Genomic DNA, 144,179 nt, shown 5'->3' on the forward strand with positions numbered 1-144,179 from the left:
AATAAGGAAATAACGGTTTTGCTTCTATGTATGTTTTTGCTACCTATAAAAATGCAACAGGTGGCAAAACTGATTGCACCAAAAGAGAAGGCAATACTGAAGCTTAACAAAACGGCCATTTTGAACTTTCTACGTCATCCTGAGGTGTTAGAGATTATCAGAAAAATTTATTGTCATTCATTTCTGCAATGTTCATTCAGATGACGATTGCACAAACAAGCAATTTGTTTTAAATTAAGCTCTCGCGCCAGAAGTTACAATACAATACATATTTATTTCCAGAAAAGAAGTCGCTAATTTTTTGGCTTAAATCTACACAAAAGTCTTGACAATAGGCCCAAGAAATAATTTACGTGACAGCAACCAGTGGATAGCAATAAATATGGCAGTTTACAACCATGTTCAAATCAAATCTTCAAACCAACCAAAAAAGAAAAAAACACTTTATAGAAGAACGAAAATCTCATACGATTTCCGTCATCTCTTAGCGCTTCTCAGCAGTACGTGATATCGGGCATGACAGTTGTGGCTAGAAAGCTACTTTATCATTCCGTTGATCGCAGTCGTTCGGGTAGTGGTAAAACAAGGACAGCTATCGGCTGGTATCGGCCGACAGGGACCTTTCCCTTACGAAGAAATGCATTTTTTTCTAGGTATTTTTTCTAGGTATTTTTTCTAGGTATTATTTTGTATCAGCCTTGAGCAGAAAAAGGAAAAAAACAAAAACAAAATAAGTGTTGCCCATTGTGGACCGCGAGAAAAGGCCCGCAAAGCAGCGTCATATATAACTGTTTCCTCGGAGGACTGAGGAGCAGCCTCGAAAACGCATCTGACGGAACGAAGTCCTCATTATAGCAGGTAGCGCAAAGGCCGCTGGCAGTAAGCGCCGAGGAGCTTCTAGCGTACAGGAGACTCATCTGCGTAGAAGCTCATGCTCTATAGTCGCATCTTTGTTCAAATAGTGGTTCAGTTTTTATCCAAGAATTAACTAGACCGCTCTAAAGACTAAGGAGTTCTTCGGCTCCTAAGGTTGCCGATATGGTTTAGTATGGGAATTCTATTTTTTTTTTTCTAAGCTAAATATTTGTTTATTCGTTTCAAAGAGTCTAACGTCCCAAATTGAGCGACTCGGACTATGGGTGACACCGTAGTCAAGAGCTCAGGATATTTCGGGCACCTGGGATTGTTTAGTGTAGCAAAAAGCGGCTTATTACTCGGGGAGTGAAGATGTTAACGAATATTGGAAAGGGGCATTTGTCAAGAAAGTAATAATTGATATACGAAACTGGTTCATAAAGGGCTGACTTCGTTGGACAATTAGCCACTGCAACTGAAAGTTACAATCATCTGATACCCAGTGATGCCAGATTTCTTTCATATACACTACAATAGAAAACCGAAGGGACCTGCAAAATGCACCATATATCATTATTACTACATTGAGGACAAGTAATATATATATATATATATATATATATATATATATATATATATATATATATATATATATATATATATATATATATATATATATATATATAAATTCCTTGACAAAGGCCGGACCCCGGCCGAAACGTATACAAAGTAACAGTCTAGTATGAAGACATTTAGCTATAAAAATATAGCATATAACCCAAGTTCCCCTCACATCTTGCAATAGGTCATAGAGCATACCCACGTAAAGTAAAATGTAGAACTACCCATATTTAACACAAAATTATGTACTATTCTCTGGTACATTCCTTAGTTTTGAATTTAATTCCTCTTCTTTATTATTGGTATCGCTGTTTAATGTCAAAATCAGGTATTTTATATTATGCTGTCGATGCTTGTATTGTATTGGAAATAATTTTTCCCACGTTTCTTTTTCAACTTTACGGTGCTATCCCTCTCTCTGTATAATTTTTCATTATATGGCACAGCATAATTTCTTATCGTCGTGTATAGATGTCATTTTTCTATGTTTGCTACACTGATTTGTTTTATTTGATATTGCTGAATAAAGTAAGTGAATAATACACACGGTGCGCAACATTTTGATGTCACAGCAATAAACACCAAGATTACCAAAAACACGCAAAATAATTCATACTGGATTTCCAGAAACTGCCAATGCAGCAATTTTCACAGCGTAGAGGTTATAAAAGAAAGGCTAAAGGCTGAATGTATTGCTCATATTATCTCTTTGAGCGAGATGCTCAAACGTTTTTCATGGTTTTCATATCTTCGGTTTAAGGGTTTTCCTCTGAGAGAATGAAGCCCCCGTAACATTCGGAGGCACCAGATCTTGTGTTGTGCGCATACGCCTATGTACAGCGCATTGTCTGCGTGTAATCTTGTGTTCTGCGTATATGCGACGGTGTCAAGACACTGCCATCATGCGTAGTCGATACCGCACTGGGTTCCTGCCGTATGAAAGTAAGAGTATATATATATTGACGAAAAGGCAGATTGGACCAGAGCCAGATATGGGCGTTGCAGGAACAAATGGAAAGAGGGCTTGCACAAAAAACGCCGGCGCGGCAGAGAAACAGGGATTTGGGTCTCAAATGGCGTTGAGAGTGGGGTTTCGTTTTTCTCGTTGTCGAAGCGGCCGAGCAGTGTATCGATGTTTTTCGTAGTTGTTTTGTTTTGTTTTAAGTAGTTTTCGTCTCTGCTTTTTCTGCTAGCTAAAACGAGCGGCGAACAGCATGTATCGTATGTATCACGTGTTATTATTCTTTCAACTGCACCATTTTCATGTTCTGAACAAAATGTCTACAGATCTAGGTGTTGTGAGAGGATCACCGTTTGGCTAAAGAGTAAGCTTTGGCGGGTACTGATCAGCATGGGTGTTCGAGTGAGAGCTCGGAGCATTTGGCAAACGGCAGCCGTGCGGGCCGCTCGAGTGCTCGGATGCTTTTATAGGTAGCCGGTTCAAGTGTCAGCACCCAATTATTTGAAGTCAGTGATTCGTAGGCTTTTGAAGCACTTGATTATATAAATCAATTTAAAGATTGGAAGAAAGCATCCGACTGACGCTATTTGTCAACGGACGATATCTTTTCAGCCCTGAAACTCTCATGCGCAAAGTAAGTCCCCAGGATTCATCACGAGGCCATGTCCGCATGCACACTACCATCAGGAAAAGGGGCAGCCTTTTCACCAACTGAACACCGACAGGGTGGAAGGTGTTCGTTACTGACGATATACACATTTTCAATAATTGCTTGCTGGGTGCCGCCATATTGCTCGCTTCACTTCATTTTGTCATTGATGCTAACCCGCTGGAAGTCGCAGCGGAAATGGGGTTTCTGCAGTCCAAACAGCAGGCGTTTCGACACCTTCCTCGCCCGATAAACAGGTGCATAGTCCATCAACTTCGCGTTCCGTCCTACAGCACCTCCCGTATTTGGAACTCAAAGTAATCTCTGGACAAAACCTAAAAGGAAGCAATGGAAACAGTGGGATTTATTGTGCTCGATTTCGTTCCCACAAATATTTTCACAGATGTTCTAAACGAAAGAGTGTGTGCTGCCGGATGTCTGGTATGAGCCTCTGATGCAGTCAAGTCACTCGACGTAATCAAAGCATGCCATCATGCGCCACGTGACACATAACAAATAAAACCATACAATAAAACCCTCACTGCATTTCCTACCATCCAGACTATGTGCAAGTATGAAATGGGTAGTCACCGCAACGGTCCCGTCGTCTGGCAAAGTTGCTCAGCTAACTTAGTTACGTTCCATACGTTCCGGCTTAGTCGAATCCGCCTCACCACACTGACACCTTTGCACATGATGGCGGGGCGGGGGGGGGGGGGGGGGTGAGTGTCGACGCCTACATAATCAGCGATGAGCGTGTCTCAAGCCCCCCGCGTACTGCTATGGATCAACACTACAAAATGCAGTTGGAGACGAGTTTTGTTCTTTTCATACAGCGACGGTGACAAGTTCATTATGAAGGCGGCGTCAAGACAGCAGTGGACTCGCGGCGCCAAAGCAATAAATGCGAAAGAAATACCAGTGCTCTTGCCGCGATCAAGGGTATTTCATTTGTGCCACGGCACGTGTCTCCTTCACGGCGCGTTTTAGGTGTCCAGAAATTCCGATAGTTTGGCACCTGGAAACCACAAGAGAGCGAGGTAATAATTCTTTTGGCCACCAACAACGTTTTCTACGTCCATCCGGTGAGTGGTCTAAGAGAGCGAAGTCGCCTCTATAAATAAAGTTTGGAGCCCAGATGCTCCCATTCACTAGCCGGATGACTAGAACTCGGTGCCTGAATGAGTAAAAATCGGTGCCTGTATCTTGGTCGTCAGTTCTAATTAGACGTTGCCTGAGGGTAGCTGGCAACGAGAGCGAGAGCTAAAAAAAACTTAAAACGCCATACGTCTGCAAAGTGATGCAATCTTGAGACTAAGCGAGCCGTTGTGCTTCCCTGGACGCTGTATTAGCCAACCAGGCCATCGTCTCAGCTTGGCAAAGCGTCGCCATCCTCATCATTTGCCATCTATGCTGAAGTTTCAAAGCAAGACCACGCAGACCACATGAAAGCAAACTTTGAGAGTGCATCTGTTCGAGCAGCCATGCCGCAGCATTCCTCTAGTGGCATTTCCAACTGCTCACCGTCGTTGCTGTGGGAAAGAGCAAGGCCATAAGCGAATCCAGCCATTCGCACTTACTGCCTAAGTCCAGAGCCTTCTACGACACACCCCTCAAGCTAACTGCTGCGCATAAAGTTAGCTTTGCCACTTTTAAGCCGAATATTAATGCGTCTTGTCGGTCCCATTTCGGTAATGTCCCAATTCACTTCCCCAACCTGTTCTAACACCTTCATTGAGATGACTTGCCAAGAACCAGATGTTGAGCTGCCTCTACATATAGAAGATGGACATTTTATGGCTTCCAACTCCATAAATAGGGTGGAACAAGCACAGGATCGTACGCCTTGGAACATACATGACAGCATAAGGCAGCTTCCACGGATAGAAAACAGTTCTAACGTTAGCAACAATTCATGGCAATAGGTCTAGAACGCAGAACTTCCGGCAGAAAATCTTTTGCCGAGCTACATTTCCCTGGCTTTAAACAGAGGTGCGCATGGTTGCCATCAAGCAGCACAAAGAACCTGAAATCTTTAAAAAAGCCATGTGAAAAGGAAGAAGTGCACGAGAAACATGCCAGTCAGTGGCATCGTGACCGCTGCGCGTGCTGGACCTGACTGTGTTCGCTGCCGCTGTGTTCGCCGCTGATCTGCCCAGTCCTGCTGATCAAGTCCTGTTGATCTGCTGAATAAATCCCCCATTCTTACATTTGGTGGAGCTGCCGGTCAAGATCTATCCTCTCGCCCTGGAACTCCGCAGCCGTACATTACCACCTCCCGCGATGCCTGAGGACGTTAACCACCACGCCGTACAAGTTGGCTCGGCCATCATCTGTCCCGGCTCCCTCCGCCAGCGAGACCCCGCCATCTTCAGCGGCACTGACGACCACGACGTCGAGGACTGGCTCACATCCTATGAACGAGTGAGCGTTTACAACAAATGGGATGCGGAAACGAAGTTAAGCCACGTCATTTTCTATCTCACCGGCGTAGCAAACCTATGGTTTCGAAACCATGAAGCGGAGATTCCATCGTGGTCCGCGTTTAAAGCCAGCTTCTCTGAAGTTTTCGGCCGACCAGCTGTGAGGAAACTGCGCGTTGAACAGCGCTTGCGTGCGCGGTCCCAGCAGGTTGGCGAAAATTTCACGAGTTATATCGAGGACGTCGTCGACTTGTGCAAGCACGTTAACGCACAGATGTCAGAGGCCGAGAAGATCAAGCATATTCTGCAAGGCATCGATGACGATGCCTTTCAGATGCTGTCGGTTCGAGATATCCGCACCGTCACGGAAGTGGTCACACTGTGTCAAAGTTACAATGAACTGCGGAAACAAAGGGCCATAACTCGCGCGAACACCATGCACTCTGAGTCCCTTGCTGGCCTGACAGATGCAGGCGAACATTCTGCGCTCCTGCCACAAATTAAGAGCTTCATTCAGGAAGAAGTTTCTCGACAGCTCTCCCTTATGACCTACCATCAAGAACCTTCCTCACACCTAGCTCACAGTTTGCGCCACATTATTCAGAACAGGTAGCTGAATCTCTTCCTCCAGCCCCTCAATCCATGCCTGTTGCAGCGCCGTTAACATATGCGGCTGTTGCAGCCTGACCGCCACCTACATACGCTCCACCGTCACCTGCCTACGTTCAGCCGCCTCCTGCGCCTGCGCGAGAGCCTGCGCAGTTTATGAGACCGGCTACGAGACCACGTAATCCCTGGCGCACGACGGATAACCAGCCAATTTGTTACACTTGCGGGCTTGCTGGACACATTTCTCGTTATTGCCGCAACCGTCTCCCGGTGTCGGCACCACCTACTCATACTGCATACTGGTCTCCGACGCCTCAGTATTCCGCGCCTACTGAGCTCCAGCCCGCCCTCATTTCACCCCAGACCGCTCAGCCATGTCCGACCGCCGTTCACCGTCCCCGCGACGCCGCTCTATCTCTCCGATGCGACGTCGACAGAACGCTTCACATGAGGAAAACTAGAGGCCGCAGTTCCTGAGGCGAGAACTGCGACCCCGTCGAACTTCCCAAGTCCTCATCTGTTGGCGACAAACCTAATTGAAGTTTTCATCGAGCGTGTTGCTGTCATGGCTCTAATTGACACTGGTGCTGCGATTTCGGTAATGGACGCAAAACTATGTGGCACTTTAAAGAAAGTGACAACGCCAATTGCGGGACTTTCGTTGCGAACGGCCAGCGCTCAGCATATCAAGCCTTTAGCAGCGTGCACCGCTCGGGTAGTTATGCAGAATTCCCTTTATACGACTGAGTTCGTCGTGCTGACAAGTTGCTCGCACGCTGTAATTTTAGGCTGGGATTTCCTGTTCGTCATGCTGCTATTATCGATTGTGCTCGAGCTGAAGTGGGGTTTTCGACTGTGCCCGATGCCTTACCAGACGCTGATCAATCAAATTCCTGTGCGAAAGCCCTCGTCGCCGAAGATATTGACCTTCCTCCTTGCTCTTCATTGCTTGTTCGTGTCGCTTGTGTCTCTATTAGCGATGACACCGTTCTCTTCACACCAGCCCATACTTTCCTGCGCCGCAAGTGCCTTCCATTGCCCTACGCAGTGCTCGCTATTTCCGCTGGCCTTTCCATGTTATGGGTCTCTAACCCATTTAACTCCTCTACTGCTTTGCGCCATGGCGAATGTCTCGGAAGTATCCAGCCAATCGCATCTCTTCTGATCTCTGAGGAACCTGACGACGCGCCGCACTGTGCCGTGACTACGCTCAGCCCCCCTTCACCTGCGCCCGCTCCCCCCTCTACAGACTTGTTCATCCGTTCCATCGACGCCGATCTTCCTCCAGAGCAGCGCACTCAGCTTTTGAACCTACTACATCACTTTCGCTCCTCCTTCGACTCTCATCAAAGTTCTTTGGGCCAAACTTCTACAGTCACTCACCGCATCGACACCGGCACCCATGCACCACTGCGACAGCGCCCCTATCGTGTGTCTGCAACCGAACGCCAGGTTATTGAAGAGCAAGTTGACCTAATGATCCAGAATGGCGTGATTCAGCCCTCAAGCAGCCCTTGGGCCTCACCTGTTGTCCTCGTAAAAAAGAAAGGTGGTTCTATCCGCTTCTGTGTCAATTATCGCCGCCTTAATAAGATTACGCGAAAGGACGTCTATGATCTCCCATGCATCGACGACGTTCTCGATTGTTTGCAAGGCGCCGAACTCTTTTCTTCCCTAGATTTACGTTCCGGGTACTGGCAAGTCCCCTTGGAAGCGGCTGATCATCCCAAAACTGCCTTTTTAACTCCCGACGGCTTGTACGAATTTACAGTTATGCCGTTTGGCCTTTGTAATGCTCCGGCGACATTTGAGCGGATGATGGACACCATTTTGCGTGGCCTAAAGTGGAAGACGTGCCTCTGCTACCTCAATGACATTGTCGTCTTTTCTCGTGACTTTGACACACACCTCTACCGTCTGAAGCACGTTTTGACCTGCCTATCTGATGCCGGCCTGCAACTGAATTTGAAAAAATGTCGTTTTGCCGCCCGCCAGCTCACCATTCTCAGCCACGTTGTTTCCAAAGACCCTGCCAAACTTCGTACCGTAGCAGCCTTTCCCAAACCGACTTCCATCAAAGATCTACGTAGCTATGGACTGTATCCCCGTAGCATGCTAGGATTTCGAGCTCATTTATCGGCGCAGGACGCTCTACTACTGATTTCAAATGCTATCAATGATATGCCACACCATACCAGAGCAATACTGGCAGTAGACCTCACCAAAGCATTTGATAAGGTCACGCACAGTGCTATCCTGCAAGGCATTCAAGAGCTGCAGCTAGGGCCTAAGGCCTATAACTATATCAGGACCTTCTTGAACGGACGCACCGCCTCCCTCCATATAGATGATATACAGACCCCCTCTTTCACACTGGGTAACATTGGCATCCCGCAAGGCGCAGTGTTGTCGCCATTACTTTTTAATATTACCATGATCCCGCTGGCAAAGGCTTTAAGCAGTATCGCACACTTGGGACACACCATTTACGCGGATGATATCACGGTTGGACCACATACGGCTCGGATGGAGACATAGAATCTACACGTCAAGAAGCGGCCACAGCTATATCTATCCACACGGTAAAAATTGGCCTTGAATGCTCCCCAACAAAGTCAGCACTCTTTCTACTCCGGCCGCGGCGTGTTCCTACCGCCCCCATAACAATTTATCTGCACGATACTCCCATACCACAAACCCCCAACCTCCGGATTCTTGGTCTGAACTTACAGGACACGGGGAAAAACGATCTTACCCTGAAGACACTAAAACAGTCTACTTACTCCGTCATCCATCTTTTGAGAAGGGTTTCACACTCACGAGCCGGCCTAGATGAAGCTAACAATTTAAAGGTACCACATGCCTTTTTGCTCAGTCGCATTCTTTACACCTCTCCTTACCTGAACCTCTCCTGTGCAGACAAAGATAAAATCAATGCCTTAATCCGCATGGCTACCAAAGCAGTGCTCAACCTACCGAAGACCACTATCACGGACAGGCTCTTAAAACTAGAAATGCACAACAATATACACGAATTTATAGATGCACATCGGTACACACAGTACCTTCGGTTGGCTGGCACGCAAACAGGACGACATATACTGGACGCTCTCGGCATTCGCATACCCGCACATGCTGAAGAGTTAAACCCTCTCCCTCAGGCCTTGCATTCAGCGCTTATCCTCAAACCTCTGCCGAGGAACGTCCACCCAGAACACCATCAATCCCGCCGCGTCGCGCGAGCCAAAGTTCTCTATAAACACTGTGGGACTCCAGAGGAAGTCTGCTGGGTGGACGCCGCATGTGGTTCAGGCCTTTCGGTAGCTGTGGCCTACAATACAGCAGCGCCCTACTCACTCACTTCATAGACCCTCCCTGTAACTCGGAAGAAGCAGAGGAAATGGCTATAGCCGTAGCAATCGCCCAAACAGATGCGGCTTACATACTTAGCGACTCCAAAACAGCCATACTTAAATTTGCCCGCGGACCCGTCCATCCTCCCCCGTCGCAAATATTGAGAATGTGCACCCTGAATTCTGACAGGCGTATTGAGCTTATATGGGTGCCGCTCACTCTGGCAATCCCGGAAATCAGGCCGCCGATAACATAGCCCGAGGAATTATTAGCCGGGCAAATGGCGACCCATGCCGGGATTTCTCGAGGAAGCGGGCACATACATTTTCTGAGCTCACACAGCAAGCACGCCTTGCCCGTCGACTCTACCCCCTCCCCACTCCCAGCTGTCTCACTCCCAACAAATCCTCTGGAGGCGTCTTCAAACCCGAAAGCTTCTCACCCCTCAACGCCTATCCTACTACCGACCTGTTTCCCTTGAGTGCACTTTCTGTGGAGAGTTGCACGCCACCTTGGACCACATTCTTTTCGTATGCCCTGCCGATCCTCCCGCGCACGGACAGCCCGCCATCGGATCATGGGAGGAATGGGAGGCCCTCCTTACGTCGCAGCACCTGGATATCCAACTTCGCTGTGTGGACCGGGGCGCCAGTGTCATGGCCCTACGTGACCTGGACACATGCGCGTAATGTGAGGGCCGTGCGGTGGCCCTGGGCCCTTGAAGGGTCCAAACTCGCTCGTGAAATAGTTTTTTCCTCCTCCTCCTCCTCTTCGGGCTGTGCTCTTACTTTCGTCGCTTTATTAGGAATTTTGCTTCCATTGCTGCTCCCTTGACAGAACTTCTGTCCGGCAGTCTCGACCGTTCGTCGTGGTCACCAGCGTGCGACGATGCCTTCAATGGTTTATGACACATCCTCACGGTACCACCTGTCCTACGTCACTTCGACTCCACAGCGCCTACTGAGGTCCACACAGACGCCAGTGGTATTGGTCTCGGCGCTGTGCTCGCTCAGCGCAAAACAGGTTATACTGAATACGTGGTCGCCTATGCTAGCCGTACACTCACGAAGGCTGAATCCAATTACTCTGTCACTGAAAAAGAGTGCTTAGCGATTATTTGGGCTCTTAATAAATTCCGCCCTTACCTCTATGGTCGCCCTTTTGACGTAGTGACGGACCACCATGCGCTTTGCTGGCTTTCCTCACTGAAAGACCCGTCCGGCAGACTGGCAAGATGGGCTCTTCGCCTTCAGGAATATGATGTCCGCGTTGTTTACCGCTCTGGCCGCAAACATCACGACGCCGATGCACTTTCCCGCTGCCCCCTTACAGCTGAGGTCGCGAGCCTTTCCTCTTCCGACGATTCCCCGCCATCGCTTCACAACAATGACATGCCGTCAGCGCAGCGGCAAGATCCTTGGATAAACTCTATCCTCGATTTTATCTCCAATCCTACAGCTGCTTCTCCATCGCGTGCTTTCAGCAGCCATGCTTCCCACTTCGCCATTCGTGATAACCTCCTCTACCGCCGCAACTACTGCGCAGATAGCCGCAAGTGGTTTCTAGTTATTCCCCGGCAGCTACGTTCGCAAATCTGTGACTATTTCCACGCTGACCCGCAATCCGGTCACGCGGGCGTCTTCAAGACATACACTCGTCTCCGGCTGCGTTACTACTGGCGGGGCATGTACACCTTCGTACTCAAGTACGTTCGCTCACGCCTCACCTGTCAACGTCGCAAGCCATCTCCTCAACGTTCTGCTGGAGAGTTGCTGCCGTTACCCAGCCCACCACGCCCTTTCGACCGCATTGGCATTGATTTGTACGGGCCGCTTCCCTACACTGCGACCGGCTGCCGTTGGGCTATCGTAGCCGTTGATCATCTGACGAGGTCTGCCGAAACCGCCGCACTTCCATCTGCCACAACATCAGAAGTAGCTTCCTTCACTTTGCAGCGATTTGTTCTTCGCCATGGCGCACCTCGAGAGCTGCTCAGTGACAGAGCACGCGTTTTCTTGAGTGACGTTGTGAAACCCTTGCTCACCAAGTGCAACATTATTATAGAACCACCTCCGCCTATCATCCCCAGACTAATGGCCTCACTGAGCGTTTCAATCGTACCCTTGGCGACATGCTCTCTATGTACGTCTCCTCCAACCACTCAAACTGGGACCTCGTCCTTCCGTATATCACATACGCATACAATACCGCAACGCAGTCTACTACTGGCTTCTCTCCTTTTTTTCTTCTCTACATCTGTCACCCCTCTGCTACAATCGACACCATACTCCCGTATCAGCCAGACATATCAGAGTATACACCTGCGTCTCAAGCAGCCCAGCATGCGGAAGACTGTCGACAAATCGCCCGCGCATTCACGGCTAACACCCAGTACCGCCATAAATCCAACCATGACAGCCAACACTAGACACCGCACTTCTCGTCTGGCGCTCTTGTGCGGCTATGGATACCTTCCAATGCACCTGGACTGTCTTCAAAATTTCTTGCTAAATACCATGGCCCATACCAATTTCTGGAGCGCACCTCTCCGATTAATTATGTGGTGGAACCTGTTACGCCGTCCCATGACCTACGTCGGCGCGGACGCGAGATTGTTCACGTCCAGCGCCTCAAACCCTATTACGACCCTGCCGTCTTGCTCACGCCGTAAGTCGCCAGGATGTCTCCTCTTCGTCCTGCGGGTAATTGTGAAGAGGAAGAAGTGCACGAGGAACATGCCAGTCAGTGACATCGTGATCGCTGCGCGTGCTGGACCTGACTGTGTTCGCTGCCGCTGTGTTCGCCGCTGATCTGCCCAGTCCTGCTGATCACGTCCTGTTGATCTGCTGAATAAACCCGCCTTTCTTAAAGCCATATTACATCATCATCATCATCAACCTGACTATACGCACTGCAGGGCGAAGGCCTCTCCCATATTTCTCCAATTACCCAGGTGCTGTGCTAGCTGCATTCACTTGACCCCTGCGAACTTCTTAACCTCATCCGCCCACCTAACTTTCTGCCGCCCGCTGCTACGCTTTCCTTCCCTTGCAATCCAGTTTGTTACCCTAAGCGACCATCGGTTATCCTCTCTTCGCACTACATGTCCTGCCCATGTTCATTTCTTCTTCTGAATTTCCGCTAGAATGTCGAAAACTTCAGTTATTTCTTTGACCCACTCTGCACGCTTCCTATCCTTTAATGTTACCCCTACCATTTTTCGTTCCATAGCCCTCTGGGTTGTCCTTAACTTAAGTAGAACCCTCTTGGTTAGCCTCCATGTTTCAGCCCCATAGGTGAGTACAGGTAAGATGTAACTGTTGCATACTTTCCTCTTGAGCCATATCGGTAAGCTGCTAGTCATAATCTGCACAAGGTGGAATCATCGCTACTCTGGTTTATGCTTGCTACTGTACAGCACTTAACAGGCCGTAGGCTGCCACCTTGGGACTACGCACTGAAGCGGTCGGGTTGTGTCAAAAACGCCACTACATGGCCTGCGTTCTCCGCAGTTTTAAGTGCAGCAAGCCAGAAAAGAGAAGCGCACTAGCCCAAAAATGAACCGCAGTGTAAGCGGCCTTGGCCAATGATTTTCGACACAGCTCAAATACCTCAAGATTAAATGAAGAGAAATGACAAATACGAAACCAGCACTGCTAGAGAAAGAAATGAACACTCTACAGCGCCTTGGAATACATAAAAAATGAGATTTTACTTGAGCCAGGCAACATCTAAAAAAAAACGCATGCAGGCAAACAGAAGTTGTCAAACAAAAAGCAGAGAAACAGAATTATCTTCATTAGAACGTTATGAAAAACATGTAAAAAACCAGCAAACGTAAACTCATGACTGAGTGGGATACATTGCAGCTTGAGTTCTAAAGACACGCAGGCGCACAATATCCGGTGGCGAGATTTGAAGCCGAGTCATCCGCTCCTCTCTAAAGGGCCCTATTGAACCAGGCGCAAGCTGAAAACTGTTACCGGAAACGAAGCGAGGACGCTGTCAGGAATTTAAGGAATACTAAAACACTAAATTATCATATATGTGCTCGACATGTGTAGCATCCCAGCGGCGAGCCGGACGCTATTTGAATTCCTAATTGACGCACACAAATGAGTTGCGAATGGCTGTTTGCGTATTCAGATGTGCTCTGGGAGTTATGCAAAACCGCACAGGGTCAAAACGTTTGCATGCGTTGCTTCTGCAGAGACCCAGCTCCCGTAATGAAGGATCCTCCATTACTTTCCAAGCATACCAGAAAGAGCGAAATACGATACACCTGCATGGTGGCGATAAATTTCGAACTGCTTTCCACGTGAATGGGAATACAAAAACTCTAGTGACAGAATTCAAACTAAAGCACCAGATCTGCAATAAACGTACCCTTAAGCATATATGACACTGAATAAGCTAAACTGTCACTTGTTTCAAGCAGTTCTAAGGTGGTCATGCTTAGCATTTATTTAACAAATTTCAAACAGGAGAAGTAAACGTAAACATTCAATAAATGCATTTTCCGTGTTCTGACAAAGCACCCCAGCATCTTTCTCCTTACATGCAGTAGTTATATTACTGACCTTGTTAATGTTTTGCAAATCGGTACTGTTTTATTTGCCTCCTCTTTATACCTTACAACACCGCTCTTGGTATACCAACCACTGGTCACAAAACGAGAATATTTGCAAGCCTAACTTAAACTCAAGGTGCTGAAACGCACTTGGCCTCCTGCTGCAATGACTCATATCATCCACACACATGCGTTCACTTCCTTCCATCTTCATTTAAATTAGCAGTTTCAAGCGCAGTTTCAAAAGGCAACTTCAAGATCTTAAATCGACACCACAGGGTGCAGTTTTGTCATGAATCATCTAGAAAATTGAACTGCCTGTTTATTTCTTAATGAAACTCGTTTCCATTTCTCCGATCCCATTGAAAAGGTATGCATTAACGCCAAGGTGAGCCTCACCTGATGTAAATTCCTGCCGTATAATAATTATAATGAAACAATAAAATATCAATTCCTACATTCGTTTCATAGAAGAATAGCTTTTGGGTCACTATCAATTTAATATGCTGTCAAGGAAGCATGCTGCCTCGTGGCAGTTGAGCTTTTAATAAAAGCCAGTACACTTGTTCACTGTCGTGAATGGGGCTCCAGCCGAGGCTCGCGCAGTCTCCAGCAGTTGAAGACAGAAACGGGTTTAGCGGACTCTGGCGAGCGACCGCTGCCAAAAGGAATGAAGCGGCGGTGCCGGCGTGGAAGTGACCCTTTGTCTACTCCTGCGGCGGCCAATCCTCCCCGCCTCCCCCCTTCGGGACGGAGACAGGCTGGCTTTCGGACCTCAATCCCCCTTCTAATCCACAGCGGAGACAGCAGGGAACGTGTCCGTGTGTTGAATAGACCAGAGGCTCGTCACCGAGCAGCCTTCACCCCGCTCGCCGAATTCTTGAAGAAGCCGGGTGACCTTCTTGAAATTACGCGGGGGAATTGACTGCCGCCATCGGGTGGCTTCGCAGGATGTTTCATCTTGTTACAGGATCTCCACCACCCACACAACATCGTCATCAACACCAAATAAGTTTGCCCTCGCCACCTAAAAATGTGAGAGGTGGTTCAAGCACCACCATTGGCAGTGAGCGGCACATCGAGTGATCTCTTGTGCTCCGCTAATTGGACTACACCGATTGAACTTGTTTCCCTAGCTAGGGAAGTGGGGACAACCGACAGTATTTAAGCGGTGGAAATTGTCCCCACAGAGAGCTCCATTTTTCTTCCTCCTACTTGTAAATATTCCATCATGTAAAAAGTGTATAAAACTTTCTTCTTCGCCTCTCCTCCCTGGCTACTCCGGTTCCTTCTCCTGGGTCTTGGCTCCCCATGGTCCCACTGGGGTGAAGTCTAGGTCCCCGAACCCCGATCACATCATCAGTGTTTTACACCAGCTTTCAAGGTGGTGGAGGCATATCTATAGTTAGGATAGTATTATTCATAGCGTAGTCAGGGTTCGTCATAGTATAGTCATGATTATATACTAAATATGACTACTATCAACCATGATCAATTACAACTATGTAATCATTACTAAGTATGAACCACACTTCTCCATAAATAAATTAATAATTTCACCTAAAAAAACTGTTAGGCATGGAGACACAATCTCCCCAATACTGCCGCGTGCCTCTCGAAACCGAGGACAAAAGATGAAGCAATGCCGCGTGCCTCTCGAAACCGGGAGAAAAAGAGGACGAAGCTGAGTGTGTGAGACTGATCCGTTCAGGGGTTGCCGCCTTCTACTCGTTACATTTTCTAGTGAAACAGCCGGGTACGATTCCCTTTTTCTGAGTTCCACCCTTCAAGGGCAACCAAGAGTCGTCCACGAATTTAACACCGGTCGACCGCAGTACCAGCCGCCGCCCCTGAGGTCAGTCGCCAGAGTTCGGGCCTTTGTTCTGGACGCCTGTGACCACCATGCATAGATCGAACACGAACATTGTGGCTTACGGAGAGAGTTCACCCCACTTCGTCGTCCTCCAGTCTCGAACGCCACCGTCCTTCCATGGTGAGCTCTACGAGGATGCTTAGGACTGGCTAGACCAATTCGAACGGGTCGGCAACTACAACGGCTGGGATGAACAAAGGAAGCTGCAAAATGTGTACTTTGCTCTCGAAGACTCGGCGCTGACGTGGATCGCCAACCACGAAACGACGCTACTATCATGGGACCTCTTTCGTCGCCAGCTGTTGGCGACCTACACCGCCAACGACCGAAGGGAGCGTGCGGAGTCGGCACTGCGATCTCGCTGCCAAGCCCCAAACGAAAGAGTTGGATTGTACTACGAGGACATGATCCGCCTTTTTAGGCGTGCTGATCCAAATATGTCTGAGGAGACAAAAGTGCGCCACCTAAGGCGAGGGGTGAAACAAGAATTATTTGCTGGCCTCGTGCGCAATCCACCCGGCACGACACCAAATTTTCTAGCGGAGTCCACAATGATGGAATAAACACGTCAACGCAGGACACAGTACTATAACCGTGACGTATCCGCCATATCACCGGCCGTCTATGCTTCCGGCTTCAACGGTTCCGGTGACGCCCTAAGGGAGTTTGTTCGATCTGTGGTCAGAGAAGGGCTAAGGCGCATTCAGCTACACGATCTAACGTCATCATCGAGGCTTCCGTCACTCGCGGAGGTCATTCGTGATGAATTTAGGCAAGTCGTCCCGGAGCCGTCTGTGCCTACCGTGCAGCCACCGCCACCGAGTGTGCCTACGTACGCAACCGTGCTTCAGCAGAATACCCTGTGCGATTCTCAAAGAGCGAGCATCACTGTGCCTCATCCAAACCAGCACCATAGTGGGTACGACTCTCCTAGAGCCAGAGTAGACACCCCTACACATGAACCAAGCCGGCGACGTCCTCCTCTTCTAGCTGAGGCACGGTTTCGAAAGACTGACGTCTGGCGTGCCCCTGACCAGCGGCCCCTTTGTTACCACTGTTGCGAGGCCGGTCACATATTGAGGTTCTGTCCGTACCACCGCGCCGGGCGTCGTGGCTTTCATCCATGTGCACGATGTCCTCGGAGTGGTGAACGACCACTGGAAATCGAAGAGTACCTGTCGGCGCATACGGATCACCCAGACGTCCTACAATACGGGCCCCGCGTCATTACCTCTTCTCGTTATCGTTCCCCAATTCCATGACCCTCTACATACCGCACTGGCCGCTCGCCAAGCCCCCCGCTCCCCGAGCCGTCGGGAAAACTAGGAACAGCGACCTGCGGAGGTGAGGCCGCTGACGAGCGAACTGCCAAACATCCTCCATCGCGTTTATTACAAAATAGCGGGTATCAGACGAAGTCATGTAACGATGAACCTGAGTGCGTAACTTCGGACATACCGGTTTCTATCGACGATTTTCTCATTACCGCGTTAATTGATACGGGGGCGGACTATTCAGTTATGAGCAGTGGCTTAGCCAGGAAATTGAAGAAAGTTTTAACCGAGTGGACTGGACCTCAGATTCGCACGGCAGGGGGACACCTTATCATCCCGGCTGGAAGATGCGTTGCGAGAGTTGCAATTGACGGATTTGTTTATGTTGGCGACTTCATTGTTGTTACCCACTGTTCGCGAGGCGTCATACTCGGTTTGGACTTCTTATAGGCTAACGGTGCGATAATTAATTTGCAAGGATCACGTGTGGCGTTTTTGCTGAGCCAAGTCATTGCGAGGTTTAGCGTCGACAGTTCACCAACCGCCTTACGTATTACAGCTGCTGACGTTACGATCCCGCCAAGGTGCAGCATTATGGTCATGGTAGAAAGCGACTCACCATTCGACCGCGACGTACTGGCAGAGAGGAACGTGGGCCTGCTTCTTGAGAAAGGGGTCTGCGCTGCAAGAGGACTTGTTCGCTAGCGGGATGGTTGTGCGAAGCTCTTGATTACAAATTTCGGAACCGAGTTTCAGCACATTGCTAAATGAACGGCCATCGCGTATGTTGCCGACTTTTTTGAGGCAGCGAACATCTGTACTCTGGCGCCGCCGTCGCCAGCCGGATGCGATGCACCCGACATCCTATCAACTGTGGACATTAATCCGAATCTGTCGTTGGGTGAGCGGCGGCGATTCCTAGATCTCTTTCGGGATTTTGCGGGAGCTTTGCAACGTCTTCGAAAGTTGGGCGCACCCCAGTAGCCAAACACCGCATTATGGTTGACCCGGAGACCAAGCCAATTTCCAAACACCCATACCGCGTGTCGCCAACAGAACGTGAGGCTATTCGAAACCAGGTGCAAGAAATGCTTACCGACGACGTGGTGCAGCCGTCTACCATACCAGTCCCTGGGCTTCGCCTGTAGTGTTGGTGAAGAAAAAAGACAATACCTTGCGTTTCTGCGTCGATTATCGTAAGTTAAATCAGGTAACGAAATGGGACGTATACCCGCTCCTGCATATCGACGACGCATTGCACCGGTTACGCAATGCCAAATATTTCTCGTCGCTTGATCCAAGAAGTGCTACTGGAATATAGAAGTGGATGAAAGGGACCGAGAGAAACAGCGTTCGTCACCCCCGACGGCCTTTATGAAATTAAAGTGCTTCCTTTCGGTCTCTGTTCTGCGCCAGCAACATTCCAACGAATGATGGACACCATTCTCTCTGGACTGAAGTGGCAAGCGTGCCTAGTGTACCTAGACGACGTCGTCATTTTCGCGTCTAGTTTTGAGGAGCACCTCGACCGGATGCGAATGGTACTACAGGCGGTTCAGCCTAACTGACGATAAAACCGCAGAAATGCCCTTTTGGAGTCCAGGAGCTCCGCTTTCTTGGCCATGTTATTAGTGCTGAGGGCGTGAAACCAGATCCCAACAAGACTGCTGCTGTGGAAAACTTCCCGCGCCCAACCGACAAAAAGCCAGTTAGAAGGTTTTTGGAGCTTTGTGCCTATTACAGGCGTTTCGTTGAGAATTTTTCAGCGATTGCCGAGCCTCTTACGCTTCTTACCCGAGACAATGTTCATTTTGCCTGGCAAGAAGATCAAGAGGATGCCTTGAAGGAGTTAGCCGGTGACTGCAGGCCGCCCCGATACTTTATCATTTTGATGAAAACGCTGCTACGGATATTCATACCGATGCCAGTAATTTTGGACTCGGTGCCGTTCTGATTCAGTGGCAAAGTGGCACTGAGAAAGTTATCGCTTACGCCAGTCGCTCTCTTTCAAAAGCAGAGGCAAACTACTCAACCACGGAAAAGGAATGTCTTGCGGTACTTTGGGCGATAACTAAGTTCCGACCCTATCTTTACGGGCGCCCTTTCAGGGCTGTGAGCGACCACCATTCGTTATGCTGGCTAGCCAACCTCAAAGACCCCTTTGGACGGCTTGCAAGGTGGAGCCTTCGTCTCCAAGAGTACGACATTACGGTTGTATACAAGTGTGGCCGTAAGCACAACAACGCCGATTGATTGTCGCGTGCGCCAATTGATGCTGCCCCTCCCGACAGCGAAGACGGCGACTTCCCGTTTCTTGCTGTAGTCACGACCGCCGACATAGCCCAGGGTCAACGGGCTGATCCCGGTTTACGCCCGCTTATTGAGCATCTCGAAGGCCTTGATGTAGCTGTCCCACGTGCTTTCGCCCGGGGTATATCCTCCTACAGCATTCGCAAGCGCATCCTATATAAGAGAAACTTTCAGCCCAACAAGGAAACCTTTCTTCTCGATGTTTCGTCCGACCTCCGTCCTGAAATCTTGCACGCATGCCACGATGAGCCTTCGGCCGGTCATTTAGGAGTCACGCGAACATTAGCACGCATTCGACAAAAGTACTATTGGCCTAAGTTGCTGCCTTCATTCCAGCACTACGTGAGAACATGCCGAGATTGCCAGCGGCGAAAGACACCTCCGCTTAAACCAGCAGGGCTTCTGCAGCCGATACCTCCGCCAACAGCCCCTTTCCAGGAAGTGGGCATGGATCTTCTGGGCCCTTTTCCAGCGTCCGTATCAGGGAACAGAGGGATAGTAGTGACGACGGACTACTTAACGCGATATGCCGAGACACAGCCACTTTCCCGTGCCACGGCTGCTGAAGTAGCCCAGTTTGTTCTCAAGCCATCGTACTGCGCCACGGTGCCCTATCGGTTATTATTACTGACCGCGGTACAGCCTTTACGGCCGAACTAATGCAGGCTCTCTTCAGTCTTGCCCACACAAGTCATCATAGGACTACTGCTTACTGCTTACCACTTCTCCATAAATAAATTAATAATTTCACCTAAAGAAAGGTGTTAGGCATGGAGACACTATCTCCCCAATACTATTCGCAGCTTCCTTTCAGGGAGCATTTTGACTTGGAATGAGAGAAGCTAGGTATAAGTGTTGATCGAGAATATGTCAGCAGTCTGGTATTCGCTGATGACATTACTTGGCTAAGTAACTCAGGAGACGAATCGTAAATCATGATGGATGATCTAGACAGGAAAATCAAAAAGGTAGGCCGAAACATTTAGCTGCAGAAGACTAATGTAATTTTAAACTGCCTCGGAAAGTAGCAAGAAATTAAAATAGGTAGAGGACCACTTTAAGTTATAGGTGAATACCTAATTAGCACAGGTAGTAACCGCAGATTCGAACCACGAAGGGGAAACAATTAGGAGAATAAGATTGAAATGGAGTACATTTGGCAAGCGCTCGTAAATTATGACTAGCAGCTTATTGGCAACGCTCAAGAGGAAGGTATATAACAGTTGCATATTACCTGTACTCACTTATGGACCTGAAACATGGAGGCTAATGAAAAGGGTTCTACTTATGTTGAGAACAACGCAGAGTGGTATAGAACAGAAAATGTTAGGCGTAAAATGAAATAAGCGTGCATAGTGAGTCTGGTGAGAAATAACTGGAGTTTCTGATACTCTATACGAAATCAAGAAAAGATGGGCGTGGGCAGGACATGAAGTGCGAACAGAGCATAACTGTCAGTCGCTAAGAGTATAACCAACAGGATTACAATGGAAGGAAAGTGTGGCATAGAAAATAATTGGGCGGATGAGGCTAAGAAGTTTGTAGGGATCAAGTGGATGCAGCTAGCATAGGACAGGGTAAACTGGAGGAGTATGAGAGAGGCCTTATCCCTGCACTGAGTATATTCCTACTGTTGCTCTTGAAGAAATATGACTATACAAGCCTATGATTATGACTAATCGAATTTAAATTATTATGATTCATTATCAGTGATTGATTTCATTATTATCAACCTCTTGGATATTGAAAGGGCGAAGGTCGATTTCTGGTCACTCTTTCTTGTCACATGAAGCATGGGCAATAAATGATTTCGTAATACTATCCAGTTACTTCATGGTAACCTGTGTTATAGACGTAAGTCGTAAACTGCAGGATGGCGTCCTGATCCTGATGATTGGACGCTGCATAAATCAAAATCATGCTTACGAGAATCTTGTAAAGCGGCTCAGTGGATATTTCTTTGTGGTTAATAGTCAGTAGAAATGCGGTCTTCTCAGCCAGAGTGGGAGCTATTCTTGCACAACTTAGGGAGGAACTTTGGCCTCCATAAATGACGATCACTGGAGGCCTGCCCTGGCAAAGGACGATTCGGTGAAGCAAATAGTGGAACATGCCGGCCGTTTTGGCAGAAGCGAACCCAGCCATTTCCACGTGTCGAGCCAAGCGGTCAACAGCAAAGAAGTCCAGCAGCAGCAGTCGTCACAGAATATAAAAGAATTAAGTCAATTCCAGTTATCTGCAAAGCCGATACAGAAGCATAACTACTTGAAGACGAGCCAGTGGCATGGTGCATTGCTTTAGTCACAAACTGCGATGTAGCACTTTGTTCTCGCCTACAATTGGGCAAGAGGAACCCTGTCGGACTCTCGAGAGGGTGCAGGAAAAGCCGATATTACTGCGATGTCATGCATAGCATGTAGGACGGCGCTGTGGAGAGAAGTTGTGACAACAAGGAGCCAGCGGGCGCCAAGAGCTAAAAAATTCTTCTTGATGAGCAGACTTCAGTAGGTGCCTACTTGCACACAGCAGACTTGCTGAGTACAAATTTTCGAAGCAGCGCGGCGGCGTCGTAATGGAATGGAAAAAACTTTCTACAGATTCAATGTGTTTGCGACCGTTGCTGCTGTCATGAGCTTCGTGGTCGATCCTCGTGTCCAGACTGCCGCACTTAACTGCTGCCATTGTGGATTGGAGTACGAAAAATGTTTTCTCTTCCTCGTCCTCGCTGACCAGTAAGTGCTCCCACTGCATCACACTTGGGTTTTCTATTTTGGGGTCCATGTCTGCCTCAGGATAAGTCCATGTGACGTGCTCGAATTTCGATGTGCCATGACACCTTGGGCATTCATCTTCATATTGCGCAAAAAAAATCTTGTATAATTATTGTCGGTGTGGATAAGTGCCGGTTTGTAATCTGCACCAGTCTACTGCCTCCTCTTGGGTTAGTCTTTTGTTTGAGGCTGGGTGGCGTTTTAGCTGGCCGCTGTAATGATCTAGTATATCTAAGTACGTGGGGATCAAAGGTACCCGTGGTGCAGTGTTGAGTCCACTCGGTAGACGTACCCTCTACCTAACTCACCTGCTGCTTCGTTGCCCCTTATCCCCTCGTGTCCCGGAACCCATACTATACTGTTTAGTGTTCGGTAAATGTCTTGTCGCCGTTTGTAGGATACGATTGGCGATTCTGTCAATTCTGCCCCTTGTGTAGTTTCGACACGCGTGCTTGTAGTCCATCACTATTGTGAGGTTCTGTCCCATTGTATTGCTATGCGCTACTGCCAGAGCGATCGCGGCTTCTTCAGCTGCCTATATGCTTGGGTTGTTTATTGCTGCGCTGCATATTTATTTACCTCCAGCGCCCATTACCACGGCGACTAATTTGCGTTGGTAACGGCACTTTGCCCCGTCGGAGTAGACTACGCTGGGATTGTCGATGAAGTCCCCGTTCAGTGCTCGGACTCCGGCTTGTCTTTTCCCATGGTGCATATTGGGGTCCATGTTTTTAGAGAGCAGCTCTTTGGCGCCCGTTCCTGGGTTTCGCGTCGTCGTCGGCGTCGACCGCATCGGCCTCTTAACCAGCTCCGCCCCTCTTTCATCCCCCCAGTTCGAGCCGGCGCTTCGGCAACCGGAGCCTCGCAGGAAGAGGGGAGGAAGGTACACTTAGCGGCGAACGATGGAGGCAGGAGCGCGCGCAGCAACCGGAGAACACGAGGAAAGGAAGGGGGGGGGGAGTCTCCGGAGGCAGCGCTAGCAGCGAATGAATTATGCCACCGCCGCCGCTAGCGAGTGAAGACAACGTGATTGCGTAGACAACCGTCCCCTCCACGCAGAAAGAGAAGGAGAGGGTTCCCCCTTTTCCTGCGTGGCGGCGAGGGTGCTCTCCGGTTGCCGAAACGCCAACTCACTGTCAGCGAATCACGGTGCGTGCATCCCGTTCTCACTCGCCTCACTCACTAGCGGCGTCAGCGGCATCAGTTAGTCGCTGCTATATGTTCGTCGCGCAACGTTCCTATGGGCCCACGTGCTGCTTCCCGCAACCTTCAGATAACTCAATTGCTCTCTTCTTTCCTCCGACCACAAAACCTCTCTCATGATAGCCAAGAACTGTTGGTGAAGTGTTTCTTGATGGAATACATGTGAAAAATTAAAAAAGTTGTCTGTAATTGCATATATGTGTCTTGCTCGAAATCTTTGCCTCATTCTATCGAAAAGGTGAAACAACTGATAAGCTGCGCTCAAATTTCGCATTAGGAAGTAATGTATTTTGACCGGAACAGCACGCACTAAGACACAGACAAGAAGAGAGACACGACACACACAGCGCTCGTGTGTGTCGTGTCTCTCTTCTTGTCTGTGTCCAGCGCTCGTGTGTGTCGTGTCTCTCTTCTTCTCTTCTTGTCTGTGTCTTAGTGCGCGCTGTTCCGGTCAAAATGAGTTACCAACTTGCCCAAGCATCTGTTTTAACGAAGTAATGTAATCGTGGGCAATTTTTTCTGTTTTCGTCCTTACTCGGTTTCTTTTCTTTTGCGTGGCCATGGGTATGCCTAATTTCTCTATTAGGTGTCTTCCCATTCTTGTTTGGGTGAGTCTGTCCAGTTGAGCGCTACGTTGCTCTTCTCGTAGCTCGTCGAAGTTGTTCTTATACCCAAAGCCATTACCTTTTCGGTTGATGTTGGCATCGGAACTCTTATCGCCGTTTCGTAAGCTTTGCGTACTATGGTGTCAATTTGGAGGACCTCTCGCTTGTTTAGTTCGTGGTATGGTAGGTAGTTACCCTGCTCGTGGCGACGCTGTCTGTGAGTCTAAGCGGTAAGGCTCTCTCATGCCCTTTTTGCTGCTGACTCTTCGCACGATTCTGGCGACTTGATCTATTGTATTCTTAAGGGAGGCAATGGTTTTGCTACAGCGCTCTGTGATTTGCAGCCACATTCCAAGTACTGTGACTTCCATTCTCTCTGGTATCGTCTCATTTCCAAGTTTCAGGGAGATTTGAGAGTCTTATTTCCTTGTGCTTTTCTTGATTCCGCCCTTTGAAGCCGCTCTTCGTTTTCTGCTAGGGATCCTGTGGTCGTTCACATTGTTATGTCGTCTGCGTACATTGCGTAGGAGATGTTTTCTATCTTGTCGAGTTTTTTGTAAGTCCTATCATCGCTACGTTGAATACTAGCGGTGATACTACCGAGCCTTGCAGGGTTCCTTTTTTTCGCGCCATGAAGCTCCCCGAGAAGTGGCTTTGCCATAGCGAAACGCTCTGTTTCTGCAGTTTGTATCATTGAGGCCTTCAATGATGGCCGCACGACCCACGTTACCGAAGGCTCCTTTTACTTCGGGTGCTAGTACTATGTGTTTCACTTCTTCGTATTTCACTGAGGACTTTCTCCTCTAATTGTAGGAGCACGTCTTGCGTGGATAGTCTTCTTCTGAATCCAGATTTGACATTAGGGTAAATTCGAAGATACTTTGGCGGCTAAAATGATGAAGAGAAAAACCTGAGTGGTGCATTCTGCTACGCGACTATTGCGCATGTAGCGATAAATGCTGCTACGAGTAGAGCTGAGCAACTACTCTTTAACATTCGGCGAGTTCATTTATGCAGTGAATTCTACTTGGCAGCGACGAGATCGCACTGCTTGTATCTTCGCAATTCTAGCCATTAATTAGTAATAATTGGTTAGCCACTAATTATAATTGTTAATTATTATTTAGCAACTAGTAATCAGTGACTCATTAAATATTTAGTAATTTATTAGTAATTGACCATTGTTTCACATAAGACTATATAAGGCACGCATTCGCGCTGGTAGTGCTGTGTGATTGGTCGAGACCTCCATGACGTCTAGTTACTCATTACTTATCAATCTTTAGTAGTGGTTATTGCGTAATTTGCAATCTCTGATAAGTAATTATAATTAGTATTTAGGAACCAGTAATTAGGAATTTTTAATTAGTCAATAATTATCAATTGATCATTGATTGGCATATGACTGTACAAGGCATGCATTTGCGCATACTGTGGTGGTGCTCTGTAATTGGTCGAGATCACCATGACATCATCCCGTCTCGACCAATCAGAACCGCCACAAAAGCGTGACACTTGCTGGCAACAACGATCACGCAATAAAGGCTTTCGCCTTAATATCCTTTGTCCTCCATGTAGTTTGAGATCCTTTCATTAACCGCTCTCTCGTACATCTTCCCTACGCAAGAGGTTAGGAAGATTGGTCTAAACTTTTCGATTTACAGTCTTTTGCCCTGCTTTGTTATCATAATTAGCTCTGCATGTTTTCATACTGTCGGCACACGTCGGCCGGCCGGGATGACGTTAGAGCGTACTAGAATAATGACGTGGTTGACGTCATGGCACGTGACCTGCAGGCCTTATGTCTAAGAGGCATTGCTCCAACGCCTTGAAAGCTGAACTTTCGTCCCAAGCAAACATTACCTTTGGTCGATGGCAATTTTAAACACTCATTATTGAGGCGGCGGCGCCGCACTGGTGGAGTAATTAAGCCGCTCTGCTGCTGTGCTCGAAAATGCGGGGATCGAATTCAGGCGGTAGAGGCCGCTTTTCGACGGAGGAAAAATTCAAGGCAACTCTTTGCTGTGCGATGTCAGCGCACTGCACTTTAAAGAAACCCTGCTGTTCGATATTTCTGGAGACTACCACTACGGAGTCTCTCATAACCTGAGTTGTTTTGAGACATTAAACGACATAAACAAGACAAGCATTAATGAGACTGCGGCGCCAATTTTCGCTACGCTAAGCGATTTACGCAATAGCATGCACCGTGTTCTTTAATTTTACAGCAGGCAAACTAATTCGCCAATATAACAGAAATTCGCTCAAGAATATCATTCTCCTGCATCCCGTGCCTTGCAGACATTCAAAGCAGCACAACAGCGGACAGAAGTACACAAGCCCGCCGCAGGGTAATAAACATGCCCCATAAATTCTGCATGGAATTAGTACAGGGTAACTGAAGGGCAAATGGCTGTCTATATGGAATTGTGAAATGAGCAATAAATTACATATGCGAAAGCCCACTTTCCGAGGTTGGAAATCGAGCGCACCCACAAATAAAGTTTTAAGTATGTCATAATATGCCGGCAGTGCCCTGCATACACACTCCTTACAACTTTTACTAATGGAAGAAAGCAAATCTTTCTGTAAAAAATGACGAGAGATGCGCCATATTTTAATTACGCGCTCAAGACTGAAAAACTATGAACAAAAGCATTTCATGGTGTTTTAATATGATTATAGTGTTATTCCATCCAAGCTTACTATTAATGAAATGTTCTACCACTGACATGTTTTTTAACTTCATAAACAAAGGACAGGTGTAAAGCAAACTATAGCTTATAAAACCTTCATTTCCTTTCTTACAACAAAAATACATTTCAACCTTTTTCATTACACATGAAACCTTATTTGCTGAAGCGCTATAAAACTCTAACGTTTGCTTCTTATGGTGTACAAGGCGCAGTACGTCACACTTATAGTGTAAGTGGGCAGCGTCATCAGTGACGTCTTTGTATGGACTCCCGCTCAATAGTTCAAATGCCATTCAGCGATTTTGTGACGCAGTAATGTTTCACATGGCATCATGACATTATTGGCAGCGCTAATTCGAGCGCGCCATGACTACTCAGGCCATTGCTCAGAGTTCTACAGATAACCAGACGCCTAATGCGCATTTTAGTTCATTGCTTTATTTCATTGGTTACCATTGGTTACCCTTAGCAAAGACGAAGCTTTCTGATCGACCTTAGCTTTCGACTGGCATTACAGGCGGTGAATGCTTATTGCGCCGCTGTGTTTCCTTTCAGGAATCGGCCTATTCCTCTCCCTGCGTAGGCGATCGGGTGGTCAAGCGACGAGAGACGAGGCCTTTCTGGGTAACCGTAGCATACGAGCACTGCCCTTGGCCCTGTCCATGCTGGCGTCCAGCATCACAGCGGCGGGCATCGTGGCCTTCGTACCGCACTACTACCGCTACGGCTTTCACACGCTTTGGGCCATACCCGTCTTCGTTCCTGTGGGATTCATTGTTGCCTACCTCTTCTTGCCGGTCCTGTACGAACTCAAGGTCACCTCCATTTTTGAGGTAGATGCTCCGGACAAAACGAATTTGCGAAAATAGAAGCAAACAAAAAGACCGAATGAAAACTACTGCTAGTCGACGACTCTAATGGCTTTTCGGCCTAACCAATGCTAAGCTATCGCTTGAACATTCGACCGTATTTTAACTCTGTTAAACCAATTAGATATGCAAAAGCACTCTCTGATATAGATTGGAATGGTTTTCGTTACCTGTTTGGTATTGAGAGCCTGGCACCTACTCTAGCATGGTGTTGACTGTTTTTGTTAATAAATAAATTAGTACATTAGTAGGAAAGCAAAGGCGTAGTATCTGCCCCACTTTTTCTGCGAACACCTAAACCGCACCGTAAGGGAAGGGAGGAAGGTGGGAGCAAAACTGTAAAGAGAAAGAGGAGTCATGGTGGAGGGCTACGGAGCGATTTTGCCCACCTGGGGATCTAACGCATCCCGCCGCAATGATACAGTGGTAATACGCCCGACTACTGTGCAGGAGTTTCCGGGTTCGATACCGACCACTGGCGGCTAGGTTTCGATGGAGGCGAAAAAAAGAGGCGTTTGTGTGCTGTGAATTGTAAGTGCACGTTAAAAAAATGAAATATTAATTAGCTTAGCTAAAAGCAGCGACTACCTCGAGATCAGAAGCTTTCTCCAGTCTTCTGCGCCGTTCGTCAGCAACTAAACTCTCCTTGACTTCCACGTCGAGCGCGTGTAAGTTCACCGGCGTTCTTTAATTCGTTTACAGGAATGGTAAAGCGCAGCATCTGTCACACGCGGAAGGCAAGAAGTGCCACCCGACGGGGTTCGAGCGCCCTCGCTCCCGATTGGTCCTCATAGCTGACGGCAAATGGGTGACGTCACATCACTGACGTCACCCTAATTGAGTGACAACTATTTGCCTTTGGTACTTTGAAATTGTGCGCCATTCGCAGTATCTGTTAAATGCGGAATCCCGCTATCATGCTCGCGGTAGACAAACCGCGACCCGGGTCGTGGCACAGCGGTAGAGCACTCGGCTGGGGATTCGTGGGATGGAGATTCGATTCCCGGATGAACCCTAATTTTTTTTTGTGAGCAGCAGTCGCGCACATCTTAACGTTGCTAAGCAACGCCGGCCGAGCTTGGCAAGGGGGCTGTGCAGCTGGCCTTGGCTGTCACCTCACTCGGTCGCGGAATACACCATACGCGAAGCTCGGCTCCGACCCTCGTAGTGAAGCTTTTCACTTCAAAATCCCCAGGTGGTCGAAATTACCCCGTATTCCTCCACTACGACTCATTCTCTCCACTTTCACACCCACCTTCCTCGCTTCCCTAAGGTGCGGGTCAGGAATCCACAGAAAAAGTGTAACAGATACAACGCCTTTCCTTTCCTGTCAACCAATTAGAATTAGATCTAACACGCACCAACATTGTCTAATAATAATTGGTTCACAGGAAAGGAAAGGCGCTGTATCTGCCACACTTTTTCTGTGGACACCTGAACCGCTCCTTACGGGAAGGGAGGAAAACGGGAGTGAAATTGGAAAGAGAAATATGAGCCGCAGTTGAAGAGTTTGGAGTAATTTGACCACCTGGGGAGCTTTAACGCGCGCTGACATCGCAAAGCACACTGACTCCTCTTTCTTAATCCAACATTGGTTTAGTCTATATCGAATCGCAACCGCTAGCTGTCGGAATGACGCGGCGATCCCTGTCTTCCATACTTACGTGCGGGGGCGGGTGCGATTGCCTTTTTCTGGTGGAAAATAAAGTTTTTCAGTCAAATCAGGGAAAGTAAATTGTTTGAAAACAAAAAGGCGCTGTATTTACCACACCCTTTCTGTGGACACTGACTTTCATTTATCCTCGTGGGCAGAAATTTTTAATTCGAAAGCCTTAATGGGCTCTTACTCGCGAGCGTGTCCGGTTAGAAGTATCCCGCTTCATCGCGAGATTCCGTGAGACTGTGACGTCATCGCCCATAACCTGGCGTAGCATCACCATAATGTCACATCTGGTCGCGTATAGTAAATGAAACGGACGTAATTATGTCTTCTTGTGGCGCTTCCTGGTGCGCCGAGTTTCTGTGGGATTGTGGCATTATGGATCCTGACCGGACAAGACGTCATGGCTGGATGTGTCATCATCCTGACGTCACATTAGGTCACGTAGAATAACCTAAACTGGCGTCGCCATGACATCATATTGGGCCATGGCTTATAACCTGACCACGTGATTCACACATACAAAGCTGACCCCTCCGGTCGTTTGGTGCAGGCGTCTGTGCTGAGCCTTTCACTTGGCGCTCCCTTGAACCCTGCATACAGAAGCATACAGCATACAAAAGCAGATGTAGTAACGCAGAAATCCGCGGCGTTTCAAAGGTCTTCAGCTCATCGCACTTTAGTGGTCCAAAGTCTTTGAAAACATTTTAGAGCGCAGCTCTTTGGCGCCCGTTCCTGCGTTTCGCGTTGTCATTGCCATTGGCATCGCCATCGGTATCGTAACCAGCTCTACCCCCTCCCAGCCCCCAAGATCAGCCCCCTCTTCCTCCGTGGCACTAATCAGTACTAAATGCTAACTAGTCACTAACCGGTGCTAACTAATAATAACTAGTCATTAACAAATCCTAATTAGTCATGACTAAATAGTCATGAGTAATGACCGACAACTGAGTGACACCATCACATGGTGACGTCATCAACAGTGACGTCATGACCGGATATGACGTCATCATAATGTCACATCCGGCCATGTCTGATCACCGAAAGTGACAATGAAGTTACATCCGGTCATTATGTCATGACTGGTGAAGACGTAAAGAGGAGATTCACGCATATACGAAGCTGATCCCACCGGGCGTTCGATCCAGGCGTACTTGCGGCGCTTTCAGTTGGCGCGGCTCTCGAACGCAGCACCACAGAGCATATAGAAATAGACACAGTACAGCAGGCATCAACGGGATGACATGGCATTCCGGAATGCCATGTCATCCAGCTCACTTAGGTACCCAGCCTAATATGAAATATAGTTTGATGCTGATGTGTTTTTTGCTTCAGAATTGCCGCCCTCATAACATCCCAACTACATTTGATTAAAGGCGCACAGTAGTTATTAAGAAAGACGGATTCTGAAGTGAAATAATAAATCTCAGCAGAACCTACAGCATTGTCAGTTCCAGCTTCAAGTAAATGGGGGGGGGGGGGGGGGGACTTGGTATAGTGCTTTAAAGCAGTTTTGTTGAAATGAGGGCCAATGTTTGAACATAAACACGAAGCTCTCATTACAGAATCATAAAACAAGACACTGCCCTGATATACCAATATACAAGCGAGAACGGCTTTGCTTCGTGACGCAGTAAACCACAGGTATAGTGCTCTAGAAGAATATTCTAAAACACTAACCACGGAGTCCAGTGTGGGTTCAAACAAACCAGGAATTTCTGAGCCCACGAAAAGGGTGAAGCTGGTACAATCCTCACAGATGATCAGCCAGTGTCCTTTCGGGATTTCATGCTCCAGCAGTACACACGGCCCAGCAAACACACTCGAACTAAGGCAATGTCACATATAGCCCCAGGACATACAAAGTACGCGCCATCCTCCTTGGGCGAGAATGTTACTGTGGATTTGCGCGTTTCCTCAATAGGATGCGAGAGTTAATCTACTATGCGGTCTATTCGACTGCCACTCTTCCCTGTGTAATACGTATGCTGCGCATTAACCACCGCCTAAGAAAGGCGTCCTCATCCAACACAAAACGTTGTGCATCAAGAAAGAACCGCATTAACAACGCTAGCTTGGTCATGAGAGGTTTCATGAATCGAAACGATGTCTGCACATGTGTAATCATGTTGCAGTTCTCCCCAAGAACTAGCGCGATCATGGACTTCAGGGAGCCGCTCAAATGCTCCCAGTGGAATGGCTATTCTCGACAAGTGCATAGAGAATGCCCGCGCAGATAAGCGTTGGAGCGTGTGTGCCAGTACGCATTCTTCAAGCACATGTTTGATCGTCTCTGGCTGGCACTCCTTTATTGGATTCATTTAATGGCTGCATTTCCTTCTGTTGAGGGGGACACGTGACATGCGATCTAGTGTGCAGGAACAGATACCAGAGACCGCCAGAGAAACTTAAGACAAATGAGGAAAAAAAAGGTCGTCTTCGACGAGGAGGAACAGCCGCTCATAAAAGACGAGAAAGAATTCCCCAGCTAGAAGCCATGAAGAATACCAACGACAGATCCAGGCCGGAAAAGAGATATGAGATCCAAGGGCAAGAAGCCTTCAAGCCTAGGCACAAGTCCAAGACCAGGGGCAGATCAGCGTCCAGGGAACCTGGACGACCCCGAGGAGAAACCAAGGACATGAGCGGCAACAACGTCTGGGTAGGTGGACCATCTCTGTCTCCCACTGACGCCTCTAGTTTTCTGAGAAATACAAAAAATCTCTAGATGAGGCAATAGTGAAGATCAGACAGGAAACGGACGCACAAATTAGAGCAATAGCGAATGACAGGGACAAGTGGAGAGGCAGATTCGAAGATCTAATGGAAAAATTGAGCGAGAAAACCTCAGCTCAAGCATACAGATGGAGGTAGAAAACAGCTGAGCCGAGCGCACGGAAGGTTTCGAAACGGTAAACGAGAAACTCGAAGTATTAGTTAAAATACAGGACGGAAAATTGAACAACGCAGCCACAGTACAACAATGCGAGACAGCAGCATTTGACGCTAAGCTGAATGATATAATCGCGGTTCTGGAGAAGCTCGGGCAACATTTGACGAAGATAGAAGAAGATCGAATGCTACAATCTAACGCAGCAACCAAAAGAGAAAGGTCGCAAGAAAGCATACCAAACAATAAGAACAAAGTCAGACCAACGAGAACTGAAGACAAACATGGCTCACACCACTAACAGCGTAGCCACCAGGAGGAAAGACGCGTGCCGCATCTGGCAGTGGAACTGTAGAGGTTTCAAAGACAAGAAAGACTTCAGCTTGCATATATTGGGCAGCAGCCAAAAGCCTCATGTGATACTTTTACAGGAAACCTTAGTTACTCCAAAGATTCCAGAATACGACTCTCATGTGGGGGAAACCAGACACGAGTGGCCACACTCACGAGTAAAACAGTCACAGCAATTAAACACGACAAGTTAACACAAGACACAGAGCACATGTTAGGAGAGGTCCTTCCCAGAAAACGAAAAGATAAAAGCCTATTTATGCTCAATATATACAGCCCTCCAAGGGACATATATTATGCTGAGGCATGCGAAAGTAAAGAAAAATAAAGAGCCTCTGTCCGTGCCACAAAGTATAACGGGCTCCCTCCAAGGGACAGGAAAACGGACTTCGGATCAATTATTGAGCAGACTCGGAAGATTGCAGAAAAGAACAGGCTAGTTATAGAGGGCGAATTCAACGCGCCACATCAGACGTGGGGATACCGACAAAATACCGCGAAAGGAACTCTCCTACTAAAAGCAACGTAAAGTTGCTAACCGACTGCGGCACCCCGACACGACAGGGCAACAGCGTAAAAAGAGATAAGTGCCCAGACCTCGCATACGTAACCGAAGAAATAGAAGCGGAGTGGACCAACACGAACCTCAACTTCGGGAGTGACCATTTCATATGCGAGACACTGGTGAAATCAGGAACGCTGTACAGTGCACTAAGGAAATCCAAAGTAACGGACTGGCACGAGTTAAGGAAAGACCTGGACGAACAAAGTGCAGAAAACCTGACCCAATGGACAGATCAGATTAGAGCCAAACATAAAAAACACACTAAAACGATCTCAGCCCAAGACCACGTACAAAAAGCAGACCGACACCTACTCACCCTATGGGACGCGAAAAGAGGGCTGATCAAACGATGGAAAAACCAAAAACATAACAGGAAACTCAAAAAGGGAATCGCAAAGCTCAACGACAAAATTCAAAGCTACGCGCAGACGGTGACTAGCAACAATTGGAACCAAATCTGCAATGAACTCAACGGAAATCTAGGCAACCGTAAGAGCTGGAAACTAATTAGACACCTAATTGACCCAATCAAAGCAGGAACGAAAATGGCAAGGCAATAGAGAGGATGCTTCACCTGAACCAATCGACAGACTCTGAGATCGCGGATCAGATCTGGAATAGGTACATCGGAGAGCCAGACGGAACAGTCAACATCGATCAGAAATACGCAGGACATCCAACCCAAAGCTGGACGCGGCCATTACAGTAGCAGAAGTATACGCAGCGGCTAGATCCTTCGTCAAAAACACTGCACCCGACAAAGACCAAGTCAGCAACGCAGTCATTAGAAACCTCAGCGAGCAGAAAATGGAGGAAATAACGGAGTTCTTCAATCAAAACTGGTCTAGCGGAATTATACCGAAAGAATGGAAACATGCGGAAATTATAACTATTCCTAAACCTGGGAAGAAGCTAGGCCTGGACAACTTACGCCCTATCGTGCTTACAACTTGCATAGGAAAATGGCTCGAAAGAATCATCAATATCCGACTCACAGACTACCTGGAAGACAAAAAACTACTGCCAAACTCGGTGTTCGGCTTCAGGAATAATCTGTCAACACAGGACGTGATGTTGCAAATTAAGCGCGACATCTTGGACAGAATATCAGCCAAAGACGAAGGTATCCTCCTCGCGGTGGACCTAAAAGGTGCCTGTGACAACATCAGTCACAAAGCAATTCTCGATAGCATATCGGAAACCGGGTGCCGGGAGAGAACGTACAAATACGTCCGGGACTTTCTCAGCATCCGGACCACAACGATAAGTGCCGGCGGTATCAGGACAAACGAAAGAGCAACTGCCGGGAAAGGAACCCTGCAGGGATCCATCATCTCGCCCCTTCTCTTTAATCTGGCCATGGTGCCGATAGCGAGGAAATTGGAAAGCATACCTGGAATTCGTCACGCACTCTACGCCGACGACATTACGGTGTGGACGACGACAGGATCAGTGGGAGAGTGCCCTGGATGGCACTGAAGAAATTGCAAGAAGAAACGGCATGCAATGCGCCCCTGAAAAAACCCAGTTCATTAGAATCCACAAGAAAAACTTCAACACACAGCTGATTCAAATCCGACTTCAAAACCAAGACATCAGAGACGTAAAAATCTTGAGGATACTAGGTATGTGGCTACAGAGCCACGGGGAAAGAACGCACACACTCAAGCTACTGACTCGGGCAACCAGTCCGGTCTGTGGAATGATTCGATGAATAGCAAACAGGAACGGAGGGTTAAAAGAGAAGGACGCGGTCAGAATAGTAACGGCGATGATAGTCCCCCGTTGGACCTATAGCCTCCCGTGCCACAACGTCACCAGAACGGAATCACAGAAAATTGGTGCGCAGTTTCGGAAAGCTTATAAACTAGCAATTGGATTACCAAGTCATGCATCCAATTAGGCTTTAATGGCAATGGGCATCTCGGCCACCTACGAAGAACACAAAGAAGCAATCCTGGTCTTCCAGGAATGCAGACTAGAACAAATTCGGACTGGTAGACACCTACTGAACATCATGGGGCGACTCATCGACGAGAAAACTAACCCCCTAAGAGAAATGCTCACTCCCGAAAGCAGAACTGAATGCCAGGTCCTCCCAATTCCCAAAAACATGGACCCCCTACACAACAGCGAAAGACGAAAAGCCAGAAGTCGCCACATACAAAACAACGTCATCAGAAACAACAGCGGCATACTCTATGTAGACGCCAGTCCATATCTGGGGAGAAAAGCAGCGGTAGCCACCACAGCTGACCACACCGGAAGAGAGGTGACCAGCTCATTGATCAAGATCAATAACAACATAGAAGATGCAGAGGAAGTTGAAATCGCCCTTTCAGTTAAACACGCCAGCAGCCAAGGTAGAAAACACATGATATTCAGCGATTCCCAAAAGGCCTGTCGTGCCTTCCTCCTGTGACGCCTATGCAAACAGGCACACCGAATAATGGAGCAGGAAAAAAGACGGGCAACATGAAGCACACAATCTTGTGGATACCGGCAAACGAGGGAATCGATGGGAACGAGGCTGCCGACAGGATATACCGAGGGCATACTTTCCGGGCACCTGCACCATCTGCCCCAGAGCCTTCAACCCCTCTCACATACAGGGAACGGATACAATACTTCAAATTAGAGAAAACGATACGCAGAACCACACAAAGACCTCAGCAGATAGCAGGCAGTAACCTGGAGGAACATACAGGCTAGGACATTCATAACCCTAGCAAAGTACCACAAACTCTGGCCCGAAAAATTAAAAAATAATACATGCACTGCATGCGGTGAAGTCTCGGACATCCTTCACAAGACCAGTTACAGAAATATAACGCTCGAGCACTCAGCCAAGCGGAGTGGGAGGCAGAGCTGGCCAACCCGGGTCTCTGAGCAGCGCAGCCTGCTCACCAGGGCCCGGGAGACAGCCCAGGCCAATGGTATCCTGGACAGAGGAAACCACCCACGCTCTTTCGTTAAATAATTAAAGTTTACACTTTCTCTCCCTCTCTTTCCAACTACTCTTGTCCGTTGGTGGCGACTGCAGGAAGAAGGAAACGGATATGCACGGGCATGCGGCTCTGTAGCTGAGTTACCTCAGCTGCCTCGTGGGATTGGTTGGTTGGTTCATATAGGAAGGGAAAGGCGCAGTATCTGTCACACTTGCTCTGTGGACACCTGAACCGCGCCGTAAGGGAAGGGATGAAGGTGAGAGTGAAAGTGGATAGAGAGAAAGGGAGAAAGGGGGGCCGTAGTGGAGGGCTACGGAGTAATTTCGACCACCTGGGGATCTTTAACGTGCGCTGACATCGCACAGCACACGGACGCCACTTCGTTTCGCCTCCATCGAAACGCAGCCGCCGAGGCCAGGATTCGATCACGGGAACTCCGGCACAGTAGTCGGGCGTCTTACCACTGCACCACCCCGGCGGGGCATATAGAAGAGAAATTCAGCAGAGAGTAAGAACGACGAAGAAGAGCGGCTAAGATGCGCGCCGCTGCAACAGCTGTCGTCCACCACCGAAACGGCAGCTGGTCCAAAGACGGTTTGCAACAGGTTGGTTGGTTGGTTGGTTTGTGGGGTTTAACAGGTACAGCCACCGGTGTCAGGCAAGCCCCCGCAGGGCCCATCATTCTAAGCCCCGTAGAGCCAGGAGCAACAACCCCCGGCCCCTACCCTCATGGTTCCATCGTTGCTGATGCGACTATAGGAAGAAGAATAAATGCTCAGGCCTGCTAAGCCACCTCCTCTGCCTCATGCGCATGGAGGACAAATCAAAGAAATGAAAAGAAGAGAGAGATAAAGACGCGCGTCGCAACCGCCCCGGCTCTCTGATTTATTTATAGGAAGGGAAAGGTGCGGTAACTGTCTCACTTGGTTTTCTGTGGACACCGCAACCACGCCGTAAGGGAAGGGAGGAAGATAGGAGTGAATGTGGACTGAGAGAAAGAGGAGCCGTAGTGGAGGGCTACGGAGTCATTTCGACCACCTGGGGATCTTTAACGTGCGCTGATATCGGACGGCACACGGACGCCTCTTCGTTTCGCCTCCATCGAAACGCAGCCGCCGAGGTCGGGTTTGAACCCGGGTACTCCGGCACAGTAGTCGGGAGTCTTACCACTGCACCACCGCGGCGGGGCACGCCCCCGACTCTCATTTGTTGTTGCGACTGTAGGAAGAAGGAAAAGAAAATTCACGAGCCAACTCCGCTGCCTCGTGCTGGCAGAGGAGAAAATAAAGCAGCAAAGAAAAAGAAGAGGGAGAGAGAAAGACGTGCTTCGCAACAGGAGAGAGAAAGACGTGCTTCGCAACAGGCTTCGTCCGGCACGGAAGTGGTGGCAGGTGCAATGACGGTCTACAACTGGCACAACGACCGGTGGCATGTGAGCCCCTGTCGCAAACGTTTGGGGCCTACCACACAGCCCCGCAGGGCCAGGAGCAGCCCCCAACCCTCCGTCATAGTTCCGCCCACGAAGCTCTACAGGACAACGATAGGTGTCCTATTGAGGCTGAGAGAAGTTTAAAATCACCATTGATGTTTCTTTTAATATCACTTCAAATATATCGCGATCTAAATGACACTAATTAAGAATGAATATTGTAATTACGACGTACAATCATGACATTGCAAAAGGCAGAACATAATAATAAACAGATTAGTCTAAAACAAAGGAAAAGCGCTGTATCTGTCGCGCTTTCTTTTACTGTTTACCTGAACCGCACCGTAAGGGAAGGGACGAAGCCTGAAGGGGAAGTGAAAAGGGAGAAAGAGGGTTGGTTTGGCTTGTGTGGTGTAACGTCCTAGAGCGACTCAGGCTATGAGAGACGCCGTAGTGGAGAACTCCGGAAATTTCGACCACCTTGGGTTCTTTAACGTGCACTCACAACATGCAGCACACGAGCACCTTGATTTTCGCTTCCATTGAAAAGCGGCCGCTATGGCCGCAATTTGATCCCGCATCAATGAGAAGGCGTAGTTGAGGGCTAAAGATCATTTTCGAGCACCTGGATATCTTTTAGTTTCGCCCTAGTGGCACAGTGGTTAAGATGCCCGATTACTCTGGAGGAGCGCCCAGTTTCGAACCCGACTGCCGGCGGCTGCGTTTCGGTGGAGGCGAAGCGAAGAGGCGTCCGTGTGGTGTGTGATGGCGCATATTAGAGATCTCCAGTTGGCCGAAATTACCCCGCAGCACTTATTTACGGCACCGTTTCCTCTCTTTTTGCTTTCAATCCCACCTTCCTTCCTTTCTTACGGCTTGCGTCAGGTGCCCATAGAAACAATTTCGGTAGATGCTGTGCCTTTCCCTTCCTGTGGGCCAATTATTATTATTATCTCTATCCAACACTCACGTCGCACAGCACTCGGGCGCCTCTCCATTTCGCCTAAAACCTCTACGCTACCGCGACGGGGCAATATACGCCGTGGACGGGGTTTCTCCTGGCCCTGCGGGGCTGGGACTGGTAGGTCTCCGCCATTTGATGCGAGGGCCAGCCCGCCTCCGATGTTGCACCTGTTTAGGTGTTATTGCACTCGCCACGTACGCTTCGTTGGCTGATGACGGCCGTTGCGACGCACGTCTTTCTCTCTCCCTCTTTTTTCTTTTCTTCTCTTTTCTTTCCTATTTTCTCCTGTCCGCATAAGGCAGCGGAGAGGGCTCAGCTACAGAGCGAGTACCAGCCGCGCCACATGTGCCCTCCCACACCTCCCCCTCAAACAAAAGAAGAGAGACCGGGTGAATGCGCTCCTACGAAGTTGCACGAAAACGGCTCTAAGACTTCCCCCAGCACATCTAATGCCCGACTCCTTAAACGCGATGTAGACAACACTTTCGAGGAACTTAGAGAGGCTACATCAACGGCACAAATATCGCGCCTATCCAACTCAGCGGGAGGGAGAACAACGACGGAATATACACCCCCAGCCCACTCTCTCACCATAGCGCAGGCCGTACACTGGTGAAGCTTGCAGACTCGGACGGCTCCAAACCCTTCACTTGTACATGCCTGATACCCAGACCAGTTTTCCTCATCATGCAGACTCTGGCAAAGCAGGACACTTTCTACACACCCTTCTTACATGCCCAACCTTTCCTCATCCCCCATCATCGAACTTAGCAGAGTCCTACTGGGAGTCTCTCATGAAGAGCACCTCAATGGAGGTGGAGGCGTTTCGACGGATGCGAAACGAAGAGGCGTCCGTGGGCTGTGCGATGTCAGCGCACGATAAATATCCCGAGGTGGTCGAAATTACTCCGAAGCCCTCCACTACGGCTCCTCTTCCTCTCTTTCCACTTTCACTCCCACCTTCCTTCTTTTTCTTACGGCGCGATTCAGGTGTCCACAGATACAAGTGTGACAGCTATTGCGCCTTTCCCTTGCTCTGAACCAATTATATTGTAGGCCGTCATTGCACCCGCTATCACTTAGGTGCATGGTGCACGACGGCTGTAGCGATGAGCGTCTTTCTATCCCTCTACTTTCTCCCTTCTGTCCGCACGAGGCAGCAGAGGGCCCCGCCGGGATGGTGCAGTGGTAAGACGCCCGACTACTGTGCCGGAGTACCCGGGTTCGAACCCGACCTCGGCGGCTGCGTTTCGATGGAGGCGAAACGAAGAGGCGTCCGTGTGCAGATCCCCAGGTGATCCAAATTACACCGTAGCCCTCCACTACGGCTCCTCTTTTTCTCTTTCCACTTTCACCCCGCCTTCCTCCCTTCCCTTACGGCGCGGTTGCAGTGTCCACAAGAAACAAGTGAGACAGTTACCGTGCCTTTTCCTTCACATAAATACATCAGTTGTAAATAAATCAGGCAGCAGAGGCGGCTCAGCTACAGAGCCAGTAGCAGACCCGAAAATTTTCGTTTCCTTCTTCCTTCAGTCGCAACATCAACAACCAGGCACGTGACGTCATGAGCTTGCGCAGCAGTGGTATAGTGCCTAGAAAAACCTTCTAGGCACTATAGCAGTGGACATAGAGTTCCTTACACTAACTAGAGGGAAAGCTGAGGGCGCTGCACTTCAGCCACCATGGGCGCGCTAAGAATCATGGGCCGGTGTGCTACTTGTTGCGGGACAGTCGGTTTATTTCGAGTACGTGGAGTGGCGTTACTGCAATGTTTTTTTGTTATCATCATCATCTGAAGGTGCGTACATAGACCGCGAAAGCCATAGTAGCGAAGGCGCAAAAGCAGACGTCGCCAATAAATGGTTTCTGTTTCCCGAAATGCCACTAATAACTTCCTTAAGTGATGGCACAACGATAAATATTTTCATAACATTTTTCTATTTCAAAGTTTGCCTATTAAGTGCGAAATATTGGTATTTGTGCTGCTCAAAACTAAGCCAATAGAGGAAAGGGCCATCGCTTATATTGGATAAATCTCACACTGGCATTCTGTTTCTCTCTCTTTTTATAATTTATAGTCACAATATTCAATCTTAGGACATTATTTACGGTAAAACAACGTTTATCTTTGCATTAGTTTTGGCCAAAAGTTGTAGTTCTGCACTCGGTAGCTCACCGGCCCATGATGCTTTGAGCGCCCATGGTGGCTGAACTGGCCGTCTGGAAACTCCATGTAAACGCCCATAGACGGCAGCACAGCTTTCCCTCTAGGTAAGAGTAAGAAACTCTATGGAAGTGGAGACCAGCGCGGCGCAGCTGGTTGCCATGGCTACGGCGCATGCGCAGTTATGGCCTATGAATGGGACTGCGAAACTCGATTCTACAAGCCTATTGTAGCTTTCGCTACAAAAGTGGCCAAAGGTTATTCTAACGTGGCTTCATGGTTTGTGTAAGGTTCGGTAGCAAAAATTTGCAAGGTCGAGTTATTCACATTCTTGGCGCCAAAATTGCTTCCTGAGAGTTTAATCGAAAGTTGAAAGGCGCGCGAGTGGTCACACAGCATATTGTGTTGTCGAGATGAGCCAACTGTAGCATGTTTTCTCCGCGCATTTATTTGACCGCAGCCACTGGACAAGCGTAGCAACACAGGCCCATCAAGAGCGCGCTCTAACCGTCGGTTAAAAACCAGTCATCAAACTACGCTCCAGCTGTCATCGCCGCTGTAGATACACCGATGAAATTATCTCGGCACCAGCGGGAAATGCTACGTGCCGCTGAGATCAATCCATGCCGCGCTGTCGGGCATTCTGGTTAAGCATACTGGTGACTGTGCATATACTTTGCCATGTTACTATTTTATTTCTTTCGAAAAGCAATTATGTCAACAAATTTATAGTTTGTTATTTCTTTTTGTTGCAATTCTTGAATATTTTTGTTTTATACTCGCAATATTTTATTACGCAGTAGGGCACAGATAAAAAGTAAAACAAGTGAAAGTCGGATCCCTAGCCAAGCGCTTTAATAAACTGCGCCACGCCCGGGATCGTGAAAGGCCCATCATAATTCTCCTTGTCTACCGTGGTGATAGTGGTGAAAAGCATGTATTATCTATATTTAGAGAGGTTGCTTGGAAAGCCGCAACTAGTGGGCCACTCCCCTTACAACACTAGTTAGAGTTACTTATTCCGGGACCCAATATGTCTGCGCCGCCACTCTAGCTCGCTGGACCAGTGCTTGTTGGTCTAGCAGGTCCAGGCAGCCGAGCAGAGTCGTCTTCCAGTCCACTCGGGTAGGGAAAAGAGATATTGGTGAAAGAGAAGGATTTAGCTGGCATGCCCCAGACCATGTGAAAGTTATTAGCCACCTCTCCACAGCAAGGGTGGAGGCCATGAAAGGAAAGGTGAAATGTTTGAGTACTGCCGTGCACAGTAGAGTGTTAGGAAAATAGTGTATGATTATTATTTAACATATTGAACCAGCGGAAGACACAGAAAGACAAAAAATGAATACACAGTCTAGCGCCGTCCAGTGTACTCCTTTCTTGGGCTTTTGTGTCTTTCGCTGGTTCATTATTTACATTTGCATCCAACAAGCCCGAATGGTGAACATTTTAAACATTTTGTTTCGCCCGCTTTCCCTAGCCCCTTGAGAGGAGCCGGGTACGGACGGTGCGAGTCCCAGTAATAAGCAGAGATGTCTTGAAAAGTTAAGAGAGGATATGTGCCTCATCCAAATCGGTAGGGTCTACGTCGAGGGCATGGTTAGTGAGTGCGCAGGCGGCCGAGTTGGCGGCCTCATTTCCCGGTAAGCCCTGGTGGCCTGGAGTCCAAATGGGAAATCAGATATTGGGATCCTGATCCCGAGCTGCTCTCCGAAGTATTCATTGTGCTGTAGGCGTTATCCAGCTCAGCTCATAATCCTGAAAGGGCCCTCGCGAGTAGGACAAGATGAATTTAGATTGAGGGTGGGAGGCAGCCAGGTGGTTGGGGGTCAAAACATTTCTTATATTACAGAGAGGTATATACACAAGGTGGGATGCCTGGACAGGCACTCCATTGGCGTTTAGCGCAGCCCGGGCGCGCTGCGTTAAGACCTTTTGGGCCTCTAGGGTGGAGGAGCGGTTAGGGTCGCCTCCCAGGTCTCTCGGTGGGGGGGGGGGGGCTGTGGATAGGGCACAAACATGGGTTTTTCTGGCAGGCCGACACCATGTGGTATGTGTGCGAGCACACATACCACATGGTGGTATGTATGCTTCCCACAGTGCGAGCACAGCTCTTCAAATTGTGGATAAATATTTTAGAGTACCCGGGCACAACATTCTATTTGTGAGCAGGCGCAGGAGCACCCACTCTTTAGCCTTCCCCAGCCCTTTGCACGGGGTGCGAAGAGTTTGGCGTGTGGATCTATAATATTCACATTTTTTTTTTAATTTGTAAACTGGGCTGAAATCAAAATCTTGGTCCGCGTGAGGTCCCGTTGGAAATGCCCGGAGAGAGAGCGCGCGGGCGGTGGCGTCGGCTGCCTTATTCCCTAGGAGACCTTGGTGACCTGGAGCCCAAACGAGAGACCGGTACGTGGGATCCGAATCTCAACTACGATTTTGGTATGTGTGGTAAGCTAGGGGAGCAGTCTACCCTTGCTGGAAGTTCCGACACGCCCCTCGCGAGTCGGTTATCATGTATTTGGAGGTGGTTTGGTTTTGGTTTTGTGGGGTTTAACGTCCCAAAGCGACTCACGCTATGAGAGACGCCACAGTGGAGGACTCCGGAAATTTCGACCACCTGGGGTTCTTTACCGTGCACTGACATCGCACAGCACACGGGCGCCTTTTGGAGGAGTCAGAGGCCGCAAGGGCGATGGCAACCTCTTCTGCGTGGGTTGGTGACTGGGTCTTGAACGTAAGGCCATCTACTGTTTTGCCCTTGTGGATGACCGCGGCTGTGTACCAACCCTAGGGCTCGGGCCGGGTTTGCTTCCTGGTTTGCTTCCAGGTTTGCTTCCACAATCGCGGTCCAAGGCTTCCGCCCGCGCCAGGCGCTGACCATTATGGTCTTCTTTGGACATGTTGGCGGGGAGAGGCCGCACATGGAGGGCGGCGCGTCTCTATTCTTCGGGAATGCGACATCTCTCCTTGTGAGTTTGGTGTTTTGGATGTGAAGTCGGGCAAGAAGACGGCGACCCAACTCTGTCTTTGTAAGACGAGTGTACTTATTGGTGAGGTGGGCCTCCCGAAGGTCCCTGAAAGTAATCACCACACCTAGGGCCATAAGGCGGCTGGTAGAGGTGGAGACCGGGAGGTCCACTGCTCGTTTCATGATTTTACGGATGATAACTTCGAGAGTATTCTTCTCCTGTTTCCGCAGGTGGATATAGGGAGTCGAACACAAGATTCGACTGGTCACGAATGTTTTCGCCAGCCTCAAGGCGTCCTTGCATCGTAACCCATCACGCTTCTTGGAAATCCGGAGGGCGATGCGGCTCACCTGGTCCGTTACCTGCCTGAGCTTAGCGAGTATTGTGTCGCATTGTCGCTGGTTTCTTATAAAGAGACCAAGAACTCTGATTTTCTTAGATTCTTGAATGGGACCGCTTTGCAACCAGAGACTGATTTGAGTCGAGCATGAGCGCGAGGGGCACAGATGCACAAATTCAGACTTCTGCGGTGAGCATTGGAGACCGCAGCCACGGGCATAGCGGTACACTATGCTAGCAGCCGTTTGCAGGCTGGTCTCCATGTCCCCCAGACGCCCTTGTGCGGCCCAAAGCGGGATATCGTCGGTGTACAGCACGGGCTGCACCCCTTCGACCGCACCCAGCAGAGCAGGTAAGGCCATCATTGCAACATTGAATAGCAGAGGGGACAGCACTGCGCTTTGCGGAGTGTCCCTAGTGCCGAGCAAAAAAGGTCCGTGTTCTTGATCCTGTATTCGGATATAAGACAGTCTGTTTGTGAGAAATTGAGGTAATTGAAAGTGTTCGTACCACAGTACATTTGACTCAAGTGCGTGAGTATCACCTCGTGTGTTACATTGTCGAACGCCCTTTTGAGATCCAGGGCGAGGACGATTTAGTCGTTTTTTGTAAATGTGATGGGGTTCAGTATTTTGTGGTCGAGTTGGAGCTGGACATCCTGTGCGGATCTGTGTGGGCGAAATCCGAGCATGGTGCCCGCGAAAGTGTGTTGTTCAAGGTACTCTGATCCCGCACCATCGCCTCTATCAATTTGCCCACACGAGGTGAGAGAGAAGTTCGGAGCTTGTCCGTGTCGACTGGTTTCCCCGCTTTGGAAATAAAGGTGACGAGAACCGTCTTCTATTTAATGGAAAGGAGGATTTCCTCCGTCCAGATCGCAATGATATAGTCAAGACGGCACTGGTGTGCCGTGTCAGGGAGGTTCGCCAGAAGTTTGATGGTGACCTTGTCTCTGCCCGGCGAAGTGCCCTTCTTCATTTTGGCCAGACTGGCCCGCAGGTCATGGAGCCGGAACGGGTTATCCAACTCCGAGTTTGCCCTGCCTGCATAGGAAGAGGCCGATCCGCGGGGGTGCTGAATTGTGCACAGGTAGCGATCGCGTAGCGCCACTGCCAGCTGAATTGTGTTTCTTTGGAAGGAGTTCATGGCTTTGTGTAGGTGTTTTTGCGTTTCCGTGGTGTCTGTGCTGGATTGATGAGGGCTGGGAAGAGCCGCCATGTACTACGCCTCGACATTTGCCTCGCCGCGTGTTGCAACGGTCCACCCAGTTGGAGTCAGCGAGTTGGACCGCGTACTCTGCTGCCTGCCGGGTGAGATTCGCAATGCGAGCTGTGAGCTTCTTGTTGTGTTTCTGATGCTTCCAGCTGCGCGCCAGGCCACGGCGTGCTTCCCAGAGAAGCAGGAGGTGGTTGTCCACGTCCCTAACTACCTCTGTGAGGCGTATTTGATTCTCATGGGAGTGAAGGTGCGCCATGACTGACTGGGATCAGGTCGTGTAGCCCTGCTTTGTGATGTTCGTGCTAGTTTCTGTTGGGAGATTTTGGCGAAAGGTAGTCCAATTGAGGATGCGGGCTTTCGTTGTGGGGCGCTTCAGGGGGCGTGTGTAAACGGTTGTGTTGAGGATGCAGTTGTTGCTACCGAGGGTCTCCTCGGTGTTGATCCAGTCTGCGTGTCATGTTGCTAGTGAAAGTGAGGTCCGGGCATGTGTCTCAGATCACCAGGGCGATTTCTACCTTGTGGATGATAGTAGTGAGATTCAGCAAGCAGCAGATACCGCACCTTTCCTTCCCTGTAAAACAATTATAGAAGACCGGTGATCTTTGTTTAACAGAGTTCAACGAAACACTGGTTTTTCGACAATGGGCACGCGATGTGCCATGTGCCGCAGCAAAGCTTACGCTTTTGCTTTTCTGTGCAGCAGATTCCGCAGTGCTCTCAGAATGTTTGGGGGCATTCGCCTCTGCGTGCTTGAGCTGTATCTGCACACACACACACACACACACACACACACACACACACACACACACACACACACACACACACACACACACACACACACACACACACACACACACACACACACACACACACACACACACACACACACACACACACACACACACACACACACACACACACACACACACACACACACACACACACACACACACACACACACACACACACACACACACACACACACACACACACACACACACACACACACACACACACACACACACACACACACACACACACACACACACACACACACACACACACACACACACACACACACACACACACACACACACACACACACACACACACACACACGCACGCACACGCGCACACACACACACACACACACACACACACACACACACACACACACACACACACACACACACACACACACACACACACACACACACACACACACACATGGTGTTTCACCTAAGACTGGCTGTACAAAATGTTTAACAATAGGCATGTTAAAATTTTACGCCTATATTTTAACTGTTCTGCTAAGTGTCGAGAAAAATCAGGACCTCTAAAAGGTACTAATAACTCAATGATTAACTAAAATAACTAATAAACTTTTTATTGATACCAACTAGCAGGTACTTTCAAATTCCAACAGTGAGCTCCCTATGTGAGAATGCCAAATAGTATTTTAAACGACACGAAAAGCACATTTCCTAAGCACTGCAGCACTGGCAATTATGGCAAAATTCTAAGCGCGAAAACGAAACCTAGCAGACAAAGCGCTCAATTATGCCCGTCCACGAGTGACGCAGTAGTGACGGCGCCAGGCGAATCGAGCCGTCCGAAGGCGGCAGCTGGCACTCCCGAAATGCCCGTCTGACGCTGCGTCATCCTTTCACTGGCGCGGTTCATCGGCTGTCTGACTGCGCCTAACCGAAGCCTGCCTTGGGGGTATTTCATTTGGAGACATCTTATTTGTACTTCCTTTTGGTTTGCACTGCATGAAGGGTTTTTTGTAGCTCGCTGAGAAGTTTGTTCGTGTACTGGTGCCCAATACTTTGGATAGGATCTCAATTCTTTCGGTAATATTCTAGACTCTTCCTTTCTCTTGGTGATAAAAATTCTAGACAACTTCTTTTCTCTTCGTGATAAATTTAGTTGCTGCTCGTGTTTAACAAAAGTTATTTTGGAGCCTTTTGTTTGATCACTGCACACAATTGTGCTCTTAATATGCTACCCAGTTTCGATGACAATTGAGAATCAGCATCGGAACGGTAAACGCAGAGAGGTTTTGAAAACATAATTTATTGATAAGTTGCGTATCTCAAGGCCGACTACACAGGAACAGTCATTATATATCACTTCTTGAAGTACCTGTTCGAAGTGACCTTCTTGCATTACAACGCACGCCATCAAGCGTTCTTTCACTGATTTCACTGCCCACATAATCATTTCTTGTAGAATGTTTTCAAGTGACGTTTCGATTCTGTTTTAGGTCGTCAAGGATTGCCGGTTCTGATTCGTAAACCTTGCGCTTTAAGTAACAAAAAAAATACCCAAGTGAAACCTGACGAATGCGTTGACCAGGCTATTGGTCTGCAGCGCCCAATCCACTGTTCGGAGAAGGAGCTGTTCAGGAACTGCGCACAGCCTAGGTCGCCGAGTGTGGAGGTGCTCCATCATGCTCAAACCACATTGATCTAAAAGAAATTAGTGCAACTCGGAAAAAAAATTGAAACACCTCTTTAAAATCGCACCAACATCACTCTTGCCAGTGAGATTGATATCAATCAAATAACGGGCAACAATGCTACCCCGGAAAATACCGCGCCATACATTTACTGACCACAGAACCTGATGAGGGTGTGGGTGCAGTCAATTGTGGTTCGTCTGGGACAAGTAGTGTGCGTTATGAACATTGATCATCCGTTCCTGTTGAATTGGGCCTCGTCAGTCCACAAGATATTTCGGAAGATGCTAGGGTTCTGATCACATTGGATTAGGCAACAGTTGCAAAAGTCCAGCCTTTTTTGCTAGTCACTCGCCATCAATTCCTGATGCAGACACAAATGGTAAGGATGGTATTTGCGCGCTGACAGCAGCCACCAAACAGTGGAAGTACTAGCACCGGTCGGTTGGGCTATTCTCGCACGCTGGCTTCTGGCTTCGCGGCGACGTATGGGTTACGTCATCACAGCGGTCCCATGTGATTCAGCTGCTGGTGCTTTCCGCTTCCTTCTTTGCGGCTGCATAGATCCAGTCGTACGGAATCTATTGAAGGTGCTCTTGAAAGTTGATTGTGTATGCACACGAGAAGCAGGATGCTTGGCTTTGTATAACTTGGTGCCAATCTGCTGTTTTTATTTGCACTGATGTAGGCAATAACAACACCTTTCCAGCAGTCGAAAAGTTGCACTGCACTGTCGAAGCCATTTTGCAATTGATACTGTGGCGGTAACAGAAGACGCATTTCAAAAATATGAGCGAAAGAGCAGAAATGAAACATCAAAAGCACAAGTCGTTACCAAGTAAAAAAACGGAAAACTTTAAGTATCGACTTGGGCGATATCTGAGCTTGCAGTAATTTTCTTTCCATTTGCCGCTCTGGGAGACAAAGCTTCAAGTTAAGTGGGAGAGCTCATGTACCCATGCCATCAGCGTTACGCCCGGACCATGACAAGCGTCGCCAGCAATGCGTTGATATCTCAAGATCCTACCAGACGATGAAGAAGCGCCAGGCGCGTATTTCTTTTGCAGCAGCGGCCACCTCCGGACGGCTGGGATGCTGGATGGATGGATGACAACTTTTTTTGTCTACCTTAAATAGAGGCCCCTACTCCCCACGCCCAGCACGCATGCCTAGGGGATGGGGGATGGAGCCTCCGCGACTAAAGGCTAACAAAGAGATTTTCTCTCTTCACGGCCTCGGCACACAGGCGGACGGCTGGTTGCTGTCGATCGGGGTCTTCGCTCCGCAGCAGAGCTTCCCAGCTCTCTCTGCTATTGATGTTTTCCTCGAATCCAGGGGAGTCGACGCATTCCCTTATGACGTGGTCCAGAGTACCCCTCTCCCCACATGCTTTACAAAGATCATTTTCCTATTCCCCTGGTAGTATGTGAAAGACCAATACTGGGTTAACGAAATTGCCAGCTTACAGCCGCCTGCAAGGGTGGAAGAACGGGCTAGTTGGTAATTCATCTTGGAAATCAAACTAGCGCACTTCAAAACAAAGACACAGGAAGAGAACGACAACACAGCGCTGCCATGCGGTCGCCTCTATTACTTAGCTCTTATAGATTATAGATTAAACTGAAAACTACTGCCACCACCGGATAAGGCTGGGAGGCTGGGTTCTCCGTGCGACGTCATGGCTGCGCCACTCGTGGGCGCGCATAATTGCCCGCTTCGACTGCTAGGGTTCGCTTCAGCGCGCCTAAAGCAGACAGACTTGAAAATGCTGCTGTACTTTGCTCCTTTAAAATACTATTTTGGCACAACCACACTGGCAGCTCACTGTTACAATTAAAAAGTACCATTTAGCTGGTATAAATAAAAAGTTATTTAGTCATTTGTAGGTTATATTTAGGTTAATTAGTACCTTTTAGATCTGATTTTTCTCGATACTTCATAAAACAGTTAAAAAAAGAATCGACAACAAAATTGATTATATATATATATATATATATATATATATATATATATATATATATATATATATATATATATATATATATATATATATATATATATATATATATATATATATATATATATATATATATATATATATATATATATATATATATTGTTACGTGCAAAGTCGATGTATTTACAGTGTATTTACGACAGCCTCAAGTGGCATGCAGCAAGCAGCAACACAAAACCAGTCCCACTTCTTCGTCGTCACCTTGTCCCTTCCGCGAGGCAAGAGCAGGAAACACTTCGTCTTCCTCACCGCGTAACATGACCCCCAGCGGTGTAAGCGTCGTCCCGGCGCTAACCTGGCAAAGAAGGCATGAGTGCGTATGGTTTCAGGCGCGAAACATGGACAATGTCAGAAGTGAGCTGAGAGCAGGAGGACGCGGGCACAAGAAGGGCAAGTTCATACGTCACATCAGGGACTTGGCGCACCACCCTATAAGGGCCACTATAGGGGGACAAAGGTTTCTCGGCGAGACAAATGCGGCGTGCAGGAGACCATAAAAAAACCAATGACCCAGGTTCATAGGTTACGTGGCGATGTGGGCTATCGTAGGCAGACTTCTGAGAAGTCTGAGAGGCGAGGAGCCGACTACGGGCTACTTGGCGCGCTTCAGTGGCTTGCGCAATGGCGTCACATGCGTATGTAGTTATGGGGCGGCCAGCAGGAGGAACCAGTGTGTCCGAAGGTAAAGCGGGATGCCGGCGAACGAGTAGGAAGAAGGGTGAATAACCAGTCGTGTCGTGCTTGGAATAATTGTAAGCAAAGGTCACATATGGAAGAGCGAGGTCCCACTCTTGGTGATCAGGTGATACATACATGGATAACATATCCGTAAGTGTGCGGTTGAAGCGCTCGGTAAGCTCATTGGTTTGGGGATGGTACGCGGTCGCGAGCTTATGCTTCGTAGAACATGAGAGCAGGTTGTCTTCAACAACTCGGAACAAAAAGTAGCAGCCCCGGTCGGTGGTTAATTGACGAGGAGCGCCGTGATGGAAAATGACGCTGTGTAGAAGAAAGTCAGCGACATCCGTAGCGCAGCTTGTGGGTAAAGCTCGTGGGTAAAGCTCGTGTGATGGCATAACGTGTTGCATAATCGGTTGCCACTGCGATCCATTTGTGACCCGACCGTGTCGTCGGGAAGGGGCCAAGAAGGTCAAGCCTAACACGATAAAATGGTTCCAGGGGCACGTCAATATGTTGGAGAAGGCCAGCTGGTGGCCGCGATTGTTTTTCTCCTACGCTGATACGTGTCGCAGTCTGCAATGTAGTGCCGGATGCTGCGGTATAGTCGCGGCCAAAAAAAAACGACGCCGTACCCGGTCGTAAGTGCGAGACACACCGAGATGGCCAGCTTTGGGCAGGTCGTGGAGTTCTTCAATAACAGAGCAGCGGAGCTTTTTGGGAATCACCAAGAGGAGGGTAGGACCGTCATTATGAACGTTACGGCGGAAGAGGTCTCCATCTTATACAACGAAAAGTTTCAGAGAAAAATCTGTTCTTCCAGATGTGAGGCCTTCAATGATGGATCTCAAAGATGTATCGTTGCGCTGCTCGCCTGCTATGTTGGCGAGATTGGAGAGGGCGAAGACACAGGGAATTGCCTCTGTGTCACTGAGATCAGGGGGCTCTACAGGATAGCGAGAGAAACAATCAGCATCTTGATGAAGGCACCCCGACTTGTAGAGGACGTTGTAGGAGTATTCTTGAAGGCGCGAAACCCAGCGATCAAGACGACCGGAGGGATCTCTCAGAGATGACAACCAACAGAGCGCATGATGGGTCGGTTGCAACTGAGAATTGACGGCCGAATGAGTAAGGTCGGAATTTAACGACAGCCCATACAAGGGCGAGACACTCGCGCTCAGTAATCGAATCATTGCGTTCGGCGTTGGAGAGAAGGCGGCTAGCATATGCGATGACGCGGTCATGGCCATGTTGGCGTTGATCAAAATCAAAAATGTCTGTGAAAGATGCCAGCAGACGACAGAGTGCTTGAGCTTGTGGAGGAGAAAGTTCCAGATTGATCATCTTGGCGTAGTGTTGTAGACTGGAAACTTCAGATAAAGAGCAGTCAGAAGGGCATTATACCGGTGACCACACAGGAGAGTTCACATTCATTCACAGGACACAGAGTGGCGAGCGAGATGTCTTGCGGGAGGGGCTGGATTTGCGACGAAGTTCAAAACAGGGAGGCATGTTTGGTTCGCGGTCATTGTGACGACGGTATGAGAAAGGGCAACGCTTCAGGTTAGGGGAGCATCAAGGGTTGGGGTACGCGATGAGGAAGACGAAGTGTTTCCTGCTCTTGCCTCGCGGAAAGGACAATGTATGGCGAAGCAGTGGGACTGGTTCCGTGTTGCTGCTTGCTGCTTTGCCGCTTGAGGCTGTTGTAAATACACTCTAAATACATCGAGTTTTCACGTAACAGTATATATATATAAAGATGTGTGTAATTTTGCTTCCGTGCGCTGAAACGGCGAAGTGTGAGAAGCACCATGCCAAAGCTAGTGCAAAAAAAGGCTGCTTAGTGATCTTTAATAATGACATTAGGTCTCAATGAGGCAATCATTTTCTTTTCTTCGATGCTAAGGACAATTTCGTGCAATTTTAGACCGTCGTAAAAAACGCCCTCTCGTCCTTTCTCTATGAACGGGCGTTTGCCCGACAGACGAAAGTAGGAGGCGAAATTATTGTTTAAACAAATTGCATGTAAACGTTTGTCTCGCCACTTGATTTAATCTTGTTATGTCCGCGCTGAATCCTCCTCTTCCTGAGGTGAATGCCTGACCACCGAGATCCGCTCATAATGAACAGTGTAAAACACCGTTCACATTTAGTAAACGGAGGCGACACTAGTGTTCTTTTACTCCTTTTGTTGCTTACAAAACCTACCCTTGCAGGGAAGGTAACGTAATTGGCATGGAATGCGATATTACATCGATACCAGTTCCTTCCAAGCTGTCCACAAGCTTAGTTTAAACAACTAAACTTTTCTTAGCAAGTGGGCAACATTTCCAAGCGCGAAAGATGTGAACAGAAACCCCACCTTGCTGATGGCCCGCGACTCGCTCTGTCGATGCATCTGTGTTTGTCCGTCTGATTCTGCGCTGGGCATGTACGCCTGCGGAAGTGTCATTTTTGTAAGCTATTGCAACAGTATTAGAGCTCGGGACCAGAATTTGTATGAAAATGAAATTTGAACAACTAACCTGCCTTCTTGCTTTGCATTTGCTTCGCTAAATGTTTCGCTTAACGTTCTCAAAAGAACTGGTTGACGATCGCAGTCGTTGAGGCTACACTAGGATCTAGTTCCGATACCAGTAGAGCTAGTAGAGGGCTTGCAAACAAGGTACTTGTTTCTTCCTTGCTAGAAACTGCCTTTACGCTGGTAATGAAAGGGTAACACGTGGATACTCTATGTGTGCTGGGTCATTTCCTGGCTTTATTAATATTTTTCTTTTGCTCGCAGTATCTCCGAATGCGGTATGGAAGCAGCGTGGGTATCGCAGCATCGGTCATATACTTCGTTCTCAGTGTGAGTATAGAATACCAAAAATACAATGCATGGTGCCCTGCTCAATGCTGCGCTTCCTTAGCCCTTCTTGCTTGAACGTTTTTCTGAATCTTGCCGACTCTAATTCGCCTTTTTCACAAGATGTGGCGCCCTCTGGGAGTGGTTGAAAATTTTTCTGCTACTGTTTGAAAACGTCGCTGGGAGACGCAGCTGTATGCGAAATTGCGATGTCTGTACTAGACAGCTATCCCCATCTGTCGCATACGCCTCACACCAATATGAACTGCACATGGCCCCCGAGATCAGCTCCCGCTGCGCCGATCGCGGAGGCCATGAACTGCACATGCGCTGCTGGGGCTGGTGGTTTGTCTTCAACCAGGGGAGGACGCGCATGCGCAGAACGGCCTTGTGAAAAAGGTTAATTGTTAAAGGTATGCCCTTCTAGACAATTGGAAAGCACTGGCGAAAAACAATGACATCAATATCACAACCTTTCTTTCCTAAGTGTTCACCAGCACAATCCTGTTACGAAAAACAAAATGCATAGCAAATCTGAGGCTGACAAAATTCAAGTATATACTAGGTACACATGAAACACATTTTGTATTTCTATGCAAATCTGCTCTCTACCGGTCACAGAAAAGAGAATGGGAGGGGGGACATGTGCCAGCCGCATGTCTTAATTAATGCACGTATGTATGCTACAGGAACCGGCTGAGGAAAAATGGCTCGAATCTAACAAGGAAAGAGAAAGCTCTCTGGCACAATTTCGGCTCACATGTCCTGGAGAATATATGCCCAAGCACAGGCACCTATGCCCACAGGCCGCAGTGCCGAGTCCACCATCGTTGCAAACTTTTTCCAAGGTTTGGTTGCTTGGGAGCCAACCAATCCTGGATAAAGTTCAGTTACACCTACGTGAAATATCTGCTTTTACCGTCCCTAAATAATAGTGACACATATGTTATATCTGTAGAAGAAACATAACACCAAATACAGTAGAGGACGTAGAAGTGTAGGACCGTCCTTAATGCCCTCGTGCTGCTGCATTAATTCTTCTGTACTGTACTTCTGTGTAACATCGCTTACTGATCTGGCGGAGGTGCTGTGTATATGTCCGGTTTAGTAACGTTATTCAGTTTCCTGTAATCAACACAGAACCACAAAGTGTTGTCTTTCTTTTTCACAAGGACCACCTCGCAAAGTAAAAACTTCCACATTACAACAGTGCAGCTTCTACATCCCGAGACGAATCTTAGCGATGAATGTGGTTTTTCTCTGTTTTTTATATGCACGGAGCCCCGCGAAAAATGTAACCAAGATTTCAAAGGTGTCCATATTCTTGCACGACGACTATTTTCGATCGCACAGGTGTCTGTGTAAACATGCGTTTAAAAAACAGTCGCGTAGTGCAAGAGGGCAGAGATTTTACAAAAATGCGCCAGGAGAGATATGAACACATTAAGAATATTTTCCTTGTAGCGAGGCACCGAATGTCACTAACTGCCGGTGCTGCGCAGCTGGGAATAACCTTAGTTGGTTTCAGGCGTGACCGAAATATAGAGAGCTGGATGACTTCAAAGAAAGGATAGCTTTGTGTCTGATTTTCGAGCGAAAGTTCTGCTCTACGCACAAGTCCCGAGAGAGAAAAAGAGTTTCCGCTCTTAATGACAGCAAGATCATGGGAGACTGAACCTCAGGGTGACCCCCATACAGGGGTGATCTCCAAGGTCAAATTAACAAGAGCTTCCTGTGCGGTTCTCTCCTCCCTGTGCAGCAATTGTTTCCAGCTCTGTACGTTAGAATCTTGTAGGAGCTTGCGAGATGGAGACTCCACCTCAAATCACCATCAGATAAAATTGTCAGGAACGGCAAATCCAAGATCACAAGTCGCTCTCTTTCTGCCTCGCAGAGCAACGCGATGAACTGTAAAGTGCTGTGGCTCTTAGAGCGCCGCAGCAGAGCTAGGAAGTCTTTTACATAAGGGGCACGATCTAGTGGCGTATAGTGTGGTTCAGACGCCTATCAATCTATATTGGACTGATAAGAAATCTGTGTTTCCTTTCAGCCAACTAGGAAACTTAGCCAAAAAATGCCGAGAATTTTCGCTAAAGTTCTATCTTGCGAGAGTGGAATCGCATCTTTTTTGCTCCTCCGTCGCCAGCTATTGCGTATTCGGTTAAAATGAGTTACATATTCCCAACAATTAAATCTAGTTTTAATATCGTTTATGGCGAAACGTGAGAGACCGAAGGTGTTACGAGCATCTGAAACACCACAAGAAGAGCCTCCGAGGCTGCAGGCTGACCGTGATCGCGAACATGTCAAACGCGCTATTCATACGGAACATCGTACAGCTTTGCCACTGCCGCTGGCGTAACCAATCTAAAACATGCCCCTTTTTTCAGCGATTTTTACGCCCCTGGAAGGCCAACTGAACTTCCTCTTCTTTGACATGCGAGTAACTTTGGAGTGCAGCAGAGGCACCGATCTTGGCATTGCGCACGGTGAACATAGCTGATGCAAACCCCTATGTAGAATCTGATTCGACCTCATTCGTCCGTCTGCACCGAAGTTACTGTATCACATTTAAGTTTGCAAACTCTGCCGCCGCTGTTGTCACCATTCCTTGTCCCGCCGAGCAGGGTTGCACTTGTCGCTGTTTGACCTGCCTGAAAGCCTCCGGCCTCACCACCTTGCCCACTCCACCATTCAACGTATGGCATGCTCTTGTCCCGGACTGATTTTTTTTGCCTTCAGCTGTTTTGTATGTTGATTGCAACCCTCGTCAGTCCTCGCAATGTTTATGTAAATGTGTAGAGAGACGCAGCACGTACCGATTGTGCGACATGATCTTTCATTGCCACTCAACTCAGCGGCGTCCGCGCGCCCAAACGTCGCAGATTCGTGAGGCGCAGCTCACGTGGTCTACACTACGTTTCAACTAAACCCATTGATACCAACAAACAGGGTATTTTCAAGGCAGAGCTCATGTACTCCGAAAACTGGATTTGAAGCTCGGAAAGATCCGTATTGTAACCAATTGGGGTCAAAACAATTGCTGTAACATACGACAATTTTTCAGACTTTATTTCTGTTCGCACTCTAGATTAATTCAATCTGTACAGAAGATATAAATATGTTAAATATGTTGCCACGTTAATGGCAAACTTTGAACTTAAATCAGGTCGTCGGTACACTGTGTGCTTATTCTAGTTTTCTTGACATGGCCACGAAGTGCGTGATCACTGTCTTCATGCTTCGTTTAATTGCCTCAATTATTGTTGTTTGCTTTAGCAAATATGGGCAGAAAGCCGTCAAAAATACTTTTTTACTATTTTACAACGCAGCTAATATGCGCCATTCATCGGTTGGGCTGCATTACCGTCGTTGTCATAGTAACTGAGCCGAAGTGACCAGCTGAAGAAATATTTTCAATAAGGAAAGAGAGAAGAGCCACAAGCTCTGCACCGATCAAACGTGTCTTTTCTTTCTCTTCTTCTGAGAAATTATGTTTGGCTAGTGAGAAAAATGAAGTGTGCTTTGATAACGTTGCGTTGATGTCGTAGTAACCGAGCGAAATGGAGTCACGAGACAAAGGAAATTTCTCCAAAAAAGAGAAAAAAGCCCAGATCCCTGTTCGTCGTAGCTCTCCTTTTTCTTATTAGTAGATATCCTGTTTGGCTGACGAGCCACAAGTAATGTCTCACAAAAAAAGAGAGAAAAGCGAAGAACTCTGTGTTTGTCCCTAGTAGCTCTTCTTTCTCTAATTAGTAGATACCCTGTTTGGCTCGAGAGGAAAATAAAGGGTGTCTTGAACCTGCTCCTAGACACACACAAGAATCCTCAAATTCTTTACCTAAGTATATCGCAAAAATGGTTCATCAGCCGCGCACAAATTTCTTATTAAAGAGTGTCGTAATCGCGCTTAAAACTTTTTGCTGCTAGAGTGACATAGCCGCAAGTATAGTAGAACAGTGCTTTCCTAAGCCGTGGATGTTCTTTTTTTATTGCAATTACTCACGGTCTGTTTTACGAAACGAGGCTTGAACCTGTAAAGTAGATTAATGGCCACAAGTTTTAGAGCCCCCCCCCCCCCCTCCCTACCAGGAAATAAACCCTATTCTGATTTATTGCGTTCATTCCAGCCTTTTTCGCTCTTTGATTTTGGCGCCTACCTTTGTTTCCGATCACCTGTGGTCCCATTCAGAGGTGCATTGTAACTTCCTTTTGCTCACGCTATAAAAGGGATGAAATAAAGCTCGCACTGTTCATCAATCATCTTTACAACCGTACTACCTGATGTGATCTTTTGAGACGCCCTACTTCCCGTATCTATTGCGCTGTACTAATATACAGCCGGATTTATAGCTTACTAACTCTTGTAATATATTTCCTGTTTACAGCAAACCTTGGGTGCGGTTACCATCTATGCGGCCGCCGAGGCCATGGCAACGAGTAAGCACCGATACTGCCTGATTTCATTTCCCTTAAAGAGGCTGAATTGTTATGCAGCTTGCCTCTCAGGTTTATTGCTCGGCAAGCCCCTCACCACTTACAAAATTTGTGCAATCTTCGTAATAGCGGAATCAATTATGCGTATTGACCCCACCGGGGCGGGGCAGTGTTATCAGTTTAGAGCATACAAGTGTGGGCTCAGTTATTTGCAAGGGATTCGCAATGGCGTACAGAGGGTACGCGACGAGCCTGATAGTAAATAAGAGGATAGGAGAGCGCATCCATGTGCAACGCTCTTTACGTCAAGGCTGCCCCCTGTCGCCATTGGCTTTTATGCTTGTATATTAAAACATTTTGTCTGAGCATTACACACAGCGGCAGTGTCCGAGGTTTTCGTTTGCATGCAGCAGAGGTCCGCATACTCGCGTATGCCGATGACATTGCCGTCTTCTGTACCGACTACGAAAGCATTTGCAGTGTTGTCAAATTGGGGAAGGACTTCTGTTCTGTCATTGGTAATGCTGTGAACTGGAATAAGTGGTGTCTGGGTTTCTGGCATCGAGAGTGGCACACAACCACTGCGAATTTCGTGAACATGTCTTGGGTAACAACCCCAGTGAAGTAGTTAGGAGGGCCACTGGAAAACTACCGAGACAGTGAGTCATATTGGAACCAGCAGGTTTTAGAAGTACTGTCACGATCACAATATTGCGGGACGTGGGAGAGCGCGGCAAAACTGCGTTCTGCGCCTTCTAACGGCGCCCGCCCGCTCCAGTTACCCTCGCAGGCTTCTCTGTACCCTTACTCCTACCTTGCGCTCAGCAGACGCAGATCGAAACCGGCGCCAGGTGACGCCACTTTCGATCTGCGTTTGCTGAGCGCAAAGTAGGAGTAAGGGTACAGAGAAGCCTGCGAGGGTAACTGGAGCAGACGGGCGCCGTTAGAAGGCGCAGAACGCAGTTTTGCCACGCTCTCCCACGTCCCGCAATATTGTGATCATGACAGTACGTGAGAAGGCCGACAGAATAAAAGGATTCTGTTGGTCTATATTAGCACGTGCTACGATTTGTAATTTGTTTCTTGTTACCAAGATATGGTACGTACGTGTTACAAATACTGCAATGTTCTCGCGTGAATGTGAAGAGATTTCACCGAGTGTTCGCCATATTTGTGTGGGAAAGTACTTGGGAGCGCACCCGCCGATCCAGCTTGTTTCATCGCGTCCGCTCTGGAGGAGTTAGTTTGGTGCATTTGTATTTGCGCCAAGTGGTTAACCCAAGTGGTATGTTCTTTCGCTATACGAAGGATCCATTTTTACGAACTCTGTGTCAGGTTAGGTTAAACTGAGGGCTACCAGATTTAGTTGCAAGTTCGCCGAGCATGCAAGGGAGGATTTTAGGAACCTTTAAGGAAGTGAACCTGTCATGGCGTGTACTGCAAGGCCGTTTTTCGCTTGAATATTTATCAACTGTGACGCGAAGAAAAAAAAACTTATAAGGACTTGTGCGATGTCTTTCTCCCGATCCCATTGTACAGATCGTTGTACTGGGCAGGTCCATGGAAGTCAGTCCTTAAACGAGTAAAAAATATGGCTGTACCAGGGGGAGCAAAAAGTTTCTTTTTCAAGCTCCATAGTAACACACTAGAAGTTAAGACTGATTTAGATACGAAAGATGTTTTTGTACCTTGGGGATATCACTGTTTCATATGCCGCAAACCGGAAGCTATCGAACACGTTTTCTTAGACTCTTGGGAAGCCTTTTTCTTCTGGAACATTCCACAACGAACAATTAAAAAGGTCTACCCGTGGATGCATTCGGAATTCGATTTTCACCAATTGTAGATGATGACGGGCTACTACTGGACATGATCATGCTTTTGGGCCTGCACAGTATCTGGTGATCCATAGTGGCTTTCAGGCATGCAGACGATGGTACGAGGTAAATACGGCAGTATTTTGCGAAGCAGTTGCGAGTGTTATTGAAGTTTTCAAGGCACAACGCGAAGTACCTGAGTGGCTTCCGAGAATGGAAGTGTTGCTGCAAATGGACTGATTTGTAATGGATCACGCAGCCCAAATCGCGTGGTTTTAACCCATTTGGTGTGTTTGTCGCGTAATATTCTGTGTGTGTGTGTGTGTGTGTGTGTGTGTGTGTGTGTGTGTGTGTGTGTGTGTGTGTGTGTGTGTGTGTGTGTGTGTGTGTGTGTGTGTGTGTGTGTGTGTGTGTGTGTGTGTGTGTGTGTGTGTGTGTGTGTGTGTGTGTGTGTGTGTGTGTGTGTGTGTGTGTGTGTGTGTGTGTGTGTGTGTGTGTGTGTGTGTGTGTGTGTGTGTGTGTGTGTGTGTGTGTGTGTGTGTGTGTGTGTGTGTGTGTGTGTGTGTGTGTGTGTGTGTGTGTGTGTGTGTGTGTGTGTGTGTGTGTGTGTGTGTGTGTGTGTGTGTGTGTGTGTGTGTGTGTGTGTGTGTGTGTGTGTGTGTGTGTGTGTGTGTGTGTGTGTGTGTGTGTGTGTGTGTGTGTGTGTGTGTGTGTGTGTGTGTGTGTGTGTGTGTGTGTGTGTGTGTGTGTGTGTGTGTGTGTGTGTGTGTGTGTGTGTGTGTGTGTGTGTGTGTGTGTGTGTAGTAATGTTCTTTATGTGTAAAATCTGATAATAAATTTGGCGATAAAGAAAAAAAAGGGGATGGTGCAGGGGTTAGGGCGCTCGAAAACTGTGCTCAGGGATGCAGGAACGACCCCCAGCCTCGGCGGCCGCATTTCCATGGAGGCGAAAAGCAAGGCGCCCGTGGGCTGTGCGATGTCAGTGCTCGTCAAAAAACCCCAGGAGGTCGAAGATTCCGGCGTTCTCCACTACGGCGTCTCTCATAGCCTGAGTCGCTTTGGGACGTTAAACCCCCCAAACCAAACCGAACCAAATTATACATATTGCCTCTTCCATGACTGTTTACTGTAATGTATAGTGCAAGAACAGCTCTGTACAAAATTCATTATCTCTAGCTGCCGAAAACAGTGCATTTCGCCAGCGCAAGCAGTCTTCTACGATATATACTGTGCAGCTTCTTAGGATATGCATAGGTTTCCGCATTTTGTGTATTTATGTTTTTTTTTCGTTTCAAGGTGATTTACCTTTATTTATATTTCCTTTTGATTGGAAATCGAGGCTTCCGCTTTAAAGCGAGTGCATAAGCGTTGGCAAAATATGATTCTGCTTACATCTCAACTTTGGCGAACACGTAAGGAAGAGTCTATGGAATGCGTTATTACACCGATGAATGCGAATAATTGAAAAAGGACTGTTTTAGGTACCTAAAATATAACGTTCAGGTTTGATGGCCACCGCTACACCTTTTGAAGGGAAGCCTCGTCCTGCCCTCGAGCACTATAGGCCACATTTAATGATAATTACACGTCACCGAAACATTTCAATGTAAAATGATAAGAGTTATATCAGCTATCGGAGCGTATTCTGTACGCCTCCGTAAATTCTGGCCAGAAAACACATTCTACATTTCTTCGCGGCAGGAAAGGGACAAGAAGAGCAAGAAACGTTTTTGGCAATACCTGTCAATTCATCTGTGCACTCTCCAGAACCAGCTGAAGCAAATTTCATCGCGTGGATTTCTATCCAGAGTGTTTCATATAACAAAATAAAAATTCATAAATATGAGGACTTGAACTACAGAAAAATGTTTGCAGTGGAAAACTAGTAGCCTGGGCGGACAAAATATACCGGGCGACTCCTCCAACTAGAACCTAACTGCTACAACTCCCTAGTTACATCTTAATAAACACATTTCAGTAGTCAATGTCATGGAGAAATCAAGGCATGAACAATTCGATGCCCCACAGTTTTTAAACGAAGAAAGACGTTTTTACTAAAGCCACGCAGCGCGGAAAAGTCGGGCGCTTTTTCGGCAAACATGCGGAAAACATCGCACTAGACGTGCAGGAAACTTGCTGCAGGTTGGACATTCACTGCTGACGTATTCCAGTGACTGATGTGCTAATTTCGAACTAGTTGCACTGCTGTGCAGCTGCACGCACAATACTTTTTTCCATCTCTGTCAAAAAATAACGGCCTCGCAGCTGGCAATGAGTGCTTTTTTTTTTCAGCAAGCTGCGAAACAAAATGTTGACATGGCGTGACCCAATAGTGAGAGCGATTGGAATAGGGCGCCAAAATCCGATCACTACAAAGCGTCATCAGCAGATGTCGCGCCTGCACAGAGCTTCGTCCGCATGTAATGCACTCAGTTTTTGTTTCGTGCTTGAAAAAAGGGCATCAATTCCTCACATTGCAGAACATCACGAAATAAGTTTCTGGCAGCTTATAACACTGTTCTGGCGTCGTCTTGTGCACGTCTTCAAATTTTCCATTGCTTTACTAAGATCCGGACTGCGTTAATTAAAAGTTTCATTAGTGCGTTTCAGTCAGTTCGATGTATCAGGAGAGTTTTCATGTAAACAGTGCCCTCGAGTGCTGAGAGTTTGCTACTGCAGATTTCGTTTCTCCGTTTCGCACTCTTTATGTTCAAGAATTCGGAAAGCGAGCACCCTGTTTAGTGAGAATCCAAAAGATGACATAGCCCTCGGTAAGCAAAAATGAATCCACTGAAGTCATTTTCTATTCACGTCGGTACGCGCTTCCTGGCCTGTTTCATAGATGCAGCTTCACTGCTGTGAAAATTAGCTAGGTGTTCTCAGCCAAGAAAATGCACTTCGCAAAAACTACAGCAGTGCCTTAGAGGCTAGCGAGTACCGCCCACATCTTTTGAGCTGTGCCGTTCACGAGTTGCTTGATTCATTTGCAGTCATACAGGCCAGGACTTCAAGAAATAATTAGATAGGATGACAAATACTTTGTCAAGTTGCGGAACTAGCAATCCGAAAGATGCTTAAGCAACGCGAAATTCGCGGCGAAATTTAAGAGCATTCCTGGTGCACGAATGACATAGTCGTGAAAGCATTGATAGGCGGCACCTTTGTAGGCAGCGTCGAACCAACGTATAGAAGATGGCAAATGTCTCTCACTGCGGGAAAATAAACACATGAGTGGCTTCTTTCGCGTTTCATGCACTGTGTATACAATATCAAGCCTGAGACTCCAACTGAGATGTTTCTTTAGTGTTGTAGAATTAAAGGTACAGCTTTTTGAAGTAAAAGGTGCATACTGGTATGGTAAGAGAAAAGAACGAGCAGGGAAAGTCTTCTTGATAGAAAGATATAACCAAAATGTATAAACAGTACATACTTGCCGCTGTGTTCTCTGTCAATGAGAAAGAAAAGTACAGCAGATGAATACGCATAATATATACAGCTGCTTTTCTATTTTTTCCAAGGGCAGCTGAAATTCGAGCTTTTACTATTTTTGGCACTGAAAAAAGTTGTCCTCGGGAGTTGCTTTTCCGTGTTTTCGGCTCATATCCAAAAAACATAACTCTAGGTATACTATTACGGGGCGGCGAGGCGATGAACACAAAAAAAAAAACAGAACAGAAAGATGATGTCCGATGACTGTGAGATGACTTTAATGAAGCTCGGCGGGCCTAGTGCAAGTGCTCCTGCCCACGCCACTGCCCGCTTAATCCTCGTCCGTAACATTACGCGTGACCACCGAGCGATTGTCCTCATCGTGGACGAGAAAGTTGGTCAATCTCGATGAGATCCATGGCATGACGATGGGTTTGACTGGATGTATGAAGACAGAAGCAGAAGAATGAAGACGACAGCAGCTTGTCACCACGATGATTGCCGCACGAAGCCTGGCCCAGGACACTTTCTGGAAACAGGTCACCAAGATCCGAAGGCCGAGTCCCAGGCACGCACTGTATGGCATGGTCAGGAATCATGTGTTCATATGTGGCGGCGATTTGGGTCACTGGGGTCTTTGGTCGGCACATCGGGTCAGAGGGGTCACATGGTCATTCGGCTCTCTCGTTATGTCTTGTGGTCGTGTGGGTGACATCTCGGGTCAGTCTCTCGTCGTGTCTTTTGGTCGAGGCAGGGACGGGACGGTGAAAAGGAGAGGTCGCGTCGGGTACGGCAGGCTGGGGACCAGACATGCGATGCTTCTTAACCTTCTGCCGATGGCACAAGAAGCAGGGCGCCGAAGTTTTGGGCCAGGATGAGGAGTGGGGGTGAAAGTACCTAGAACCTGCACTAAAATGTTAGGGGTAGCAAGCCGATGAACACGAAGATCCGAGAACATAGAGATGATGTCCGATCACCGTGAGATGGCTTCTGTGAATCCGAGAGGGCCGAGTGTGAGAGCTCTTGCGCCACTGCTAGCTTCTTCCTCGTCCGCAACAATATTTCTGCGTGTTCTAATGTTTTCTACTTAGACCACGTATCCAAGTTAAAGTTCACTCCCTTTTTATGTATTTCATATTAAAGCTGCTGATTTTCCTTGCATTTCCTATTTGATGCTGATATGTCAGTCAAGGTAGAGGCTATTTCCCAACTCGAAACTTCTGACAGGCCTTCAAGCCTGCCCGCGCAAAGTGAGAACAATAAATGTTACAAAGGAGGAGGTGTGCAGGAGAGAAGGGCGCCTTCAGCAACGCGCTCTGCCATAAGAGCATTACAGTGATGAAGCGAACAAATGAAGTAATAGATTCAAGTCTGCCGCGCACACACGCGCTCCATAGCAGTACACTATGCACAATACGAAAACGTTACTTTCTATACGCATGATCAGCTCAATTATCAATTTTGGTGAAATCACATGAGTTCAAAAATAGAAATCACTCTAAGGGACAGGTACAGGAGGCTGTACAAAGCAGGTGTCGAACCTATCTGCGATCTGGCAAATGACTTCTGCAAAAGCTTTTGTGAAATAAGACGGAAGATACCTAACCCTTACGTTACGCCTACCGGATGTATACGCTACGCTTTCGTCGCCAGCGGTTTCACGGTGGCCATTTTGGGACTGCGTGCGGCTTCCCATCAGAAATTTCTTGCCAGGATATCGAATTCATGCACTTCATCTTGCCGGATTTGAAAGCGAATAAGGTTGCCACCACATCCTTTGTTGTTCAAGGTCAATGAAGGAAGCTCTGAGGGAGTAGCGGCATTTGGGAGTTTCGAAACATAGGCGCACAATACAAAACGGCGAAATTTAGACACCCGCCAAGCTTGCTCAGTACATGGTCAAGATGATCGGCTGGTGACTGCATGCAGTTACCGATTCAGAACTGGACGGCGGCGGCCGTGTTCCAATGGCTGCGAAGGTAAATGGCGCTTGTGTGCTGTGGTATAAGCGCACTGCAAAAATTGTAAGTTGTGAATTGGTTTACATTGAAAGAAAAGGAGCAGTATCTACCATATGTTTTCTCTGGACACCTCAACGGTGCCGTAAGCGGTTCGAGCCTGGGTAGTCCGGAGCAGTAGTCGGAGGGCAGTAGTCGGGGAGCAGTAGTCTGGCATCTTAACCACTGTGCCACAGCGGTGGGGCTCTTGGCCCACGAAAGGTTGATTCAGGGAGCCACACATTTGGGTGTTATAACCTGATCGGAGCGAATGGAAAAGGCGCTGTAACGCACTTCTCAGCGCGTACACCAACCACGCCGTGAAGGCGGTGCCTCAAGGAAGAAGGAGTAAAGAAAAGAAAAGAGAAAGAGCAACTCCAACGAAAGGCTCGCTACATTTCGAGAAATTAGTTGTGTATTTTGCAGTTAAAAAAGATATACTTTATTTAGCACCTTGAAACGTTGAAATTATGTTTATATAAACAGCGCCAAGGACAGATAAAAGGAAAGACGCATGGGGTCAATTCGCAACTTAACGCTACTACAGCCAATTAAAAGAACATACCTACCAGCGAGTTAAAGCTACGAAATTATGGCTTGCTGACACATTTGTCCTCTTGTAATCTATGATGCCTTGATGATTTTCTCTTTTTATTTTAACGTAGAAAATCGTCAAACTGTATGCGGCAAAATTGTAGGGCAATCTTAAAAATATTTGCCGTGAATGAGCAATCTTAAACACAACAAATTTCTAATATTCCTTAATGCTCCCTGGAACCTTATTAATATTATGGCCAGTATAAAAGTGTATGGCTTCTCGCATGACAAAGGGCTCTAATAAAACGCCTGCATATTTCAAGGTCCGAATACCTCATGTAGTAATTGTACCCTACCCTTGCGTCATTTCTGAAACTCATTAGACACCTTTAGTTTAGAGATATCTCTTACCGCTACTTTCTACCGCATGATTGGCCTCTGGGTGCCGAATCCACCGGCATTTCACGGGAATATGGCGTCATCTGTTGTCATCAGGGTTATCTGCGCATGCGTATTGATACGCGCGCGGTAGCGGTAGGCGGTGGCGGCCAGCGGTAGCGCTAAACTAAGTCTCTATTAACTGATCTACTCAGGCGCCACAAATGCTTCCAGTTTTAAGCGTGTATGAGAGCAGACTTACATCCCGGAACAAATAGTTTACTTAACGCTGCGAGCGGCACGGTGAAGCAAAACTGCCTTGCAGTTCCATCTTCAGGCGACATATGGGATCTGGGCAGCCGATGCAGCCCCTTTTCTAGCTGCAAACATATCTCTCGAATCGCTTATAATGTAAAGAATGCGTGTTCGCCCTTTAGTTTACTATAAATTACTTTACTATATTTTACTTTATCCTTTTATGCCGCCCGCCAGAGGCATGCCTCTGAGGATGACCTCGATGTATGCGACTAAAGTGTACATAGGTGTAACGAACCGCACGAAAGTGCCACGTGGGGAGGACTGCAATGTATTCGGCTCAGGCTTTTTTAAAATTTAACGCACCGTGCAAAAGTGCCTCTTGAAGATGACCGTGATGTATGCGACTCAAGTTTACATTTGTTTAAAGCACTGTACAAATGGGCTTCATGAGGAGGACCACCATGCATGCGACTCAAGTATCCATACGTTTAACTCACCATGCGAAAGTGTAATCGTGACTTCGGAGTAACATGTCTAAATAAGGATCCAAGGATCCTCGAGGCTGGGTTCTTATCACATCCTTCGTCTCTAAAGCAAAGTTAGCGTCACCATTGATCGTCATGAGCTTGAAGAGTCCTCATTAGGAGCACGGCTAAATCCATCCAGCTAGCCGGTAATCTTTTCGCACTCAAATGAAGTCATGCCATGTACAAAGGGAACCAAGAGCTCCTTTGCAGAACTTGTGCAGCTCAATTAAGCGAACTTGTGCTGATATGGTCGTTCAATGGAAAGCACTGTTAACTCGCAACAATTCCGCTGCAGAAGCGAAGGGCTTCGGTAGCACTGTTAACTCGCAACAATTCCGCTGCAGAAGCGAAGGGCTTCGGTAGGGTTGATATGGTTGCGCGAATTGACTGCACTCTTCCAAAGCGGAGAACGACAGTCGCGACTCCCTCTTCTCCGCTAGTATTAGCACCATGGCTTTCAGGGAGATCAGCTTTTCTGCATCTTAGCACCCAGCATTGAAACCATGTGATCACGTTTTTATTCTTTTGCAGTGCTGAAGATGCCTCTCACTGTGTCAAGTATCCTCTTAGGTGTCGCAGGGACTGCTTACACCGCACTGGTAAGCTACACACTGTCGTGAACCCACAGGGCGTGCCTCAAATCTCATGAGAGCACTCCTTTCACAACGCTTTCGACACAGCGTCTTTCGAGGCAGTGCTTAAACTCCATAGCAAGTTCTGCAGCAGTGATCCCTGACTCTCCTGTAGACAATGCAGCAGCCGTGCAGAGGCGAAACCACTGGACCAGCCGTCTTCATCTTCCTCTTCACGAAATGATAACGCGGCTGATACGTACGAGCAGGAAAATGCGCATATTCGAAACCATTACCCCATTCAACAAAGATTTTGTCAGACCTTCAGTCCCCACTACTTTGTGCAATACCAAAGAAGAAACCTGTACAGAACTCAAGTTTCCATTTTCGTCGAGAACTCAATAAGCTGCTAAAATAATGCAGAAATGGCCTTCGCGAACGCATCCTGAAAGGTATTGAAGCTTCTCAGTCGACATTATTCCAGGAGGGTAATTTACTTTCTAGAAGTGCGTGCCTGCGTGAAAATATCGATGCAGGTGGGCATTATAGGCCTGGTGGGAGGAAGGTAGGGTAGGATCCCTCCAGGTGCCGGTGCCATGACCATTTCCTTGACTTCCCTCGCCGAGTTGGTAGAGGATGGCTGCTGACTCACTGGACCCAGGGTTACAAGTTGAACAAGCTCGAGTACATCTCGCTATTGTGATATGTTCAATAGAAAACTGCATAGATGTGTAAAAGTAACCATACGTCAAAAAGTAAAGTTAAAGTACCTTTATAGTGAAACAAGCAGAAAATTATACCTAACATTCAATCTGTGTAAGTGTGCAATAAAACGAAAATACATAACTCGCAGATAATAAACAAGAGCAACCCAACTCAATCTCAGCGCAGATCAGTTCAACATGATGTTACCATGTGTACATTTTTTATTAAGGGGACTCCCAGGACGATGTTAATTCAAGCTGGACCTGGTTGTAATATCCGTTAAATTCAGTATTTCTCTTAACGAAAGTGCATGCGCTAATTGCATTGGCACTGATTGCTAATTTGTAAAATTTCGTCTGAGTTCTTTCGAATACGATGTTTGCCATGCTTTTAAGTTCAGTAGTATGATGACCAGTGACAGTGTCATAAGCATATATGAGAGCTTTGAATAAAGCTAACTGCTTAATCGGGTCGTTAACATTTAGGAAAGAAAGCAACATACCATGACTAAACCACGGTGGTAATACTGTTAAGGTACGTATTGCATTACGTTAAATTATTATTTGAATCAAGTTGTTTGATGTTTCTGAGGTAACTAAAGAAAAACAAGCAATCTATGGCAAAAAACTATATATTTTATTTTCAGCGTGTAGTCATACATAACTACATCAACTGAGTAACATAACTACATCAACTGAGTTTTCAATGTCTAGAAAGACAGCTGCTGCGAGTCTTTTATGCGTAGATATTAAGACTAGCGGAAGAACGCAGACACAGAGAGGTACGCATGACAACGCTTGACTAACAACTGAGTATATTTTTAAGAAATACACACTCTTGCAGTTTCTAAGAAAGCTGTATAGCTTTCCTTTGTAGCCGTATGGCTGCGCTTGGGTGAATGCATTGAGTAATTACTCCCTTATTACAAATCTACTCCACATTGGGGGATTCCCCTAAATATTTGACCAACACCATTCCCACTTCGAGTTATAGATCAATTCACTCTCGCCCTACCGTCTGCTCTGCTGACCGTCCTGGTTAGCTCAGTCGGTAGAGCGACTGCCCCGGAAAGGCGGTGGTGCCGGGTTCGATTCCCGGTTCAGGACTAATTTTTCTTTAACTACGCAGTTTCTGAGAAAGCTGTATAGCTTTCCTTTGTAGCCGTATGGCTGCGCTTGGGTGGGTGCATTGAGTAATTACTCCCTTATTACCCTTCAGATACTAAGCTATGCATGCGAATATGGCGTATGGCACTCATTTATCTCGTGATTACCATTAGCTTTTTCCTTTCGCTTGCCATATTCAGATGCGTAGCTTCTTAGCTGAAGGGTATATACGAGTGTGAATTTGTTCAAAATAAACTCTATAGTTAGTCCAGCGTTGTCCTGTGTACATCTCTGTATCTACGTCCTTACGCTGGTTTGAATATCTATGAATAAGTACCAACATGCCCAGTTCTCAACTCTACTGAGTCTTTTATATTGTAGTGTGCTATTATTTGTTTGAGATAGGACGATGGCGAGTAACCTAGTAGAATATTCTGGTCTAAATGCTTGATGCTCTAAGCACCAAGCACAAAGAAAAGGAAAAATACGCTCGGGCAGAATTTTTTCGAACCCATTTTCAACAGCGCTAAATACAACTTAGATCTCCAGATAGAAAGTTTAAAGTTTAAAGATCCGCCATCGTTAAATACCTTCTCCCCTTCTTCCCCAGTACAGAGTAGCAGGTCAGATTTGAATTATTCCGGCCAACCTCACTGCTTTTCTTTTCAATAAATCCATCTACCTCTATCTACACTAGAGACAGGTATGTGCACTTCAGTATAGAATGGGTGGCATGAGATGAGTCCTGGAACGTAAGTATTCCTTCACAAGTTTCATGAAAATGCCGTCGAATCTGTTCTATTTTTGTTTTAAAATCAACAGCAGCCGACAAACCTTAGCTAATTCAACATCCTGCACAATGAAAGAATTCGTAACTCCTCCCGGAAGATTGCTGTTAATATTTGTATCAGGAAATTTTCATGCTGGATCAGGTGACAAGTGTAATGAAGGAATCATCAGTCTATTCAATAACATTAGAGGAAATAGAGGAATGTTTTGTTTTAATATAAATGACCTAATTTACAGCTCCCCATTATTTTATTTCAAGTGGAACTTTGAGCTTAGTCAGCAAAATATTCTTTTTTGCGGGCTATCATTACCGATATTTATATATTACTCGCGCATTTGAATTTGCGTAATACTCGTTAATTATATGAAGTAGCCATTTTTGATGCCAATAGTCTTTCATTAATAGGTTCATTATATCTTCATCCAAGAAGAAATTAGATCATAAAGCATAAATACGCAATACTTTGCCTACGCCAGGTGATCGTATAAACAAGGTTTCTAACCACGTTATAGAGGCTAAACTAAAGTTTCCTGAAGGTTTATTTAGTGTTGTGTAATACTATTTTTCGGAATGATTGATTATTTATTTTTGTTATTTCTTGATCTATTGGCATTAATTGCGGTGTGCGTGCCCGCCTCAACAAAAAAATGGCAAGAGATTCGCAACCAAGTTTCGAAACACGTCTGCCAGGTTTCGAAACCAAGGGATTCTAAACATGCCTGCGTAAGCCTCACGTTACTACCTTTTGGTATCTCCAAGTACGCGCGATGTCGGAAAACAGTTGGGAAGACCTCCGCACAGCCATGCCTGCACAAGCGCCCAGACCGGCGTCAGCTCCCGCGGCGCCGTTACTCCTGGAAATCTCTTCTTTGCGTCTGCCAGAACACAGCTCCCCGTACAGTTGCCGTCACATGTGCCCGTCTCGGTAGGCCTACCGCCTGCCATTGTCTGCCGCGCAACCGCCAGGTGTGTGTGACGCTTCCGCCATGCCAGCGCGTGATCTTTTCGCGCCGCCTCAGCACCAACAGCCCTATGTAACGACGCCTGGATTTGGCACTGGACCGCAGTACTGCCAGCAGCAATTCGATTTACCTTTTTTTACAATGCCGTCGCCGCGGTATCCTGTCCCCTATAATCCGCAGATCCACGTGACAACCATACCTGACGTATCGTCCACCCTGCCTTTGTTCGAGGACTGCCACAAGCAAAGTGCGCGCTTGTTGATGGAAGAAATTCAAAGAACGCAAAAGCTAGCATCATGGCCCCCGGAAACAACTCGCCTCAATGCTGTAAGTACGCTGAGAGGAACCGCAAAAAACTGGCGCCTGACATTTGGCGCCCAGTATCCGATGCGGTACTCATGACGGAAATCTTTCTTGGATGCCTTCGCCGACGAGTTGACTTTAATCCAGCAAGTCATGACTGTGGTGCAATCCAGCTCTTATTCGCTCCGCGACTATGTCTATGCAGTGCTTCGCATCACCGAAAAATGCACAGTGCCGCTGCCAGATTCCCAGAAAATTGAGTAACTGTTGCAAGGTGTTTTTTTTTTCCCATTCACCGCGACAAACAAAACCACTCAACGTCCGTCGTCGGTTTCCAACTTCGTTGTCATCGGCACCCAGCTTGACCACGCAATGCAACACATGCAGGTCGCAGCCCATCGTCCCGACCAGACTCCTCGCATTGACGATAACTGAATTCCCCGTTCCAGGCATGTCCCTTCAAGGCCAATAATATCAGAAGTGACATCTTCAACTACATGAGACTCCAGACCCAGCCATGTGACTACAACCCGCCCTCGCATAGCAGACGTGTCGCCTGATGAAAAGAAAGCTCGCTAGTCTGCTCTGTCACAACGTTATGGTGCCCTTGCCTTTCTTCAGGTTCAGTCACTAAGCGAAGCTGTCTGCTTCAAGTATCGTGGAATAGGCGATCTAGCTTCAAAATGTCCAGCGAGCCAAGACTGATGCGAAACAGTAGCCAGCCACAGTAGTAACACAACTTCACGAAGCAGCCCTTGCATTCCATGTTAGCACTCAACAAGATGTGCTTGGCTCTCAGCTAGAGTGTTCTTTCTTCACTACCAACATCGCACCTCTGGGTGTCTATGCAGTCTTTCCAGACACAAGGTCCAAAATGACTATAGTGATGAAAGCCGCAGTCAAAGATTTTCCCCTGATCTCCTGGATACAGCAGCCTTAAAGGGTCGTAGATGGATCAAGCATTCTTCCAGAAGGCACAGTGTACTTAAAGATTACAGTGGGCCCCATCACAACTTTTTTAGATGCACCCGTCATCGATAATAACATCTTTCCTGTGATCCTTGGTGAGGACGGGTTTTGAGCCAGTGGTGCTTGGTGTTGCTGGTGCTTGAGCCACCTAATCCAGCTGAAATCAATCCTGCTGCCTCAGGAAGTTTCATACGGGCACAAAAAACAGCATCCGTAAGCATCTGGCTCTGGGCTGTCTACTGCTCTTTCGCAGCAGCCTCAGCAATTGCCTCCACAACAACAGCAGCCACATCCTGAACTCCCACCCTATGGCCCACACGCACAGCAGGAGCTTTTGCAAAACTCCATGTTGCAGCCACAGCCACCGCAGACAAGGTATTTACAGTCCTCATCACTGCAGCCAAAAACACTGCAGCCCCAAGCACTGTAACCTCAAGCTCTACAACCACAGCCCCAGAAGCAGGGACCAACCTTTGTTGCCATGGCAGCTGCACCTTCAGCATCATCAGTGTCCCCGCGAAGCCCCACTGGTCCACCTTGTTTCCTAGTACGGTGGATAGCTACCAGCCTCCAAGCCAGCCTCGTTCAGTGCCTACACCTAAAAATTCTGATCAAGGCTTGAAAAGTTCATTGCATCCGCAGCCTCTGGCGAGTGTACTGAGTGGGGCGCCAGCTGCTGTGGCCAGCCCACTGCCAGCGCTAGCCCACTGGAGGGCATTACGCCTCCAGACATCCCTCGCAGCATGCCTTTGCTGCTTCCTTAGCCGCCATGTATGGATGTGCCGCCTCCAAAACTCAAGCACAAGGAGCAATGAAGGGGAGCCTTCGAAAGAGCCCAAGCTGAAAAAGCTCAAGCTGCCAAGCCTTCGAAAAAGCTCAGTACAAAAAGCCTAAGGCTCCCAACCCTCAGAAAGAGCCCAAGACTAAGAAATTCAAGGCTCCAAAGCCTTCGAAAGAGTCCGAGCACTAGAAGCAGAAGAAGCCCAATGCTCCCAAGTCTCCAAAATAGCCCAAGGCTATGAAGTTCAACGCTCCAATGCATTTGAAAGAGTCGAAGCTCAAGAAGCAGGAGAAGCTCAAGAGAGTCTCCCAAGCCTCCACAAGAAGGAAGTGCACCAATGCTCAAAAGTAAGTCAGAAAGGACTTTGACAAAACGGAGGGGCCGGATGTGAGATGGCAGCACCTCCTGGCCACTCCAACCCTGCTTACCAAGCTTCCCGGCAGATGGCCATAGTGGTCCGTCCGCCTTAAAGCACCGGCCTTGATAAATTATCAATGGACTTTAGTCCGCCTGTCACCTCCCGTCCTGCGCTAGAGTCGAGCGTCAGCCTGCCTGCCCAGCCAGCCAAGGAGTGAGCCGCCAGCCATCAAGCGAAGCAGGCACGCTCACACTAGCGGGAAAACGCGCAACGCTGGACGTTCTCCGCGCACCGCTTCCCGCAGGCTGATTTGTTTGACGTTCCGCGGAGCGATGGGGTCGGGAGCTATTTTTCCCATCCCGCAGAACGGAGTAGCCAATCAGAGCGGAGCGCAGACCGTGACGTCAGTCTAAGTTCAATGACTCCCGGCGGTGGCTGCGCGGGCGACGGGAGCATCGCTGGTGTCGCTTGAGTAGCCCGCTCACTTGTGCACGAGAAAAGCGCGTGCTTTCCCTTCTCTTTTGTCACGTGACTACCCTTTCTTGGTCCGCTCGCCTTCGCCTCCTCTACATTCCACGACAAACGCAGCGGGAAAACGGGCGTAGTGCGAGCGTCCATCCGAGGAGCTGCGACGCAGCGGCGCCATGAACGTTGCGCCGCTACGGGAAGTTTCCCGCTAGTGTGAGCCAGGCTTAAGCTGAGCTCTGTGCGGCTTTGTAGTCTATGTGAACATGTGAACTCGTTTTGGGAAAACGGGCGTAGTGTGAGCGTCCTTCCGAAGAGCTGCGACGCAGCGGCGCCATGAACGTTGCGCCGCTATGGGAAGTTTCCCGCTAGTGTGAGCCAGCCTTAAGCTGAGCTCTGTGCGGCTTTGTAGTCTATGTGAACATGTGAACTCGTTTTGGGAAAACGGGCGTAGTGTGAGCGTCCTTCCGAGGAGCTGCGACACAGCGGCGCCATGAACGTTGCGCCGCTACGGGAAGTTTCCCGCTAGTGTGAGCCAGGCTTAAGCTGAGCTCTGTGCGGCTTTGTAGTCTATGTGAACATGTGAACACGTTTTGGGAAAACGGGCGTAGTGTGAGCGTCCTTCCGAGGAGCTGCGACGCAGCGGCGCCATGAACGTTGCGCCGCTACGGGAAGTTTCCCGCTAGTGTGAGCCTGGCTTAAGCTGAGCTCTGTGCGGCTTTGTAGTCTATGTGAACATGTGAACTCGTTTTGGGAAAACGGGCGTAGTGTGAGCGTCCTTCCGAGGAGCTGCGACGCAGCGGCGCCATGAACGTTGCGCCGCTACGGGAAGTTTCCCGCTAGTGTGAGCCTGGCTTAAGCTGAGCTCTGTGCGGCTTTGTAGTCTATGTGAACATGTGAACTCGTTTTGGGAAAACGGGCGTAGTGTGAGCGTCCTTCCGATGAGCTGCGACGCAGCGGCGCCATGAACGTTGCGCCGCTGCGGGAAGTTTCCCGCTAGTGTGAGCCAGGCTTAAGCTGAGCTCTGTGCGGCTTTGTAGTCTATGTGAACATGTGAACACGTTTTGGGAAAACGGGCGTAGTGTGAGCGTCCTTCCGATGAGCTGCGACGCAGCGGCGCCATGAACGTTGCGCCGCTACGGGAAGTTTCCCGCTAGTGTGAGCCTGGCTTAAGCTGAGCTCTGTGCGGCTTTGTAGTCTATGTGAACATGTGAACTCGTTTTGGGAAAACGGGCGTAGTGTGAGCGTCCTTCCGAGGAGCTGCGACGCAGCGGCGCCATGAACGTTGCGCCGCTACGGGAAGTTTCCCGCTAGTGTGAGCCTGGCTTAAGCTGAGCTCTGTGCGGCTTTGTAGTCTATGTGAACATGTGAACTCGTTTTGGGAAAACGGGCGTAGTGTGAGCGTCCTTCCGATGAGCTGCGACGCAGCGGCGCCATGAACGTTGCGCCGCTGCGGGAAGTTTCCCGCTAGTGTGAGCCAGGCTTAAGCTGAGCTCTGTGCGGCTTTGTAGTCTACGTGAACATGTGAACTCGTTTTATTACACGTTTGTGCCCTGCCTCATCATTCAAGCAATAGCACAACTCTCACACACTTGAACCTCGCTATGCGAGCGCGACGCTCATCTGACTGACGAACATGAAAGACCCGTCGGGAGGCTTGTACGTGGAGCCGCTGTGCCAGCCTTAGTTTGAACTACCTTCGCGAGGCCATGTGTTTGTGACTTCGTTCGCAAAACAGCTTAGCCAATCAGAGCGACGGCACAACCATTATACAAACTTGCTGGGCTGTGGCCTCAGGATTAGTGCTTTGCGTGTCGGAGAAACAATAAAGTTCCAGCGTTGTATGCTTTCAGTAGATAGTATGGAAAAACACTGATCAAGGGTAGGGGAGAGCTTCAGTTCGCAAGCCGAGCCGACGTTCCGGCAGGTGGACTTCTCTTCTTCTGGATAGCGTGATTATCAATGGCGGAGAAAGGAGTAGAGCAATAAGTGAAAGAATGTTTCTTCGGTATGTTTTTTTGAGCCCGGGACGGGTGATACCGTGGCTGAAAAAAAAAAAATAAAAAGCCGCAGCCATGAGTAGAGCTGCAATGCAGGGTGGATGATGAGTGAGCCCCTAAGGCAGATTCGATGCTGACACGTCATTCTTGAAAGGGGACAGGCGTTCCAAAGGGTCCTGATACAGAATACATCTGAAGGGGAACAGTTCTCAGAAGCGCCTGCAGGGGAGAAGGACAGAGACACAAAATAGCAGTTCTGGTGAAGCACACATGCCCCGCCTATTATTTGAAAGACAAGGGTTCAAGGGAAAATCAAAGTAGGGAATGAGAAGGAATCGTGTTTGGAAAAACACCTGCACCTTATCCTATCGATGAGGATAGTGTGTACAAGTAGCTAGTGTAGTTTGGGGTGCACTTGAACAGTGTGTCACTGCTAAAGGCTCCGATCATTATACTTGATTTTACCGCTATTGCTAAAAAAACACAAGATTATTTTCAGTTTGTCAAAATAAATGGGAACGCAATGGTTCAAAAATAATACTTTATGCTCCGACGAAAAAGAAATTGCTACTGTATAGTGCAGACTGTTTACGCTACACTGTTTCATGCTTGCGTTTTTAGCCATGTATCAGTAGTCCCATGAATTTCAAAAGACTCACCTTCTTGTACGATAAGCAAAATTAGCCAGCTCAGGCATTTTTGATGCAGCATATTTTTATTTATTCATTTAATTTTATAAATATATAATTATTTATTTATAATGCTCTCACGGTACAACTGTACGTTAAAGAGGGGAGAGAGGGGAGGGGTGGATACAGGATATATATAAAGACAAAGTTAGCACAATTAATGCATAAATCTCTGAAAAACAAGTTCATTATAGAAGTTAGTACACATAAAGAACAATGAGGCACATTTGTAATTTTTGGAAGACGGCATAGGCGTAAAAATAACAAAATATAATATATAATAAGCAACGCAGTATAAAATGAAGACTACAAATAACCATAAAAGAAATTTTTACACTAGGCAAAGATATTTCAACGCAGATTTAAAATTTTCTTCTTCAGTTACAATTGTTAGGGATGCAGACAGGTTATTGTAAACATTGCAGGTCTGGAGAAGAAAGGAGTTAGAATAGGGAACTGCGTTTGAGTGCAGAACATTTACCTTTTGACTATGGATTTCGGGTTTTATTGTTTCTTCAGGGAGGGCTCCGAAGCGTCGTGTGGGCCGACTGCGTGCAGGCAGTGATCATGACTTGTTCTCCTCTGGTCATCATCGGAAAGGTCATTTATGACTCTTCGAAGAGCTTAGACCCACCGCGGCCACTAAGTGACCTCAACGTCACAGCATATTTCCTGCGGTAAGTCAGAAAACGTTTCACTTCTATTCGTGTCTAGTCCGGAAGCTTGTGGAACGAACTCATGAGTGCGGTTTCCTGCGCAGCCATTGCTGTGTTGCCCATCTGATTTGTGGCCTTCCAGTAATAGAATTGAGTGGGCTGGTAAGCGAAGAAACGATGTTAATTGTCAACCGACCACAGTCTCACTGTACCTGAACCGTACCTCGTGTCGCAATACCCCAAAAGCGCGTTTTTCCTCTCGGCGTACCGCACTCTGTCCTGGTACATAGTGAACCAGGTGTAGCTGAAGCTCTTCAGGAGTGCACGAAACAGCGTACTAATACAACTGATAAGGCGCAATTAATGACTAAAGAGGGAGAGCCGCACGCAGAAGTGTAACTCATACCAACCCGCTGTCGTCTGGGACACTCTACTTGGGACAAACGGGTCTACGCTTCAGCAGGCATTACAGTGGGTGCCATCGTCATCTGTGCTAACTGCCCGAAGCTTTGGCGCTGATGCGACATTGCTGTGTGTAAGGATTATATGTTTACGGAAAATAACGAAGAGCATAGCCCAGCGTCTCGGTGGCCCCGGTTCGTTAGCGCACTCGCATACCCTCTTTTGCTCCTGCTTTTCTCCTCAACAGCAGATGGGCGCCGGCGATCTCGAGGCATGCCTACCAAGAGTAGTGCACTGTCTTCTGAAATCGAATCATTTGTTTATTTGTTTTTATTTTTTTTCGCGAGTGTGGCGAAGCCATATATGTCTCTTGCGGCTTAGAAGAGTGGACCTTTTTTTCGCTGACACTTGTTTGTTCAGAGAGGTCGAACGCGGAGAGTTGTTCATCTGCTGACCGCTGCCGCAGTGGGTGTCAAGAGCCTTCGTTGGGTGGCATGTGTCCCTGATTTCCGTTCTGGGCAATTTGCTTGGCCAGCGGAATATTGTTGCTTTTAAATATATCGATAAATTGTACCATCGCCTAAGCCTCCACCGTCCTCTCTTTCAAGTCAGCGGCATCAAGGCTCTGGCAAACACCGGAGGACCATCTTTATTCTTTCACAGTGCATTTAGCCTTTGGTTCGACAACTGAAGCCAGCCGATATATACTTATGAGCCTATAAATATTGATCCTCTTCTTTTGAATACAAGAGGTGGTAGCCTGCGCTTGCCGTGTCTGCTTGTTTTTCTGACGTTCTCGCCTTCCTGTGTAGTACTAGCAAAATCGTTTTTTCATTGTGCGATTCGGAGCAGAAGGGCAATGTCCGCCACATTAGAAAACTAAAATTTCAGACAATACCTTTGGCTGCTGTGTTTAAATATCATTTCATTAAAAGTATAATTTTTGTTATGAAATAAAGTTGCAATCACAAGTCGTTTGTGTCAGCAACACATACCTACCTACCTGCCAAGTCTGAAATAAATTTTATCTCAACCTTCTCTAGTACTTTCTCTCGGTTTTCGGGACTGATATCTTCATGTAATTCATGTTGTGCCTTCTTAACAACACTCATCTTTATACCTTATGTATCAGATGTTCGTGAAAGTTATTTTTTTTAATAACCTCCAGGTTCAATGTCCATGCATGCTGTTTGTGTGCATAACCAAGATGTAATAATTGGATATAAAGATACCGGAAAATCATACCACGCCCTCAAAATGCTGTTTTTTCGGTGTCGTATGTACTTTGCAGGTCTCATAGATTGGAGGCTGCAGTCAATTGAACCTTCGTTGAAGGCTAGAATGAAACTAACTGAGCCAGCTCTGAACAGCGAAGTGCTCCCAACGAATATTCTGAAATACGGTTTGTTTTAAAAATAAATGAGTTTTTCGTGCTTGTTGTGTTCATGGCACGCAGAACTGACATGGACCTGGAGACCGACGAGACAGTCTGGGCAGCGTCTGTCGCTACCTTCCCTTTCCAGCTCACACGAATTGGCTTGGATCAGATGATAACTCAAAGGTTCCTGGCTGCACGGTCTCTGTTCGAAGCAAGGCTGTAAGTTGCCCAGCTCTAAGCGTTGTCTTTCAGTGAAACTGGAGTGACTGCATGCCCCCATGATCAAGGAACTCTGTTTATGGGAATTTGACGGAGTCTTAGTGCATGCTCAATGCGAAAGCGACCAATCTAGTGAAAAATGCTTCATTTTGCATAAAAGACATTCGAACACTAGTGAGAGGCTGTAGTTTCTAAGAAGTCTTTTTGACGCGCTAAGGCATGAGCGCATTGTTTTCCGGACCCGAAAGAATGCACCGTTTTTACTTTACCTTCCTCCACTTTTTTTTTTCTATAAGGACTGTATTGGAAGGGCCCATGGAGCAGCTTGGCTCAGCTTCACCAGTCATTATCCAGCTGCTCTCAATTGGCGGCCTTGTTACCGCATTTCTTGTTCCGCAATCCGAAATCTCATATTTAAAACTCATGGGCTTTCATGCCACTTTTTGCAGCATTTCTAATTACGTCACACCACCTTCTGCGTCTGTCATGATCTATTTATGTGATGTCGCCCCCCCCCCCCCTCCGCCACGTGTGTTACCGCTTATTAGTTTTGTTTGAGCGAGAAACAAGGCGCCGACCAGTAACAAAAACCAGTTGCTGTTACACGTCTCCAAAACGATTCACAAAGAAGTCGTCCCAAGCAAAGTATCGTAAACATGTTGAACAATCACCGCATGAAACGCGCGTAAATTCGTTTAATATTTCCGTCGTTTCTGTTCAAAGTGCGTGATGTGGTGTATATTTGTGATTCGAAATGTAGTGGTGCTGCTGTTATATTTCCAGTGGCGCCGATCCTTGTCTTGTCCTAGTCAACATTGTAGTCATTCACGACGGAACTTTCAGAAAAGCGTAATTGTGAGCGCTTTTGCTTTTTACGCCACGAGCGTGCTGCTTAAGTCGTTTTTTTTTTTAGCTTCCGGCCTCTCCGACACACCCTTTGTCGTAGTAGTGGTAGTAGTGTGCAGTTATTTACTATTTGATATCAAAAAAGAAGGAAAAGATGTTTGCCAGCCCCGGTATATGCTATCTGATATCTGAACCAACTGAACTGGGGCGACGACAATAAAGGGTATTGTGAGGAAGCGGTAGGAGAAATCAAAGAGATGTGCGACAAGGAGAAAGGGCAGGGTAGATAAAATAATAAACAGATATTATACAATATGATACAATATTGAAACAGCACTGCTGATTTATTCCCTCAAGTGGGCACTTGCGGCCTCCACCGCGTGGATTACGTACAGATTAAGTCTCTTCTTAAGAAAATCCAGTTTAAAATGACCTCGTAACTTGCAAAGGTCGTCTCGGTTCTGGCATTGTACCCTGGCAACAGCGCAGAGTTTTAGAAGCAGTTTTTATAGACAAAAGGCCACGATGGGATTCCCAGTGAAATACATATTTTAGTCCCCTACGGATTTGTGTTCTATTTTGGAGCGTTTAGGTACATGATCATTTTTCTAAGCGTTCCATTAAAACAAAAATGCCAAGGAAATGTTATAATTATTGAAAGACAGGCGGGTACTGGGTGCAACCGGCGATCGAAAGCGGCATCGCCTATGTGCAAATCGGAAGCCAGACCACAAGAACATCGCTTTTTGTTTCTGTATTGTCTGACCTGGCTTAAGTACAGAATGCTTCCGAATAGATAAAATAACGTAGTTGTCATGCCATTTCAACCGTGTCTAAGCGACGTTCATTTGAACCAATTTGTCCCACATACTTAACACAACAGCATCATCACAGTGTTGATGTCGCATGACTTTTCTTTATAATCTCCATAAACTTTCAGTAAACTGAACGGACACAAATCTTGCTGCCAAGTCACAATGACGAAATACAATCCTGCTACGCCAGATGCTATGACGACCTGACAAATAAGTTCAATTTCGAAGTATAAGTATTAAATAGGTTCGATTTCAACTGTTTAATACCGATTACGTCATTGACAGGGTCATCGCTTTGGTGTCCTTATTAGCCTCTATGGCATCGGCGACTTCGGCTTGGCAATGAATTGCTGCTCTCAATGAAGTTTAATTGAACTGCTATTTGCGGCTCGCTCCTTCACGTTTGCTGTGTGATACGTATTTTGTTACTGCGCAACGCTTAACACAGTAGCGTAGTGGACAATTTCCATCGTGAACACGAATGCTTCTGCTCGCGTACACAGCTGGCTGTGCGCCATGTTTTACCTTTCAGGCCGCGTAGCAGCCTGGAATCTCGAAGAATGTTTCTCTCGAAACCAGGGGATTGGATCTGATTAATCGCACAGCTGCCCTGCTTCTTCTGGCAATGACATAGAACTAGATAGCCAAACATTCGAACTGATCACATACTCGTGCAGCTTACGATGCAAGGAGCGGTATCGACGGTAACGGTATTCCGAGCCGGAAGGGAGCACGACAAGATTTAAGCACGGACTTGCAATATTATTCTCAAGAAGACACGCAGAGCTTTGTTTTTTAAACCTTTAGGCCATGGCTGCGCACAGCCATGTCCTTGAGACTCAACGAGCATTTATCCACCTACACAAGGCACAGAAAAAGCGCGAGTCAATGCAGAAAGCTGCTAGATACGCACGGCATCCTCGGATACGGCGCGTATCTAGCAGTTTTTTTTTTATTCTAGTTTCTAGCTTCAATTTACGTTATGTGCATTGTCTACCATAAGGGTCTCCTCGTTCTTTTTCTCCGTGAAAAGGCATTCACTCGTCAAAAAGTTTCACTTGCGGACCAGCTTGACTGTCGGTCGTTAATTGTTGAGCTGGCCGCCACAAGCACACAAGAAGGCACTGAACTAAAATCATCATCATGTTTAAGTTGTTGTTTGGGGTAACGTTACAGCGCCCAAGTCCATTAAAGTCTCTCACAAAATCAAGCTATTGCAATAATTGGCGCTAACACTTGTGCTATTTTCATGCTTAGGCACTTGAAAACGCTCATGACATAATTACTCACTAAGCTTGTCGGGCGTCCTTTCGTAGAGAAGCAAGCAGCAAAAAGGAATTGAGTAGAGGACATAGATAGAGTGTACCTTTTCTTTTTCTTGTGTCTAATGCTAACGACACCATGCACTTCTCTGTTCACAGTTCTTCTGATATAGACAGCGGTTCATCAAAAATAGAAATTATATTTTTTCATTTTCCAGTGTGGCGTTGGGGGGAATTTTTCTGGTGTCCTTTTTCTACGGCCTCATCGGAGTGACTGCACTGGCTGTAATCTACTGGTATCGGGACTGTGATCCACTCATTTCTGGTCTAATAACTCGTTACGATCAGGTCAGGAACGCTTACATTTTACAAGTGCTCTAGTAGGGTTTGCGGATTACAAGTGAATTTTAAGCTCCGCAAATTTCTGCTCCTGCTTTTGCACTCAGGAAGTTTTTGAATGATTGTCCCATGTTCTTTTATGCTACACATATTCTGTTGACTGTCCTCTGTGCACTTCGCAAGGCGTGGCGTTTTAGTGCTGTCACTTTGGCTCAAGAAATGGTAATCGTAGTCCGAGCACACAAGCAAGCATTAAGATTGGGGTGGAGGGCGAAACCGACCCAACAGTGCATTTTTCAATTTCACTGCAAGCATGATTCAGCATACCTAGAAAATATTCAAATACGCACCAGAAGCTATTAAAAATGGCGCCGAATATTTATTTGCGAGGCTTTGCCATTTCGCGGATGAGCTACAATTCTGTTAAACAACATACTACTTAAAATGAAAATTTAAGTTTAAAAGACTTATTTAACTAATTAGCAAACTAATTGTGGCAGTTTGACTTACCTGGTGTCGCTGTACCCCTAATACAACCACAGGGATAAAAGAAATCTAAAACCAGTCGTCTTAAACTTTTCTAAAGAACTCCCGGTAATATATGAGCGAATGGCACCTGCTAAAAATGATATTGATAAACATAAAAAAAGAAAAGTGATAAGGATAGTTACTGGGAGTATATAGGGATATATCAGTTGATGATAATAATATTGATAATTTCGTATAGTGATAGTTTTAGTTAATGACAGTGATGATAGCACGATGACGATAGTATTTAGTAATATATAGAGATAGTGGTAGTTAGTGGCAATGGTTTGATAGTTATGATAACGTGGTGATGAGGATGGCGATGGGGTTAGCGATAATTGATGGTGGCAGCTAATGATAGGGATGACGGTAATAGTGGTGATGACAATGACGGTTTTTAGTGATAGCTATGATGATAATATGGGCGCTGCTAGTTTGTGATAGCGATGGTAATAGTGGGTGATAGTAGTTGGCTTATGGAGTTTAGCATACAAATCGGCTCCCGCTATGAGACCGGTGATAGTAGTGATAGTGATGCTGATGAGAGCTGGTGATGCAGTGATAGTTATGATGATGAAAATGATCGTTGGTGGTAGCGTAACGTGGTAGCGTGGTAGCGTAACGTCGCAGACATAAACGCAATCTTGTCCTTTTTCACTGCCCTTTGTAGGTCACCGAAGCGTGGCCTTGTATAGAGCATCCGCCTCTTGTTCGGGAGGTACCAGGTTCGATCCCTAGTGCCACTGGGTACCCACCGGCTTTTCAATGGGTACAAGCTTTCCCCCGGCTTGGGGCTCGGCTATTTGGAGTGAAATGTTTGGGAAATTGGTCATAGGTCTCAAATAGTTGCTCCGATGTGGCTGTGATCCTATGATCAGTTCCGCCATCGGACAACAATAAGTCCGCCTTGTGCGACAAAGCCCATTATGAGGCCCTTTTTTATGTGGCTGGTAGTAACCTAGTCGGGAATAACTGGGTAATTAGCCTCGGGGACATACATCGGGACTGCACTCATCAAACCGGCTTTTTAATAGATATACCGGCATTGCCTCATTAAACCGGCTTTTTAAGACATATACCGCTACTGAACTCACGAAGTCAGTACATTTTTGCCAGCTTAACTTGATCCATTCGTTTATTAATCTAGCCAACAATATGCTTCCTTATCCACCTTCGTGCTTTTTTTGTAAGAACCTCAGTCAGTGCCGTTTTGCCATGCGATGTGATTTCCTTCTTTTTCTTTCAGATCGTCCCTTACTACATACACAAATATACGAAAGCCTTAGACGGAGTACGAGGCTTATTCTTGGCTGGAGTTGTAAGCGCATCAATAAGGTAACGAGGAGTGCCAAACAAAGACTCGCGGAAGTTACTGGGAAGCTAAGGTGTTATAAAATGTACTGATTTCAGTTCCTACATAAAAATAGCAGCAAGTATTAACATCAAGTTATTTGGTCCACCAAAAACGAAATCCGGCTGCCGAGGACACCTAATTATTCGAGAATAAGTTCTATTAGGGATGGTTACACATCAGCCGTATGCCTGCGGCGAGGTGCTAACGCACTCGGACTGGCTCACACCCACTCAGGGTGAGACAGCAACCATGTCTCAACGAAGTACTTTTTAAATGAAAAACCAACAACAGGAATCATATTGTCGTACCAACCAGCCCGGAATAATGCCGTTTTTCATTTAACAAGTACTTCGTTGAGACATGGTTGCTGTATATATATATATGTGTGTGTGTGTGTGTGTGTGTGTGTGTGTGTGTGTGTGTGTGTGTGTGTGTGTGTGTGTGTGTGTGTGTGTGTGTGTGTGTGTGTGTGTGTGTGTGTGTGTGTGTGTGTGTGTGTGTGTGTGTGGCCAACAGTCGGGGAGGCCGAGGAAAGCGTTGGGGATCGTATTTTTATGTCTTTTTTTTAATGTTTACTTGCATAATCACAGAACTTATTATTGTAATCTGATTAGGGGAAAGATAATTAAACACAAAGTAGAAGAAAAAACAACGTGTAGATGGTGGGAACCGAACCCACGACCTCCGAATATCGCGTCTGGTGCTCTTCCAACTGAGCTACATCGCCCGCTGTCCCCCCTGCTACTTTCTTGGGTATTTATGCTGTCTATATACGAACCTTGGATGGATGGAATATAGGAGCGTCCTTTTTGAAACGGGATGGTAGCAGTAGCTATCATGCTCATTTTTCTCCCTATATCTTATTATTGATTTAGAATAGTTAACTAAACCATCATTCTATTTATTAAATTTTTGTTCCTACATTACTAACATTATGTCACTTCTCTGCTTTTAAGCCACCAATCTTCTAGTCGTTTCTTGCTAGTTTCCACCGCCGCCTTATTCCCCCGGCCACTGTTATCTCTAAACCCCAGAGCTTCAGGAACAGTGACTGCGCCTGCATCAACTTCCGGATCGATACCTTTACATTCGAGTATAATATGGTCAATTGTTTCACTGCAGTTACCACATACAGCACCATGCGTCATCTCCATTGTTAAATTTCTTTTTGTAGCTGCGTGTTCTAAGGCACCTTGATCTAGCTTCAAAAAGTAGGGCACTGCCTCTTGAGTTATCAAAAAAATCTTCCTTCCTGATCTGCATTTTCCACTTTCGGTATGATTCAACACTCTGTTTCTTTTTCATCGAATTTATCCAATTTTTACCTTCTGTGTTTTTCACCTGTTGCTTAATGCTCTATATTTCTCCGTCCTTGTCACTAGCATACTTATTGGTTAGTTTCCTAGTTCTTTTACTCCATTGTGAGTCAACGCTTTTTAAGTACATGTATTTAAATACTTTAGCTGCCCATCTGTTACTCTCCAATTCCTTCAGGCGTTCCTCATATATTATTTTACTCTGAGCATCCCGTACTTCAAATGATGTTCAGCCCATATCTCCCCGTACCGCCTGATTTGTGGGTTTGCCGTGGGCACCTAGTACTAATCGTCCAACGGCTCTCTGATTTATTTGTAATGTCGACTGTGCCTCTGATTTTAGGCACAAAACCGCATTTCCGAAAGTAAGTCCGGGCACTATAATTCCTTTCCAAATACCCCTCAAAACCTCATACCTATTGTATCCCCACAATGCATTATGCTTCATTATCCCGGCATTTCTTCGCCCTTTGGCCTTAAGTGATTGCTCATGCTTTCCAATGTATACCAATCCTTCGTTTACCCATACCCCCAGATATTTATATTCTGCTACTCTAGGTATTTCATGACCTTGCATTTTAAGACCCTGATCAGTTGAGGCGTTGAAAATCACCAGACCCGACTTAACTGCCCTGAAACTGAAGCCTAGAGCGTCCCCTTCGTCTCCGCAATACTTAACTAGAATTTGCAATTCTTCCAGACTCTCAGCTAGCAGCACAATATCGTCTGCATACATCAAACCGGGGAGGCGCTGCTTTACCGCCTATCCCCCTAATCTATATGACAGGTTAAAACCTAGGTTACTGTCATGTATCCTCCGTTCCAGATTTATCGTATAAAGCATGAACAGCAGCGGTGATAGAGGACAGCCTTGTCTTAATCCTTTGCATACTTTGACATCTTCCGTACTTCTTATCCCTTCCCACGTAATTTCTACTTTGTAATCCCGGTATATTTCCTGTAGGAACTGTATCTCATAACCGATACCTTCTTCTTTTAATATGTTCCAAAGGAGTTTTCTGCTTACGTTGTCGTTCGCCCCGTTTATGTCCAGGAAGGCCAAATACAAAAGTCTATTTTCAGCTCTAGATATTTCGATGCATTGGGTAAGCACGAACTGGCTATCATCTAAGAGCCTAAAATTTCTAAAGCCGTTCTGAAGTTCTCCGAGTATCTTGTTACTTTCAACCCATGCTTGCACCTTTAATTTCACCGCCTGCATGGCTAACCTGTACATAACAGATGTTATGGTAATCGGCCTGTAGGATTTTATGTGCACCCTGTCTCCTTTCCCTTTATAAATCAAATTCATTTTACTCTGCCGCCAGCTGTCCGGAATTGCTTATTCGTTATGACTGTTTCCAGAGCTTTTAACAACGTTTCCTTACTTTTCGGACCGAGTTCATTAATCAGCTTGATCGGAATTCCATCTATTCCTGTAGATGTGTTTTTAGGAATATTTTTTTTCTGCCTTTTTCCAGTTTAGATTGGTCAGTTCTAAGCTGCTTTGTATTCTGCTATCTAATGTTGCTTCCTGATTTGCGGAGATTACCCTATCGTCGCTCTTAAATGACTCAGCTATAATTGATGTAATGTTGTTCACTGCGCTGTCTTCCTTTAAACAATTTCCCTCGTTATCTTGAATCCGATCCTGCTTTTTTTTATTGTTCTTCCTTAGCCAGCTTATATGGTTCCAGAATTTTCTTGCTTCGCCTCTAGAGGCATCGTGTATGTCAGCCATCAAGCGATCGGTGGACTGCCTTATTTTAGTATATAAGCCCGACAGCCCGACTAGCCCGACAACACGCTCTTCTGCCTTATTTTACTTTGGACGAGGGCCTGCACCTCAAGTTTCTTTTGTCGGTATGATTCATACTTTTGGTCGATTTCCTCCTGAGATACCTGTGCTTTCTTTGCAATTCGGTGTTCCCTTGAAGCAGCCCGTCGTTGTTCAATAGCTTCCCTGATTTCCTTATTCCACCAGCTCCGTGGCTTCCGCTTTTCATTCCAGCGGTTTGCTACTTTAACCTCCTGAATTTTCCTCCTTATGAGTCGTTCTACCTGTTCATAATCCCAGTCTTCCATGGGGATTTTCTCTATTGCTTCCTCTATGTCTGCTGCTATCTGCGCTGTTTGATCGTCGTTTAATTTTGCGTTTACGTTTTGTCTAAGTTCCATTTCTCTTTTCATGAAGGGCCCCATCTGCAGACTAATACGTTTATGATCACTTGCCAGACTACACTCCCCTTCTTCGTCTATTGCCATTCTTCTGACCTTGCTATAAATTTCCTGCGACATTAGACAATAATCAATGGTCGTCTGCCTGTTGCGGAATTCCCTCGTGATTTGGCCTTCACCATTTTGTTTCTCTATTTACTATAACTAGATCGTGTCGCTCACAGAAATCAAGCATTAACTTTCCGTTACAATCCGTGTATCCATCCAGATCGTCGATGTGGCCGTTCATGTCCCCCAGTAGAATAATATTGGCCCCGTTTCCAAACTGGCTTATATCGTCACTGAGACATTCAACAAGATCCTTGTTTTCTTGCCTGCATTGATGTCCTGTTCCTAAATAAACTACCCCTAGCCATTTCCTTATGCTGGCAATTGTTCCTGAAACCCACATATGTTCTTTACAAGATGATTTAATTCTTTGCCAATTTGTTCCCTGGTGTATCAACGTACCTACCCCTCCTCCCTTTTCTTCCGTTCTCGTTCTGTTGCACCCTACCCAGACGTAGCCTTCTATAAACGGCGGATCTTCTAGATCCCTGAGATGAGCATCGCAAAGAGCGTACACACTTATTTTGTCATCCTTCAACTGCTGGTCTATCTCTAGCCTTTTCGCTCTTTTTCTACCTCTTTGCATGTTTATGTAGCTGATCCATGTGTTAAATTTCTTTTTTGTACTTTTCCTTCTCGACCTACTCCTTGCCATTTTCGGAGGCTCAGCCTCCGTTATTACACTTTCTTCTGCTTCACTTCTAACTATCTCTGTGCACGGAGTCCTCGCGGTCCCCCTAAAAAAGCTACAGCCCTGCCTGCCAGGCGCCAGCCGATCTCTGCTCCCACCTTTCTATTAAAATGAATGCCATCTCACTGAAAAGCCCTACCAAAACCGGCTTTATGCACCTCCCTGTTTACCTCAACCACTTCTAAAAGCTTGTTCAGGAGAGAGAGCGTTCCTCCTTGAGAGTGTTCACCAGCGCCACCCTCAACCATAGCGGCGCACGTGGAACGTCCTTTGTTACCGCCAGCGTCACGTAGAACGTGATCAAGAGCGAGGGCGACAGCTGTGCTAGAACCCTCTTACGCTACTTATGGATTCAAGACTGCCAGAACCGAGACCCCCGTAAGCTACAAGCAGATCAATTAAGGGAAATGAGGTTGCTGGTTATAATACATGAAGGAAAGAAGCCAACAGTCGGCGAGGCCGAGGAAAGCGTTGGGGATGGTACTTTTATGTCTTTTTAATATATATATATATATATATATATATATATATATATATATAGGATAAGTAAATAGACGTACTTGGTTGCTAGAGGTTACATAAAAGTGAAAAATTGCTTCATACTGTTTCCAAGTTTATTTGTAGTCGACGTTTCGGCAGGAGCCCTGCCTTTCTCAAGACCTTCAGGAAATGGTAGAAGCGTTGCTAGCAGCCATTGAAGAAACTTAGGATAAGTAAATAGACGTACTTGGTTGCTAGAGGTTACATAAAAGTGAAAAATTGCTTCATACTGTTTCCAAGTTTATTTGTAGTCGACGTTTCGGCAGGAGCCCTGCCTTTCTCAAGGCAGGGCTCCTGCCGAAACGTCGACTACAAATAAACTTGGAAACAGTATGAAGCAATTTTTCACTTTTATATATATATATATATATATATATATATATATATATATATATATGTTTGCGTGAGGAGAGAGGAAGCGGAAGGAAGGAGAGAGGCTGAAAGGACTGTGCGCATTGCGCAACGCTGTGCAACAAAGCAAGATACAAAGGATAAGGTCATTTAGAAAGCCGTCGACAGAATCACCGGTAAACCCAAATACTGAGGCATACGTTATATTACTCCGAACGTGAATTGACGAACCCGGCCGATAATATATGGAAAGAATGTGGACGTAACTGCTACAAAAAACCAAGCGGCAAAAGCTAGACGCTGGAAGGACTGGACGCCACGTCAAACAAGAATAGCAAAAACCAAACTAAGGCGCCAAAAAAATAAAAAAAAAACGCAGCACAGCTAACAGGGTAACTGTGAAGATGAGCAAGAGGATAATAAAAGGAAAGGACGTCCCCTGCTTCAATTTTTGTCCGAAGCCAAGTAAACCGATAAAAACGACAACAACAAAGTTAAACAAGACTAGGAAACTAAAATTTGCTTTCCCACCTAGTCACGTGGTCAACGCTCATTAAGCCTCACCAGAGTGTCGACATTTCGAAACACTTCGCTAAGGTGTCTTTCGGCTAGAGCTTAGACGCGCAAGTGGATTAGCTTCTGCCAAAGTGATCGACATTTCTGGAGCCTACCACTGCGGAGTCTCTCGAGATCAATCGCCAAGTGAATCATAATAGTTCAATATAAGCTTGGCAGGTGCAGTGCGAAGAGGTCGCTTTCGGGAGCCCTCCTTTCTCACATCCATGCTCTGAAATGATGCTTTCATTGCATGGCGTTAAATACTTATGCCGTGCGAGAAAATAGAACTTATGTATCTTCGTTTTGTTTTCGTGCGCTAAAGCGCATGGGTGCATAAGCGCTATTCGCCAAATAGACCTGTTGCAATTTCAAGCTGGCCCTGTTCTCTTCTACCAATGCGCTCCTGTATCTTAATGAATATGTACCAATACACCCAGGTACATGTACATCTCAGTTCACGTGCTTTTAGTTTCACAGCTCGCTCTTACCTTTGAGTAAATGGCCGCATTTTAATTTGTACCCCCCACCCCACCAAAAAAACTGATATTTCAGCGTTGTCTGGACAGCACAGCTTGTCTGTCAACAACACGGAAGAAACTGTTTTGTTTTGTTTTTCTTGAACCTGAGATGTTACCTCACATTACTAACAAAAATATTACATTAAAATATTACATATTACATATACGGGGCCTATATTTGCTCAGATTGCGCGTCTCCCTAGTTGAGCATGCGCTGAACTCTAACTAATTAAATAGGGCCTAAAAATGAGCTAGTGGACGGCTGAGTCAAGAATAAATAATCCAATATTGAGAGTAGATTTGAGGAATAATTATCCGGGTTAAACCATATTGGAGCGATGATATTGCTTGAAAGCACTGACGGAATTACCCTTGCCGGGACAGGCGGACTGTGACATATCGACGTGGTGGCCGAATAGAGAATCGGACAAAGCAAATGTCTCTGCTCGGCTCCGATATTCATGTGATGGCTTTCGCAATATAAAAAATGACGGCTTGGCATCAAAACAATCAGTCAGATGCAGATTAAAAAAAAAAACAAAAAAAAAAAACGAGATAGTGAATCGAAGCAGGGTTTGGTGAAGCCGACGGTCATCACACGAGTGATTCTATAATTACACTATGGTGCGGTACTAAGAGGGGAGGTTTTGACGTTAAAAAGCTACATGGTTTCTCTTTGAAAGTGAGCCGTTTATAATGTTGAAGCAATGGCCAGTGAGCCGACTCTCTGCTGCCGCCGCGCGGAGTGGCGTGAAAGTAGTCGTCACCTCCGAGGACAATCTGGGGTGCGTACTGCCGATAGAAAAGGCGATCGGCACCGAGAAAAATTCTAACGGACGATCTTTTTGTGCTTGTAGGTGACATTAGAATGGAAGCGGTGCATCACCATATCGTAGAAGAGGTGATCAACTTGCACCCGCAGCTCGCTTTCAAATCAGAAGGGAAAAGGACAAAGAGAAATGCTCGCATTTACTTTGCCTTTCTCGCCCGCACACTTTAAGCTTGGTAGAACACATATATCTCGACCATTGGAATGAACTGAGTTGACCACCAGGCTGACGTTATTCATAGTGAAAACACAGAAAAAGTCGCGAGGCATCACACTAAATTTATCCTTTTTTAAATGTTGTTCTGAGCGGTATGAACAGTACAGAACAACACAGTACAGAGCGCCGCAAGCGTGCCGGAAATTAATGTTCTGTTCAAGCTTGCTTTGTAATGTATGCTTTTTATTTTAAGGCGAAAGCTTTATACGCACCCCGCTATCAACCGGTATTGTCCACAGTATGAGGGACTAAGTCTCAGATGACGTCAAGTGGGTGCATGACTTCTTGATAACGGCCATGTGTCGCTAGGTGTATACATGCTTTTAAAGTTGCACCTCGGCCTGTTTTACTCATGCGAAGCGCATCTGAAGTCACAACCTTTATTTTTCGTTTTTATGTCATCATATCGTTTTTGGTGATATTACGCATTTATGAGTCTTAATTACACCTTCCTAGTCTAATTCGAAGAAAACCCGGAGGTTCTAAGCCCATTTTGACGTTTTTTTCATGCTGTTTTGACGTCAGCGTTATTTGCACGTCTCAGTGGCTATATCGACGTCCGCACTATTTCGACGCGAACTTGCCGTTTTTGGCTCTATTTAAATAACTAATTACTCTACACTTATCAAACTTTGGTTCTAAGAGTGGTTTTTTTCCTTCTCTATCTGATACAATCATTGTTCTACTCCTATATTTATAAGCTCTAGTACTAAAAGGGGTGGAGAGGTTTTGTCATTGCACACTTTCTGCACGTACACTCATGGGTCTAGAAATGCTTTCGCCTTGATAAAAGCATACTTTCGCTGCTACTGCACCGTTCGGCAGTTTGGCACGATGAATGGCGTTGCATTGCTTTGAGCCTGCCGACATTCCTGAAGAGGCGCATCGCCACGATCTCTTGTCACGATCCCAGATTTTGCCTGTAGATAGCACTGCAATCGACTTCGTTGACGGCTCTAGCCCTTACCTCAGAACCAGCAGCAGGCAGTAGCGATTGTGAAAACGATACCTCAATGCATTTGTACGGTCCACTGATATCATTGCCTATATACGATACCTATCCCGTGGAGCAAGTTTTATGAAAGGCACACAAGCCGTTTTCTCAGAAAGGGACACTAAAGACACCCAAATATGCTATCAAAATCTAATAAACGGCATGTGGTGACACTGTCGCCCCATATCCGGCAGCAAAAACTAGAATTATTACTGAGATATTGCAATAAGAAGTCGAGGTTCTTTTCGTTCCCGCCGGTCGAATTCAAACTGTTCTCTCCTACTACGTATGGTAGGATGACTTATACTAAGACTCAAGAGGAGACTCTGTGATTGCTGGCGCGCGGAGAGGAAGGTGAGCCGGCGCGGCCCGCTGCGTCGTCCGGTTAGCATCCCTCAGGGGCCAAGATGGCAATTCACTACGGTATTTTTCCTTCACTGTCCAATATATACCGGAAAGTGATGGTTCAGAACAGTAAACGAGGCTGAATGTTAGAGACTTGAAAGCCTGTCGTCAACATATGCGACAACACTCGAAGAAACGTCTAAATATATCAGTGCATAGACCGTGTCTCCAACAAAATGCGTTACATCATGGGAATGAATATCTGATGAAAGGAGCATATATATATATATATATATATATATATATATATATATATATATATATATATATATATATATATATATATATATATATATATATATATATATATATATATATATATATATATATATATATATATATATATATATATGTATGTATGTATATGAGCCAACAGCCTACGAGTCCAAAGCAAGCGCTGGGGCTTTTTTTTAAATGTGTAGTTGTTGGTATTGACAGGAATTAGTCTTATAATGATTTTAGGGATAGAGAATATTAAATGCAAATAGGGAAAGGAAACCAACGCGCCGATGGTGGGAGTCGAACCCACGACCCTCGAATATCGCGTTCAATGGAGCTACATCGACGGCTGTCCAACCTTTCGTTTTGTTGGCTTGTCTGCTTATATATATATATATATATATATATATATATATATATATATATATATATATATATATATATATATATATATATATAGGCGTTTTTCATTCAATTACTACTTTCTTAAACAATTTGCCTATAGTGCCATGCCTTCAGCTCCTGGGGATCGCCCAATCACATTATAACTTTGTTTCGAATGCTCCTTTTGCTGGCTTTCGAATTGCACTATAGACTGAAATAGGTAACTTATTAAGTACAAGTGCATAAAAATATTTCGACCGAGTAGTAACACGGATATGAGAGAGAGTAATGGCCTCTACAAGCGAAAAGCAAGTTTCTTACGTTTCAACAGTGCGATCTTGTTTAAAAATGTTCGTACTTCAATCTGGTTGATTGCAGTGTTTTAATAAATGATATCTGCCTGAAAATAGACTATCCAGTATTTTAAATAAGCATCCGTGCACCAAACCTGAGGGCATTTTCAGTATCCACGCCAACCTCAAGTCTCTAGTTTTCTGCATTGCAAATTCAGTAGCCACATTCTGCGAAACACCATAGAACTGAAGGAAGTGGGTGAAATGCAGGCACAGTGTTGGTAAACCATAACCTAATAAAGTCTTTTTTTTTTGTTTACTTTCAGCACAATATCATCCATAGTAAATTCCCATGCGGCTGTCTTGTACGTCGACATAGTATCACCAAACTTTCGTGTTCCGGAAAAAAGATCTGCCTTGCTGATCGCTTGTTTAGGTGAGCTCTCGTTTACATCTTTTTTCAAGGTGTATTTTTCGAGCTTGCTAACATAATATTTTCGGGCTATAAGGGTGTAACCAGAACGGCAGGTTTAGCACACCTACTGATATCAAGCAGGCAATAGATGCATGTATTGATGCGTGGTTTTGATGATGAGTGCTGGTACTAAATGGATTAAAGACAAGTGGAATAAAAAAAATAAAGTCCAGCTTTTCAGAAAATCGTTGCGGTGAGGGAGAGAGAGATAATAGAATGGATACAACAATGAACGGTGCTTGAGACCGTCACTATGCCGAAGGTCACACTCGGCACTTCATGTTTTGTGTGTGATGTGTTAAGAACGTGCTTGTTTTGCTGCAAACGTATTTACTGAAACCAGAGTGGTTCAGTAAAACATATTTATGTATGACGAATTAGACGTTAGCTGCAGTTTTCGCTCAGCTGCATCCATAATCTGCAAGAGCCGTGATGATAACTGAGAACCACGATAAGGAGGAAGAAAAAGCTATACTTGTAAACTTCACGCCCTACATCTGCAGACATGCCGCGCGACGGCAAGACCAGTCTGTGGTGCTCCACTCTCCCAACTCGGTCTGCAAACGCACCAACTATGTGTCAGTAAAGTTGGTTAGGCCTGTAAAAATTAAGTATGCATAAAAGATGCTGGAAGAGGAAGGCATTTCACCAGCTCGCACGGCATTAGTTAATGCTTGGGCAATGGTTGTCATATTTTGTCTCTCGACCATTCAAAAGAGAGACTTGGTCAGTAGCTTACGGATAGCGTTCCCGATGGCATTTTTTTGCCGATTTGAGCTTCATTATATATATTACGATAGAAAGGACGTGAGAGGCGGTGGAGTCGATGGTGCTCTGTTCAAAATAATGGGATAATTATCTTGTCCATCTGGTATGATTGTGATGTTTATTTATGCGCATAAGGCTGTGGTGCTGACTTACACACCAGTGTTTTTTACCGCTTCGCAAATATACGCAGTGTTTTTTGGTAAAATAGCTTTTCCTTCTCCTTTCTTTAAGAAGTATTTAAAGGGCTTCCAAATTATGTATTTTACATATTTGGGACTTTAATTATCAACATATTATTCCAGCAACCATATGTACGTGCCGGCAGTGAAAACAAATCGAACACGTGTCTGTAGTGGTGCTTACCTTTCTATTATCCTTACTCATTCGGCAATCCGCACTAATTACAGCGATGTGCTCGAGCGTACTCAATTTAATCTTTCCTGATATCCCTGACAGTTGAGTGTCTAATAGTCATTTAGACGGTTCGAACATGACGGCATTACTAGAAACATCATCGCCTATGTTGTAGTATGAAGGTTATTAAACAAAATGTTATGCTTTAGTACAGCTCACTTTATTGAAAAGAACGCTAATTTATCCATTTTTTTTTCAAACCAGTTTCTCAATGGGATTCTTCCGCTCAGTTGAAAACATTAGCTGGGATTAAGCTTTAGTTAAACCCGGTAGGTTTTCTTCTTCTGCGACGCGGTGTGGCTACCGACCGGGAATACCCGACGACTTGAAAAGGGGTCCCACCTGTGCTCGCTCTAAAAGCGAACGTGGCTACCGGCCGGGTTTGCGCGACGGGCTGAAACCTGGGTAGTATCGAGTAAAAAAACTGACACATGTTCAGAAATCTGTTTACTGACGTCATTAGTGGATATTTAGTTATGGACCATAACAAGGAGATGCAGTGGTGCTACACCGTGGTTTAACCAAAAACTGCTGCTCCTAAACAACAAGAAAGCGATTGCAGAGGCTAGCCTACTGATCCAACCTCTCGTCTTAAGTACAGCAGTGCATCGAGAAATGCTAGATGTTACGTAAATCCACTCGTCGTCACGTAAGATATTAAACTGACTACGGATAAATCAGTGGCGAGCTCTAAGTTTAGGTTAGCTGCCTCCAAAATTTGGCGTACTTCACATTCTTCGCGCATGCGAAGCGACGTGCACCTTGCGTCAGCAGCTGTCTCCTGCGCATGTTCATTTCATTACGTTTGATTATATAAGTTACATATTTACACTGCAATTTGATCATCAGTGCCATTTACTTCCTTCTCCATGTCCCAAAGCAACAAAATAAATACTTTGCTCCTCTGCTCTGAGGCTGTACCAGGCGCAGTTTTCAAGAAAAAATGTCCGCATACCAATTATACGCTTAGCGTCACAGAAGTTGTTCGAAACGAGCAAGCATTTGTTGTGGTCAGGCATAAAAAGCTTCATATGGGCGACTACCGTTTCGAGAACTTTACACAGGTTGCCACTCAGTCCATCATCTTTATTCTGTAGGGTCACTGACCACTTGTCAAAATAGAGGGTTGACGTTTCGGAACACCTACGGGTTCCTTGTTCACAATGAAGAACCGGCCGGTTCTTCATTGTGAATAAGGAACCCGTAGGGATTCCGAAACGTCAACCATCTATTTTGACAGGGGGTCAGTGACCCTACAGAATAAATATGCTACTACCTGACCAGACGGCGTTCCGTCAAACTTTGGATTACATCAGTCCATCATCATCAGCACGTTACATAGGCGACAAGGTTCTTGCCTGTTTACGTGACAAAAGGGGCAGAAAGAGGTATAATTTTGACGAGGAGTCCTGCCTAAAGCACGGGGTTGGCGCGCTTTCATGTTTTGTGATTACTCCATGCGTAAAAGCTTGAAAAGAGGCATTTCATTGAGTGAAAATATAAATGTTGCTAATCTTAACTGTTCAACAACTGCTTACCCGCCTGAACTGCGATGCCGTAAATGAACTGTGGCCGTATGTGGCGTGTTTAGAAATACGTGATGCAAAAGCGCACCCACACAGCGATCCCTCTGGCCCATGCTTGCCATTTCCTTGCAATATTTATCTTAACCTTTATCCTTATATGCTATGCTAGAGTTTCTGAAGTGGATGCCTTCTTCAAACTGCTGATGTGATTAGCCTTGCGAATTCTGTGGACAATTGCTGCAACGTAGCGACGCTTAAGTAAAAATTAAGGCCTATAATTGAGCGGCATATCGGCGACCGGGCAGTTCTACGTCGCCACGCGCACAATTGTCCGCAACAGTCTTCTACCGTGTGAAGCCCATAGAAGACAGAAAGCATTCTTTCTTCATTATTGGTTTACACGCGGGTAAACAAAGTACTGCAGCAAGCCGTCTAACACTCATGCGTTATTGAGGGAAGCGAGTGAGACACAGATTTTCGCGCTGCATCCTAAACATCTAATATTCAATATCCCGGCACACACTACATTGGAAACATAGTCGATACGATGCAGGTCCTCGGTTATGCATCTTTATTGCTATTGAGAGTACAGGTTGTGCACTGGAATGACTGAGCACCTCTTCTCAAACGATTCATTTAACCTGAGGGGCGGATTCTGATACCGCACTAATGGCGAGGCTATCCGTCACCTTGCTGTCTAGGACACTTGTATGTGAGGGCTACAATTGCAAACATATAGGGAAGCCTCTGCTATGCAAGATTATGAACCAAGTGCAGAAAACTACGAGACAGGGTATGGGTAGGAAACCCACTCTGTAACTTTTAAAGCGTGCTTTTGAGTCTTCCAGAATGACAATTTCAACCGGACAAGGCCTTAGCTCCCGTAACACCAAATCAAGGGCAATGCCTTCAACTAGCGTGAGGAACACGGCTTCCGTAAGGCGTGTTCAAAATTTGAAGATTAAACGCTTCGGAGCTAGCGCCGCTCGCCGTTTACACACAATCAGCACTGATACCTGACGAGCATAGTCGGCTTAGAATTGTTCACGTATTACCGATCGAGTGTCCGTCAAAATAGAGCAGCGCCTAACGCAAACGTGAGGAATTGTCAACGTAAAGTCGCAATTCCCAAATTAACATGTTGGTATGAACCACCATCAATCAGGTGATAGAAAAATGCTCGGAATATAACCAGCCCTTATACATAGCATTCATTGATTACGAAAAAACATTTGACTCAGTTGAAACCTCGGCGGTGATGCAGGCATTGCGAAATCAGGGGGTAGACGAGCCGTACGTGAAAGTGCTGGAAGATATATATAGTGGCTGCACAGCAACCATAGTTCTGCATAAAGAAAGTAACAAAATTCCCACAAAGAAAGGTGTTAGGCAAGGAGACACAATCTCTCCAGTACTATTCACAGCTTGCTTAGAGGAAGTATTCAGACTTGGAATGGGAGCAGTTAGGGATAGGGGTAGATGGAGAATACCTCAGTAATCTGCGATTTGCTTATGACATTGCCTTGCTAAGCAACTCGGGGGATGAACTGCAAATAATGATTGATGACCTAGACAGAAAAAGTAGAAAGGTAGGCTTTAAAATCAATATGCAGAAGACTAAGGTAATGTTCAACAGCCTCGGGAAGGAATAGCGGTTTACATTAGGTAGCAAAATACTGGAAATAGTAGGCGAATATGTCTACTTAGGACAGGTAGTAACCGCAGATCCGGACCATGAAAAGGAAATAACAAGAAGAATAAGATTGGGATGGAGCGCATTTGGCAAGCACTTGCAGATTATGACTAGCAGCTTACCGGTATCGCTCAAGAGGAAAGTATACAACAGTTGCATCTTGCCTGTACTCACCTATGGGACTGAAACGTGGAGGCTAACCAAGAGAGTTCTACTTAAGTTGAGGACAACCCAGAGGGCTATGGAAAGAAAAATGGTAGGGGTAACATTAAGAGATAGGAAGCGCGCAGAGTGTGTCAGAGAAATAACAAAAGTTACCGACATTCTAGTGGAAATTAAGAAGAAGAAATGGACATGGGCAGGACATGTAGTGCGAAGAGAGGATAACCGATGGTCGATGATGATGATGATGATGACGAACCACCGGCTTCATTTTCAAAAGTCAAGACTATATCGAAGTAAGAGTGCTAAGTAGGCACGGAACACGCACCTTTTTAAAAGCCGTTGCAGAAGAGTTCTCTAGGCTATTGACTCTTCTAGGCGGCCAATTCGCATCATCATCCTTTCTCAAGCAACATGTTTAAGATAATTTGGTACTGACCCAAGAAGAGTTGCACTGTTCGCTGCCGCCTGCGGAACTTTAAAGGCTCTCCGTTGGCTGTTTCTGTTCCAACGTTTTAGATGTTCGAACTGCTGTGCAGAGGGTGTACTGAAAGAAAATTGTACGTTAGCCAACTTACTGCCTCTGTTCGAGACATTGCGAACGCACTGACTTTGGTCACAGGACACAACCTTCCTTTCTGTTCAGGGGCCGGAAGTGGCACAATCATGACCCTTGCCAGCCTCTTGCTTCCTTACGTGAGTTCTGCGGCTAAGGTAAGCACGTAATACTGAGCCACTCATCATTTCTTTGATAATCTCTCATGATGGGTCTTCCGAATCGAATTTAGTGAGTAGTCACCACTATAATGACATTTCCTCTGGCATACCCGATGAAGGCCTACACATATGGATAACAATTCCATCCGGTTTTGTTCGGTAGTAATTAATGCTTATCTTTAGGGAGCTCGCCGCGAAAGAGAAATTATTAGCTTACAGGAGGAATCTGAAATGTGAAACATTCTTCCCGCCGCCACCGGATTCATTCTGGGGACGTCAAGAAAACTAAGTACCCTGAAATCGCTGCTAAGGGCGCAAATATGTGTCGAGGGCGTCTGCGGGCGAAAAATGCTTTTTCGTTTTTGGCGTCACCGTGTTGTTCCTGCAAATTGCTGTGTCTGCACTTTATTTCTCTTTTATACCTGTTGTACCGTATGACTTTAACAGGGTAACAACCAGAAATATAGAAGATACGGCGGGCCGGAACGCAGGGGGGCACAGCGCAGTGCTTAATAAATATGCTTTCTTGCAAACAAATAGATACGCACAGGAGTATTTTTCTCTTGTTCTTTTACTTTACTTCTTGCCACTTTTTTCTCCTTTCTTCAGCGCAGCGTACAGTTACAAGCACTGGTGCAATGTGGTGGGAATATTTAACTAGAGCTTCATACTTAACCAGCCAAAGGACGAGACACAGGAAAGAAGAGGACAAGACAAGGCTGGACTAGCAACTGAATGTTTATTGATCAGAAGACAACAACGAAAACTCCTTCCGAAAAGCACGCGCACAATCCAACCGGTGGAATGGCAGGAAATTGGGAAAAAGATGAAGAAGAAAATTCAAAGCCAATTCAAAGTCAAGGCCTAACTAACGACTTTTCTTATGGATACAATGAAGGCTAACCGACGCCTTAGCCACACACTTGGCTTCGGCTTTAGCAATATAAAATGCTTCAACCAACTCTCTGCAGAATTGATTACCATTGCTGTAAACTGCACCCGTATTATTGAAATCAGGCGCACAAAGGGACGGGCCATGCTCCGACTTACGATCTCGGGATTGCACATGTAGCGCCAGATTAGAACTCGCCTTCCCTCCCAGAGAATTAGAGTGCTCCGTCAGGCGCACATTTAGACATCTGCCTGTCTGCCCGTAGTAGCACCGGCCACAATTGAGCGGCACGCGATAGACCACATTCTTTCTGCAGGTGGTGAACGTTTTCTTAGTGACACTGCACAACGAAAACTATCACGAGCTATACTGTCGAGCCCCTTTCTAACTCTGGCGCACAAGCCTCCTATCTTGTTTACTCGCTTTAAATACAACGTCAACGTTGTACCTAGCCGCCAGTTTCTTAAGTCGGTGCAAAACACCATGGAGGTAAGGTATGGCACCCACCTTCTTTCGCCTCGTCGCCACATCAACATCACCCTGCCCCGTTTTGCTCTTCCTCGACCGTGTTAAAACACGTTCTGACAGACGAGCGAGACGGACACTTGGAAAGCCTGCCGCCAACAACTTCGAAATTCGAAATTTGTTGTGAAAATGCATCTTCAACACGGTGATGGCAAAATTTACGTAATGCGTACTTGATGCATGCGACCGCCAACCCATCCTTTACCAACCTCGAGTGGTCCGATTCAAAGCTAAGCAGAGGCTTCCCTGACCTGGGGATGTAGCTCCAACACACGTGATTGTCTTCAAAGCACAGGTCCAAATCCAGAAACTGTATATGGTGATCTTTAAGAAACTCATACGTAAAAGACAGGCCCTGACCTTGCTCTTTGAACATTCGTAACACATCTTGCGCCAAACTATCGAAACCATCCCTATCCAAGAAAATAAGGTAGTCATCAACGTAGCGAAACGCTACTATACCGAAGGCATCCAAACCTGACTTCAATGCGGTTTCAACTTTAGACAGAAAAATGTCGCTGAGCACAGGAGCGACCTGCGACCCAATGCATACCCCTGACTTCTGGATGTACGTGCTGCCTTGCAAACAGACGAAAGTGTCCAAGAAACTAGCAACCGATATACCGCATGCATTAATAAATGCCAATTCATCATTATCTACAGTGATGCAGTCTTGCACACAACTTAGAAGTCCGTCCTGCGGCAAAGAATAATATAAATCCTCCACATCAATACTCATTGCAGAGCACCTACCCGGATTGCTGTCCATTAAAAATTCTAGCACCTTAGAAGAACTCGGAATAAAAATTGGGTGCTTAACTTTTAACATATTTACATGCTTCTCCAAAAATCCCGACATCTCGTACTGCCATGTTTGAAGTTCCGAAACAATGGTCCCGAAAGGAATGTCCGTCTTGTGTGTCTTAGCCGAGAAGAAAATATCCAAGTTGGCGTCTGTAGCTGCCTTCACCCTCGAACTTAAAGCCTTCACGTTGTGATCATCTACCAAGCGATAGCTTGCTTCCTGTAAGACGACGGCTTCGCTTTAACCTTCTTAAAATTCTTGGCAATCGCGGCCAAGGCTTTTTCATAGAAACAGCTGTCAGGTACAACGACAAAGAAGCCTTCCTTATCAGATACCATCGGACGCAATCGGTTGTTAACCAAGTAGTCACATATTGGTTTCAGACTGCACCGTTGCTTCTGCTTACGATTCCGTGCCGCTATTACGTCCGCGGCTTCACTCAAAAACCGACTCTTCTCATCTTCCGAAACATGACGAGCAATATTTCGAGACACCGCCAGAAGATCAACTGGACTTACATCGGGTTGCAGGCAAAACATTGGCCCACGCTTCAAGATCCGCCTGAGCCTTACATCCAACTCTTCGTCTCCTAGGATTAGCAGTTTACCCTGTACATTTGCGCGCCACTTCCGAGAAGGCAACGTGAAGCGAACCGTCTTCCACAGTAATCCTTTAGTCCGCCAACAGTCTTGCTCCAGTCAGCTAGCTGACCTCCGCACCGAGTATCCCCGCTGCCAACAGAGTGGACACGTAGCATTTCTCTGTAGAGACGGGCTTGTCTCCATCATTCCGACGCCATGATGCGACATATCCTGCTTGAATGGCCCGGAGAAGGCTGCAACCAACCACACAAGGACTGCACTCAGGAGGGCATCTTCGGTGCTTGGCATACCATGACACTGTCCGGGCTCTACAGATGCAGAGTACTATGAAAGGCACTAACACTGACGGGTTGTGCACGTTGAAAGTAACACATGTAAAAGAGCCCAACGAACTAGTAATAATATTCAACAAGGTTGACGACTGGGCAAGTTGGTAAAGGTTCATACTTAACCAGCCAAAGGACGAGACAGAGGAAAGAAGAGGACAGGGCAAGGCTGGACTAGAAACTCAATGTTTATTGATCAGAATAAAACAACGAAGACTCCTTCCGAAAAGCACGCGCACAACCCAACCAGTGGAATGCCAAGACGAACAAGACAAACATTCCTTTCAGGACCATTGTTTCGGAACGTCGAACATGGCAGTACAAGATTTCGGGATTACTGAAGAAGCATCTAAAGATGTTAAAAGTTAAGGACATTTTTGATTCCGAGTTCTTCTAAGGTGCTAGAATTTTCAATGGACAGAAATCCGGGTAGGTGCTCTGCAATGAGCATTGACGTGTAGGACTTATATTATTCTTTGGCGCAGGACGGACTTCTAAGGTGTGTGCAAGACTGCATCACTGTAGATAATGATGAACTGGCATTTATTAATGCGTGCGGTATATCGGTTGCTAGTTTCTTGGAGCTGTTATCCTTTTACCTTAGTTCCACTTTCGTCTATTGGCAAGGCAGCACGAACATCCAGAAGTCAGGGGTATGCATTGGGTCGCAGGTCGCTCCTGTGCTCAGCTACATTTTTCTGTCTAAAGTTGACACCGCATTGAAGCCAGGTTTGGATGCCTTCGGTATAGTAGCGTTTCGCTACGTTGATGACTACCTTATTTTCTTGGATAAGGATTGTTTCGATAGTTTGGCGCAAGATGTGTTACGAATGTTCAAAGAGCAAGGTCAGGGCCTGTCTTTTACGTATGAGTTTCTTAAAGATCACCATATACAGTTTCTGGATTTGGACCTGTGCTTTGAAGACAATCACGTGTGTTGGAGCTACAGCCCCAGGTCCAGGAAGCCTCTGCTTAGCTTTGAATCGGACCACTCGAGGTTGGTAAAGGATGGGTTGGCGGTCTCATACATCAAGTACGCATTACGTAAATTTTGCCATCACCGTGTTGAAGATGCATTTTCGCAACAAATTTCGAATTTCGAAGTTGTTGGCGGCAGGCTTTCCAAGTGTCCGTCTCGCTCGTTTGTCAGAACGTGTTTAACACGGTCGAGGAAGAGCAAAACGGGGCAGGGTGATGTTGGTGTGGCGACGCGGCGAAAGAAGGTGGGTGCCATACCTTACCTCCATGGTGTTTCGCACCGACTTAAGGAAGTGGCGGCTAGGTACGACGTTGACGTTGTATTTACAGCGAGAAACAAGATTGGAGGCTTGTGCGCCAGAGTTAGAAAGGGGCTCGACAGTGTAGCTCGTGATAGCTTTCGTTGGGCAGTGTCACATAAGAAAACGTTCACCACCTGCAGAAAGAATGTGGTCTATCGCGTGCCGCTCAATTGTGGCCGGTGCTACTACAGGCAGACAGGCAGAGGTCTAAATGTGCGCCTGACGGAGCACTCTAATTCTCTGGGAGGGAAGGCGAGTTCTAATCTGGCGCTACATGTGCAATGCCGAGAATGTAAGTCGGAGCATGACCCGTCCCTTTGTGCGCCTGATTTCAATAATACGGATGTAGTTTACAGCAATGGTAATCAACTCTGCAGAGAGTTGGTTGAAGCATTTTACATTGCTAAAGCCGAGGCCAAGGGTGTGGCTAAGGCGTCGGTTAGCCTTCATTGTAAGGAATTTGATCTATTAGAAAAGTCGTTTGCTAGGCCTTGACATTGAATTGGCTTTGAATTTTCTTGTTTATCTTCTTCCCAATTTCCTGCCATTCCACCGGTTGGGTTGTGCGCGTGCTTTTCGGAAGGAGTCTTCATTGTTTTCTTCTGATCAATAAACATTCAGTTGCTAGTCCATCCTTGTCCTGTCCTTTTCTTTCCTGGGTCTCGTCCTTTGGCTGGTTAAGTATGAACCTTTGCCAACTTGCCCAGTCGTCAACCTTGTTTAACTAGAGCTCTGGAAGCAAACTGCTGCACAAATACCAAAGCGGCAGAAATCTTTACTCAGCCTTTTAATTATTTGTACAGGCTATATGCGTCTTCACTTCGCACATGCCTAACAATTTCGCTTAGGTTTTCAACATGGCAGCATTGAAGCCCTCAAGCATGCTTCTCGTTTTACGCTCCTTTTTAAAAACAAAGAATCTGAATGTTAGCACCTGAACAAAAAAAAATAAGTTTAAGCGGTATCACCTTTCATGCATAGTAACGGATCATAGGTGGCAGCTCATCAGTACCTCTCGAAAGAAAACATGCTGTTACAACTCTTCAAACCAGCACGAAGGAGAGTGCCCGCCTATAGGGCTAATGCATGGAAGCTATCCGAAAGCTTCAAATTTAGACTAGAAATTAGCTTTAGCTTCCAATTTAGACTTTTTGGCACAAAATGAACAACAGTCGGGAGGGAAGCCTCCGTTTGCTATTCTGCGCTTCGACCGACAGACGCCCTTGCGCTCGTCCTAAGCTCAGCCCTCATGGCGTAACGTTGACTACGTGAATTAGGTTTCCGTTCCGCTCGCAATCAGGCTTCCTATTTAGAGAACAGGTTTCAAAAGCCTGATAAATAGTTACACAAGACACAAACTCGAAATTCGCGCTCATTCCGTGTTCATCCATATTCACGATGCAGTTCTTTATCGCACTCTACGCCGCAGCATCGGGACCGTTTGCAGCAATTATCATACTTTCATTTCTGCTACCCTGGGCGAACGCCAAGGTGAGTAGTAGACATCACTGCCCTTGTTTTTTTTTTGCTTCCTCTCAGTGTTTACTCCATCAGAGGAGCTTTTTGAGGCTAATGAAGTTTCCAGTTGGCGCATAATCTTTGTCCACAATTGGCTCATAATATTTTGAATAAGTGTGCTCTAAAGGACACAGATGAAGCGCAAAGAAAGTTGCCTATGTCCCATCATTTCTATATATACGTATAATAATGCTCTCATCTCTAAATGCGCAACCCCGATGGTTAATCTGGTGCGACTGTCCTAAAGCAGTAAGGGCAAGGGACGGGAAGTTCAGAGAGAAGAGTGCTTTTATGGGATTATTCGTCTCCCTTTGAATGACCGAAATTTTGCTGTAAATGTTTCTAAATTCATTGAAGGTCTCTGTTATAACGTGCTTGCGTGTATGCTGCACACCAGACCGGCAATATTTAAACCTTTTCCCAACAACGTAACGAGAGTTTCCGAGCTTTTACAGCCTGCTAGCAAGGAGTAGTCGATGTGCATTTGAGATTTATTTTGCATTATTTCATGAAATTCATTACTGCGTCACGACCTACCACCATGACTCATTACGCAGGCCTATCCGCCGCGCTCTCCGGTTATATTCTCCCGATTAATTTTCGGCTACATAAGTGCCCACCTCAATTAAACATTGGTAAATTATATTATAACGCGTTCTTCTGGCGCCCCTAGAGCACTCTTACCATCTATCCCTCGTTTCTGACGCGGTGCATGCCCAGAGGTGTGTAGAGAACCTGCTATTGAACGCCAATGCCAACCAATTTACTTTGATGAATTATTTCTAATTTACACTCGTTCCACTCGCTGCTGCGAACTTTTGGGATATCATGAGAGAGGTAGCCGCTGCAATTTCAAACAAATTAGGAGCATGCTGCTCGAAGTTGTTATTATTTGAAAGGAATCCGTTCGTATTTTACATCATGGCGGAAGTGATAAGGCCGCTTGCTAGTATAGTTTTAAGGATACTTAATATTACACCTCTTAGCGTCATGATGACAACGATTTTTTTCAGTCCTAATGTAATTTCATAGGTAAAACTTTCTTGTAATTTCCGTCCCGTAAGCTCATGCCTTGTCCACAGCGTGGCACACCAAAGTCATAATCACATCCTTTCTGTCGGTTCTTTCATATTCTCTAACTCTGCAGGGGACGGCTTGGGCTGCTCTCGGAGTCTTCGCCGTGCAGACGTGGCAGACAACTGGCCGCTTCCTGTCTAAGGTGCAGCCACTTTCTATGACGTACACAATCGACAGATGTTTCACTGATTCATTTTACAACGGAACGAAGCCGTCAACAAATTTTAGCCGGTGAGACCTTATCGCTCAGTATCGGGGAGCAACTTTCTTTGCCTTCACTATATATATAAGGCTGCTACGCTCTCTCTTCAGGAAAGAAGTCTTACCTTCATATTACCAAAATTCGACACAAATGCTCCTTTCTAGTGTGTTGCGTTGATTATGCTTGAGGATGTACCTCTACTTAAAGGTTTTGGGGGACACTTTAGCTCAGCGTTCGTACCACCTACAGCTCCTCTTGCCGTTGCGCGTTTGAGTAAATACGCTGATTAATTTATGTCATTCTTTGTGCCTCTAATATTTCACACGTTATTATTATATACAAGTTATCAGTCATTGGTAATGAAACGACAAATCTATAAAGCTCCACTTCAACGAAACCGTGCAAATGTGCCTGCGTGGATTAGGAATAGGGTACCTGACTCGGCATCCAGAAGCACTGGAAGGTTTATTTTTATTCTATCTTATCATCTCAGATGAGCAACTCGAGTTGGCAACTCTTCCGTGCACCTTTGTGATTTCATTTGGTCTCGCTAAGGTACACAACTTACCAAAACACCAGTGCTTGGTCATGTCCCCTACCAACTCCCACCTGCCAGAGCCATTCCAGTGATTTGTGCTCACAATGACAACATAGGATTTGAACGCGACAGCAATAAAGGTCCTAACTGCTAGAAAATATGGCATTGTCCCAGTCGGGTGTGGTGTCATCGTCGGTCCTGTGAGCTTACCATCATTGTCGTGGCTCTAGCATGTGATAGCCGGCAGTGCGGACATGATCTTGATTGGCTTGAGGGTTGCGTGACTTCATGATACCACGCTATATGGCCGATTTGGTAGAAAGTGCTAACTCGAATTTTTACGTTTATATGTGATAGTATGAGAAACAGAACTTTCCAAAACTCTTCTATTCCGAGTGAGGTACCCCAAGGCCTTGCAGGCATGTCCGCTCAGCTTGATTAGGTGGGGCTTCACATCTATAAAGGATCAGTCAGTTCAGTCGTTCAGTCGTGCCCGACTCTTCGTGACCCTATAGACCATGTCACACCACGCCTTCCGGTCTCTTACTATCTTCCTAACATCACATATCTTCATCTGCAGCGCCTCGAGGATGCCATCTAACCATCGCGTTCGCTGCCTACCCCTTCTCTGGCGGCCCTCAGTTCAGTTCAGTTCTGTTCAGTCGTTCAGTCGTGTCCGACTCTTCGTGACCCTATGAACCATGTCACGCCACGCTTTCCGGTCTCTCACTATCTTCATAACATCACATAACTTCATCTCCAGTGCCTCGAGGATGCCATCTAACCATCGCGTTCGCTGCCTACCCCTTCTCCGGCGGCCCTCCGTTCAGTTCAGTTCAGTCGTTCAGTCGTGTCCGACTCTTCGTGACCCTATGGACCATGTCACGCCACGCTTTCCGGTCTCTCACTATCTTCATAACATCACATGACTTCATCTGCAGTGCCTCGAGGATGCCATCTAACCATCGCGTTCGCTGCCTACCCCTTCTCCGGCGGCCCTCAGTTCAGTTCAGTTCAGTTCAGTCGTTCAGTCGTGTCCGACACTTCGTGACCCTATGGACCATGTCACGCCACGCTTTCCGGTCTCTCACTATCTTCATAACATCACATAACTTCATCTGCAGTGCCTCGAGGATGCCATCTAACCATCGCGTTCGCTGCCTACCCCTTCTCCGGCGGCCCTCAGTTAAGTTCAGTTCAGTCGTTCAGTCGTGTCCGACTCTTCGTGACCCTATGGACCATGTCACGCCACGCTTTCTGGTCTCTCACTATCTTCATAACATCACATAACTTCATCTGCAGTGCCTCGAGGATGCCATCTAACCATCGCGTTCGCTGCCTACCCTTCTCCGGTGACCCTCAACCTTTCCCAACATCAAATCTTTCCCAGCGACTCCTCTCTTCTCATCAGATGACCAAAGTAGCTGAGCTTTAACTTTAGAATTTGAACCTCCAATGAGCAATCAGGGTTTATGGTCGACAATATCGACTGAATTGATCTTCTGGCAGTCCAAGGAACTCTCAAGAGTCTTCGCCAGCCCCACAATTCAAATGCGTCAATTATTCGGCGGTCAGCCTTTTTCACAGTCCACCTCTTCCATCCATACATCTCAACTGGGAAGACCATAGCACGAGTAAAACGGATCTTGCTCTTTACTAGGCGGTCAAGGCTAACCATTGCTCTCTTTCCCAGAAGCACGCGTCTCCTAATTTCATGGCTGCAGTCTCCTTCCGAGGTAATCTTGGAGCCAAAGAAGAAAAAATCTGTCACAACTTCCACGTCTTGTCCCTTGATGCTCCAGGACTTGATAGGGCAAGACGCCATGATCTTTGTCTTTTTAATTTTCAGTTTAATCACAAACTTCTAACTCTTCTTGTGCGCGCATCAGAAGTCTCTTCAGTTCCACTTCACTTTCTGCTATTAAAGTGGTATCATCCGCATACCTAAGGTTGTTGATACGTTTTCCAGCAATCTTCACTCCAGCTGAAGACTCGTCCAGACCGGCCTTCCTCATGATGGACTCTGCTTATAGGTTAAATTGGCAGGGCGACAGTATGCAGCCTTGCCTCACTCCTTTCTCAATCGGAAACCAATCAGTAAGACCATGCCCAGTTCTGACTGTGGCCTCTTGCCCTTCATGCAGGTTCCTGAGGAGACAGATGAGGTGAATAGGAACTCCCATTTCTTGGAGAGCTTGCCACAATCTGCTGTGATCTACGCAGTCAAACGCTTTCGCATAATCAATAAAGAAGAAGTAGATGGGTTTCTGGAACTCTCCTGCTTTTTCCATGACCCAGCGAAGGTTGGCAATTTGGTCTCTAGTTCCCCTGCCCTTGCGAAACCCAGCTTGCACGTCTGGAAGCTCTCGACCCCCATACTGCTGCAGCCTACCTTGGAGGATTTTCAACATCACCTTTCTAGCATGCGAAATGAGCCCGATCGTGCGGTAGTTGGAACAATCTTTGGCACTGCCTTTTTTTGGAATGGGGATGTAAACCGAACTGCTGCAATCCTGTGGCCACTGCAGGGTTGTCCAAATCTTCTGACATAATGTATGCAGAATGTTAACAGCGTCGTGGTTGAGGTTTTGAAGCAACTCAGCTGGAATACCATAAATTCCGGTAGCTTTGTTCTTAGCAATGCTGACTAAGGCCCATTCAACTTCACTCTTCAGGATGCACGGCTCGAGATCAGTAATCACAACCGTCATATGTTGGGTTTGCACATCCGGGTCCTTCTTGTACAGTTCTTCTGTGTATTCCTGCCACCTCTTTTTTATCTCTGAGGCTTCAGTGAGATCCTTGCCTCATTTGTCCTTTATCACGCCCAGCTTAGCACAGAAGCTTCCTTTGATATCTTTGATTGTCTTATACAGAGCTCTTGTGTTCCTTAATTGGCTGTTGTCCTCAACTGCTTGGCACTGTATGTTCAGGAAGGCATTCTTATCTCTCCTTGCTATTTTCTGAAAATCCGCATTGAGAACCTTGTATCTTTCTCTTTCCCCCATAACTTTTGCCATCCTCTTTTCTTCAGCTATTTGCAAAGCCTCTTCAGACAACCAGTTTGCTTTCTTGCATTTCTTTAGCTTTGGTACTACCTTTGTAGCACCTTCTTGTATTATATCACGAAGATCAGTCCACATCTCTTCAGGCTCTCTGTCTTCTAGATCTAATTCTTGAAATCGATTCCTCACTTCCACAGCATATTCTGAAGGAATTTTATCCAGATCATACCTGAAATGCCGTCTAGTTTTCGGCGTTTTTCTCAATCGAAGCTTAGTTTTGGCAACAAGAAGCTGTTGATCGGTGCCACAATCGGCCACAGGCCTTGTTTTTACTGCTTGTATAGCGCTTCTCCATTTCTGCCGGCAAAGAATATAATCGATCTGATTCGTGTACAGACCGTCCGGTGAAGTCCATGTGTACAGGCGCCTCTTGGGCTGTTGAAAATGAGTATTCGCTATGGTCAGGTTGTTTTCTTGACAGAACTCTACTAGGCTCTGCCCAGCTTCATTTGGCTCACCAAGACCGAACTTGCTTGTAATTCCGGATATTTCTTCACTCCCGACCTTAGCATTCCACTCTCCTATGAGAAAAACGACGTCTGATGATGGAGTGCGGTCTAAAAGGCATTTCAGGTCCGCATAAAATCTCTCAACGTCAGCTTCGTCAGCATTAGTGGTTGGTGCATAGACTTGGATAACTGTTATGTTGAAAGGGTGACCTTGGATCCGAAGTGAAATCATTCGGTCGTTTTTGGGGTTGCACCTTAGCACTGCTCTGCCCATTCTTCTGTTTACTATGAGAGCGACCCCATTCTTTCTCTTGAATTCGTGCCCACTGTAAAAGACATAATGGTCGCCGGAGTTAAATTCTCCCATTCCGGTCCACTTGAGCTCGCTGATACCCAAGATATCAATGTTCAATCTGTCCATTTCTCGCTTGACGACATTCAGTTTGCCTTGCATCATAGATCTTACATTCCATGTTGCTACGGGATATATCTCCTTGCAAAATCGGACTTTCCGGTCGCTTCCCGACACATCCACACTGAGCGTCCTTTTGGCTTTAGCCCAGCCGCTTCATTCGTCCTGGAGCTACTAGGAATCGCCCTTTGTTCATCCCCAGTAACATGTGAGACGCTTTCCAACCTGGGGGGCTCATCTTGCGGCGTCATATCATTAATGCTATTGTGACTGGCCATAGGGTTTTCTTGGCAGGAAATACTGGAGTGGGTTGCCATTACCTTCTCCAGTGAATCACATTTTGTCAGAACTCTCTGCCGTGACCTGTATATCTTGTGTGGCCCTACACAGCAGAGCTCACGACTTCATTGAGTTTCGCAAGCCCCTTCGCCACGACAAGGCAGTGATCCATGAAGGACATCTTGCACTAAATAGGATAACTTACGCCCTTACAATCGCATGTTAAAGTGTATTTGCGAGACACTAGAGGCATGAACTGAAACACTAGTATTGAAGCGATTGGCGCACAGCATGTAAGCAGGAATACCCAGATGAAGCGCAAGATTGACGAAGCTAACGCTGTCATGTCATACCTTTAATCCCGAAGCTAGTGTCCGCGTCAAATTTTTAGCAGAATGTAGTCTGTAATGCTATCGCAATGATATGTCTATAAACGCATATCTGCGCCAAGGGGTGAAGTTCAGTTAATGACCCACAACTTTACGAGTGACGTCCCTGTTACAGACCAATAAGTGCTTGGCATTCCGGTTGGTTAACCTTGCACGGTGCCATGGCGTCATGCCTGGTGACCGATAAGCATGGTACTTTGTACCTAGAGTGTTAAGCCAATACAGAAAAAACCTCTCTAACAGCTGCCTCTTAAAAAAAAGAGTCCTTCATCACGTTTTCATGTAGGGCCCCGATAGAATTCATAGCACCATATGCTTGCTGACACTAAAAGCCACTGTCATGTTCCATTATCACTTTCTAAAGCGAGACGTGACGTTGTCACCACTTTATGACATCTGGTGGAGGTGAATGGTGTGCCAGCAAGAAATGCTTGCGCTGAATGGGATTAAACACTAAACCCAGGTCAAGGAAGCCATTGCTCCCCGTGACTGCGCCCTCAGCACAGCCAGGCGACTACCGGGCTGCACTCGGCTATACAACGAGCCAGCAGCCATGACCGGATCTTAAATGCCTGATACAGCAATCTCCCCAAACCCCCAAAACGACCGAATGATTTCACTTCGGATCCAAGGTCACCCTTTCAACATAACAGTTATCCAAGTCTATGCACCGACCACTGCTGCTGAAGAAGCTGACGTTGAGAGATTTTATGCGGACCTACAATGCCTTTTAGACCGCACCCCATCATCAGACGTCGTTTTTCTCATAGGAGACTGGAATGCTAAGGTCGGGAGTGAAGAAATATCCGGAATTACAGGCAAGTTCGGTCTTGGTGAGCCAAATGAAGCTGGGCAGAGGCTAGTAGAGTTCTGTCAAGAAAACAACCTGACCATAGCGAATACTCATTTTCAACAGCACAAGAGGCGCCTGTACACATGGATTTCACCGGACGGTCTGTACAGGAATCAGATCGATTATATTATTTGCCGGCAGAGATGGAGAAGCGCTATACAAGCAGTAAAAAAAAGGCCTGGGGCCGACTGTGGTACCGATCATCAGCTTCTTGTTGCCAAAATTAAGCTTCGATTCAGGAAAACGCAGAAAACTAGAAGGCCTTTCAAGTATGATCTGGATCAGATTCCATTAGAATATGCTGTTAAAGTGAGCAATCGATTTCAAGAATTAGATCTAGAAGACAAAGAGCCCGAAGAGATGTGGACTGATGTTCGTGATATAATACAAGAAGTTGCTACTAAGGTAGTTCCAAAGCAAAAGAAATGCAAAAAAGCAAACTGGTTATCTGAAGAGGCTTTGCAAATAGCTGAGGAAAGGAGGATGGCAAAAGGTATGGGGGAAAGAGAAAGATACAAGGTTCTCAATGCGGATTTTCAGAAAATAGCAAGGAGAGATAAGAATGCCTTCTTGAACATACAGTGTCAAGCAGTTGAGGACAACAGCCAATTAAGGAACACAAGAGCTCTGTATAAGACAATCAAAGATATCAAAGGAAGCTTCTGTGCTAAGCTGGGCGTGATAAAGGACAAACGAGGCAAGGACCTCACTGAAGCCTCAGAGATAAAGAAGAGGTGGCAGGAATACACAGAAGAACTGTACAAGAAGGACCCGTATGTGCAAACCCAACATAGGACGGTTGTGATTACTGATCTCGAGCCGGGCATCCTGAAGAGTGAAGTTGAATGGGCCTTAGCCAGCCTTGCTAAGAACAAAGCTAGCAGAATTGATGGTATTCCAGCTGAGTTGCTTCAAAACCTCAACCACGACGCTGTTAACACACTGCATACATTATGTCAAAAGATTTGGACAACCCTGCAGTGGCCACAGGATTGGAGGAGGTCAGTTTACATCCCCATTCCAAAGAAAGGCAGTGCCAAAGATTGTTCCAACTACCGCACGATCGCGCTCATTTCGCATGCTAGCAAGGTGATGTTAAAAATCCTGCAAGGTAGGCTGCAGCAGTATGTGGATCGGGAGCTTCCGGACGTGCAAGCTGGGTTTCGCAAGGGCAGAGGAACTAGAGACCAAATTGCCAACCTTCGCTGGATCATGGAAAAACCAAGAGAGTTCCAGAAACCCATTTACTTCTGCTTTATTGATTATGCGAAAGCGTTTGACTGCGTAGATCACAGCAGATTGTGGCAAGCTCTCCAAGAGATGGGAGTTCCAATTCACCTCATCTGTCTCCTCAGGAACCTTTATGAAGGGCAAGAGGCCACAGTCAGAACTGGGCATGGTCTTACTGATTGGTTTCCGGTTGAGAAAGGGGTGAGGCAAGGCTGCATACTGTCGCCCTGCCTATTTAACCTATATGCAGAGTGCATCATGAGGGAGGCCGGTCTGGACGAGTCTTCAGCTGGAGTGAAGATCGCTGGAAAACGCATCAACAACCTTAGATATGCGGATGATACCACTTTAATGGCAGAAAGTGAATTGGATCTCAAGAGACTTCTGATGCGCGTACAAGAAGAGAGTGAGAAGTTTGGGCTTAAACTGAACATTAAAAAGACGAAGATCATGGCGTCTTGCCCTATCAAGTCCTGGAGCATCAATGGACAAGAAGTGGAAGCTGTGACAGATTTTCTGTTCTTGGGCGCCAAGATTACCTCGGAAGGAGACAGCAGCCATGAAATTAGGAGACGCCTGCTTCTGGGAAAGAGAGCAATGGTTAGCCTTGACCGCCTAGTAAAGAGCAGAGACATTAGTCTGCCAACCAAGATCCGTATAACCCGTGCTATGGTCTTTCCAGTTGTGATGTATGGATGCGAGAGTTGGACTGTGAAAAAGGCTGACCGCCGAAGAATTGACGCGTTTGAATTGTGGTGCTGGCGAAGACTCTTAAGAGTTCCTTGGACTGCCAGAAGATCAAATCAGTCGATATTGTCGACCATAAACCCTGACTGCTCATTGGAGGGTCAAATTCTAAAGTTAAAGCTCAGCTACTTTGGTCATCTGATAAGAAGAGAGGAGTCGCTGGAGAAAGATTTGATGTTGGGAAAGGTTGAGGGTCGCCGAAGAAGGGGTTGGCAGCGAACGCGATGGTTAGATGGCATTCTCGAGGCATTGCAGATGAAGCTATGTGATGTTAAGAAGATAGTGAGAGACCGGAAAGCGTGGCGTGACATGGTCCATAGGGTCACGAAGAGTCGGACACGACTGAACGCCTGAACTGAACTGAACTGACAGCAATCTCCCAGCAACCCCAGGAGCCCACCAACGTTCGCCGGTTCCTCTGACCAGTTATCACTATTTCAACTTTGTATCCGCTTTCAATGCCTTCTGTGAACAGACAACAAAGCCGCAAGGCAACGCATTCTTTACCCAGGGGGGATCTGCATTACTGCAGTATAAAAACGGGAAGCCCTGTTCAGTAATACGGGAGAGTTCAATTGGGAGGAACTGAAGACGCTAAAAACTGTCGTACGCAAAGATATGGCCGAGCTGCGGGGGAACACAAGTGCATGAAGTAAACAGCCTGGTAAATTCATCACAACTTATACCGAAGTAATCAAACGTCCCTTAGGCGTGCCAGCTTTCACGTGACAAAAAATAAGAAAGTAAAACCTCCTTCGAGGCGTAAAGCAACTATTTTTTGACCTCGTACGCAACCCGCTCAAAACACACAGCGGTTTCATACCATACGCTCCTATTGTTGAGAGGACTCTCGATGCTCGACCCCACCATCACAATGGCATTGTCCAAATCTCCGTTATCCACTTATAAAACGACTTCTCCGAGTGTAGCGATCCGGTGAGCTTTTATTTGTGAACTCAATCTTAGACTCTGCTGGCCAGTGCATACTAATGTAGCCGCGCATCTTCGAAGCTCAACGGACACTGAGGGTTTCTCAGGCGAAGGCTGATGGGCAAGAACATCAAGCCATGCTTTTTGTCATAACCTTTCTCGTGAGCAGACAAATGTGTGCGCCAAGTTCACACCAAATGCCTTACGTACCGCCCGTGCGGCCCCAGTTTCAATCGCCCATCTGTCACTTCCGCAGAGCAAAGCAGATCTGTTGGAGTGCCCCGACCAGCACCACCCACTACACTCAGGCCAGGTCAGCCAAATCATTCGCCGCCACCCGTATAAGCTCATATATGACTTCGTGACTTCACTTCCGGAGCGCCGTGACAACTTCCTCGAAAATTAAACTTAAGAGATCAAAGATGACCTCAACCATGGCATGTACTTGTCACCAAGCCTTCGTTTCCTTTCCCCGTCACTGTCCACAACACATTGTGTGCACTCAGGCCGCAGCTACGCGGAGTGTGCGAGGAAAGTTTCCAAGACCCCATGCAAGACCGGGTTGAAAGGTGATGATGCTAACGAGTTTAACGACGAACAGCCTCGACTCAGTTATTTGAAATAGTTATTTTCGCTTTATTGCTTCAATTACTGCCGAACAGCAAAGAATATCATTGAGATTTGAGCTGTGATCTTTATCGTCTCACTGTAGAATTTGCACTACAAATTATTTTTCATAATTTTTCCACCCTTCACACAATCCCATTCACCAAGTCAGTTTCAGTCATTGTGAAAAAGAAAAACGTTTTTCTGTTGTATATTGCTCTCGCGCCCCGCGAATGGAACTCAATTTCTGTGGAATTTTTGTCTATCTCTAACAACCCAATTTTTTTCAAGCGTTCTAGTTACTTCAGTGTAATCAGGAGAACCTTTTGTAATATTTTACGGCACTTTTATACAATGGTATTATGTTTTAGCCACTACTCTCTGTATAATGTTTTCCACCGTGATAGTAAATAATTGCTCTGCCACAGTGATGATCACCCTTGGAGGCCGGAGGTATTCGCTCTGTACCGGCTGTCTCCCTACTGGTGCTGTCTGTTCTCCATGTGCTCCACTGTGGTACTCGGCTTGGTCCTCAGCAGCTTCATCGGTATGTGGTTTATGTAGGCCTGCTTTCACGCCCAATACACCTACAATATAGGGTTTACCAAGGCTTGAGCTTCTAAGAACATTATTTCGGTCTAATGACGAAACGAGAATTTAGCCACCTTCCTCAAAGAAGACTGTACAGCCACACAGGGCGCTCTCTCATTTGTAGCTGGTTAGTAATGACAAGTGCCCACCGAAGCTGATTCCAAACAGGCATTCCATTTTCACCAGCACGGATCTCGGCAGTCATCATAAATAAAAAGACTAGCGCAAATAACATAGACACAGACATCGGAGATGATAGAACGAGCGCTAAACATCAAATGAGGATTTACTGCAATAAAGTGGAACATAAAAGCACTTGGTGGCACATGCGCACTCTAGTCAAAACCAACGATCAAATACTAATCAAAAGAGGGCAAACTGTTCCTTAGGTACACTTTTTCTTTTTCTGAAAGGGTGATTGAAGGCGCACTGACACACTTATCGCCTTCCCTGCTAATGTGATATGTTTCACTTATCTCACGCCCTAACCTTGCGCCTCCTCTACCAAGCACACACGTGGCATCAGACGCCGGCACGCACCCGCAACGTTAACAATGATTGGTCAAAGGGCTGCCCCCCGCCAATGAGTCCACCAGCGAACAGTGCTCTCGTAATCGATCATTAAGGCAGCGACCAGACTGCCCAACGTAGCATCTACCGCAGGAGAGAGGTATGCGGTAAACGTAAACGACGCCGGCAATGCAAGATACAAACTTGCGCTCGTGTTTTTTGGTGCAGATCGGCTTCCTGTCCTCATTAACGGCTTTGCACATGCGCACCAGCTTTTCGAGGGCGGTGAACAAAACGCCGACACCGCACTTCTTTCTAACCTTTTTCAGCCTTCAGTCACCCTTTCAAAAAAAGAAAACGTGTACCTAAGGAACAGTTTGCCCCCTTTTGATTAGTTCTTGATCCTTGGTTTTGACTAGAGTGCGCATTTGCTACCAAGTGCTTTTATGTTCCCCTTTATAGCAGTAAATACTCAGTTGATGTTTAGCGCTCGTCCTGTCTACTCCTATGTCTGTGTCTATGTTATTTGCGCTAGTCTTTTTATTTATGATGACACACCAACTAGCCCAGCTTTCTGCTTTGACTGCATTAATTTCTCGAGAGTCGGCAGGCTTTTCGCGATGAGCGAAGACAGCTTGCTAATAATAAGTCAGAGGCTTTAGCTGGAGTCCTTGCATTGCTTCAGAGCCTAATAATCATAGCGTCTGTGCTATGATAGCAGTCTCCGGCAAATTTCCTATGGTATCTGCCTTAATTAACGAGGAACAGTAGAAGTCACGCCCAAAAACCTATGAAATTATGCTTGCTGCATGTGCTTGCGGTGCTCGTCATCCAGACCAGCTGTGTGGTCGATGTAGAGTGATTATGCGCGAACAAGTGCCATCAAGCGAGTCGCTTTGCCCTAACCTGAACCGCGTCTTTCCCAATAGACCATATCACTACGACCAGTGACCAGTAGTAGAGGAATAAACGAAATATTGTTAGGAAATACAGTAGTTTGACGCCGAAATTTTTCAGTCACCCATAAATGCCTGCTACGTCCCTCACATGTTAATTGCTCTGCGTGCCGTCGGGCTAAGGTAACACATGGATTACTAATGTAGTCAGCCAGTATGCCGGAAATGGCGAATTTGTAATCTTAAGTTCCTCATTTGCCAAGGGGTCATATAAAGTGGATAGAAGAGACGTCTTTGCCGCGAAAAGAATATTGCGAAATGTCACTTTTTGGTTTATGCTGAAACATAAGAAAAAGTTTGAGTTCGTTCTTTTTCTTTGTGTCCAGAAACGAATGTCAATAGACCATAGGGTAAGAAATAAAGTGACGCAACCCTCATCATATTCAATGAATTAATGGCCTAGCAGGCTCCCCTGCAAGAGCTGAACAATCTTAGAGTCGTGGCTGTCGCGCTTGCGATGAATATCATTGCTTCGGTCGGAGTTACTCTCCACCGTACCTTTTAGTATGGGGTCTATTGGGCGTTACTCAGCCGGAAACACCCGGGCCGGCAGGTTTTTTTGCCATAAGTTCGTGGAGACAGCTCCTCCTCTCGTCTTTACATTTGTGCCCCCTTGACACAGCGGCGAGCTTTCCTATGTCCCTTTGCCGGCATGAAGAGCGATAGGAGTAACGGCCCAAATGTCAAGGTATCTTGTGCTATATAATTATAAAGAAGGGTTGCATTATACGCTGTTAGTGAAGAGCGACTGGGTAACCGCGTACACGTTGACTCTGCCCTGCTAAGTGACCGAAGAGAGGGATAGCGGTGTGCTTCTCAAACTCTGTACGTAGAATAGAAGAACGGCCTGGGGGGCGAGTTGGTGCATGATGGAATTGAACGGCGGCGCAACACGGAAACGGACACAGACAAGAAGGGGACACCACATGCGCACAAGAGTCTGCAGGAGTTAATTAACGCACCATTCGTGAGTATTTTAGTGACCAAAAAGCCGTTAACTCATTTATCGCAACAAATGTTGATAATAAAAGCAAAAACACTTCCCACAATGTATCAGGTCACACGCAGTGCTTCGAAAGTATTTATATTGCGGCTGTCAGTAAATTACATTGTGTTACATATATGGTTGTGGCAATCGGGAGATATAACTAGGCATATTTACGAGCTTGTATGTTAGCATTGCAGGCGTTGTATGCCTTACGGCAGCAAAATAAGTATTGGCGCTCATTTCGTGTTTCTATTTTGATCTTTTGCGCCTTTTGTGAAATGTGTACATCGCACGGCAGTTAGCTTCTGGTCTCCGCCTTGTACATGGTTATTAACGCTAGAATTGGACATATCCTGAATTTCGGCCAAACTCAGAACCTCTCCCTACTAATGTAGCAGCAATTCTCATACAAGAGTTCAAATTGAAGGGTTAAAAACAAACACCCGGCAAAGGAAATGTATCTTAGTGTAGCAAAATCGGATACAACACTTTCCAAACAGTTCGGCCAGCCGGTGACCTGGAGAGAGCCCTTCGCCTTTCCAGTCCTCCGATGTTGAAGCTATGGCGGAGAATCGGCGTCCTTCGGCCATCAGTAGCGGTAAGCGCACTGTTTGGCTAAGCTGGGGCATTTTCTGCCAGCTTCTGCGCGAAGATGCTCAGCACAGACTTTATAAAATGCATGAACCGCAACGGCGTTGCTCACTTTGTTGTTTTTCGCTCTTGTTAGGGAGCTGAACCTGGTCCACTCAACGGACGGAACTACCACGTTTCGTCTTTGGAGAGCCAGCCTCTGCAGTCAGAGGCCAGTGTTTGACTCCCTTCAAACCTATTGTTACTGCGTAACCAACAGCGTCATTTTGCAATGCCTCAGCTAAAAATGTACTAAATACTGGCCCTGCATCATGAATCAAAAGAATGCAAATGTGACTTGATAAGCAAGCCCATTCTTTCTGCTTTCATTGTCAAAGAAAACAAACTCCTATGTACTAGATAGGGCACACTTTGTTCGCGAAGATGTGAGGGTATTAGATTATGATTAATTACTATAGTGGCAAATGTATTTATTTTTCACTCACGACCTGTATCATTTATGATTCTATACAAATTTGGTTCTATTGTATTTATTTTCCAATTCAAAGTAATTCTCTTTAAATTCTTACTTCGCTGCTACTCCTAGCTGCTTCTCTTCTGAGCACCTTGGAAGACTTTCAGACCAAGGCTTCCCGCCGACGTCGTCAGGCAGTTTTCGCCATCATTGTACGCATAATGATTTCGAATTAAAATATTCGCGAGTATGCGCGACCCTCGTTCCTGTTCTTGTCTGCTTTTGTCCATTGTGTTCGGGAAACACGAATAGTGTAACTTAGCTAGGACAGGATGATAAGCGAGCCTAGAAGACACATTTTTCTTCTGGCCTCAATCAATTTGTCAGTCAATCTTTATTAGTAATAAAATAATTTGCATTGCTCATGCATGATTAGGTACGATTCTATAGAGGGGCTCGTATCATGAATGATATCAACATATTGTTACGAGAAGATGAGGACGCACTGATTCCTTCTCTTGCCTCACGGAAGGGACAAGGAGATGACGATGAAGTGAGACTACGTGTTGCTGCTCGTTGCTATGACAGTTGAGGCTGGGTTGTAAATATGCTGTAAGTACATTGCGTTTCCACGTAAAAAGTTAGGTGGAGGTGCGGACAATTATCCCGGTGTCAGCCTCTGCACGACGAAACTCCAAAGCGACCGCCTGGTTTCTTGCCCGACGATGCCTCAAGATACCGTGCAATCCATCATCCTTACCCACCCGCGCAATCCTGGCTTTTTTGCCGAGACAGAGACTGCGGATGTGGATGAATGGATACGCAAGTACAAATGTGTCAGCACATATAATCGCTGAGACCGCACCCTCATGCTAGACAATGTTGTTGTTTTTTTTACCTCGAGGGCACTGCGCTAGCCTGGTACGAGACTCATGAAGATAGGTGACCAGTTCAGAAACTTGCAAAGAGAAGCTTCGCGAACTATTTGTAAAACCACTAGGTCGAGAGCTTGCCCGCAAAGTGAACCCTCGAGACTCGTGTCCAGACGTCTACCGAGTCATGCGTGGCCTATATTCAGGATGTCCTTGCCATTTGCCACAAAGTGGATCACAACTAAAGTTGGCCATGTCTTGAAGGCCATTGCGGACGATGCATTCACTCTGCTTGTGTACAAAGACTGCAACACAGTTGATACCATTATGAAAGAATGGCGCCGCTTTAAAGATGCCAAGAGCTGTCCCTTTGCACCGTCGTTTGCCCGCCTTCCTAATACTGCTCCAACTTCTTTGTGTCAAAATTTGCCGCCCCAACACCAGCCAACATCGACCGAAAATGTGACTTGTATCGTCCGCCGCAAACTCGAAGCCATCTTTCCCGCAACCTTGCCGCCACATTTTGCCGATTGGTTGGTTGGTAAACATCTATTAAAAAAACAGACAAGGGGCCGAAGGCCCTGATCTAGAGGTCGGCCAGAACTCCTTGGAATCTGGCAGCCTCTAGAGCGAGACCAATGAGCGCTCGTTGGTCGTCCAGGGTAGAGCTGCGTAGACGAGCCTCCCAAGTATTTCGTGTGGGTGTTGGCGTGTGTTGTCGTGGACAAACCCAGACCATATGAAGGAAGTCTGTTGGGATATTGCATTGTTTACACATCGTCATGTATCGTTCAGGAAATATAATATGGAATCTTTTGGGATTGGAGAAAGTGTTCGTCTGGAGTTGGCGCCATATGATGGCTTCTGTCTTTGTACGTTCTTGGTGCGGACCTGGATAGAGTTTGCGATAAAGACGATAGTGCTCGAGGAGGTCGAGTGAAGTGATTATGGTGTCCTTCCTGACCAAGGCGGGCATGTTGCGGGTGGGATGATAAGCAGCTCGAAAAGTGAGTCCTCGAGCTAGCTCATGTGCTACTCTTGAGACGCATGTGTGCTGGAGCCCGTATCAGGAGGGTCAGAAGTTTAGGAGGATTTGATATGAGTACGCGAAATGCTTCGACTGAAATACGGTCATGAGTAAAATTAAGGATGGCGCGCTGTGAGTCACTTATGACAACTTTAGCTTTAGAAGTGGAGAGCGCAAGAGCAATAGCTACTTCCTCCGCTGTAGTGATATGTGAAGTGCGTACAGAGAAGGAAGTATGAAGAATCATGTTCTCATCTGTGGAAACCGTTCTTGCAGCAGACCGAGTAGGATGATCTGCTGCGCGTTTGTGTAAAGTATGTCAAGTCGGCCACCATATCGCTGCTGGAGTGACGCGGTGCGAGATTCTCTGCGATCTTCATGATGAGTTGGATGCATGTTACGGGGAAGAGGGAGAGTCTTGATTTTGGCCCTGTTGGAAGGTGAGAGATGGACCACCGAGGATGGCGGACGGAGTGGAGCGATACGAATTGTTCGAGGATAGAGCAGCCTGTGGACTTTAGTGAGAGCCGTTGGCGCTGGGCTAGGAGGGCCATTTTGCCGACGGCCACTACCCAGACGTTCCCATATTCAGGACGTTGTCCGCCAAGAGCTCGCCATCTTGGTACTCAACTCCATTGCTGCCTTCAGCCGGTCCACTGCCGCCAATGTTCGCGCAGTTTATCCTGGCCGATCTGCTTATGACACCGACGTTAGCAGAGACCTTAAATCAAATCCTCGTCTTCTCGTAACATGTTTCCGTGTTGCTGCTAGCTTCTATGAAATTGAGGGTGTGTTGTAAATATACTGTAAATATTGAGCTTCTACGTAACAATAGCAATCCCTCAACAGCAAGAAAAATAAAATACATTATTAAAAGATATGAAAAGTATTTCAGTCATTAGAAACAAAAGATTTGAAATAGTCTCGAAGTGCACTAGCGTACAGGTATTTATGCTTGTAAGGCACTGCGGTGAAACCTTCCAATATTTGATTGCACTACATGTCAATCATTAACTGTCATAATCAGTACTACTGCATGGCATAGGTGCAGCAGCTCTAGATTATCGAGAAGGGTAGGTACCGCTACGAGTAAAAGTTTAGCAGCAGGGCAAATAACTCTGGTATTCAGTATATTAGGCGCTAAAATTTTTATACAGCACTGGATGCTAGTAGCGATGTTCAAAATAATAAAGCACCAAAATGAACCTTAGCAAGATTCCGAGCATGAAGTCTAATAAAAGGTGTTCTACTTAAATTCAGAACAACGTAGAGAGCTATGAAGGGAAAACTGATATACCTGTAAAGTTAACAGACAGGATGAGTTCAGAGTGGGTCCTTAAATACATGCTTGTTAATAACATTATAGCGGAAGTCAGGAAGAAATCGTCATATGCAGAAATGTAGTGCCAAGGGAGGATAACCGATGACTGCGCAGGGTGACAAATATTTTCAAGGGGAGACAAGCATAGCATAAGGCAGAAGAAAGTCAGTTGGGCATTTGAGACAAGACAGTTTGTGGGGGCCATGCATATGGGAGAGCCTTTCGTCCTGAGGTGAGTGTATTCAGGCCTCTGATGGTAGTAATTATTTCTACCCGACAAATCCTTGATACGCGTGCTCTTACTACAGTTGTTGCTAGAGTATAACGCTGAGAGGCCAAAGCTTGATTTACGGATGCAATCAGTGATATGCATGCGATCTCAAGGGTGTTTTCCCAGTCTAATTAGAGGAAACAGCCAGAGGGCTCCTAGACTAACGGACCCTCCTGGGAGTGCCTGCCTTAATTTTAATTAGAATTTTTTCTTCATCCTTCCAGAGAAAACTAATCGCACAAACGTCATCTGTGCCGTGCTCCTTTAGTTCAACTTCGGTGACAGCGAGGCCTGGTCGTACCTAAGTAGATAGCGGCACCAGTACTTCTGCTCTCTGGCGCCTAACGGACAAACCTGAAATCCTTGAGTTTGAAGTCTTCGATAGACGTCATCCCTGTCTCGAGTAGACATCCCACATCCACCTGTCTCAAGCGCAGGTTTTCGGCAATGTGTGCGTCCGAAGAAATTGGAAGAAGTTAAGCGTACGTTTCGGCAGCCACAATCACGTTTCTTCGGCAGCCACGAGGGCGAACCACTGAGAAGTGACGGTGTCGAAAGTATGCGATGGACGCCAGAACTGTTCTTGAAGTTTAGTCTGAGTTTTCTTTGCTATGAATAAACTTTATATATTGGTCCTTGTGCATTCAGAGGGTCCTATGAAGAGGCGCACAGATGAAAGTTGATCAAGACGCCGGTAGGGCAAGTGTTCTAACTTTAGGTGAGACGCACAAGCTAGGGCTCTTACTGCGACGTGCATAAAAGATGGCGAAGACAACGGTTTTCAATGCCCAGCACGAGATGCTTGGCATTAGTATTATTGGGTAAGTATTAAGGTGCTTTGTTTGATGAGGTTGTCACTAAAACTTGCAGGCAGGATTGCCAGATTAGTGAGATATTCTCCATCAAACCTGATCTCTAACTGCTCCCATTCCATGCGTCTGGATACGTCCTCTAACCTTGCTGTCAATAGCAGTAGCAAGATCTTAGCTCCCTGCCTAACACCTTTCTTATGTAATGGAATCGGATGTAATGATAGTTAGTTGTAAAGTCGACCTTCTACTTGGAGGTCTTAAGAAGGCGAGCTCTCGCTCATCCCCTAAAAAGCGGCCCTCGAAATCCAAGCATAACATAGAGATATGTAACATTCCCCTGTTGCTCGCGTCACTGAGACACAGAACGCTACCTGTGACATTATTTATTTATTTATTTATTTATTTATTTATTTATTTATTTCTTTATTTCATACTGCCAGCCTGAATGTGAGGCTTTAGGCAGGAGTGGGGGGTACAGAAGAATACAATTCACGAGAATACATAGTGCATTCAGTCTTGAGAATGACGACAAAAAAAGATGGGTCTTCTATCCCAGTCCAGGTTCCTACACATGAACGTTTCTAGAAAACTACATACGCACATGTGTTTTCGCTCGCACCTAGGGCACACAGGCTTGCACATACGAGCTCGAAAGGGAACCATTTCATTGGGTTCCGGCCAAGCGCACAGTGACGACCTTTTCTAGTGAAACGAAACATCCTACTTAAAGCGAAAAAAAGGCATAATAGCTGCAATGGAAAAGATTTCTTCGGCCAACAAATTTTACATTTGCAAGCCGATAACTTCTATAAGATTAACGTACTGCACAAAAATGTGGAGGTGCTGGGTATCGATCCCAGTACCTCTCGCATGCTAAGCGAGCGCTCTACCATCTGAGCTACACCCCCGACGGAGAACCATAATGGCAAGGCATCACATTCTGCGGGGAAAGTTACGCAAACAATCTAGGCAGCACCGAAGGAGACCCGAACGAGAAATGAAAGTCACTCTCCTAGCTCAGTCTCAGTTAGATCACTCTAGCTTTTTCACGCACAAGCCTCGCTGGCGCAATCTGCTTTTTCGATTAGAGTCACGTAGCCGCTGTAGCTTCAAATGCAACCGTCCTTTTCACATTCTGTCTCCTCTACGTTAAAACACCACCTATAAGGACGGAAACATTATCCGAGTATTGGTTATTCATTGGTATAATATCTTCTACGCTATCCTGAACATTTCCTGCTGAAGTGATATAAAGTGTTGAAGAAGCATGTAAGAAATATGACCAACAGGAGTTCAAGATTCGCTAAATGCTGCCATAGATAAAAGAAACAAGACGGAAGTACCTGAACTTGGTACTCGGTCATGTGCTCTCTCGCCAGCTATAAGCGCTGCGACTTCGTCGACATACAGCCTAAATCATGCTTCGGAGCGCCTATCATCCTTGAAGGAGAGCGGTATTTTTAGCCTACGCTGTGTTGTTCAAGTTGTTGAATTTTGAATGGTGCAAAGTTTTAATACTTGCTAGCACTACTGTACAGTTCTACTAAGGCCTCTTCGCCGTTTAATACGATCTATCTTAAAACAGCAATACTAGTGATGACCTTCGACTTCAAATTTGAAAACCAACAAAACAACCGACCAGCCAGATATCATCGAGGCATTTGTAGCCTGTCGCCAAAGCGCCAGTATAATTTTCATTCTAGCAGCGTGCTCAGATTCCTTAACCAAAGACCGGTGCTCTTTATTACTTTAGCCAGCAAACGTTTACTAGACTATATTATAGCCTCCACCCCACCTAGCTGCATTTTTCAACGTGTTATCAGTTTTTAAGATAAGACTTAGCCAGTTTAAAGGGATCGGAAAGGAATAAGCAGCGCTCTACAACGAGTTTTCACCATACTATACTTTCAGTGATTCGGGACTATAGGCAATTTATTCCATTGACCGATGATTAAAGCGGGCTCTTCACAGAAAAATGAGCGGGAGGTAAAATTGTTTTATTTCTCTCAGCCTCTTTTGTCAACCTTTGAAGTTCGTTTGCATGCGGGAATCTCTATTGGTGAGAAGTTCCAAATATATTTTAGCCAAACAATACAAAGGTTTCCGCAATGAAATTCAAGAAAAGGCCAGCACCGAGAAGTAGACTCACACTTCGATTAGGAAAAGAAACTACGCTCCAGGAATGCTCTCACGCTCAGCAGAACAATAAAGCCATGGTGCGACCTCAACTAGTTTTCGGCGGCACTCGGCAGAAACGCCCTACCTGCATTCATTAATGTAGGCATTCGCAGCACACCGCTAGAGGCCACATGGGGCGTTGTGCATTGTCGGGCTGGGGATATGACGGGCTCGTATTAAGCAGCCCGGTAACTTTAGACGTAGACATGTTTAAGTAAGTGTTGTTGTTCCTTTTTTACGGAAGTTTTTCCATGCAATAGAAAAAAATGGTTCCGTCGATAGCTCAGTTGGTAGAGCGGTGGACTGTAGAGGTTCCTGGCTGCGGGCATTCATAGGTCGCTGGTTCGAATGCGGCTCGACGGATCGTTTTAATTTTTCTTAAATGAAATGTTATTTTTTTATGCTTCATTTCTTCATTTCTTTAGGTTGCAGAGGCACAACGAAACAAAATACCAAAACGTTTTAACGGCGCTGACTTCAGAACATTGTACGCTATACAACCTTCGTCCTTTTGCGCCACAAAAACGGAATCAACGTCCACCGTTATTAAAATTTCCGAAGGAACGTCCTTACCGAAAACATTAGGACATGTTTCAAGCCTTCTGCTCATCATACTATTTCGGCAGCGCTCGAAGCAAAAAATATGTAGCGCAGTTCGCGACAACGAACACTATGATATGCTGTGCTGCCATAAAGCGAGAGATAATGATACCACTCTATATTCTGATGCCCCCAAAATGTGACTTAACAGGCTATGACGCTTTGTATCGTGCGAAGCATGTTCATCAAGAAGTCGAGCTCAAAACAACTCTGATTGCACCAGAAAGAACAATGAAATCGTAGAAATAAAATTACACAAAGAGCTAGTGCAAGCAGTGAGATTCCCTTCTCAACCTCTAATTATCTGCACACCCTAGGTTAGCGCCTGTGTTACGAAACAGATCAAGAGTTCTGCACATAAATAAGGATGTCAAGAAACTCTAGCCCCTTTTTTCCACAAATTTATAAGCATCTCTGAAGAGCCATTGCGGATGCATGCTTACTACGCCCAAAATGTTGTTTTGTATTTCGAACATAACAAATCTATCATCGCTCATATAATTGTTCTGTCACGCTCCTCGAAATCGCCGAATAAAGTTTTATACATTCACGCTCATTTACCTTCACTGTATTAGCTCGTCAACTTAAATCATTTGTTTCTTAGTCGAGAATAAAAGGGAACAGAAGCGTTTTCATTAGTTCAAAAGATATTCACGGCTTCTATTATAGGAAACTATTATTGCAGTTGTATTTGGGTGCTTTTCTGGATTCTTACAAGACCGTTTGTATTTTAGGAACACTAGAAAAATAGTATCGATCCTGCACAGCTCGAAGCTAAGAGGCTGTGTTTTTGGCAGGAATGTTGATTGCTTACACGGAATGCGGCCGCTAGATGAATGCCGCTACGTGAGAACTTTGCATGAGCAAACTTGCATACACTCAGCAGAACAATCGTCAGCGGGGAGGAGCGGCACATGTTTCACTGACTAACTTCAAAGATTTATGTAGGAGCACACCAGGGTGCACCTTGGCTCATGATTCTTGCCAGAAGCATTGCTCTCCATTGCTCTTCCACATGTTGTTTAAGGTAACGTTTCTCACAGTTGTGGAAGACTTGTTTTGTTCTCCAGTGTATGTGTTGAACAATGCAGCGCCAGAAGTCATCGCATTCGTTTAACCAACTAGCCCGCATGAAAGTTCAACTCAGGCGGAGCTTAACCAAAAAGCCACGCGGGTGGTGGTAGTCGAGAACAAGGAACAGTTTATGATAAAAAATATTATAGGGCCGTGAAGTCTATAATTATATCGGATGGTACGACAAATGTCATAAAGCAGGCTACACAGAGGGCCTGTGCGCGTAGTATAACGACAGCGGGTATATACACCTGTCCTCAGAAGCTCAATTATTAGCCGCAAAGTACAAAAGAGAAGAAAAAAATAAATAACCGGCGGTATTCGAACTCATGATCTCCTGTTTACCAGACATTGGTGTCTGTTTACCAGACACCAACTGTCCGCTACGGAGCCGACGGGAAGTCGTGGGGCGTTTCAAATTTTCGCCAGCTTCCGTTCAAACAACTTTGAAATAGATTTTTAAACTCGCAAAAAAGCACCTTACCACCGTTATAACTCGTTCTCATGCATCATTTTACTAGGGGAAGGAGTTACGAAGGGTACCAATAAAGATTCCCTACGGCAAGCTCGTTTACAAAAGCAAATTCATTACATAGCCTGATACAGAAGGCAAAAAACGTTGAGGTTAATGTTAACGGCGTACACTAGAAGCAGCATGAAATCATTGATGCCTAAGTGAGTACGATGAATTTACAGGCTTCTTGACGTTTTTCACAAAGGCGGTGTTACCTGGTGACGTCTCTTTTGAAGCGCACAACCATACCTTTGACATATCAAAATGTCACGAAAAGGGAATGTGCTTAGGAAAACGTGGGTGGATATGACTCTAGAATAGTGCACCCGATTATGTCCCTAATCGCTTGCTGAACCTATGCTTCACATGACTCCATTTCAAAATGTCGTATTTTGACTACTTCTGAAATTTCAAATGACCCATTGCGTCCCATCCACTTCTGCGGCATTATAAATCAGGTGCGACACATGAACGCGAGTGGGATGTGTGATTTTAGCGCAAACGGCAACGACGTTCATGTTGAAGCAGTTCAAATTATTCTTGATCTCTCCACTACCCCATCCCTTAGACGCCATGCATCCCTTCAAGTATGTTGTACACGCCATTCCGATCCTCCAGAATTTCGGGCTGCATTTGACAGCAAGCTTTGTTGCTTTTAATTGCATTGCCGGTGTCAACATTATGGGAGATTTTAATATAAAAGTTTCAGGTAAATATAGCTCGCCTTCTCTAAATATTGCCTCAAAACATTCAATTGAACTTATATATGAATTCCTTATGTCATGCAGATACCGAATTAAAAACAGTTAGAGGACTTTCTCATAATGCCACTCACTGCTTGAACTGGCTGTAAATCGGCGACTTCATCGTCAAAAAACCTCCGCGTCTGACACATCGTCAATCGCGATCGCGTGAAGAAGCTGGTGGACGGACGAGGTCGGAGCTCTATGTCTAGCATGATTCTTAGTGCCTACAAAAAAAGCTCAGGAAAGCAGAAATCCTCCATTCGCAGCAGATACAGAACGATGAAGCAGCGGTCGCTAAAGGGTGAACGTAACACGGTGTGTAGAAATGGACATGCCGCGCTAAGATTACCGCCGTTTCCTGCCCAGAGATACAACAAAAAATAAATATTATTGTGATCTGCAGCACTTATCTATTAAGACCACGGTTTTAGTTTTGCCTTCGTCAACTCTTTACCTGGACAAAGAAGATAAAGCCAAAAAAAAATTATTTGCTACCCAATTCTTGGCCGATCCCCTTCTGTGGGTATGTGCCATAAGTTATTTGGACAACAACAACAACAACGTTCGCTAGTTGGTTGGACAACATTTAGTCGAGGCATCCACATTTTTGTCATGTTTTGTGAACACATTTGGAGAGGCAATCACGAGGTGGCAGCAAAATTTGGCACAGCGGGAAATTCGAATGCGGTCTGTGCGGTTCAAGTGTTGATGGCGACAATAGGAACGCTCAAAAAAGGTCGTAAAAACCGCGTGTTCAATTGTACAAGTCGTGTCGCAAATTCAAGGCACTAGAACAGATCGGTATAGAGTGAATTAGAATGTAAGTCTTGAACTGACTAAAGCATCTTGCTACCGAACCAGAAAAGAAAAAATACCTCTCGCATTCTGAGCGAGCGCTTTACCATCTGAGCTACACCCCCGACGTGGAGTCATAATAGGAACGCATCACATTGCACGGCGAGAGCCTCACATAGATTAAATGCTGCACTTTATGTCACCCGAACGAGAAATGAAATCGTCATTTACTCTCTCTTAAAGCTTTGGTGTTCGCTCTCGCTTTATGACGTAAGCGCCTCGGTGGCGCAATCTGTGTTTTCAATCCGTTTGCCGCTATACCATGAACACGGCCATCCTTCCCTACGCTTTCCCCGCCGCGGCGGTCGCTTTTCGACGGCGGCGAAATGGAAGGCGCCCGTGTATTGTGCGATGCCAGTGCCCGTTAAAGGAAGCCAGGTATCAAAGTTTTTGTCGCCAGCATTACGCAGTTTATCAGCGCATATGGCGCAGCAGAATGTTAAAACTACCATATAAACATTAATCCGTTCACATTCCCTACGCACTTATATCTCTCCTTCGAAGATAGCGAATTTCTCGAATTAATTATTTGTTCATTAACGTATTATATTCCGTCATGTTCTAAGCACTATCTGCGGAAGATATTTTACTTTACAAAACTCAGTGCGAAATAAATGACCAACAGTTCTTCCAGCTTAGCAAAACCTTTCACGAATAAATGAAATGACAAACTTCCTGGTCTGTATTATGTGTGCTCTGCTCTCTAGGAAGCCCAGAAGCTTGACCTCCTCGTAATAGAGCTTACCATGTGTCACATTAAGAGCCCAAACACAGAGACTTTTTGCGAAAGCAAAGAAGGTGACGACGGCGAGAAGGATTACGTGGTCCAACGAAGGATTAAAAAGATACCAGATACTTTGCCAGAACTGACATTTTCAAATTGTATTTTTTTCCCGCGCACCATAACCCAATGGAATAACCGGCCATTATCTTCCCTTCAGGACTTTGATTCCTTAGAAAAGGCCGTGCATTGATTTGCTGTCTTGCTTGTACTCGTGTATATTTTATGTTCATGTTTTTGCACTTTATGCTTTTCTGTTTTCTTTTGGAATTGTTGCCCCTGCTGCCAGGACCCTTCACTGGGTCTGCAGTATGATCAAATAAATAAATAAATGACGAAGAAGTAGGTGACATGGCAAGCGCTGATTGGTGAACCGAAGACAATGAAGACAGCGACAAGGCTGACGTGTATGAACGTGGAGGTTATAAAAAGGCGCGATATGCAGAGGCAAAATGGGGAAGCCAGAGAAGCGGAGGCTGCTAGAGGTGAGGGACGCCTTGGCTGAGATTGAGCAACGCCGGATGCTGTACCGGTGGCCTCATGTTCTACGGCACTGCACGGTAGACTCCCTGACGTTCTCGAACCGGTTCCGGGGATTGAGTGACTACTCAGCCACCTGCTACGTCCAGGGGGCACCTCCAAAGCTCGTACCACCGTCCACCTGCACCGCCTAGGAGGTTCACCTCAACGCCGCCACGAACGCCAACGTTGCTTCAGCCAACGCCACCTAGCTTCAGCTCACGCTTCAATGGGAGGTCGTCCGTTGCGGCCAACAAGACCAGCTAATTGCAAGCCAAACGCCACTTCGACGCCGACGCCATTGCCATAGACCCACGAAACGCGTCGCCCGCTTCGAACTGTAAGCTCGAAAAAGGGAAGGCTGTCTCTTGTCTCTTATGTGAATTCCAATGGCAGATCCGGAGCAGGTTCTTCTGCTCTGGCCAGGGCAATTCTATTCCAATGGCAGAGCGGGAGCGCGACTTGTCTGTTTCAATGGCAGATCGGGATCTTAGTATAGGTGTTGTTGGTCGATCCGGCATCGCTCGGTGGAGTGACGATATTTGCTCTGCCGAAATCAGCAGGTATGGTCGAGAAGGTGTTGGTACAACCCGCCGCTGGACAACGAAGTGGTGAGTGGAACGCCCAAGTCGAAAACAGCAATGCCAGTGGTGGTTGGACAAACAGGGGACCGTCATATATTGGTACTTAGAGGCAGTGGAGCCAGTACAGTTTTAGTTCAGAGAAGCCTAGTGAGGAATGAAGACCTAACAGGGCAAACGTCCGCTGTCACCCTGGTGGACAGCACGGTTAGGTGCTTGCCGGAAGCCAGGATTCTTGTGTCGACTCCTTATTATGCCGAAGAGCTATTGCCAAAATTCGTAAAGCAACCAATCTACGATCTCATCTTGGGAAACATTCTGGGTGCAAGAAGCGTCTATGACCCTGATCCTGAGTGAAGGATGATCGATGTTGGGAAGTAGCAAAATGAGAAAAGTCACACGACTGGCCAGCAATGGGATGGTGCAGTTAGTTTCTCGTCGGCAGTAGAGACACGAGCGCAAGAGACATCCAGAGCGACGCAGCGGCCGCTCTCTACTCCCACTGCGATTTGTCTGAAAGTAACACCGGGCGAAATGCAAATAAGCAAAGAGAAGATTTGAGCTTACAAGCCTGTTTCGAGAAAGTAGGGGAAATGCAGAAAAGGAGACGGAGTCGTACCTCGTTTCAGTTTCAATTGGAAGACGGTCTTCTTCGCAGTAAATGCATATATATAGCTCAGGAAGGCGGGTCCAACAGCTTGTGTTACCGAAAGATGTGCGAGAGACGGGTTTACGCTTAGGACACTCACCATCATGACCGGACACCAGGGAGTTAAGAAGACGGTGTCCAGAATCACCAAGGAGTTATTTTGGCGAGGCGTTCAAAGCGACGTTAAACGCTTAATTAGTTCGTGCGATGTTTGCCGACGCACAATCATAAAGGGCAGAGTTAGTCCCGTAGCACTGGGCAAGATGTCAACTATCTATCGGCTTACCGTTTCAGAGGCCAAATAAAGAGATATTTTTCGAAAGCAAAGATGACGACGGCGAAAGCAATTACATGGTCCAACGAAGATTAAAAAGAAATAGTCGGTGACATGGCAAGCGCTGATTGGTGAACAGAATGCGATGAAGACGACGATAAGGCTAACGTGTATCAACGCGGAGGTTATAAAAAGGCGCTATATAGAGAGGCAAGGGGGTGGAAGCCAGAGAAGCGGAGGTTCCGAGAGGTGAGGAACGCATTGGCTGGGAGTGAGCAACGACGGCTGCTGTACCTGTGGCCTCATGTTCTACGGCACTGCACCGTAGACTCAACGCTGTTCTGGAACCGCTTCCGGGGATTGACTACTCAGCTACCTGCTGCGTCCAGGGGCACCTTCAAAGCCACCATCTACCTGCATTGCCCAGGAGGTTCACCTCAATTCCGCCACGAATGCCAACGTTGCTTCAGCCCACGCTTCAACGGAAGGTCTTCAGTTGCGGCCAAGACCAGCCAATTGCAAGCCGAACGCCACCTCGACGCCGACGCCATTGCCTGAACCCACGAAACGCGTCGCCCGCTTCAAACTGTAAGCTCGAAAATGGAACGCTGTCTCTTTGTGTGAAGCATCGCGTCTATCCTTAGTCTTTGTAGGTTGTGTTTGTTTTTGTTAATTTTGTTGGCTTGTTAGCGTATGTGTGTATGTGTGTGCAATAAATGTGCGTCCGTATGGGTACGGCTAGCGTCTAGTTCATGCTTTTTCGGCCTGAGCGTTCTCCAGAGATCCGTGACACCATGCCTTCGGACACTTATGTCCTTATAGGAGACCATTTTTGCAACATCGTCGGTGTTTTTCAAATTGCTGCATTTTAAGTCTAATTTATTTTTTGGGTAATGTAGAGTTTGCTTATCCAAACGCTAAATTACCTGATAACCCCACCGTACATGCACAGCACTGGTGGACTTCGGTGTTGGACTCTCGGTGGTGGACTCTCTCTGCATTCTGAATTATATGAATGGTATAGTTGTGCAAACGTCTATACTGTTTTTAAAACAGTATCACTTCTACTGAAGCCTTCTCATCACTTAATATGCCCTATCGTAATATATCAATGCTTAAAGGTGACCTTCTTATTGGTTTCACCGCGCTAACACATTGAACGACAGAAAAGACAAACACCACGGAGCGCGAATAGCCCAATTCTCGCCATTTTAGTGGTGACCTTCTGTTGCAAAGCTAAACAATCATAAAATAATGCTATAATGATTAGCCATGCATTCTCCAGACGCGTGTGGCGTCTGGCTAAAGTGGGTGTGTAATTTGCACCGTAGCTGTGTGTTCAGATTAATCCTTAGCCCCAATCCCGCTCCCTTTTCTCTTCTAGACAGCAGAATGATATCATAGAATACTGTTGCCGTCACCTTCCCTAGCTGCGCTTACCCAAGTCTTATCATGTATGAGACCCGATATCATACGTCTTATATAGAGGCTGGAAGGACTGCCGAGGCATAAGAAGTATTTTACAACGAACATCCACTCCCACTATACTTCCATTATTCCAAAAAATATATAGGGTATTATTTTCATTTGCCGCTGCCAGAAGCTACTGGGCTTTTTTTTTTTTCGAAAGAAGGGCACATGGCTTACTTGTTATTATAAAACAGCCTCCTTATTCACCCACTGAATTTTGCTCGCTTGTGGAGAGCCCATCTTCGCGCGAAGTTCTAAATACGCTATAAGTAAAAAATGGAAGTGTTGCACACTGAAGTTGTCGCAAAAGCCAAAAATCAGCTGCAGACTGCCTTTCCAAAAACGAAAAGAAACTGCACCTAAGTATGTCCTTACGTTCGACAGGAAAATGTCCCCATAAAGATGTTGAACCAGTTTTAAAAGGTACAGAGGATAAACGCAAATAGCCAGAGGCCACTCGGCGGAGAGTGGACGTCCCGTCGATAGCTCAGTTGGTAGAGCGGTGGACTGTAGAGGTTCTCTCACTGCGGACATCCATAGGTCGCTGGTTCGAATCCGGCTCGACGGAGGTTTTATTTTTTCTTTTGAGTGAACTGTCGTCTCGTGATGTTTCAATCCCTGGGACTGCAGAAGCGCAAAAAAGCAAGCTTTATTAATGCTGCCATTCAAAAACTTTCTGCATCACAAAACCTTCATATCTTTGCGCCATAAAACCGCAAGCGAAGTCCAACAATTATACTTCGGTTTACGAATACACGTATTTCCTGAAAAAAAAAATTGGAATCCCTTAAGGTACTACTCCCTAAGGTCTTAATACCACTCCAGCAGCCCTCGAAGTGACAAATATATGGTCATATATGCTTGCCCTAAAACACAGATATGACATGACATGACATATGACATTTCTAGGGTTCAACCTAAAACTACTGTGTCATCAGAAGGGGTGGTACCGAAGGCAGCTATGGGGAAATATTTCACTTTATGCAGAAATAAATCTTACAGTAAAGGCTAATCCAAGAAGTGGTATTCCTTGCCCATCCTCTAACTGACAGCAGCCCCTTGGGAACTGCCTTTTTAGGAAACAGGTATGAGAGTTCTACTTAGAAATAAAGATGATAAAAAGCTCTAACCACTTCCTTTCCAAAATTTTGTAAGCATCTCGCAAGTTTCAATGCGGACGCATGCTGCGCTGTGCTATTCTGCAGTGGCTCAAGATATACCCGTTATTAGAAACGTAAGAAAATTATCATCCCCCATGTGAGGGATGCATCGAAATTATCAAAACCACCGGAAATATTTTCCCGTTAGTATACTAGTGTTCATATCTCTTCGCACTTTTTGTGATTCAGTTTAAATCACCTTATAGTTATAAAATACTGAACACAACAAACATTTTTCTGTTTATTTTGTTGTCGTAAACAAGAATAAACAGGAAAAGAAATTGTTCGCACTAGTTTAGAAGGTATTCCCGGCTTCTATTTTAGGGAACCAATATTGAAGTTGCATTTCAGCTTCTTTGCATACTTGCTACAGCGACGGGTTCTGTATTTTGTGTACGTCATAATTATAGATTTCTACATCGCAGAACGTTACCAGGCGATGTTTTGGGTTGAACGTTAAATGCTCACTCGTAATGTGCCTCTGGACAACTTCTGGGATTTTGGAACTTTGTAAGAGTACAGCTCCATCCACACAACAAAACGTCTGCCAGCAGTCCAAACAGCTGGCATTGAATCGCTTAAAATTCTGAATTAAGATGCACTGCGGCGTCCCCTTATAAAATTATTCTTATTAGCAGCATTTACCTACATAGAACCTCCACATGCTACTATTGAAGACAGCATTGTTCACGTGGAGCTTTGCCAGAGAGTCATTTAGATGCAAGTTGTCGAGATATAGAAACAGGTTATAACTACGAACACAGTGCTTCAATGGCCATCTCATACAGTGTGACAGGAAAAATGTAAAGAAGGCTACGGAGACGCCGTGTGCGTTCTACTACGGTGCTCTGTACTCACGTTTTACGTCCAGTGCGACACAGAAAAGCGGTAACGAACCGCCAGCTTTTAAAAGCAAAAAGCATGAGGCACCGGTGAGATTCGAACTCACGATCTCCTGTTTACTAGACAGGCGCTTTAACCAACTAAGCCACGGCGCCGACGGAAGGAATGGGAACATTTCCAATTTTCGCCAGCTCCTCCTCAAACATCGCTCAAATACATTCTAGAAAGCGTAAAACGTGCAGCCTTTATCAGTGGTGTAACTCGTTATCATACAAGGATTCTCAAGAGGAAAGAGATACAAAAAATACCTATTGAAGCGAGCTCCCTGCGGCAAGCACATTTACAATGTAAGTAATGCACAATGATCGCCTGGTGTGGACGCCAAGAAACGTTGCGATTAATATTAACTGCATGCACTGGTAGCAACACTGAAACGTTCATGCTTCATTGAGGACGCACACAATTCTCATACTGATTTTAGTGTAATAATAGAACGATGTTACCTGGTGGTCTTTCTTTTCAAGCACAAAATTGATACTTTGACACCTCAGAAGATAAAATAAATAAAATTTGTATGAAAAAGTGCTTGCATAGGATGTGAGAGTAGAGCAGCCGAGGGTGTCGTTAAACCGTTGCTAAAGTTAGGCGTCACATCCCACTGTTTCACATTGCCATGTTTTTGACTGCCTCTCACATGCGGATGATACCACTTTAATGGCAGAAAGTGAAGCGGAACTCAAGAGACTTCTGATGCGCGTACAAGAAGAGAGTGAGAAGTTTGGGCTTAAACCGAATATTAAAAAGACAAAGATCATGGCGTCTTGCCCTAACAAGTCCTGGAGCATCAAGGGACAAGAAGTGGAAGCTATGACAGATTTTCTCTTCTTGGGCTCCAAGATTGCCTCGGAAGGAGACTGCAGCCATGAAATTAGAAGATGACTGCTTCTGGGAAAGAGAGCAATGGTTAGCCTTGACCGCCTAGTAAAGAGCAGAGACATTAGTCTGCCAACCAAGATCCGTATAACTCGTGCTATGGTCTTTCCAGTTGTGATGTATGGATGCGAGAGTTGGACTGTGAAAAAGGCTGACCGCCGAGGAATTGACGCGTTTGAATTGTGGTGCTGGCGAAAACTCTTGAGAGTTCCTTGGACTGCCAGAAGATCAAATCAGTCAATATTGTCGACTATAAACCCTGACTGCTCATTGGAGGGTCAAATTCTAAAGTTGAAGCTCAGCTACTTTGGTCATCTGATGAGAAGAGAGGAGTCGCTGGAGAAAGATTTGATGTTGGGAAAGGTTCAGGGTCGCCGGAGAAGGGGTAGGCAGCGAACGCGATGGTTAGATGGCATCCTCGAGGCACTGCAGATGAAGTTATGTGATGTTAGGAAGATTGTGAGAGACCGGAAAGCGTGGCGTGACATGGTCCATAGAGTCACGAAGAGTCGGACACGACTGAACGACTGAACTGAACTGAACACATTCCAACTGCTCTGATGCTTCCAAACTGCGGCTTGTGCATTACTAACTAGGCGAAACACATAAAAATTGGTCTCTTGGGCAATGCTAGTGCAAAGGTCAATGACCGCAGGTCCATGTAGTCTGAATTACTCATGACCTCGCCAAGAAAGTCGTCTCGCATACGCCATGCCTTACTACATACAGTACATTAAACTCGACATACCAATACTCCAGTTGTTAGTGCTGATTTCGACCACGTGTTTTTCGTATTTATGCACCATATCATCTTTATAAAGCCCGAGCGATTCTGATATCAACATAATGTATAATAATTTAACACTCTCTTATCAGCATTTTTTCTCTGAGAGTTGTGGATACACTACTTTCTTTCCTCACCGCCGAAAGTGACTGAACATAGTGCTACACATATCTACCATTTTTTAACGGGCACTTCTGTTTGTGGTTCATCGTTTACGGAGGCACACATTACAGATCATTTGCCTGTGCTGTTTACAATGACCAGCCCCTTAACAGCAGCTATTAAGCACTGCAATGGCGTATTTTTGTAGGCCACAGGATTTGCATGTAGTACATGTGCCTCAACTTGTAGTCTGTATATTCTTCAAGCTGTGCTGTGAGAGCTAGAAGCAAAATTTTCAGCTGTGTTCAAGAGCAATCACTGCCAAGTGCGGGACCCCATGAAATTCTTATATCTCGAATTCCTTCTCATATTGCATCAAATAAATGCAAAATGTATAGAAAAACTAAGGGACCATATCACATTGGTGCATCTTTGTAACACTCGTATTCTGAGTACTTTAAACTTTTAAACAATAGGTTTCATGCAGAGAAAATAGCTTTCCTCGGTGGCGAGGGGTGCATGAACGTAAAGGACAGCAAGAGAAATTGTTGTCTTGGGAGTAAATACTTTGGCCCGGAGAGGAGAAGAAATTTGTTTGATAAAGTAGCACGCCATATTGCTGCACAGACGTCTCAATATGCCTTGAACGGTTTTAGCGACTACTATTACTCAATAAAATTTAGTGATCCGGACGATCCTTGCAACGTGTGCCTTTTTTTTTACCAATGCGCTCGCTTAAATTTACCCAAAAGATTGAACTGAGATGACGTCAGCAATATTTGGCATCTGTACTATTCCCCATGCCATTGATAACATTTCATTTCAAAACATTTTCATTTCATACAGATGCCTGCAGCTATGATTCAAATTGTAAATTTCATTTTTCTTCTGCCCTTTTCCAAGAAGAAATGAGAGCAGCAAAATATATTTCACAGTTTATGTCAAAAGACGAAGAAATCATGAAATTTCTTCCAAAATTGGCATGGCCATTTTTATGTAAAGTCACTGAGTAATTGTTGGGGGCAAGATTTAATAACAATATTAAAAAAAGTTTGCGGTCTCTTGGCCAATTTGACTTCAGAAAGAATACTCCACAGCATAAGAAGTTTCTGCCTCCACAGCCAAGTTTTCAAAACTTCGGTTCTTGTTGTCTTTCAGCGGGCATAGTCATCCACTTTGTTAAGCTCTTGATTGTTTAAACCATAGCACACTTAAAGGAAAATTATTCGAATATGGCGTCAATGGTATACCTCTATTACCAATAGAAGGTTACCTTTACGGTCGTCGCCGAAGTGTTTCTTTTCAAAATTTAGAGTGCAGTGCTAAAGCATTTTACAGAGGCCGGATATTTAGGCACTAATAACTTTAGAAACCAAGTATACACATTAAAAACTAAATTAAAGGCACCGAAATATATAAATAGGCACTATCAAAATTATCTACCATGCACGTTACATAGCATTTGAACAGCGACGCCCAGTGTCGGGCGGAAAACGAGCAAAAATGACAGGAAGGGTGACAAGTGATTTTAACAATCGGATCCTAGTTTGCCTGTATCCACACCGCTACTTTACTAATTATTCGTCCCTAAATTTCTGCCTCCATCCTCTCACACACATAACAAGCACCGTACTCCAGCAAGTTACCGCATTCTATGAAAGGCCTACCGGCATAAATATCAAGCCAGGCTTTAACCAATCCCTAAGCATGGTCCAGCGGCGGATAGCACCATTTCCGAAAAAACAAAGGCTTTGAACACATGGCGCCTACTCTGAAACACTGTCTACGTGTCAACGCAAGTTTTCCTCTTCTTTAGTATGGGGAGGGGAATGGGCACCGTCTGAGACCAGGCTATACTGGTTTTCCTGTGCAATGTCACCTACAAAAAACGAATTGATGGAAACACTTCTCCCGTGTTTTATTGCTTTTGACCGCTCGATAGCTGTCTGATAAAACTAATGAGGCAAAGCTAACTGTGCAGTAAAATGGTTAATTTTGATGAAACGTAGTTGACGCCATTGTAAATGACGTTGCCTTAAAGCCTGCGCTTGTTATGCTAATCAAAAGGTTCCCATGTTACTTACAGTTTATGAAGGAAATAATTATGTAAATTAGTAATGTAATCTGTTTAGGGGAATATATTTAAACAGAAAGTAGAAGGAAAAACAACGTGCCGATGGTGGGAACCGAACCCACGACCTCCGAATATCGCGTCCGGTGCTCTTCCAACTGAGCTACATCGGCCGCTGTCCCACTTGCTACTTTTTTGGGTATTAATGTTGCCTGTATACGAACCTAGAGAGTGTTCACCAGCGCCACCCTCAACCATAGCGGTGGACGTGGAACGTCCTGTGTTATCGCCAGCGTCACGTAGAACGTGATCAAGAGCGAGGGCGAAAGCTGTGCCAAAACCCTCTAACGCTACCTATGGCTTCAAGACAGTCAGAACCGAGACCCCCGATCTCGGTTCTGGCAGTCTCAACCACGGTTTAACAGGTAATATAGCACTGTGTAAATTGAAAAATAAGCATTTTGCTGATGACCGTACTGGCATCTTTTTAACTCTTTTTAAGACGTCCTTACTTTCCCCTCCACATTGCAATGATCGGTACAAGAGCACTCGCATCCGTATACAGGTCCATTGTGTAGGTAGCGCAAAAAACGAGGACCAAGGAGTAGAAGCACACAGTACGAGCGCTTTTTCTCAACTGAACATTTTATTGAAAAACACGGAATAAATACCCATCGCACGAAACTAAAACAGAAGAAACCAAGCGTGATAGCATCAAGTAAAGGAAAAGTGTAGGGCACGTTACAGAAATACAATAAAAAGATACAATAAACATTTTAGCTGCGAAAAAGCGCTAGTGTGTGCTCTTCTACTCCTTGGTCCTCGTCTTATGCGCTACCTTGAAAATGAACAAGATTCAACTCCCCCAAGTTTCAATCTTACTACTTATACAGGTGCTTTTGATTTACAGCACCGACCGACCGACCGACTACACAAGCGGTGCGGCCTCTATAAATAGGGCGCGCCGCGTCTGTCAAGTCGCGCTAAAGCTAGTGTGCACACACACTTAGCTTCGCTGGTTGGAGCGCTCCCTTTTCCTCCCGTCGAGCCGCGCGTCTTCATTGGCTAGGTCAAATAAAATGTTCTGGAGACGTCTGGCATTTTCCAGACTGGTGAATTATCGTCATCGCCGGGTGACGAGAAAGAGATTGATGGCGACGCATACAAAGCTACGCGCTCTCTTGCGCGGGGAAGGAGATTTTTCTAGAGCTTTGTGAAAGTTTCGATGCGGCGACGCATGGGCCTCGCGCAGCGCCGGCTTAGTAAAAATTTGCGCCGATTTCGTGAGAACAGTCGAACTTGGAAAACCGTACGCAGATAAGGGTCGGTTTGGTTACGTAAAAACATAAACATGGACACTATTTGTCGTAAAAAAATTAGCTGCGGTTTAGCTGGTCGTTAAACCTGGATTTACGCTATAGCAATCTGCATGGCTACGCTTAGGTTCGGCTTGAACGTACGCACATTGCTTTTGCACATGGTAGTTTACTCTATGGTTTCCGCTTTATTTATGCCATAGCGCCATAGGGGAATCACTTTACGCATGAGCACTCCTTGCCTCTCGTTGTTAACCATTCTCATTAGGGTGTAGAAGACTTGTAGTCTTATGACAGCGCCTCTACGACGATCAGTGGGGTACACCACCGTCACAACGTTCGAATGACCTTCTGTCCTAGCAACTCGCTGTTGTTCTTGTTCTTGTTGTTGTTCTTGTTGTTGTGTTGTTCTTCTTTGCGTTCTCATTCTCTTCGTCGTCGTCTTCTCGTTTTTCTTCTTCTTTTCCTTCTCCTTTTTCTTCTCTTTTTTTCCTTCTTCTCACAGACATGCACGAATAGGCACAGCAAAATAGCGGGACTGTAGCCAATGTAGCTCTCGCCACAAAAAAAAAAAAAAAAAGAAATGGGCAAAACCAATTCCTCCACCTTTCACAGTCAAAACAAATTTATACGACTTGTTCTCTCCCAAACGAAATCGCAGACGAAAAGCGCTAGCAATCTGCGACATTTCTGGATGCTAACCCTTGACATGAATAACGCTTCCAATACGTACCAGACTCTCGCAACAACGAACAAATTCGATACAGTTTTATGCGCAAACATTGATAAATTAAGGCCATCCTGCTTTATTGTTTTCGACTGTAGACGTCCACATTCATCATTCTGGTAATCTTTCGTATCATTGTAGTGTTCCAGCGGCAATCCAAGGTACCTCGCAGGTGTAACAGACTAAGAAATGTTTTCAAAAAGGGATGGTGCGTTGCACCACACCCCAATCCACAGCCTTAAAATTGGTACCAGTTGACTTCGCTGGCTGTTTGCTTACAAAATCGAGTAGCATATTTGATTGCTTCTGAAATTCTTTCTATATCTTGGCAGAAAACGGCTGTGTCATCCGTGTACGACAATATCTTTACTTCACTTTCCATAAGTCTAAATCCTCGGATCCTTTCATTTTTAAATACCTTTAAGCAAAATGGTTCTATATATATATGGCAAATGATAGAGAAGAAAGCGGACATCCTTGTCTCACAGACTATCTTATCTGAAAGCCTTCTGTGACTTGCTCATTTACAATAATGCTGGTGAAAAAATTTTTATAGGCCATTTGAACTCCCCCTGATATTACTGAGCCTACATTTATATGATTCAGAATTGAAAATAAAATACCTTGGTTAACTCGGTCAAAAGGTTTCTCCGAATGTAGTTGCAGCATCGCAACGTGATCTTCAAACACCTTCCCCCCTCCCCCCCGTCACAGCATTCCAAAATACTTCTAGCCACTTCAATGTTTGTGTATATGTTTGTGTATGTGCTATAACATTTAATTCCACATGTTTGATTGGCCCTACAATACCTTTAATTAGGTTCTGCAACCGTTTCGCTAGAATCTTCATGAAATTCTTGCAATCCACATTGTCAAGCGTTATAGGCGTGTATGACTTCACTGAGAGTTATTTGACAGGATGATCGCTCTTTGGTATCAGCACCATGTGCTTCCTTCTAAATGGCGGTGGTGTTTCTTTCTTATCGTATGCCTCGTTCAATTCCTGTGCAACTTCACACTTAAAAGCTTTATAAAAAGCTGCGCCAATTTCATCACGACCAGGCGATTATCCAGCAATCATGTCATCTATCGCACTTTCTATCTCTCGCATGCTGATGGGCATCTCCAAGCTTGGTTTCACAGTGTCATCGAGTCTTGGCATTAGGCACATCAGCAAAGCATCACATTATGCAGAGAAAATTGCGCAAAGAACCTAGGCCACGCCTAAGGACCCCCGAATAAGAAATGAAACCATCTTTTACTCTTCGTAATACCTCCGGTCTCACTCTCGCTTTCTGCACATGGCGGTTACAAAAAACCTGCTGAAGTGAAAGTCTCCTGTAGCACCCCGAGAGTCCAGCCGAAGCACTTGCGAACACGTCGCAACCACCGAACGACCGACCGACCGAATTAAGCTTAAGTACACTGGCCGGTATATACCGGCCAGTGTACTGGAGTGAAGCCTGCGGCGACCACCTTCAGGGGGACAAGAAACGGCCTGC

The 144,179-nt window shown here is 46.2% G+C and overlaps 1 protein-coding gene and 4 non-coding genes across 5 annotated transcripts; 3 read left to right on the forward strand and 2 right to left on the reverse strand.

Moving 5' to 3' along the window:
* The first annotated feature begins 24,033 nt into the window (after positions 1–24,033).
* On the forward strand, positions 24,034–106,642 carry LOC146174727 (sodium/iodide cotransporter-like). Its single transcript, XM_084585449.1, has 13 exons — positions 24,034–24,037; positions 27,330–27,607; positions 53,085–53,150; positions 57,536–57,587; positions 67,059–67,126; positions 76,747–76,904; positions 78,742–78,882; positions 82,024–82,153; positions 83,919–84,007; positions 93,954–94,063; positions 99,312–99,379; positions 105,217–105,303; positions 106,478–106,642. The coding sequence occupies exons 1-13, from the start codon at positions 24,034–24,036 to the stop codon at positions 106,640–106,642; spliced, it is 1,416 nt and encodes a 471-aa protein (XP_084441575.1).
* An 18,693-nt stretch (positions 106,643–125,335) lies between these two features.
* Positions 125,336–125,408, reverse strand: TRNAA-AGC (transfer RNA alanine (anticodon AGC)). Its single transcript has one exon. It is a non-coding gene; the product is annotated as a tRNA-Ala (tRNA).
* Positions 125,409–126,950: 1,542 nt separating this feature from the next.
* Positions 126,951–127,041, forward strand: TRNAY-GUA (transfer RNA tyrosine (anticodon GUA)). The gene is given in 2 exon segments: positions 126,951–126,987; positions 127,006–127,041. It is a non-coding gene; the product is annotated as a tRNA-Tyr (tRNA).
* Positions 127,042–135,217: 8,176 nt separating this feature from the next.
* Positions 135,218–135,309, forward strand: TRNAY-GUA (transfer RNA tyrosine (anticodon GUA)). The gene is given in 2 exon segments: positions 135,218–135,254; positions 135,274–135,309. It is a non-coding gene; the product is annotated as a tRNA-Tyr (tRNA).
* Positions 135,310–136,825: 1,516 nt separating this feature from the next.
* TRNAT-AGU (transfer RNA threonine (anticodon AGU)) lies at positions 136,826–136,899 on the reverse strand. Its single transcript has one exon. It is a non-coding gene; the product is annotated as a tRNA-Thr (tRNA).
* Positions 136,900–144,179: the final 7,280 nt, after the last annotated feature.

This window comes from Amblyomma maculatum, chromosome 11, assembly GCF_055883805.1.
Source record: "Amblyomma maculatum isolate TAMU_Amacu chromosome 11, ASM5588380v1, whole genome shotgun sequence".
Classification (NCBI taxonomy): domain Eukaryota; kingdom Metazoa; phylum Arthropoda; class Arachnida; order Ixodida; family Ixodidae; genus Amblyomma; species Amblyomma maculatum.

Bases quoted from the DNA above. Each gene is read 5' to 3' on its own strand.
- LOC146174727 (XM_084585449.1), top strand. The intron at 84,008-93,953 runs GTAACGAGGAGT...GTTTACTTTCAG, and splicing joins GTTGTAAGCGCATCAATAAG to CACAATATCATCCATAGTAA. The intron at 99,380-105,216 runs GTAAGCACGTAA...TTCACGATGCAG, and splicing joins ACGTGAGTTCTGCGGCTAAG to TTCTTTATCGCACTCTACGC.